Consider the following 139466-nt stretch of genomic DNA (forward strand, 5'->3'; position numbering starts at 1 on the left):
CAGGCGAGCAGATCACATTGATGGAGAAGCAAGTGCATAATGATGTTACTGGTGCAATATCCCAAGGGATGTACAATATTTCAGGTGTAATGTCACACAAATATAATTTTTATCTTTTTCCTCTTCCCCTCCGCCCCCTCCGGATCTGTTTCATCCTGAGTTCCAATGACCCTTTAGTGCCTTGCCCAGTTCGTCATGTGTGAGTCCGATCAGTGAGTGTTCACAGGGTATTCCATGCAACGATTCAAATAGATTCCTCACCCAGCATCCACTTTCCGACAGGGATCATTGGGTAGCAGTTAGGACCTGGATTTTTACCCTCCTTGAACAAAAGAAAGAACTTGCATTTATATAGCGCCTTTCACAACCTCAGGACGTCCCAAAATGTTTACAGCCAATGAAATGCTTTTGAAGTGTAGTCACTGTTGTAATGTAGGAAACACCGTACAGCAAGATCCCACAAACAGCAATAAGATAATGGCCAGATAATCTTTTTTAGTGATGTTGGTTGAGGGATAAATATTGTCCAGGACACCGGGGGGAGAACTCCCCTGCTCTTCTTCGAAATAGCGCCCGTGGTATCTTTTACGTCCAGCTGAGAGGGCAGACGGGGCCTCGGTTTAACGTCTCATCTGAAAGACATCCTTGGGGAGGTTGTTGGCCATTTACAGCACTCTGCCAAGATCGGACATCAGGGGTCCTTCTGGGACCAAGTGTGCCAGTACCACACCGGGGAGTGCCTTTTACTCACCAAGCCGAGTGAGGAGCCGCTCAGACATCGGTCCGGGAATTCTACCTCTGCCCATAAACTCTTGGCGACGGTGCGAGCCAAAAAAATTGGGGGAAGCCTTCCTCAGTAAGTTGAGAAGAGCAAAGACGGTTTCTATGGCAACACCAGCTGCTCGAAAATCCTTGATCTTTGCTTCCTTCAAATTACAGGTTTGCCTCGTTGTTGAATTTGTTTGTTTTGGGAGTAATGGAAGGTTGGGAGCTGCCCTGAGCATTTCTTTCTCTTTCAAGTTTTTAATTTTTTTTTCACCACACACTGCAGCGCTAACCCGTGCAGGTCAGAAAATACCAGGTGCGATCCCCAACTTGTGCTGAGTTTGCTGATCGCAGCCAGGCTTCGTGTAGAAGCGTTAATTATCTTTGGTTACATAACAACAGTCACTGCACTTCACAGCGATTCAGTGTGTGTGAAGTGCTTTGGGATGTTTCTGAGAGAGGGGAAGATGGCACTCTGTAAACACAAGGCATTCTTTAGTCTCTCTCAAGACAATTAGCCTCCAGCAAGGGGAAAAATCATAGGAACCTTGGAACAGGAGGAGGCCATTCAGCCCTCAAGCCTGTTCCACCATTCAATTAGATCATGGCTGATCTGTATCTTAACTCCATTTACCCATTTTGGTTTCTTAACCCTTAATCCCCTTACCTAACAAAAATCCAACAATCTCAGTTTTGAAATTTTCAATTGACCCCCAGCCTCAATAGCTTTTTGGGGAGAGAGTTCCAGATTTCCACTCCCCTTTGTGTGAAGAAGTGCTTCCTGACATCACCCCTGAACGGCCTAGCTCTAATTTTAGGGTTATGCCCCCTTGTTCTGGACTCCCCCCACCAGAGGAAATAGTTTCTCTCTATCTACCATAGGGTAGCCGTTAATCATCTTAAACACTGCAATTAGATCACCCCTTAATCTGCTATACTCAAGGGAATACAAGCCTAATCTATGCAACCTGTCCTCATAATTTAACCCGTTTAGCCCAGGTATCATTCTGGTGAATCTGGGCTGCACCCCCTCCAAGGTCCCTTCAGCCAAGACCCCCACTCACGACTGCCCTCGAATGACCACTGCTGTAAAGCGCATGTGTGGATGTTGGCTGAGAACAGAATCGGCTCAGTTGTGAAGCCCCATGCAGTTGAATAGTCTGCCAGAACTAACTGCCGAGGTTCACTCATAAAGATTGCTCGTTGGTGTGAGATACTTGAAGAGGTGAAAGCCCATGTGATCATACCCCCTTAAGATTCAACACCACCAGGAAAGGAGGGAAGACAATAGTTTTTGTGTTTTCTACCCATCATCCCTTTGATCTTGTCTGGCCGTATAACTCCTGGATCCAGGCCTCTGCCAGCCAGCTGCTAAGAGGCATGTGACAGCAGTCCATAATAATCCTCACTCCAACTTTCCCTCCCTTTTGAGCAGACATCTGGTGCCTCTTCCCCAGCAACTTGGCCGAGATAGGGAACTCCTCATCTAAGGAAGGATACACTTGCCTTGGAGGTGGTGCAACGAAGGTTCACTAGATTGATTCCTGGGATGAGAGGGTTGTCCTATGAGTAGAGATTGAGTAGAATGGGCCTATACTCTCTGGAGTTTAGAAGAATGAGAGATGATCTCATTAAAGCATATAAGATTCTGCGGGGGCTTGACAGGTAGATGCAGAGAGATTGTTTCCCCTGGCTGGTGAGTCTAGAACTAGGGGGCACAGTTTCAGGATAAGGGGTCGGCCATTTAAGACTGAAATGAGGAGGAATGTCTTCACTCAGAGGGTTGTGAATCTTTGGAATTCTCTACCCCAGAGGGCTGTGGATGCTCAGTCGTTGAGTATATTAAAGGCTGAGATGGATAGATTTTTGGACTCTAGGGGAATCAAGGGATATGGGGATCGGGCGGGAAAGTGGAGTTGAGGCCAAAGATCAGCCATGATCTTATTGAATGGCGGAGCAGGCTCGAGGGGCCGCATGGCCTACTCCTGCTTCTATTCCTTATGTTCATATGTTCTTATATTCTTAACTCGACTGTGATAGTGACTGAACCCTGTCACACATCACTTCATTGTGCCATGCCTTGGCGCTCCAGTGCCCTGTGCCCACGTATTGCCTAAGCTAACCTGTCGAATGTCTCTCTCAATTTTCTCCATTCCTCTCCTGGAGGCAGTGACCTTCGCTGGGAGTGGTTGCTGCACCGGCTGCTCTCCAGTGCCTCACAACATTGGTCGTTCTTTATGTGTGAGCCTTTACCGTGGCTGTTGACAGGCTAATCAGCCATGCAACCCTGTCATCATAAAATGCCCACACGCACAGTCACTTTCCAGCAGAAGTTAGCCGCAAGTTGCCAGGAGAGGGGGCGGGGGGAGACTGATTGATTTTAACCCTGCCTAGCCCAGGGGACTGAGGTTAATCTTAATCCCTCAACTCCCTCCCAGCTGAGACCAGGTAATTCGCACCGTTAACCATGGCTCAGTGGGTAGTTCTCTTGCCTCTTTTCAGAGACTTGAGCACAAAATCTAGGCTGACACTTCAGCGCCCGCACTGAGGTAATGCCGCACTGTCGGAGGTGCTGTCTTTTGGACGGCCTCTCAGGTGGACGTAAAAGATCCCATGGCACTATTTCGAAGGAGAGCAGGAGAGTTCTCCCCGGTGCCCTGGCCAATATTTATCCCTCAACCAACATCACTAAAAACAGATGACCTGGTCATTATCACATTGCTGCTTGTGGGATCTTGCTGTGCGCAAATTGGTTGCCCCGTTTCCTACATTATAACGGTGACTACACTTCAAAAAAAAAAAGTACATCATTGGCTGTAAAGGGTTTTGGGACGTCCTGAGGTTGTGAAAGTCGCTATATAAACGCAAGTCTTTCTTTCAGCACCAACGAGGGATAAAAAACCTGAGACCTCCTGGCCTGTGTGACTTGGCCCTGTACTGGGCAGTGCGACAGGGCTCCTATCTCGCTAGCTAACCCAGCAGGGGAACTGCAACCAATGTGATTATTGCACAATTCAGCACAATTTTAAAAAAAAATTCAAACCACCCATTACACTCGCATGCAACCTAATATTGGAATCTAACTCATTGCAGTGGATTTCTGTTCAATTGAGTCAGTAACCTGTGGCATGAAATGACTAATGAAATGTTGACTCAAATGGGTTCACAAAGTATCATTTTGGGCTAATGCATATTTTGAAGCGGTGAACGGCTCTGTTATTTTTTTCGAAGATGCAGTCCCGTAAACTTGGCTGATTAAAAAAAAGAAGTGCCGTGCAGTTTATTTTATATTAGCAGTTAAGCCTTGGTGCAGCCCATAATATGTTGGATGACGTGCTATTTTATAAAGTTTTATGCCTTCGTGCCTTACATCAGGTATTATTCCGTTGCTAAGGTGAAGCTATGCCCTGTTAAGGGAACAAAGTGTCATTTATTAAATAAATGCAGCCTCGGGTCAATCAGAGTTTAATTATTGGATCAGGGCGTTTTGCAGATTGGAACTCGCTTGTAAATTTTGTGCTGCAGGTCAATTACTGGTTTTCTTTCCCTTTCTAAAAGATTGTTTTTGCATCTGTGTAAAAGTGCAACACACTTTGAAATGTGATGCCTGCTGTACAATGGGAGTGAACTGGAATCGAGAGAAAGAGGTACTTTTTATTTTTTTGCACGTATTTTCTCCACTTCTCGGTCAGCTTGGCTCCCACTGCAATTTACACTGGTCATTCAGCACGGTATGGAGGGAGCGTGGCATTATCACAGGCCATTCAGCCCCTCGGGCCTGCCCCGCCATTCAATCAGGTCATGGCTGATCTGCACCTCAACTCCATTTACCCGCCTTTGCTCCATATCCCTCGATACCCCTTACCCAACAAAAATCTATCGATCTCAGCCTTGAAAGTTCCAATTGTCCCCCAGCATCCACAGCCTTTTGGGGGAGAGAGCTCCAGGTTTCTGCGACCCTCTGCGAGAAAAGGTGCTTCCTGATTTCACTCCTGAACGGCCTAGTTCTAATTTTTGGATTTTTTTATTTTTATTTATTCGTTCATGGGATGTGGGCGTCGCTGGCGAGGCCGGCATTTATTGCCCATCCCTAATTGCCCTTGAGAAGGTGGTGGTGAGCCGCCTTCTTGAACCGCTGCAGTCCGTATGGTGACAGTTCTCCCACAGTGCTGTTAGGAAGGGAGTTCCAGGATTTTGACCCAGCGACAATGAAGGAACGGCGATATATTTCCAAGTCGGGATGGTGTGTGACTTGGAGGGGAACGTGCAGGTGGTGTTGTTCCCATGTGCCTGCTGCTCTTGTCCTTCTAGGTGGTAGAGGTCGCGGGTTTGGGAGGTTCTGTCGAAGAAGCCTTGGCGAATTGCTGCAGTGCATCCTGTGGATGGTACACACTGCAGCCACAGTGGTGAAGGGAGTGAATGTTTAGGGTGGTGGATGGAGTGCCAATCAAGCAGGCTGCTTTATCTTGGATGGTGTCCAGCTTCTTGAGTGTTGTTGGAGCTGCACTCATCCAAGCAAGTGGAGAGTATTCCATCACACTCCTGACTTGTGCCTTGTAGATAGTGGAAAGGTTTTGGGGAGTCAGGAGGTGAGTCACTCGCCGCAGAATACCCAGCCTCTGACCTGCTCTCGTAGCCACAGTATTTATATGGCTGGTCCAGTTAAGTTTCTGGTCAATGGTGACCCCCAGGATGTTGATGGTGGAGGATTCGGCGATGGTAATGCCGTTGAATGTCAAGGGGAGGTGGTTAGACTCTCTTTTGTTGGAGATGGTCATTGCCTGGCACTTATCTGGCGTGAATGTTACTTGCCACTTATGTCCCAAACTTCTGAGGGGATGATAAACTGAGACCCCGCCTGCCTGTTCCTGTGGTTAAGGGGTACATTTAAGATCCCATTGTACTACTTGAAGAGGAGTGAGTTGTCTAGGCCAATACTCCTCCCTCAACCGCTGCCAGAAAATAGATTAACTGGTCATCCATCTCATCCCTTTGTTGTTTGTGAAATGATGCTGTTTGCAAAATAGCTGTTGTCTTGTTCCTGTATAACAAACTTCAGTGCACTTCCAAGTAAGTTATCGTATTGGAAGCGCAGAGAGCTATACTAAGGTGTTGTGTCCTGGCTAATATTTATCCCTCAACTAACATCTTAAAAAAAAAACAGATGATCTGGTCATTTATCACATTGCTGTTTGTGGGAGCTTGCTGTGCGCAAATTGGCTGCTGCGTTTCCTACATTACAACAGTGACTACACTTCAAAAGTACTCCATTGGCTGTAAAGCGCTTTGTGACATCCTGAGGTCGTGAAAGGTGCTATATAAATGCAAGTCTTCCTTTTAACACTGGGGAGAAAAAAAAACAGATCATTTGCTTTTTTAGGTGATAAATATTGGCCAGTGCACCGGGGAGAACTCCCCTGCTCTTCTTTGAATAGTGTCATGGGATCTTTTTTGTCCATCTGAGAAGTTAGACGGGGCCCTCGGTTTAATGTCTCATCCAAAAGACTCCTCCAACAGTGCAGCACTCTCTCAATACTAGATTTCGTGCTTAGGTCTCTGGAGTGGGACTTGCACCTACAACCTTTTGACTCAGCGACAAGAGTGCTACCCACTGACCCACAGTTTGTTCCTCAGCTCCTCTCCTGAAGGGACTGACTCCCTCAGTGGGCTACGATTCCACATGTGACAAGCACCCTCTGGTACTTTCCCCAGTGTCCATTGACGTCTGCAGGCTCATAAAACTCAGCTGAACTCCTTGCTACGGCAGCCTTTAAAATGGCGGCCTTAACCCCTTCCCCTCTACCCCCAATTGAAGGTCACATCGTGAGCATTGCAGCAGTTAGTGTACAAGACTGCTCCATTGCTTCCTGTGGCCATAGGCATGCAGATATTCCACATTAAAGCTTAACGTATTTACTTGAACATAGGCTGTGGTTTTATTTTTAAATGCACAAAAAAAAATCAGTTTAAGCGGCTTATATGAAGGTTATTCATTTTTATCTCCAAGGAGAGCTCAAATCTGGGTGTGCCCTATATGCGGAGATGGTCTATATGTTGGTTGAAATACGGTATGTTGTTATGCACACATGGTTATTGTTGGCACACGGTGGCTGAGTGGGATATTAAGCCTTTTCACGTCTGCGGCCTGGCTTTGAATCCTGCCCAAACTGAGAGGGATGAGAATGTCTCCTGCTCTGAACATCTGTGAGTCCCCAAAATGAAATAAGTTCGGGGCCGTCCGAACCTGGTCCTTAGTAGGCGCAAGCCCACTGCAGTGAAAATAAACTGCCCATAACTTGGCACAAAATGATAACAAGTTGGCGATCTTACTCAAAGCGGCTCCAAAAGTTGGCTGGTGTGGGACATGGAAAGGTCGTGGGGGTACAGTGGAGATGCCTTCCTGAGGTTAGAGGTAAGGGGAGGGAAGGGAGGGGGCAATGTAGAGCACACTTCACTCTGCATCTAACACGTATCCCTGACCTGGGAGTGCCTGGTGCCCAGGCTGATTGAAAGGTGGAGAAGGTGTTCCAGAGTTTTGGCATACCTCACTTTGATGAGTACAAAAAAATATATGATGACCTTTTTCCATGGATCCCACACAAATACGCTCATGGTTAATGACATCAGCTCAGCCCTTTGATGTGTCTCTGCCTTGTGACGCACACACAAGGCAACCTGTGTGTTAGAACAAGTGCAGATCCATGTTTATTCGATGATGTTCCGCTGACTCATTATAAGCCACTTTGGTGTACCACATGCACTGATATGACATGCATTGTTTGCTGTTTGTGTTGGTTTATTATGTTTTTTTTCTCATTATGTAATTGCTACACACTCACAATTTTCCCATTTTAAAAACTAGTCTAGTGATAAAAACCAACAAGAAGAAAAAAAAATCAATACTCAGCATCGCAAGGCCCAGTAAACAGACTGGAATCGCACCTCCAGCCAGGCACGACTCCAGTCGCCTGTTTGTGGCACATGGTGTCCCTATCAATCACTCTCTTCCCTCCTCTCCTGAAGATTCACGATGATGAATGGTTCTGAAAGCAGCAGCAGCCCTCCGATATCTCACTCAATCGGCCAGTCTTCATGTGCATGAACCCATTCTAAGGTTATAGAATCCTGGGTCTTTGCACCACAGAAAGAGGCCATTCGTCCCATTGCATCTGTGTTGCCTCTTTGCCAAACAACAACAGCAACTTTCACTTATATAGAATCATAGAAGTTTACAACATGGAAACAGGCCCTTCGGCCCAACATGTCCATGTCGCCCAGTTTATACCACTAAGCTAGTCCCAATTGCCTGCACTTGGCCCATATCCCTCTATACCCATCTTACCCATGTAACTGTCCAAATGCTTTTTTAAAGACAAAATTGTACCCGCCTCTACTACTGCCTCTGGCAGCTCGTTCCAGACACTCACCACCCTTTGAGTGAAAAAATTGCCCCTCTGGACCCTTTTGTATCTCTCCCCTCTCACCTTAAATCTATGTCCCCTCGTTATAGACTCCCCTACTTTTGGGAAAAGATTTTGACTATCTACCTTATCTATGCCCCTCATTATTTTATAGACTTCTATAAGATCACCCCTAAACCTGGATAGACTGAGACTTTACTCTCCAGGGAAAAAATTCTCAGTCTATCCAACCTCTCCCTTTAAGTCAAACCATCAAGTCCCGGTAACATCCTACCACCTTTAACATAGTCAAAACACCCTAAGGCGATTCACAGGAGCGATTATCAAACAAAATTTGACACCGAGCCACATAAGGAAATATTAGGTCAGATGATAAGAGCTGGGTCAAACAGGTAGGTTTTGAGAAGCGCCTTAAAGGAGGAGAGAGGCGGGGAGAGGTTTGGGGAGGGAATTCCAGAGCTTAGAGCCTAGACAGCTGAAGGCACGGCCGCCAATGGTTGGGGCAAAGGAAATCGGGGATGCGCAGGAGGCCAGAGTTGGAGGAGCGCAGAGTTCTTTGAGGATTGTAGGGCTGGAGGAGGTTACAGAAATAAGGAAGCAATCCAAAGCCAGTCCCACTGCCCCGCGCTCTCCCCTGCGTGCGGGGCAAGGCAGCCGAGCACAATCCTTTGCTGCTGTCCACACGTACTCCCTTTCCAGCAGGATTACTGCATAGGATCATGAGAGGGAACCTTGGCTGATCAAACCTGGAACTTTGGATCAAACATGGGATCTTTCAGGGCCTAGTCACAAACCATGCAGTACAATTATCCACTACGCAGTATAATGGCTTCCAAAAACAGCACTGTAAATGGGCATGAATTGAAAGGTAATATTAATACTAACACTACAACTATTACTAAACTCCTGTCCATCAGCTCAGCAGTGACGATGGGACCGAATGAATTTGTTCCATTGTTGTCAGTTCTGAACTAGCCCTGGCCGCTTCAATCACCTGTACCCCTTTCTATGACAAGTCACTCTTGACATTGTCTATCCAGGGATCTCCTAAGTCTTCCTCGGCTTCCTGTTCCTTGCACCTCTGTACGCAGGGCCGTGAAAGGTATTCCAGCTGTTTCCATCCTTGAAGACATCGTAGTCATCTTTCTTGGATCTTGAATTGAAAGCTACGCAGCTTTAAATATAGATTTTAAATATATATGAAACATTTTACAAATATGCCTTGAGGTGTTTGTCGCATGTTAGATGAGCCTTGTTCTTTTTTCTCTAGAAATTACTTCAAAGGAATAGTCCTTCCACACCTTATAATTTGGTTATGTAAACTTCCATTCACTAGAGCCAAAATGTACCGGAATTCTCGCTTTCAGTTCGCAGCAATGAACATGTCAAACTGTTGAACTGAATTTGTACTTGAGTTCCAGGAGGCAGCGGGGGGACACAGGCTGATAATGAGAGTTTGTTTTTTTGCTTCTCAGTCCCTGCACATGCAGGCAGCCAAAGTTAACATTCCCCCCAGCGCGCCCAGCATCTCTCAGAAGACGCTTCCTTTAAACTAAGGCTGTACATATTTGCTAACTTATTTGCTCTCTGGAGGGCGTTAAGCTAAGGAGGGAGGTGCGGGGTAATGGGGGGGGGGAGGGTGGTGGAGGGGGAAGGAAAACTGGAGGAAGGCCAGGAGGACAGAAGAGTGGAAGGAAGGAAGGGAAGAGCGACAAAGAACAGAAGGCAGGAACAAACACCAGGAAGAAGGAAGGAAAGATGTATGGAAAGAGATGGAAAGTTTTGTCTAATTGCATCTGGATCAATAGTTAAGCACATTGAAAGGGGAAATTTCGACTGCCATTCTACACTAGATACAATAACGTCTAAGTTTAAGAAACCAATATCTTGCTATGAACAGCAAGTTTTGGGTGAGGCATACTGATGTAGCAGCACGCTGTGTCCCAGAGAAGCCCAGTCTTGGTTTGTGCCCATAGCCCCCAAAATACTGAGCTTGCTGTAACAAAACCTGCCATTCACAATAATCAGCGTCCTTACTATAGGAGTGGGCGGAGAGAGAGAGGGGAAATTAGTAACCAGGTCCGTCTCTCTCTCTCTCCTACAGGAAAGTCCCAGATTTATTTCTTGGAGTGTGGGGATTTCAATTGGTATCAGCACCCACCTTGGCTGAGGACGGGAAAAGCCAGTCAGGGGCTCACACGCGTGTTCCTAGCATGTGTCTTCTGCCGGAACGTGCGTGTGGGCGGGCATGCTGGGAAGAGACAGGATCAGGCTCAGCTGTGATATCTCCCAGGGTTGAATAGCTCGCTGGCACTCGCCGTCTAGGCTGAGGTAAGGTACTGAGGGACGGCCATGCCTCTTTGGAACAGGAAATCCCAGCACTTTCTGGAGAGAAGCGGCAAAAAATGAAAGGGGTTGGGGAGGATAAACTTTTTGCTAAGATATTGGTGCACCTTCCTTGGTGTTCTTGTGTAGGACACAAAATGGTGATAGTGATGAAATTATGAATCAGTTTAGCACTTTATATGAGTTCTGTCAATCCAGTGTTTATAATGTAAACAGGACTTCAGGCGATACTGGGTGCTGAGCTTTTGGAAGTCCGCTGCCACCGAATTTACAATTTGCAGCCTTGTGTTCAAATCCCTTCATGGCCTCGCCCCTCCCTATCTCTGTAACCTCCTCCAGCCCTACAACCCTCTGCGCTCCTCCAATTCTGGTCTCTTGCGCCCCCCCCCACCCCGATTCTCTTCGCCCCTCCATTGGCGGCCGTGCCTTCAGCTGCCTAGGTCCTGAGCTCTGGAATTCCCTCCCTAAACCTCTCCGGCTCTCTCTCTCCTTCTTTATGACACTCCTTAAAACCTACCTCTTTGACCAAGCATTTAGTCACCTGTCCTAATATCTCCTTACGTGGCTCGGTGTCAAATTTTGTCTGATAATCGCTCTTTTGAAGCGCCTTGGGATGTTTTACTATGTTAAAGGCGCTATATAAATGCAAGTTGTTGTTCAATCAAGTAAAAGAGGGTATTTAAGGGTTGAATTGGTTTAAGTTAAAAGTCTTGACGCAAGAGTCATCTGTAACCAACCTGGATCAGAGCCTGATGATTGTGAAGCTTACAGTGGTGGCCATCTTGTCTCTTAGTCAGGAGGTCAGGGGTTCAAGCTCCACCAGGACTTGTGCGCATAATCTAGGCTGACACTTCAGTGCAGTATCGAGGGAGTGCAGCATTGCTGTGGGTGCCGACTTTCAGGTGGATGTAGAAGATCTCGTGGCGTTATTCAAAGAGCAGGGAGCTATCTCGACAAAAGCTCTTGCCTCAACCAGCTCCACAAAAACAAACGACCTGGTCATCCATTTATTCGATGTCTAGCGGCCCTTGCTGTGTGTAAATTGGCTGCCACGTTTGCCTACAAGACAACAACGACTACACTTTAACGCACTTTGAGATGGCTTGAGAATGTGAAAGGGACAATATAATTGCAAGTTCCATTTTACAGAACACTGTGGATCTTAAAGGGTGGGGGGCGATCTTCATGGGATAGTGTTTGGTAATTTTTATTTTCATAAATAAGCATATTGGAGCTATCTACTCCTGTAACATTTCACCTTTTTTTGCGTGTTCGTCTAATTCCCGTTTAAATGTACAGATTAACAAGTCTTCGACAGCCACTTGTGGCTGTTGCATGAAAAGAAATCTCTGCCAACCTCCCGCTTTGTGCTTCGAGTAACTAATCCCAAGGGAAGAATTAAGACCCCCCCACTCTTCATCCAAAAGTTGAACTACCCAGTTAAAACTCTCCCACTACAGAATCAAGCACATTTCTTACATCGTTGCTTTGATGCAATAACGGTTATGACCAATCTGTGCCTGATATCTCCTATCAGAGGCTGTGTAGTTGTTATGTAACAGCCTTAACTAAGTAGGCTGATTGGATGTACAGAGTGAGAGTTCCTTGGCTTATCAATTTGGATGCAACGCTGAATTGCTGCTCTTGTGCTGTTGACAAGGGTGAAGTGACTTGCGTTCTAATGAATATTTTGACTAAACATTGATTTTGTTTCCATAATTTTCAGCTCTGGGCCTCACCCAAGTGTCCTTTGATTGATTGTACACAGAGGGTCTGTTTAGCGCTAGTTACTACAAGCGATGCGGGTCCGTTACTTTTCTCTCTGTCTCTCTCTCTCCAGAGAGAGAGAGAGAAATTTGTACATCAGCAAAATGTCCTTGTGACAAAAGAAAAACACTGACAGGGGAGTTGTGCGTTCAAAGTACAATCGCAGAACCAGCAACACAAGGACATGGCCAAAGGATTTCATAACATGAAAGGCAAAAGAGAGCAAGAAAGACGTGGAAAGGTTTTTGCATAACCAGAGAAAGATAAAAGAGTGAGAGGGGTAGAGACAAATAGTAAAGGGGGAAAAAAAGGATGTTCTTTAGCTTAACCTTATAACGAGGGCAGTGAGGTCGCAAACATTTCCAAATGAACAAAAGCATCTTAGAATGTTTGTTGGGGGGGGCGGGGGGAGAGGACGGGGGGGGGGTCTATGTTTGTAGCCACAAGGAACAACGGAATGACATTTCGGAGTTTCTGGCGTGACCTTGTGATCCTTCGCGGTAATTCTGGGAAAAAAAAATGTTTTTCAATTTTCTCCTTTCCTCACCTGAAGGCACCGACACCTCCTGGGGTATGGGTGCTGAGGAGTTCTCCCCGGTGCCCTGGCCAATATTTATCCCTCAACCAACGTCACTAAAACAGGTTATCTGGTCGTTATCACATTACTGTTAATAGGAGCTTGCTGTGCGTAAATTGGCTGCCGCGTTTCCCACATTACAACAGTGACTACACTTCAAAAAGTACTTCATTGGGTGTAAAGCGCTTTGGGACGTCCTGAGGTCATGAAAGGCGCTATATAAATGCAAATCTTTATTTTACTGGCTATGAGTCCAACGTGAAATGAGTTTAGTCGGCAAGAAAACATGGAACAAGAAAACGTTTTTCAGCCCATCAACTCTACTCCTTCCATAAACCAAATAAATGGCAGCCCAAAAATGGTTCGTTTCTTGACCTAGCTTCTCTTATTTGACCTTCAGTCTGGCAAGGGTTCACCGGTGGCATGCAAGGGAGATGTATACTGTCATCAGGTTGAGTTGTGTTGTATACAAATAAGAAGCAAAGTGAGCTTTGACCAAAGGAAAAAATGAGTTGACTTTGTTTATATGTTTCGCAATCACTTAACAACAAAGAGTTCCCAAAATACTGTTTGTTGATCTGGGGTTGTTACTCAGCACTTTACAACAAACGTATTATTCCCACACAGAGAACTTCTCCACATTCCCTCATTTACAAAAAATGTAAACTTCACGAACAAGCGTCAGAATTGAGAACGAGGTGAGATGGTCGCACTTGTCAGTCTTCAGCCAGTTCGATTTACTCCACTTGATACCAAGAAATGGCTGAGCGCACTGGACACGGCAAAGGCTTATGGGTCCCTACAACATCCCAGCTGTAGCGCTGAAGATCTGTGCTCTAGATCTAGCCGCACCTCTAGCCGAGCTGTTCCAGTACAGCTACAACACTGGCATCCACCCGACAATGTGGAAAATTGCCCAGGTATGTCCTTGCCCACAAAAAAGCAGGACAAATCCAACCTGGCCAATTACCATCCTATCAGTCTACTCTCAATCATCAGTAAAATGATGGAAGGTGTCGTCGACAGTGCTATCAAGCAACACTTACCCACCAATAACCTGCTCACCGATGCTCAGATTGGGTTCCGCCAGGACCACTCGGCTCCAGACCTCATTACAGCCTTGGTCCAAACATGAACACAGGGGCTGAATTCCAGAGGTGAGGTGAGAGTGACTGTCCTTAACATCAAGGCAGCATTTGACTGAATGTGGCACCAAGGAGCCCTAGTAAACCTGAAGTCAATGTGGATCAGGGGTAAACTCTCCAGCGGCTGGAGTCATACCTAGCACAAAGGAAGCTGTTTGTGTTCATTGGAGGCCAATCATCTCAGCCCCAGGACATTGCTGCAGGAGTTCTTCAGGGCAGTGTCCTAGGCCCAACAATCTTCAGCTGCTTCATCAATGACCTTCTCTCCATTATAAGGTCAGAGTGGGGATGTTTGCTGATGATTGCACTGTGTTCAGTTCCATTTGCAATTCCTCAGATAATGAAGCTGTTCACGGCCGTATGCAACAAGACCTGGACAGCATCCAGGCTTGGTCTGATAAGTGGCAAGTAGCATTTGTGCCACACAAGTGCCAGGCAATGACCATCTCCAACAAGAGAGAGTCTAACCACCTTCCCTTGACATTCAATGGCAATATCATTGCCGAATCCCCCACCATCAACATCCTGGGGGTCACCATTGACACAATCTCAGCTGGACCAGCCACATAAATGCCATGGGTACTAGAGCCAGGTCAGAAGCTGGGCATTCAGCAGCAGTCAACTGATTCAGGATAGATGGGGAGGAAAGTGGAGAGTGGGGGGAAGGTATGTCACAATTGAGAACTGATACCCGATTTTCATCACTTCTCCACTGGCGGCCGTGCCCTCAGCTGCCCAGGCCCCAAGCTTTGGAATTCCCTCCCAAAACTTCTCCACCTCTCCACCTCGCTCTCCTGCTTTAAGACGTTCCTTAAAATCTACCTCTTTGACCAAGCTTTTGGTCACCTGTCCTAATATCTCCTTATGTGGCTCGGTGTCACATTTTGTTTGATAATCGCTCCTGTGAAGCGCCTTGGGACGTTTTACCAAATTAAAGGCTCTCTATAAGTGCAAGTTGTTGTTGATAACACTGTGAAAAAAAAATCTTGTTACACAGTTGTCATTTCTGACATGGCAACTATCTAAAATTAATGGAGACTGGGCATCACTTTGTCTTTTTCACCTAAGGAACCTGGTTTCAAGTCCAGCCCGGATTGATGGGACGACACGTATCGTAGAATCATAGAAAGGTCACAGCGCGGAAAGGAGGCCATTCGGCCCATCGAGTCCATGCTGGCTCTATGCCAGAGAGTAATCCAGCTCGTCCCACTCCCCCACCCTATCCCGGTAGCCCTGCATATTTTTTCCTTTCAAGTACTTATAGAGAAAATAATGAGCCTAAAGATAGATAAACTCCAGGGACCTGGTGGTTTCCTCCCAGGGTATTAAAAGAAGTAGGTGAAGAAATGATAGATGCTCCAGTCACCATCTTCCAAAACTCTTTTGACTCTTGTCTGGTGACTGTAAGGGTCCTACGCAACATGAGTTTAGAAGATAGTGGGTAGAAAAGGGCAGATCAATCCCTGTAGCCACACTTTCCACAGACATTCTGCAATCTACCCTAGCGTGGACTTCACCCCACTTTGCTTAAATATTGTTGGCTCCTCAAAGGCACAGTCCAGCCCTCATCCAATTCACACAACTGTGCACTTACTAGAAGGGGCCACTAGATGGCAGTCAGGAGTAGGACACTGGCTGATTTTCTTTCTCTCTCTCCCTTCTTTCATCCCACAATCCTGATCTGGGAATGCTCAGTGTTCGATTCCTGGGATGAGAGGGTTGTCCTGTGAGGAGAGATTGAGTAGAATGGGCCTATACTCTCTGGAGTTTAGAAGAATGAGAGGTGATCTCATTGAAACATATAAGATTATGAGGGGGCTTGACAGGGTAGATGCTGAGAGATTGTTTCCCCTGGTTGGAGAGTCTAGAACTAGGGGGCATAGTCTCAGGATAAGGGGTCGGCCATTTAGGACTGAGATGAGGAGGAATTTCTTCACCCAGAAGGTTGCGAATCTTTGGAATTCTCTACCCCAAAGGGCTGTGGCTGCTGAGCCGTTGAGTATATTCAAGGCTGAGGTCGGTAGATTTTTGGACTCTCGGGGAATCAAGGGATATGGGGATCAGACGGGAAAGTGGAGTGGAGGCCAAAGATCATCCATGATCCGATTGAATGGCGGAGCAGGCTCGAGGGGCCGTATGGGCCTACTCCTGCTCCTATTTCTTATAGACAGTGTAAATGGATAAAGTATTCCATTTCACAGCACTTCCTTACCTCGAGTGGCACAAAAACCCACAAAAGTTGCTGATGTTTATGCGAGAAGGTCTGAAGCTGTTATTCATCAGTTCAAAAGGTCTACGCAGAATACCAGACGTGATGTTTCACACTGTATAACTTACTACCAGAAAGTATCAGTTACTTGGGATTCTGTGCTTTATAGAATCTTACAGCACAGGAGGCCATTTGGCCCATCATGCCGGTACCAGCTCTTTGAAAAAGCTATCCAACTAGTCCCATTCCCCTGCTCTTTCCCCATAGCCCTGCAAATTTTTCCCCTTTAAGTGTATACCCAATTCCCTTTTGAAAGTTACCATTGAATCTGTTTCCACCGCCCTTTCAGGCAGCGCATTCAAGATCATTACAACTCGCTGCATAAAAACATTTCTCCTCATCTCACCTCTGGTTCTTTTGCCAATTACCGTAAATCTGTGTCCTCTGGTTACCGACCCTCCTGCCAGCAGAAACAGTTTCTCCCTGTTTACTCTATCAAAAACCTTTCATCACTTTGAACACCTCTATTAAATAGAGGTATATGTACAGATATATTTCAATGCACTAGTTGGCAAAAGGGCTGCCTTGCATAGTACTGGGCCATACAGACCAGAAGTCCCTGATTATATCTCGTAGTCCATGTTAATGAGTTGGGAGAGCAGTAGCAAACCCTGGGTTTGGATTGGTGGGGGGGGGGGGGGGGAAATAGATCAGCTTGGCCTTCCTGCTCTCGTTTGCTCTGTGGTCATGTCGCACAGGAGATGACTGATTGAGTCTTACGATGATTTTTATTGGTGTTTCAGAAATTGAATTCCACCATTCTGACCATTTTTCCATAAGAACTAAAAAAAAGTGGGTTTGCTTATCTTGGTTTTCTCACATGCACATAACAGAAGTATTTCTTTTTAATCAAATGTTCCCCCTCCTCTCTTGAGGATGCCGACTCCTCCTGGGATAGATTGCAGCAGGATAGTGATCAGGAGTGTTAACCCTGGCTCCCTCCCCCTTTCTATTGCACGGGATGGGGGGGGGGGGGGGGGTGGTGACATTTAGGTCTAAAAGTAGAACCTTCACTGTTGTCCCAGCTGAGATTCACTAGCTCAGCAGAACTGGGACTGAACCCAGGACTTTCTTGGCTTATACGGCTCAGGCCTGGACCGGGCAGTATATTTACCTACTGAGGCATTTTGGGGGAGCGAAATGTTTAATAATAAGATATTTCCTCTAGTTTTAAACTGTTGATTAAAGCAAGAAAATGCCATTTGATCCATGACATCAGTGCAGGTATTTACAACAGGAAATATTGCAGACCGCACCCCCACCAGGCTTAGAGGTGATACTGCAGCATGTGCAGGGAAATTATTCCCCAATTCTTACTTACAACAGACTTTTGGCTCCAAGTATTATTTCAAAAATTATTTGTAGGCTTTTTAAACTTTTTTTTTGTTTGGTTTTCGCCTCCTAATTGCACTTCTTCTCAGTGTCCCCTGGTAACTTGGCTCATTACCTCCCCTACGGTTTGATCAATTAATCTCCCACCCTCTCCTCGCCTAAAGATACTGGCTTGTTGGGGTAATAGCTCCACAGGCACTCGAACTCCCTTAGGTCGACTTGCGCTGGGAGGAATCTGCTTCGTGCCTCCTTGCAACCAGCCGAAGACTGGTAACGCTCCGCTCCGGAGGATTGTGAACCTGAACTCGTGTCGTACCAGTTGTCGGGGCTGTGGCTGCCATCGTATCAGGTTTAAAACCTTTTCCCCTGTTCATCAGGTTCGTTGTGAAGCTTGTGGCATAAATGAGCTCCAATAGAAATTCACCATAAGCAAGAGGCCAAACACCAATAGTTCTGTTAAAGGCTTTATTGAACTGCATTTTGCACTGGTTTGTCGCTCGTAGGTTTTTACACAACTGCAAAATTAGGGCAATTAAAAAGAAAACTAGCAAACAGAAATACAAACTTTTGGATAAATCTAGGCTATCTGGGATACTTTTATGTTTAAAAAAAGTTACAATGGTCCACCTTTCCCCACTCAAAACAATTGAAAAATCACCATTATATATCTGCCTCCAGCAGCCACAGAGAGCATTCAGCACTCACTGTTTTATTTTCGAAACCAATTCTGCAGTCATTTCAACTTCACCACAGTATAATCTGCAACCAGTTTACCGGTTATTAAAAGTCAAGATCTTTGTGGAATTTTTAAATTACTCAGAATGGACAGTGATCTGCAGCTGCCTGAGCTCACTTTATTTTATCGCCGCCAGAAGTAATCTTGGAAACAGAGGGTTAATTTAAAAACAAAACAAGCTGGAAGGTTTAACTATCTTTCTGTCAAGAGGTTATGGCTTCTAGCCCCACTACAGACTTGAGCACATCATCTAAACTGACACTTCCAGAATAGTGCAGAGGGAGTTCTGAATCATCGGAGATAGTGTTTTAAGAGGTTTAAACAGTGGCCCCGTCTGAAAGTTCAACTGTATGTAAAAGATCCCATGGCGAAAGTTCTCCAGCTGCCTTGCCATCAGTTATATGTCAACTACCACCGCTAAAAACAGATTCACTGGTCACTTATCTCATGCGGCATTCGTTTGGACCTTGCTGTGCACAAACTGGCTGCCTCACTAGCCTACTTATCAGTGACTGTACATCTCAAGGAACCGCATTGGGATGTGTGAAATGCGTATAGAAATGCAATTTTTTAAAAAATCAAATCTATACGACTCACATATTTCTTCCATCACGAGTACTAATTCATTCTGGGGTTTGGGTTTCACAGGCATCAGCAGGTTACTCTGCCCAAGTGGGCGTCCACATACGTGCTTAGTGAGTGGCAGCAGACTATTCGACTAGAGGAGGGTGTCACAGCCGAGCCCGATCCTCACTAGGCACCCACACAGGCGGACTTTGTAGCAGCAGAAGCCACTGGGTAGCGACCGGGAAGGGCAACCTTTTAACTGAATTTTCCCCTCCCTCGCCCTGGGACAACGAGACCAATTATGGTGCCTTTTGTTACTGTTCTGGCCAAGAACAGCTAACTCAGCATACAGACTAAACCTGTAGCTAAACATCAGCGTTTACTCACTAATCCACTGGGGACATTTCCAGCTCATTTCTTTTTTAAAGCGACTGGAGCAGCTTTTGGAAGCAGCAGAATCACTCAGATTCTTTTCCCCCTCCCCTGCGCCTCCCTCCTCCTCCCACACTCCCTTTACCGGTGCCTACGCATAGACCTGCTATCTTAGCAACAGCGGGTCCCAAATACCTCAAAAAAAGGTAACAACTGATTTTGTCATTTCTACAGCTACATTCACACTAGGTCTCGGAGAGAGTGATGGGTTCACACACAGCACTGCGCTGAAAATCACTAACATTTACACCACTGCAGGTTATGATGATTTTATTTGGAGGCAGAAGGCACAACAAGTTGGCAGCATACATTTTAGTTTCAAGTTTCTAACCCATTCAAAATTGTGAGGGAAACTAACTAGGGAAAGCTTACTCCCACTGGTCAGTGAGTCAGTAACTAACTAAAGGGTATCACTGAAAGAAAAAAAGGTTAGATTGTTTTATTAAAAAAGAAGTTTTCTACGACATGGAATATCCTCCCAACAGCAGTGGCAGGGCTTTAAAAGGCAAGCGGGTAAAATATGGGAGGAAAAAAAAAAAATCTAAAAAGGGCAAGGGAATTGCAACTAAGTGGATAGCTCTTCCAGAGAGCTGGTACAGGTGCCATGGGCCGAATGGCCTCCTTCCGTGCTTAATGATTCTACATATCCAGAAGACCCACCCATCACCTTGGAAGGAGGTTGGACGTACTTCCCTTTAGGGGACACTGACCAACAGACTTGGCCACTGCTGGACACCAAGGTGGCCATTTTATTCTGGAGACGAGCACGGGCCGAAGGTGGAAGAGTCAGATACTGCGGGGACCTTCCTCGGACATCGGAGAAGGTCCCCTGCCAGTAGCGTAAAGACGAGCAACTTCGCAGCACTAGAGAGCAGGGTGGGGATCATCATCACTCCTTGCACTGAAGCATACAGTGTGGATTAAAGGTGATCTCCAGGTTCCTGCCCCAGTACGAGCGAGGGGAGTTACACCCATTGTTGCTGCAGCATGGTCCGTATCAAAGACACACCAGAACGGCATTCTAGTGGGAACGCAAAGGCACCAAATGCCACATTACAGAACCACTTCAGACAGTGGTTCTAAAATACTGGCCGTGATCCCAGTGCTAAGGAAACTGCTCGCTTTACTTTGCAGGTGGTTTCTACAATTTAAGGGCGTTTTTTTTTTGTCCTGACTACCTTCCCCAACAGCTGCATGGGCCAGTAGGAGTGAAAGTGCTTCACAGCCATAATGGGGACACAGCCAAGTGTTTCAAGTGCCCCAGACGGGGAGGTTGGGGGAGGTGGGGGGGGGGGGGAATGCTTGCCTCTGGCAGCTGGCACTACTTTTGGTGGTGTGCCCTGCCTCTGATGCCACCTCATTTATTTTGCTGCCAACAGTGGTAATATAAATGGGAGTACGAGATGATGCAAACCCCAGTTATGGATTGGGGAGAGGGGAGGAGGAGGGAGACAGTGTCATGGCCATTATTGACCAGCAGTTGAGCGCGGCAACAGTGCTGCTCTGTAAATAACCGTCTTACATCAACAAAGTTCTTAAGAACACAGCAGCCCGCAGTGACTGTATATTTGAAGAGTTTTAATTTATATTTTTCCCCATCCCAGAATTTGATGCAAGCAATACAACTCATTTAATATTTAGTTTAGCCCTTGTAGTATTACAAACTTCTCTCTCATTATACCAACACACATTAACAGCCTGTAGTGTGAAGTGTTTCTATTTTTTTTAAAAAAAGCTTTCCTTTGCCAATTTTCTCTCCCTCTCCCGAAGGCTGAGTTCCGGTCTCTCAGTCACTCGCCTCCTTCCAGTATCTCGCCTACGTAACCGTTCTTCACAGGAAAGCTGAGGCAGAGGGTCACAAACTATTGATTCATGGGGTGGGAGGGGGCATCACATTAACCCCCCACCCCACCCTCACCAGATATCTACAAGTATGTATTTTCTAACAGGGGTCAGCTGGTCACCGCACAACAAATCAGGAGCCAGGACCCCGGCTGAGTTGCCCATCTTCCAGATCAAGGATGCTGAAGCCAGTCGCTGGACCTCCTACAACTGGCCTGAGCTCAGCTAACTCAATACAGATTGGGAACTCCCGGTGTGCATTGCTCAGGTGCATAATACCTTTTATCAAACGAGTCACTGGGGGAAGCCAAAAAAAGTCACTCTGCATAAAAAGGACGCTTGGTGTGGGATCAGGAATTTATTCTACTTGTAAACAAGAAAGGTCAGACTCCACAAGCTACTTTTGTCACTTGTAGGTTAGGACAGACTTCTCAAAACAGCCCAACTATTCCTTGTTATGTATCATCTCCCCTCCTTCGGTAGAGGGTTTGAGATGGTCAAGACTGATGCACAGCACCCTGTTGTTTGGCTAATGGGAGACAGGTCTGTTGCAGAACAGTTTAGGAAAACAATCACCTAAAGATGAGCAAAATCAGGGTAAGGTTAACCTAGTGCTTTTTAATGCGTTTGGTTTTTATCTTCACTGCCCTCTCTCCCAGCACCTGTGCCTTTCAAGCAACTCCACCTTCAACAGTCACTATACTGTTTGGGAGCAATCTCTCAAGCTACTGACAACTGCTTGAAAATTTGAGTGAAACTAAACACACAGGGACTTGATCCCATCAAAGTCACTCGTTTACCTTTCCTGTGGTATTTAGTCTGCTTTATGACTTTATTGATGCTTTCAGAATTATGGATTCAAAAAATAATCACAGGCATTGCACATCACAATTAAAATGATTGTGATAAGTTTGTGTAGTGATAACACCATAATTAGGTGTTTATTGTATTTCTGCTCTCAAATTATGAGGCTCCCCCCCTCCACCGCAAATAAAAGTGCTGCCTGTAGATGGGCACCATTTGAACTGTGCCTTGCCCAAGGTCCACTCGTGTCAAACTAGACAGTGATTGGTGACACCCGAGCCCAAATCTGTCCAGGAGGATGAGAAGCAGGAGTGGGAACCACAGCTAATTCGCCCTCCTTTAGTCCGGGTCGCTGGAGCCAATTGCAGCATCCCCACCACTGCCCCAACTGAGGTCAGATCGTTTTGGCAAAGCCCAGGGATCAGTCATGCGATCATCCTGGTCTGTCACGGCTCATTATTTTAACCAGCTGAGCCATGTTTCTCAGGTGAGAAGACGAGGTAGTCTGAAAGTATACAAGATCCACCTCCCACATCTGGCCCCAAACCCATGGCAGGATCTGCTGAGGCAGGTGACCATCGATCACATCTGGAACAGAGCCAGACCGTGAACAACCTTAAAAAAAAAAGTTTTAAAAAAAAAGTCCACAAGGGAATCAGGAATCAGACCCAATGCAGCCACAGCAACACATTCAAAAATACTAGGTCCGGGCAGGATTTCTTTAAACCGGTTTCTTCATTAAAACAGTTTCCAAATTTGAAAAAAAAATTATCCCATAAAGCACGGACAGCATTCACAGCAGCAGGTCTACAGGGGTAAAGTTTCACTTGAGCGTCGTGCACGCAAAACTAAATCAGAGGTCCTGCAACACCAGAACAAGCAATACCAGTTAAAAGGGTTAGTCTTGTATTTGGTTTAAAAGAAAATAATCAGTCTCTTTCTCGTGTGATCCACGGTCTATGCGAGATAGAAGGCTGCATTCAACATGCGCTAGGTTAAGATCTTATGGGGGGGTGGGATGGAATAATGTAAGAGTCATGGGATAGATTAAGATTGCCAAATTGGTTTATGAAAATGGGAACCTGTTGCCTGATACTGGGCAGCAGGCTCCCATTCACAAATACAATGGGACAGCAGACACTAAGCTGGTGCCGACATGAAACATGGCGTAATGTGAAAGAGTTGCCGGTCTCAGTGGTTAATGGGCTAGCTTCTCAATGTCAAGATCGCAGACTCTCAAGTAGCAGCATCTGTGGGGAGGGGGTTGGGTCTCTGTTTCGTAGCAGAATTGCTACTAGTCATAAACCATGCACTTCCTTGCGGAGGCCGTTAAATTAGAAAGCACAAAAATTATCTCACACTGAGTGAATCTCAAGATAGCAGAGGAGAAGCAAGGAGGGCAGTGTTGAGTCTCAGATCATTGGCTCACTATAGAGGGGACTGGATAAGAGAGGGGAGGCGGGGGGTGGGAAGAGTCAAAGCTTGAAAGTCATTACCTTCAAAGTCGGCAATCTCAGAACAAAGCTTTATATCAATAATGCTTTGTTCCACAACCCCAGCTTTGACATGACCTGCACAGGCCCTGTGTATGCAATATCACCGCCATAAAATTACAATGACCAAAAAAAAACCTGGCCCAAGCAATAAATAACATCCACACATCTCCCACCACCCCCACCAACCCACCCATGCTCCTCCTTCAAACATATATAGTGTTAATAAATTACAAATCCTAGATTTCTAATGGAATGAGGGAAGTCTGTTCATTTACTGGGTGGCTTGTAAGGCTCAAGCAAGAGCTTGGAGAAAGTGTTGACCTTGTCGGTGCCTCTGACTTCGTGAGGTAACAGCGGGAGCTTCACAATGTGAAAATCTTCGTACAGATCCTCCATCTGGAAGGGAAAAAGAGACGAGCTAAAATCCTTTCCAAAAAAAAGACGCAAAGCGCAACATGTAATGGGGAGGAGGGACAAATGAAATAGCCAAGTGCTTGACACACTGAATTATTTGGAATACAGCAACTTATTTAAAGTACCACATACGAGGAGGTCACTATTCACACACACAAACTAATTCAAGCTGCCAGCTCAGTTTCATTCAGCCAATGCTAAAGGTGTGAATGACCAAAAAACAACTCATCTTGTAGATTCAACAATCACAAGCATCCTGGACTCAAACTAATTTTAGCAGAATTCAGTACACCCATTTTAAACTCGTGCCTGGTCAAAGCAAAACAAAATCTGTGAGTGCGAAGTCTGGACAGTACTTAATGCGTCCCCCTCACTGTCTCCTCTCTTCCCTTCCCCCCACCCTTCTCAATCAGGCATTACATTTTAAATCTGCACAAACTTGGTTTGTATTCCCTTAAGTTTGAGGTGATCTGATCAAGATCTTGATAAAGGGATTCAAATGGGTAGAGAGAGAAACTATTTTCTCTGATGGGGGAATCCAGAACAAGGGGGCAGAACCTTAAAATTAGAGCAAGGCCATTTAACAGTGAAATCAGGAAGCACTTTTTCACACACAATGGGTAGTGAAAATCTGGAAGTCCCTCCCTCAAAAAGGCTGTGGATGCTGGTACACTTGAAATTTTCAAGATGGAGATTGACAGATTTTATTAGGTAAGGGTATCAAGAGATATGGATCAAAGACAGGTCAATGAAGTGGAGTTACAGATCAGCCATGATTTAACTGAATGGCGGAACAGGCTCATGGGACTGAATGGCCAATCCTGTTCCTTAACACAGTTTATATTTTGATTGACTTTCAAATTAGGTACAGTCTGGAATGGGTTTAACCCCTTCCCCAACCCCCAAAGAAACTCAAGATTAAATAAAAGAAACTTGGTCCAATTTCAACCTTTGACTAATGCAGTCACAAATTAGCTGGTCATGTTTTCTGTGCACAATATTTCATCCAAATAGAAAATTCAGGCCCACTGTAATAGTACCTGGTCTAGGTATTTTGATTGGATTTTATGCCGTGCCTCACACATCTTGCATGGTTTCTCCCCAGGGTCTGGAAACACCAGTTGGTTTACAATGATGTTGTGGGTGTCGATTTTACATTTGGCCAACTCTTGAATTAGTCGTTCTGTTTCGTACAAGGACAGAAACTCAGCAATGCAAACACAGATGAATGTGGTCTGCTCCTGTGGGGGGGCAAAAAGAAAAGACCTTAGAACTGGTTTATGTATTATCAGGCAACAATCATCTCAGGTCTCAGTAAACCAATATATAAAAAGGTGACTGCAGTAGAAATAATACCAGATTGTTTCATACAATACATTTCCTTTCACTTTTTGCCAACTTTCTCCTGCATCCCTTAGGTGTCAGCCGTGGTTCAGTGAGCAGCACGCTCCTCTCTGACTAAGAGGGTTGCGGGTTCAAGTCTCATTCCAGTGACACGAACACAAAATCTAGGCTGAAACTCCAGTGCAGTACTGAGGGAGTGTCGGAGGTGACGCGAAACAGAGACCCCGTCTGCCCCCTCAGGTGGACGCAAAAGATCCCATGGGACTATTTTGAAGAACAGAGCAGTTCTCCCTGGTGTCCTGGCCAATATTTATCCCTCGACCAACACCACTAAAACAGATTATCGTCACATTGCTGATTGTGGGATCTTGCTGTGCTCAAAATGGCTGCCGCGTTTCCTAAATTACAACAGTGACTACACTTCAGAAGTACTTCATTGGCTGTAAAGAGCTTTAGGACGTCCTGAAAGGCGCTATATAAATGCAAGTCTTTCTTTCATACTGCCATTCACGTTAGGAAAGGTCTCCCAGATATCAACAGCCCTCCAGTACATCTGCTAAGTTACTATTCCTCATGTGTCAGCAAACTACGTTTCAGTCACAACCAATCTTGAACCCGTCCGCTTCTCGTTCCCAACCTCCACGCCAGACTTACACATACAAACAGGAATCCAACGAGGAATCATTGGATAGCAATCATAAGTAGGAACCCTGGCACCCACTGCTGCCCCCACTCTCAAATCCAGGGTCAACAAGGTCAACCATAGCACCCCACTCCCATCCCAGACAAGATCAGCTAACCAAGTAGTGATTAGGGACCTCCTGATCTGTATGACTCAGTAGCACACATCCATACAGGGCCAACAGAGCCCATTTCCTTTAGAAGCTTGTAGCCTGACGTACATATACAGGAGGCTCATTTGGAAGAAATTAAGGCTGCCTTTACATTAAAATGGTGAGAAGTGAAATGACTAGTGATGCTAAGAGGTCATAGTGTAAATCCGTGAAGTCCAGCGAGACTCCCTTCTCCAGCAAGTCTCCGCCCGTTTTGTTCCAGATTCAGGTTGAAATCAGATTCCAGATACAGCAACTTTACTTTTAGTGCAGTGAACCCACTAACACTATTCTTTGTGTAAACGAGGCTCTGTGTAAATGCACTCAGTTGGCACGCACATGCGCATACACACAATTAAAGACTTTAAACCACAAAATTCACACAGTTCTAAGTTTCTGAATCTTTGGCCACTGCAGTTACTTCCAGAATTTTGGAAATAATAGCTGTATAAATATTGGAAAGCAATCAGGAATTTATTAAAAAGAAACCAGCACTTTGCATTTGTAGAAAGTATACATGGAAATCAGGAATGAGAACGACGGGTGGGGGGGTAAAAAGAGAGAAAACACAGGGTTAGGGCAGGAGAAAAGAGCAGAAACCAAACTGCGGAAGGTTGGCTGGGCATTTTCCTGAGATTATCCCCCAGTAGGTGAAGACAAGCTGTGGTGGAATGTACTGCAAGTCAAAAGACACAGGAATAAAGGGAACATTTTTGTGTGATGCATGAACAGGCGATATGTCGGGAATATTGCAGTCCCTCCTAATAAAATAAATTGAAGTGCAAGATAGTTCTATTCTCACAGGAACCATCTTGGTAATGCTAGTTGATAGGGTATGGTAGCCTAGCAGTTGCAGTACTGGACTAACAACCCAGAAGTTGAGTGTTCAAATTTCACCATGGCAAGTTCTAAAACTCAATTCAATATATCTGGTAATCTGTGGGCTGGCATCAGATTTTTAAAAAGCTGCCCACAGGGAAGGGCAGGGACCTGCTACTCCTATCCGGTCTTACACTATGCGGTTTACTCTTAGTGCTCTCAGGGCAACTAGGGGTGAGCAATAAATACTGCCTTGCCAGTGTCACCCAAAATCTGGGGGTTGGTATATCTGTAGTTACAACTTTAAATTTAAAAACCAAAGCCAATTAGCTGACACCAAGCTTGGGTTTCTGAATATTGTGGGAGGAAGGTAACAGTGAGTGAGTGGTTAGTAAAGGATGCTGCATTACAAATGTGTACCAGGTGTTTATTCCAGTAAAAATTCCACAGCCCAATTCAGATTCTGTAGACTGACAACTTCAGTTAAATCATTAAAACTCAAGCCACCACTGATTTTCCGTTAAATGAAAAAAAAACGATTAAGGGATAATTACCGGGTCTTTAAACTGCTCGCTGACTGAACGAATGACAGGCAAGGTCTCCTCCAGCTTCGATGCAAGTTGATCAGCATTCATATCACCGAGTCCGAGCATGCTGCACATCTGGAATGCAGGTAGTGATTAAATACATGCACAGATTGATCTTACAGCTAACAATTGAAGATTATACAGATCACTGACAATGCAAGTGCCAATTATTCAGAAGTTAAACATTTGCAGAACATCACAGTCACCTTAATTAGCTTTTTAATTTAAGAGTCACCGCACAAAGCCTTATTTACATTTAAACTGCAAGCAAGGTATCCTAGCTATTTCTATTCCAAAAGGCTGCATGCAAGTAATGAAAATTAAATTGCTCTAACATTAAGGACTGACTTTCCAAATGCACAGTTTGGTGTGGGACCTTCCCCGTGCACAACAGGAAGCTGTGGGTATCACACCCACGATTTACCGACACGCGCAGTCAACAGACAAGACTCCACGTCTATAACATGTGTTGGAATCTGCCATCAAGAGTGATGGCAGATTCCAATCCAGGCAAACTCAATGGACCTACCAGGTTTAAAAGTGCCTTAGATGCAAATGAATTCTAATTCGACCGTTGTGAACAATCCAATGCAAGTCTCTGCTGGCTGCCAGTGTGTACCAGAATTACCCATTTGTCACATCTAATCAGTTAGGCAAATATCTGGAGGTGGCAGCACAGGGGAGTGATAATTCTGATAGGCATACAGCATCCATCCCATTAGGTCACTAGAGTGCCGATTTTCCCCTTGCTGACCCAACGACACTAAGACCAGCTGAAGTACCCTGCACCACCAAGATCAGTTAAACCGGCACAGACTCAGCACCACACTGGGTGTTTTATCAACTGGCAGAAGACCTCTCCCAAGTCTTGTTTAAATTTATCACATGCGATCTGTGTGGCATTCTCTGGTTAAGCAGAGCCGACAAGATTCATTACATTGCATAATATCAGAGACACACAGCCGATTTCAAGTGACATCCAAGTATTTCAACAACCTAAACATGTGCAAGCTTTCAATAAACTTTTAGGAGTCCCTGCAATTAGAGAGAGTGCCTCAGGGACTGAAAAAAATTGTACTTAAAATACACAGGACACTTCAACATCTAGCTTTATTTAATTTTAATTTTCCTTCGCCCAATTTTGTACTCTCCTCTTAAAGGAGTGATTTCTTAGTTGATCGTGGTGCTGCAGTCCTCTTACTTTGAAGTGGCAGTTCTTCACATGCAATTATAGACTGGGTTTTGGGAGGCTATTTGAGCACAGGGCAGACGTCCACACTTACACACTTTCCAGTGTAGGTCACTGGGTAGCACCAGGAATACTGTCTGGTTTTATTGTCACTTCCTAGCCCATGGACATTGAAGCAAGTTGTAGCACCCTTCCCACTGTCCTGGTTATATCAGCCCTGGATACCCCCCACCCCCAACCAAAAGACCTTCTGGTCTGTAAATTGAAGTACTGCACTGGGGGAGCAACAAGAGTCTAGTTCTTATCACCAATTCACCATCATTATTTTGTCTCCAGTTTCAGAACAGATGCAGCCATCAGTTTAGTCTACCTGGGAGATGAAAGGGCTGATCTGGTTCTTAATCTGCATTAGCCTCCCAAGGCCTCTCTCAACGATAGTGGGAAAGTTAAGGAGTCGTAGTGTGTGCCCCGTCGGCGCTGTGTCAAACACCACCACCGAGAAATTCATGCCTTTCACCAACCTGTAAAACACATACCAAAACGTTAGTCAACAAAAGGGGCTGTGTTAGGCCATTAAAAATTATCTACAGTAAATGTTTGTTTGGTGCCATGTTCACCTGCAAATCAGCATACTTGTGCACACAACTTTTATACCCTCGAACAACTTAACCGGAGAGATTTGCGAATCTGCCCAACTCCATAACGCAATCTTAACACGCTCAAACTACAACACATGTAAAGGCTCAAATGTTGCAATACATGGGTCTGTATCAAGTAGGTTCTATACATTACAAATGGCCTGTGCAGATCAACATGCAAGGGGAACCATGGTAATCCACCCTGCCAATTATCTGCAAGAATTTTGAGAGCCAGGGCTTCACTTTGTATAATCCAGCTAAAACGTAATTAAGCATCTTTTATAGATTTGTCACAGATGTGGAGCCCTGGATCTAGCAGGATAAACAGTGGGCTGGGGGCCCAGTGCCCAACAAGATTTACTATCCATGCAGCACTAACATTTAGCAAGAGACCAGCACGTTGTTAGCAATTGTCAGCATTTTTCCTGCCCATCTCCTTCCTCCACCAACACAGCTCATTTTTCAAACAGAAAAGAAGATTTTGAAGCCTCATTTAGATAATCTAAACAGAATTCAGGGGGTAAACACTCCATGTCTGACAAAGTATGGATCAAAGGATAGAGACAGAAAGACTCATTATATAGAGTGTATAGCACAAACAGGCCATTCGGTCCAACTGGCCCATGCCAGCATTTATGCTCCACGCGAGCCTCTTCATCTAACCCCATCAGCATAACCTTCTATATCTGTCCTTTGTGTGTTTATCCAGCTTCCCCTTAAATGTATCTATGCTATTCGCCTCAACTACTCCATATGGTAGCAAGTTCCACATTTAACCACTCAGGGTACAGAAGTTTCATCTTAGCTTATGCATTCAACGGTTTCTTAAATGATTCCAGGATTTGCTCCTCCATTACTCTATCTGGAAATCCATTTCAAGTGTTGATCACTCTTGTTTGTAGAACATCTTGACATTAGTCCTAATTTTACCTTTTGCTAGTTTGCACCTCATATACATTAAGAGATGAAGTGCACAGGAACGTTTTAAATTGCTACAAATATACTCACCCTAACCCACTCACCCTAAATGAAAGTATAGCAGTTCCACAGGATTCTCCCTGCCGTTAGCATCGTTCCTGCACCAGTTCACAAATATAGCTGCTCCCAGCGCAGTAACAATCCAGCTTAAAAGTCAAGGCCCAGTTTTGCCTTCCTCGGGTGAGTTGGAGGAATGCTGAACATGACTGTAAACCTGCTAAAAACCTGCTATATGGGGAAGTCACGTGCATGAACCTTATTCTTCATAAAGGCACTGGGGATACTGTACCACAAGTTTATTTCTTCCATAAATTTCAAAGCCTAAATATTACAGATTTAAACAAACACACAGACGTGCAGGTTAAATCAGATCTCTTGGGCAAAAATATTGTAAACTGCTATCTTTTGGTGTAAACGCTGTCGTACCATTGACTTTTCAAATAGAGATTTACATCTTTTTGGGTCCTTCGCTCCCCGTCCCCCTCTCCCTTCCTATTACCTCATGACTTCTGCATAGCTCATGGCTTCATCAATGCCTGGGAATGCACTCATCGCCTCCTGCATCATCTTCTTACCCATGCTCAACATATTATCTTCTTCGAAAAACTCATCTGGTAATTCAGCCACTCCCAGGCTTGGATCGATTTCCTGAACAAAAAAGGAAAAAATAACAACTAAGCTTTAAATCTTCAGCTCTCTTACATTCTTGGAATCCAAGCTCGTACAGAATATGAAACTCCCAAAGCTGCTTTGTTTCACATAGCAGGTAAACTGAAAGCCTTTAATTGTCAGGAAGCCCCAGGTTCAATTCGTAGTCTGTGTCGAGTTGAGTCAATCAGAGTTGGGGCAGCAAAATCATGCTGCACAAATTGGCCTCCAACACTAGCGGGCCATGGTTCCTTCTACCATCAAATGACCCCCTCGTCAAAAATCATGGATATCAAGTGAGAAACAGGATGCAGCTCAAGCCTGATGCCTTCTGTTGTTAAATAACCTGCTGAACCTCATTGGGTTCACTCAGCAAGAACATCTCCCTTGGGTGAGGTATTGGAGAGCTGCAGTGCATCCTGTGGATGGTACACGCTGCAGCCACGGTGCGCCGGTGGTGAAGGGAGTGAATGTTTAGGGTGGTGGATGGGGTGCCAATCAAGCAGGCTGCTTTGTCTTGGATGGTGTCCAGCTTTCTGAGTGTTGTTGGAGCTGCACTCATCCAGGCAAGTGGAGAGTATTCCGTCGCACTCCTGACTTGTGCCTTGTAGATGGTGGAAAGGCTTTGGGGAGTCAGGAGGTGAGTCACTCGCCACAAAATACCCAGCCTCTGACCTGCTCTTGTAGCCACAGTATTTATGTGGCTGGTCCAGTTAAGTTTCTGGTCAATGGTGACCCCCAGGATGTTGATGGTGGGGGATTCGGTGATGGAAATGCCATTGAATGTCAAGGGGAGGTGGTTAGACTCTCTTGTTGAGATGGTCATTGCCTGGCACAAATGTTACTTGCCACTTATCAGCCCAAGCCTGGATGTTGTCCAGGTCTTGCTGCATGTGGGCACGGACTGCTTCATTATTGGAGGGGTTGCGTATGGAACTGAACACTGTCCAATCATCAGCGAACATCCCCATTTCTGACCTTATGATGGAGGGAAGGTCATTGATGAAGCAGCTGAAGATGGTTGGGCCTAGGACACTGCCCTCATGAACTCCTGCAGCAATGTCCTGGGGCTGAGATGATTGGCCTCCAACAACCACTACCATCTTCCTTTGTGCTAGGTATGACTCCAGCCACTGGAGAGTTTTCCCCGATTCCCATTGACTTCAATTTTACTAGGGCTCCTTGGTGCCACACTCGGTCAAATGCTGCCTTGATGTCAAGGGCAGTCACTCTCACCTCACCTCTAGAATGCAGCTCTTTTGTCCATGTTTGGACCAAGGCTGTAATGAGGTCTGGAGCCGAGTGGTCCTGGCAGAACCCAAACTGAGCATCGGTGAGCAGGTTATTGGTGAGTAAGTGCCGCTTGATAGCACTGTCGACGACACCTTCCATCACTTTGCTAATGATTGAGTGTAGATTGATGGGGCGGTAATTGGCCGGATTGGATTTGTCCTGCTTTTTGTGGACAGGACATACCTGGGCAATTTTCCACATTGTTGGTGTTCTAACTGGACTGGAACAGTTTGGCTAGAGGCGCGGCTAATTCTGGAGCGCAAGTCTTCAGCACTACAGCCAAGATGTTGTCTGGGCCCATAGCCTTTGTGGTCAAAACCAGGTGACCAGCCCTACAACCCTCCGAAAACTCTGAGCTCCTCCAACTCCGGTCTCTTTTGCATCCCCCTTTCCTTTGCCCAACCAGCCGTCTAGGCCCCTAAGTTCTGGAATATCCTCACTAAACCTCTGCCTCGCTCTCCTCCTTTAAGACACTCCTGACAACCTACCTCTTTGACCAATCTTTTAGTCACCTGTCCTAATATCTCCTTTGGCTGTCAAATTTCGTCCAATTACACTCCTGTGAAGCACAGTGGGACGTTTTACTCCATTAAAGACGCTATATAAATGCAAGTTGTTAAAATAAACACAATGTATATTTTTGATATATTTGTTTATTCGTTCCTGGGATGTGGACAATGCAGGGAAGGCTACATGATGTACTGCCCATCTCTGGTTGCTTAGTAATGCCCTCTGAAGTAGTCCAAGAGTCAACCTGCAATGTGGGACTACAGTCACCTAAGCCAGTCTAGGCAGGGGTGGCAGGTTCCCTTCCCTGAAGGACATTAGTTAACCAATTTGGTTTTTATAACAATCTAGCAGCTTTCATGTTTTCTCCCCCTTGGTGCCAGCCCAGAAATTACCAATTTATCAAATCCAATTTCACAATTTTCCACCATGAGATTTGATCATGAATTCTTATTGCTAGTCTAGTACCATAACACTAAACTACTATAACCTGATTATTCAAAGTTTTTGTTTCAGTGAAACTCAAACAGATTTCAGAGCAGGTAATTGATTTAGGGTCAATTAAAACCTGAATTAATATCTACAGCAAACAAAGATTGAGGTATAGCACTGCTTGATTCCTCCATGAGGAGATTGGAAGTTCTCAAAAATTGCAAACCAACAGGTGGTGGTTAACATGGGGGTATGGAAGTCCATGACAGAATAATCATACATGGACTCCGGATGGAATGGGCTTAATGAGCGGAACTGTCTTTTCTTGTGCTAGACTTTATTTTCATAAACTGTCTCCCAATCAGAATTACCATCATTGCAAATTAGAAAGCTGCAACATTGAAGCACTGTTTTGGCACTCAGTCTCATCTTAGCACAGAAACACATGCCTTGAAATCCACAAAATGTAATATTCTAATTCTCCATGTATCAGATTTGAATAGGACTCTTAGTACAAAGTAGCTGCAGCATCTTTTGCCTAGCGACTGTTTTTTGCTCATATATGAAATCCCTGATTACAGAAATAACAGCAACAATTGTATCATCAGTAATTGGTTTATCGCATTCACTCAGATAAATTACTTGAACCCATACACAACATATTTTTTACACCAGTTGTCCGCCACTGCTTACATTTTACTTACCATAGCAAACAGATTGTCATAGCCCTTCACTTTTGTTGGAACTTTGGAGAATTTCTGATCGAATGCATCAGAGATGTTATGGGCTGGGTCTGTGGAAATGATCAGGACGCTCTCCCGAACCTCTGCCAACTGCACAGACAAGCTGCAGCTGTTTTGGAGAACACATTTACAATTAGAGACAATCATATCAAACATCAAAAGCAAGCATTTGGGGCACGATTTGAGAAAGGTCCTCATTTATTGCTTCCTTATTTCCAACTGCACATGTATCTTGTACTGACTGAACAGAGACAATGCCCCATACTCAGTGATTTTGGTGCAATCAGGGGACAGAAGAGAAAGGACCAGATGTAATGCCCACAATCAGATTCTTTGAGCCTGTGTCAATTTTCTTAACACTCTCCTGAAGTTGCTGGATGGGGTACAGTTACACTGGCTCCTCAGCACCTCACAAAATGTTGCAATATGTGGCCATGGTGTCATTTTTGCTGTCAAATCAGCATCTGGGAGAAAATGAAGCTATTATTTCACAAATCTGCCAACCTTCTACTGTAGCACAGCCACTAAATAGATTTTTAAAGTCTACATTTTACACCAGCCCTATCAGTTTCTTTGTGAAGCAGACCATCAAAATCAAGAGAGAGGCTGCAGCCAGCAATTCTCCCCAACTCCAGTTTGGCAAAAAGCTACATAGAGTCTACAGCACAGAAACAGGCCATTCAGCCCAACTAGTCTATGCCAGTGTTTATGTTCCACCCAAGCCTCCTCCCACCCCTCTTCATCTAACCCTTTCAGCATATCCTTCTATACCTTTCTCCCTCATGTGCTTATCTGGCTTCCCCTTAAATGCATCTATGCTATTTGCCTCAACCACTCCATGTGGTAGCGAGTTCCACATTCTAACCACTCTTGGGAGAAACTTCTTTACCCAGAATGGGAAAGCAGCAACCCTTTAAAAAGGAAAATCTGTTGGGAGACAAGATTTTCACTTTTTTTTTGAGTGAGACAGTCTAGATATTCGCTCTGTTGGAAAGAAAAAGCACCTTAGAGTAATAAGTTTGGGCTACAATTTTCAATCCAATAGCATAGCACCTGTAACTATAACACACACACACACATATATATATATATACACACACACACACATATATATATACACACACACATCACAAGCACATATGAAAATATATATTGTACAATGTATTTATTATACACACATGAGACACAGACAAATAGACAAAATGCTGGAACAGCTCAGCTAGCAAGAACTAGCTCTGACGAAAGGTCTTCGAACTGAAACAGTAACTATTTCTTTCTCCACAGATGTTTGCTGAGCTTTTCCAGCATTTTCTGTTTTTATTTCAGATTTCCAGCATCCGCAGTGTTTTGCTTTTGATTATAATGATATATAAAATTCACTCACACACGCACACGCGCGCTGGGTACTCCCTTACCTGCAAGTGGTTTTTCCTACCCCTCCTTTGCCACCCACAAAGATCCACTTGAGTGACTTCTGCTCGATGATGTTGGCCAGAGTGGGCTCCAGAGGCTCCACGTCGATCGCATCCTCAAACTCCTCGTCCATGGCCGCTGCCGCCGCCGCCGCCGCCATCTTGCGCCGATATCACGTGACCCGCCGGGCCGGGCCTTCCCCCCTGGAGCGGCGGGCCCGCCGCCTACCAACAACTTAAAAAAGAAAACAAACTATTTTTTTTTTAAAAAGAAACTTTTCTCTTTACCGTCTCCAGAGGCAACGGTCTCTGGATCGGAACATTTCAAAAGCGGTGGGGGGGGGGGGGGGGGGAGACAAGGCGGCAATAAATTTAATATAAATCCTCAGGAAAATAACGGCCGGTAGATTTTCTTTTAAAATTAAAGGGACATCGCAATTAAAGGTCATCACCCACCCCACGCTGATTGGTTTAATTCAGCCCCTTTTATTTATTTCGCCGATTTTTAAACTCAAAGTAAGATTTTCATAATAGAATATTTTATATTTCGCAGTCAGTAGAATAAAATTCTTCTACGTATTTATAATTAAATTAAATTTTTTAATCCACCTCCCTTTCACGATCCATCATCCTTTGCGAGTTTCGGTTGGCCCGTCCTTTTTCTTGACATTTAATATTTAAATCGACACCGCCGCATTTGCTGCAGGAAAATAAAATATGCTTTTTGATTCTCTTTTGGGCGGTGATTTGGTTTGATGTTTTTTTTTTGTTAAAAAAAGATATTCTAAAGTGAGGAGCCTCCCCTCCCAGAAGCCTTGGCGGCTTCTCTTCCCAAAGATGGCGGACAGGAAAAGGCGCAGAGAAGTTTCTCGAAGCTCCGAGAGAAATGAGGTGGACGGGAGCTCGGAAACCAAAGGGGTGAACGCGTTCGCCAACGACGGCAGCTTCATGGCGCTTTTCAAGAAGAAAATGGAAGAGGAAAGGCTGAAGAAGGAAGCGGGAGGAGGAGGGATAGCCGCGCCGAGCGGCGGGCATATAAACAATGGAGGGAAGAGGAGTGTGGCCGCAGGCCAGGAGCAAAGTACTGAGGCCGAGAGCGATGGGAAAAGCCAGGCCGACAGGAAGAAAAGCGTGCTGAATATTGTAAGAGCGAGAGATTTTGCTCTCATTTGCCTCAGGTTAATGAGCAGGGCTGGGGTTGAAGATGCCATTAATTCATTTCCAAATTTACCCCTGTCTGCCTGCATTACAAAAATTACTTGCTTCATTCACCAATTGTAGGGCAGTCGAGCCCCACCTCCTCCCCCCTTTCCCCCCCCCCCCCCCCACCTCGAAGTATAATGATGCAAAATGCAAACATGAGATGTGAGCCCAGGGTATTAAAAAAAAAATTAAATCCAGCCCCTGAATTTCTTTTTTTTTAAAACTCGAAAGGGATACACTACAAAGGCTGGAAGTCTGAAATGAAAGCAGAAAATGCTTGGAGGTACACGTAGGTCAGCCAGCATCTGGAAAGAGAAAGGACAGGTTATTGATAACTGAGGACTGAAAGTTAGGCATTGTGTCAGTCGGTCGCATTCTCGCCTCCAGTCATAAGGTTGTGGGTTTGACCCCCACTTCAGACACTTCGGTGCTCTGCTGTCAGAGGTGCCATCTTTCAGAGGTTTCAAACCTGTATAACGAATGAGGAGAGGCAGTATAAACTAAATGGTACAATTTTAAAGTTGATGCACATATAGGGAGAACTGGGGGTTCACACGCACAAATCTTTGATGAAGGTTGCAGAATAAGGCTGGGTTTTTTTTTTCAAGAGAGGCAAAAAAGTTATGCTCAACTTTTATAAATCATTGGTTAGGCCGCATTTGGAGTACTGTCTAATTCTGGGCACCACACTATAGGAAGGATGTCAAAGGCCTTGGAGAGGGTGCAGAGGAGATTTACTGGAATTGAACCAGGGATGAGGGACTTCAGTGATGAGCAGAGACTAGAGAAGCTGGGACTGTTCTCAGAGCAGAGAAGGTTAAGGGGAGATTTAATAGAGGTGTTCAAAATTATGACATGTTTTGATAGTAGATAAGAAACAACCTCTGGCAGGGGGGGTGATTGGCAAAAGAACCAGGGGGAGATGAGAATTTTTTTACGCAGTGAGTTGTTATGACCTGGAATGCGCTGCCTGAAAGGGTGGTGGAAGCAGATACATTAGTAACTTTCAAAAGGGAATTGGATATATACTTGAAAAATAAAAATTTGCAGGGCTATAGGGAAAGACCAGAGGAGTGGGACTAACTGGATAGCTCTTTCAAAGAGCTGGCACAGGCATGATGGGCTGAATGGTGGTCTTCCTATCCTGTAAGATTCTATGATTCTATTCCTGAGGCCCCATCTTATTGCTGTTCGAGGGACCTTACAGTGCGGCCCTCTCGGGTGGACATAATAGATCCCATGGCACTTTTTGAAGAGGAGCAGGGGAGTTCTAGCGTCCTGGATAATATTATCTCATTGCTGTTCGTGGGACCTTGTTGTGCGCAAATTGTCTGCCACGTCTCCTGCATCGCAACAATGACTACACTTCAAAAAGAACCAATAGATACATCATTCACAAAGAGAATGGGTTAATTAACCTGCTAATTGCTTAATAGAAATCATTGCATATAAAAATATCTTGAGAGATGATGCAGAGACTTAAAATGTGCAAATTTGTGTCTGGGTTGGTGAAAAGACATGTCCAAATTGAGACAATAAGGGAAAAGTGAAGGGGTTTTAAAAAGAAAAGGAACAAAAAGTATCATATCTAGTCTTTTCTCTATAGAGCTCCTGGCTGACCTGTGTATCTCCAGCATTTCCTGTTTTTATTTCTAATTTTTAAATTGATCTTGATGTACTCCCATTCACTCTGAGGACTTTTCCCAAACAGTTTCTCGCAAAATTGTCCCAATTGTTCTCCCTTCTCTAGTGCATTAAGTCTAGGGAGAATTGTTGCATTTGTGAGGAACATCTTTTTAAGAGGGGGAGCAGGGAATCGTTTCACTAAATTTAAAAATTGTTGGTCATTTTCAAACATGACCTTGTTTTCTTAAATAAACACACACAATGATGGACTTTTTCTCTTGCTGTAAATGCTGAATCTCTTGACATCCACCTTTAAATTGTAACTTTAGCATCACTGATGTTGCAGTGTAAATCCAGAGTCAGAGAGAAGCAATGATCTTGGAGAAACAACATAGGAGCAGGAGTAGGAATGTCTGCCCCTCAAGCATGTTCTGCCATTCAATTATATCCTGGCTGATCTGTACCTCAACTCCATTTACCTGCCATTGCTCTATACCCCTTGATGACAAAAATCTGTCAATCTCAGTCTTGAAAATTTCACTTGATCCCCAGCATCCACAGCCTTTTGGGGGAGCAAGTTAGAGATTCCCACTATCCTTTATGAGAAAAATGCTTCCTGATTTCACTCCTAAATGGCTGGCTCTAATTTAAAGATTATGCCCTCTTGTTCTGGATTCCCCAACAGAGGAAATAGTTTCTCTGTATCAATCCTATCGAATCTCCCTATCATTTTAAAGACCTCAATTAGATCACATCCACAACCGTCGAAACTCAAGGGAATGTGAGCCACGTTTATGCAATCTGTCCTTGTAATTTAATCCTCTAAGCCTGGTAAATCTGTGCTCTACCCCTTCCAAGGCCAGTATATCTTTCCTAAAGTTTTGGTGCCCAAAACTGAACGCAGTACTCCTGATGGGGTCTGACCAAGGCTCTGTACAACTGAAGCATCCCTTCCTCACTTTTGAATTCCAACTCCCTTGAGATAAAAGCCAACATTCCATTAGCCTTTTTGACTACTTTTGTACCTGTGCACTAGCTTTTAGTGATTTGGACACCTAAATCTATCTGCTCCCCTAAAGTTTCTAGTCTCTCAACATTAAGAAACATTGAGAGTGGGACTCCATGCAGGAGGCTGTCTCACGCCATAAGGAGTATAACTCCAGGGTGATGTCAAATTGACCGTAAGTGTTTGCTGCAGGGGTGTCCCTGGAGCCCCAAGTTAAACATACATGGAGATGTTTTAAATATTTAGAGGATGCGGATGCCCCCACCTGCATGCTGTGTTAACATTTAAATTTCAATTACTGGAAGAGGATCTTGTAACCGCCCTGCTCTCTGTCCTGGGCAGGAGAAGTGCACTTTCCAGCCAGGTAGTATCGACCTGTAGCTGCAGTATAACTGGAGTATAAGATGTTTGCTGATCTCGACTTTTATTTCTGTAGGATTGCTTATTGACAATACCTTGGTCATCACGATTAGAGTTGGAATTATGAATATAAGGTTCAACAAAACTGGATCGTTGACTTGAGTATCTTAGTTGCAAGTCCTGAAAGTTCTCCTTTTCTGTTTTGTTGCTTTGAGAAACCTTCCTTCCATTTGGTTTCATAGAGCTCTGCTCAGTCAAAAATATGTAATCACTCTACTGGTTGCAAAAGTGCATATTTGACACATAACAGCTAGCACTCTGTTTCACAAGGTCCCCTAGTTATGATGAGTAGAGGTGTAAATGCCCAAACAAGCCTTCCTAAAATTGATCTCGGCGTAGAAAATATATTCATTATGGGTGGTCCAGTGGATTGGCAATGACCTTTCACCTTTTGAGGCCTAGGTTCAAATCCAACCCACACTGTTGGAATAAAAGTCTCTGCTGCCTGCTTGCTGTAAGGATCCACCGGCACAAACTTGATGGGCTGAATGGCCTCCTTCTGTGCTATAACTTATTATGTTACTATGAAATGAGTTAGGACAGCCCCATTCCAGTTTGTAATGGCACTAATTGGCAATCTCGCTCTGAAAGGCTAAGGATGGCTGGTGTATGAAACGGAAAGATGTCATAACAGTGCATCAAAGTGCTTTTCTGATGTTTGGGTTGAGGTAAAGGGAGCTTTATTCTTCAACTGCCTGTAATGCCTGACTTGGGAGTGCTTGATGCTGACACTAGGTGCCTGAAATGGAAAATGTTCCATTCCCCAGCACTAATAACTCTTGTAATAACTCAATGTTGATACTATATTAATTATAAAAAAATATTTCCCCTCCTTAACTTTTACATTTTTGTCAGCATGTGGGGGGTGAGGGGGTAGAGAGAAAAATTAAATAACTTGGGTGGGGCAGTGCTGCATTTATAGTGTATAATGCAGCCTGAATCCAGAGTAAGAGGGCAACCTGACACTAGTGTGAGGTGGGTTGAGACCCCTCCCTACCCAGCACCTCGGAGTCTTGCTCTGCTTTGTTTTGGAGTAAGTTCAGGCCTTAGTGCCCGATTTACACCACACAATTTAGCTTCAGTTTGGGGTCAAAACCACTTTACACTAATGCTAACCTAGCATAAATGCAGCTAATTTTTCTTCATTATTTCACACAAGCAGCCAGACTCTGGTTTGGACATTCGTTGAGTTTGGGTGTGAGCAACAATATCACAGTTGATTGAGGGACAAATGAGAATAGATGTCAGCTTCTGTAGCAGTCGAATCGTATTGAAGATTAAATGTTTCTGGAAATCTTGTGTAGGAAGACTGTTTTGTCCCAATTCTGGTTACATTGATGGAGCTGATGTATGTGAGAGTGTGACCTCCATATTTTCAATTTTTACAGCCAACCCTTTGAGAGGGCGTAGGATGCTGTGTTTTTCTTTTGAAAATTTAAAATCTTGGGTCAAAAGATTCCTCCAAGGATTTACATCGAATAGAACTGTATACGTTCAGGCCGTGCAGACAGACTGTGTTAACGATTGTATTGTATCCCCAGGAATTCCGGCTTAAGTTACGATGTTGGACGATTCGTCTTCAGAGTGTAAAACCATTTTTTCAGGATGTCATAGACAATAGGATTCTTTTCTGCGATAAGCATTAAATTCCTAGGTGATTTTACATTGGCACATGTTGAGCTTGCATCGTGGGAGAGTGACATCTATGTATTAGCTCCCCGTGTTTACATTATTAAAACTGGCTTATCCCGGCAACAGAATCATGCAACTACGAAAAGACCTTTCAGGCCAGAAAGTTAATCTAATATTGCTATCTTGCTGTCTGTCCTTTCAATTCTATATTTTACAAAAAATTCAAAAATGGAAAATCACCACTGATACCTAGATCAGAAAGATAGCAATAAATGAGAATATTGTGCTCTTAATCCCCTTATAAATTTGCTTTACAGCTTCAAAATAATTCTGTTATGCCCTAATATGAATGTTGAAATTATTCTGCAAGCTCTATAAGCCAAGTGATGTGGTATGACACTATATGCCACTGGTTTCTGAGCAATAACAAATCATTGCCCTGGTTATAAACTGCATTTAATGGACTGGATGTTCTAACAGTGTCCATTTTTTTTTGTCCACACTAATTACAGGAAAACAAGATTCAACTTAGTTAATATAAAAATGTGATCTTAATTGAAAGTAATAGTGTGTTCATGATGCCAGCTGAACTGGGATCAAATACCTACTTGTTATTTTGACTAGGATATGGTTGGGAATATATCTGAAAATGCTTGTCGCTATCTCATGTACTCTGTAAATGGCTGTAAAACCGGGTGCATAACATCTTTTTTAAAAAAAATCTTACTTAAATCTGTCCGTCAGGCTGTTAACTTCTACTATACCCATTGAGATTCTAGGATACAAAACAAATGCAGCTAGAAGATGAATATTTTTTTTTACAGTATTACAGACAGGCAGGCCTATGATTATTGTAGCTCTTTAATGAAGAGGACTTGGGCAGTTTCATTTCCCATTGGAGTTGGATTCCCAGTATACGAATGTCTGATACTGTATCCATTAACACAAACTCATGGGTCTCATTGGGAGCATCAAGCAGTGAAGTTAAGGGAAATGGAAATGTCACTGTTGAAGCAGTGACTCAATGTTGCATTCGACCTACAAGTGCTTGAGTACTTAGTCTTTATCAGCAGATTGCACAACAAATTTAAAGTATCCCTTTAACAAACATAGCTTTGGTTAGTTAGCCAAAATGTTACTTTCTGAATGTTACAATGTTTTCTCTTGGGTTGGGTGAAGAGACAATTAAAGTACAGTCGTGTCAAAAAGTAACTGAAAATCTGAAATAAAAACAAACTGATCAGCAGCTCAGCATCTGAAAGAGGAAGCTTTTATCATTATTTCAGGCATACCCTTCATCTGAACTGAATTAGTGTTTTATAAAGTGGATTTGTTGACCATTAGATTCCATCTTAACATGAACGCCTATTGTCATATAAAACTAGTAAGAATCTACTTGTGCAGATTTTGTGTTTTTACAATAATTAGTTGTTTTAACCCTGACCCATGGGGTAGAGGTATCTCTCCCCATTATTAGTGATCATTCAAACCTTATTGAAGTGTTTGTGTTGGCAGAGCAGCAACATCTGTCTGTGTTTATCCTGCTGCTAGTTATTCTGCAGCCTTTATTTCAAGCCCAGCAACTAGTGAGTAGTCAGTGTGTGATCTTAGCATCAGTGCAGACCTGCCACTGATACTGCAGTCTGCAATATAATTAATTCACTCTCCGGGCAATGCTTCATGGTTCGAACTTTTGAGTGTAGATTTGAAGTTGTCTCTGGCCTTCAAATCATTTGGGTTTATTTTGTACTGGAGCTTCTGAAATCACACCTAGAAAAACAAAATGAAGAAACATCAGCTAACCCTTTGTGACATTCTGAGATACTTTTTATTAGATTATTAACAAAAATGAAAACTCATGACACTCTCATATTCCAATATTGGCATTTGGTGAATAACCAGCTGGATTATTGACTAGTGTAACCATATTCATCATTTGTAGATTTTCTTTGCAAATTCCCTGCTCAATAAAATGAACCGGACATAGTGCAGGAGTCAAAAGGTATCAGTTTGCAAACTAATCCATGAAGTCAAAGCCTGAAATGTGCAGCTCCTCAAATTGAAGAGATATATTGTGTATTTTTGACCAGGTAGTTAGTCAGAAATTGCCGTCACCAAGCCCATAAACAATGGCCATAAAGCAAAGAACCTTTTTAACTTTACATCGGCAAGTTCAGTTCCACTTGCCTTCAGTGTCAGAAGAGGTATCCAGTGAACATATGCATCTGCACTTGTTAACTTTTACATTTTTTTTTCTACAGCTGAAATAACTTATCCAATAGAAAACCCGGCCAGGTGATTACAATGCTGTTAAACACCTTTTCTGCTTAATCCAAACTCCATGTTCTAGGTGAAGGTTCTTGTAGAAAAAGGGAGCAGGTTCAAAACCACCTGATTGCAACATTACTTATTCAAAATGATGTATGTAGGTAATGCCACCAGATCTGTTTTAACTCTTTTAGCTCCAAGAAATACAGCAAGAAATGCAATTTACAATCTTATCTTTTGTTGCAAGAAAGTGGTTACAGATCTGTTGATGGATTTGCAAACATTCATATTAAATGTCTGGCTAATTCAGCGCTGAAAGATTTAAAGAGCTGTTGGTGGTCTGTAAAATGGTAACACCTGCACTGTCACTTTTGCCTTATAGGGGAGTATAAAGAATGGCCTACCTCCGCTCACAGAGGCTTGTATACTGTATATTAGAAGTGCATTCAGACGTTGACGTGGGAGATACATTCTGTTGTGGAATGAGGTCCAATTTCAGGATCCCAGTTTTATTACATAGTGGGCAGCATTGACATTGCAGCTCCAAGCGCTCGTGTAATGGTTGAGTCTTCTGTCCCTTACCCCAGGTGGGAAAGCGGCGAGGTGGGGCAAAGCTAGCCCTCAAGACGGGAATGGTAGCCAAGAAACACAAGGCTGATGAAGAGGTAAGAATTGGTAGCCCTTTGACGATGATGCTCTCTCTGTGCAGTCTACCCTGAAGTGTCCAAGCTGGTGTGCATATTTCTGATATGTACAGTTTTTTGTTAAAGCATTTGACCGTATTCATGTCTATGGGAGCCAGTCTCTTCCTATGCCTGCTCCCATTTAAAAGGAGACACACTCCCTGTGATGCCCTGTGTAAACTTTATGGTCATCATGTTCTTCACGATCCTTGTACTGACTTGTTTAAATACCTTTTACGTGTTTGTCCGTTCACTATTCAAAACATAACAAAATGTAAGTATTAAAGAAATTCCAACATTTTTGAACTGGTGTATGCTTTATATTGTCTCAATTTTCTGCTGAGTTTCCCAATCTCAGCCAAGGATCAGTTAACCTCAGCACCCCTGGGTTAGGGTGAGAACAGACCAACTATAATGTGCTCCAATATCAAATAAGCCTATGGATCTTCCCGAGGTAGGCTCAAGAATGCCCACTAGGATGAGATACCAAAGTACTGCTGGCACATGTGGAACTACTACTGTCAGTGCCTCCAGGAAATGAGGGAAGAGAAAAACAAAGTTTGGTTCATTAAATAGCCAGCTAACCCCTACTGGCATTGTATGTAACAGGATTTGAATCCAGAGCCCTTGTCTATAGTAAAAGTTTAGTCCTGTGGTTACCTCAATGCTGCTTGATATCTCCACCTTCTGTTAAACACCCATTTCAGTCTGCCTGTTTCTTTCCATTCTCTTTCCAGACTGAGGCACGTGGAGGAGATGCGTGGGCCAAATACATGGCAGAGGTGAAGAAATACAAAGCACATCAGTGCAGTGATGACGACAAAACTCGGCCTCTTGTTAAATAGCCACATTTGCAAGCCCATGCAGACAAGAACTGTATTATATTTTACAACCGTTAAGATCAAGTCCTCAACCCATTGCCCTCAATGTACAGCCAGTATGAGAATTTTTCTTTTGACAGCCTGAAATATGTATTTATTTGAATTCGTGGTTTGAAAACGACACTTGCAAAAAAAAAATCCAATGCATTGTTTAATTTTCAACGTTGAAATCCTGTCCACTTTCAAAGTGTGATTTAGTGTACAGTTTCCCCATAGTTACTGTCCCACATACTGTTTTCACCATAGAACATAGTTTCCAGACACTTTTAATCTTTATTTTTTATAATATGCACGATATAGCTCCAATTGTCAGTAAAAGAAAAACTCCATGCATATTTGTTCTTTTGTGCCTCCAGTTATTAGCTACAAAACTGTAGCCAATTTTTGAAACTTCTATACAATATTGTATATTCTGCTGGCCTCCTTGCAAGTGTATTTGCCAAGTCGGCTAAAATGCGGGGTCTGGCTAGTTTTACCTTTGGCTGGTCTAACGCCGCCCTGCATTTCTGGATTGGGAGAAGTCCAGCCGCCTGACTGGCTGGTGAGGCATTTATGTTTTTGACTCGATGTACGTTACTAGCATTTAGAGCTGAACTTTAAGAGGCAGTAGTAGGACTTGTTTCTAGTGGACTGTTGGCTACAGCACTAGAGTATTGGAGACCAGTGATTGAATCCTAGTCTTGACTGGCCTTCACGAAGTTTCTTCCTGGGGACGAGTCTATCCAGACATCCGCGGGACAGAGGGATAAAGCTGCAAATGTGACCGCCGCTGTGCCTCTTGAGTGAGTTTTCCGAAGGGTCAGCCAAAGAGCGGCTCTATGAGTGGGACTGTCCCATCGTAATTAAAGGGGGAGTGCGGACACAGGTGGCTAATGTGAGCACAGAAAATGGGGTGGGATTAGAAAAGTTTCTCAAGTTCAGAAAACTACCTCAAATGTATTGAGTGGAACATTATTACAAAGCTCTCATTACAATCTATCCAGCTGTGTTTTTACCTGGGTGGTAATGTTTATCTTCCAGCAGTGCTAGTGGGAGACATCACTCCATCTGATGCTTGAATTTCCCTTTCCTCTTAGTAACCACTAAACCTGTGTGTGTTTCAGCATCCAATTTCTTTCTGCCTGCTGATGCTGGAATGGTCTGTAACTGTTCAGTCAAAATAAAATGAGATGGTGAAAAATAAGAAAGACTTACCAGAGCAGTGAAGAGAGCAACTCTGCCTTAGTTACAGGCAGGTGCGGTGGGGAAAGCTGAAGGGTTGATTTAGTGGAATAGTTCTCCCCTGCACCTTGGTGGTGGCTGCCTACTACTGACAATAACAGGGAAGAACTAGAAACTTGACAAATGGCCATATCGTACAAATTGCAAAGCAGTCTGCTAGATGGTTAATGCCTTTTTTTAAAAGAGCCAGGCAGAGCTCTCACGTTAGTGCAGCTCACACTGAAGGTCAAGCCCAGATCTCCATAGGATTGTTATTACAAGCTCTTGCCTAGTACAGGATTTAACTAATAATCCCACCTTAGTAATACGTAGAGATGTTTGGGTGTGGAGATGGAAGTAAAATGGGGAGAAAATGCAGTGAGAAGGTAGAATAGAATTAGTTTGTAGAACATTAGAAGCTGTTTCCTTGAAGTTAACAATTAGCAATTTTGACTAATATTTGTCATGTAAATTTCTCCTGTGAATTATCTCTCCAGTCTTTCTGGACTCGTGCCTCTGTTGCTCCCAGACTTTTACTAGTACCCTTTCTGGCCAGTTGCTAGGAGATGAGGTATGCCCAGGCAGGGAGCAACCATCTGATATTTCCCTACCCTTACGGATCCATCTGCTGCTTGTTTTATTTGTGTGGTTCATATGGGGAGGGAGGGAGGGGGGGCTGAATGATTTAGGGATCGAGTTGGCATTCACCTTTTCTCTATAATGTTTTACAGGACCAATCCTTAGTACTATGCTACTACTTGTTTAGGTATTTGACATTGAGGCATGAAGTAAGCTCCACTGATAACTCAGTGGGTACTGAGCCATGCAGGCCAGAAGGTTCATTCTGGTTTGTGCTGTGTTAGCTGATTTCAGCTGGGGTGGTTGGTACTTTGAGCTGGGAAGCAGAAAAATCGGCCAGGGTTCCTGCTCCTGATTGCTGTCTAGGTGCCACTACTAAAAGATGCATGCGTGTGGGTGTTTGTGAGAACAAGATCGGGCTGGGCAGCAATGCCCTTTGTGGTCAAACTGCCGGGATGCTGTCTGCTCAGATGAAGACTGGGCACTTGGATGATGTATTGGAGTCTTGCTAGTGTTTGTAGAAACCTGCCACCGCAGGAATTGGCACATTCTGGGGGTGGGGGGTGGGTGAGAGAAGACAAATGAAACAAGTTAACAATTTTATTTTAAAAGGTTTAGTTTTTCAAGCTTAATGAAGTAAAAGGACCAAAAAGCACCCACCATTGAATGAAACCATGACATTCACTCCATAAATAGCTCAACAGGTTGGGCAATGACTAGCTGAGCCGTGTAGCCCCCAGGCAGAATGCTACAATCGCCTTCAGCTGCCCTGGGTTAGGAAGAGGGAAATCAGGCACAGTTCCCACTCCTGCTGGGAGTGCATGTGTGGGGAGATTGAGCTTTGCTGTGATGCTTTGGCAGTTGAATAGTCTGCTACTTGCTATCCAGGCTGGGCATATGTATAGCCATTTGGGTGATTTACTAGAGGGGGCTTGGAACCCATGAAGTCAGACCCAACCAGGATTTAACATCTTGGGTGTCAGTCTTGGCACTTTCACCTCTGAGTCAGAAGGTTGTGGCTTCAAGCCCCACTCTAAAGGCTTGAGCACATAATCTAGACTAACAATTCAACGCATTACTGAGGGTGCACTGCCCTGTCAGACGTGCCGTCTTTTGGATGAGATGCTAAACCTTTTGTCTCCTAAGGTAGGAGTATAGGATCCCATGGCACTTTTTGAAGAAGACCGGGGGAGTTCTGGTGTCCTGCTCAACATTTAACCCTAAACCAACACCACAAAAAATAGATTATCTGGTCATTTATCTCATTGCTTAGTGGGACCTTGCTGTGCCAAATTGGCTTCTCCGTTTTTATAGATCACAAGTGACTACAGGTCAAAAATCCTTCATTAGCCGTGAAGCACTTTGGGACGTCCTATGGTCCTGAAAGGTGCGATATAAATGCAGCCTCTTGAGAGAAGAAATAATTTTCGGGGGTGGGGAAGAGATTGAATCTGGATTTCCTAATTATGTACAAATACCTATGGTAATTTAATTGAATCTATGTTTCCGAGAGGTCCTGGAAGTTTGGTTGTTATAACTGGACAAATCTGTATTTGGTAGCTATTTTTAACAGTATTTGATTTGGTATTGGTCACCCTGATGATGCATATTGTTTTCCGTTGCCTCTTACCGAGTAACACAAGTGGTACAATTGGGTAGGCTGCATCAAAGGGGACGGACTCTCAATCTGTTCATTATAACAGTCGGACCTTTTTGCTTTGGCTTTGGGTATGGTGGTTATGTAGATGTAAAATGTATCATGGTGCACCAGCCATGGAACAAATTTAAATCTGCCGTTATACAGAATCAATGCAGCTTTATTGCCAAGTCAAACCTGAGCAAATCCAATGGTTATGAAGAAATTGGATTTTTACCAGATTGGAAGTTTAGTTCATTCACGCTCACTGATTCAAACTGATGATTAATTTGGATTGTGGTGTAACTTGGGATTTCGTTTGATACTGGTGTTCCATTAGATAACAATGAAATGTTAATTTTTCCCTTTTTGAAATCCACAGAAATAAATGTGGTTCTTCTCACCGCTGAAGAATCTTTTTAATATTTTGCCATTCCTGAACATGGTGTCATTTGCTCCCAGAACACTGCTTAGCTTAGCTCGACATCACTGCCAATTCTTAAATCCAATGCCGTTTAATGGCCAGTAAGAATCTTTAACCAAGGTTTAGGGGGAAGTGTCTATGGAACACTGTAATTTGGTCTTGTCTAGAAGATGAAGTGAAAGGCCAGTGCCCCAGGACATTAGTTTGGTTATTGAATTTTTACTGATATGGAGGGATTAAATTCTGCAATCTAGTGCTTGCCTACAATATACAAAGGAGTTGACGATGTTTGTGTCAGATAATCATTGTGTACATGCCTTGTATCTAACGTGTATCTGTCACACTTCGCAGTATCATGCTTTGTTTTGCATGCAAAGCAGTCTTTTAAAATAAAAAGAAAAACCAGTCACTTAATGCTGGATTCTTCTAACTGGAAATATGAAATTCACAAGCATTTTCTAATCGTCAAAGTTAAAATTACACAATTAAACTCTGACTGACCTGCAGTTAACTTAATGATTAATTGTGGCCATAAAGAGACACAGTCTTGTTTTAACTGCATTCTCTATTACGTGATGTAACATTTCTGACCTTTAACCTGCATCATCTGGCCAAAAGCACACTGCAATGTATTTTTTTAAAACGGAAACTAATTAACATAATCGAAATCCAGCTTGTATTGGATTAATCTGGTGCTGGTAATTCCCACACTCTTTACACAAAGATCCCGTGGTCTGTATTTTTGTACATCAAGATGAGTAACGATGTGGTGGAAGACTTTATTTTCCCCTTCCCCCTGCATAGTATTGAATGTTGCAGCAAGCACTGCCCGGTAGTACAGGTCATATTAACCCGCCAAAGTGCTTTTAAACTAACTGACTGTACTGCACAGTTTCTCATCTCTCCCCCCGCCAAAGAAAAAAACAAACTACAGTCAGTTAACTAAATTGAAAGTCGTTTTCAAAGGAATGAATTGCAATTAGTCCTATTTAATAAGTCCATCTTGATTTCTTTCGGAAGAGTATTGCAATGTCCTATCTCCCAGTGTATCTGACCTTACTGAGTTCCAACAGCTTTCTTGTAGTTTTTGACGGGAATTGAAATTTGAGGAGCGTGTTGAGAGCTGGAGCTGCTAACTGCACTCAACTTTGTTCCATTTTTATCCCTGAAATAGGTGGCATGTTTCCAGTAGTTACACAACATTTAATCCAGGTTTGTATTCCATCCATGAGCCAGGATATTTTGAGACTTAACCTTTACCTAAGGATCTTTACAGTGGTTTCCCTGATGTCCTAGTGGGTCAAGGTGCAGAGTGTTACTGAGCTAAACGGCCTAGAGGGTCTCGGATTCAGCTCTACTGAAGTTGGCTGATCTCGGCGGGGTCAGCAATGGGGCGCTACGGTCAACCCCAGTGTCCCTCTACTAGAGGGGGAAATTAGCCAGGATTCCAGCTGCTGATTCCTACTGGCAAGTGTGTAGGTTTGGGGGGTGGGCAGGTGAAAACAGGATTGGGCTCAGCATCTTAGGTGGCATCTGCATATCCACCACAGAAAGTGTTAGTAGTTAGAGAGGAGAGGAAGAACTACACAATATGGTAGATAATTCATCTAATTTTAAGGGGCAGTTGAAGTTGCTTTCATCTGATGTCCACACGGGTGCACTTTTCAGCACGAGTCACTGGGTGGGTATTAAGGAGTGGAATTTCTTGCTCAGGGAGCTGTGGTTGATTGTCGAATAGTCCTGACTGAGATCAGGTAACTCAGCACAGTCTGGGAGGTTCATGTGGCACGTATAGTATTTAGTGTTGTACGCTACATATTCTAATACCCCAGGGGCGTGCTCAATTAGTGCAGTTAAAAGCACGCTGGATGAATGCCTGGCGTTAGTAGTGTTACTATCTGTACCATTCACTATTTTCTTTTTCGAGTAATACTATGTGATGCAGGAGCAGCACAGCTCACCGTTTACTATCACTTATATTGGTCTATTCTTTTCCTATAGTGATAAAACTGAACTTTTAAAATTGTACAATGTATTGAGTTGAAGGCAATAACTCAACCGCTGTCGCTGTTAACTTGAGTTTTGAATTAAGTTTGTTTTCCAACCTGTTGATCTTTGCATTGTACCATCCACAGCCACTACTTACCGAAGAACCATTCTTCAATTGCTGAATGCAATCCGGTTTTTTTTTGGCCATCCTTGCTGATCACTGAATAAAGCATTGTAAAGAGTTGTGATTGTTGCTGTCTCCACATATCACCGCATCAGCATCCTGTAACAGGGCTGGACTCCTAATAGCAACGAAGGCAAATGGTTCCTCGCTCTAATACAACTAAGGGTGTGGGATATCATCATTCTGGTATCTTTGAGAGCAGCTGTAACACTGTAACTTTTTAGAAGTCCTCATTGTTAACTATTGCATTCCTGATTACTTTGTATTCATTAAGGGAGCTGAGATATTTTCAGCGCCATATTTCAAGGTCCCGGATAAGGTGGTGAAGTGGGCGAGCCCTCGCTGTGGCCTGAGATACAAGTGTGTGCCCTTCCTTGTACACGTTCCATAAGTTGTGACATTTTCCCCTCTCGTGATGTGCAAGCAATGAACCTGCCCCTGCACAATCAGACCACCAATTCAGCTCCATGCACTCAATCCAATCACTGTATTGTCACACCAGCAACATGAGGGCACTGCTTCAGAATGAAATATTGATTCTAATTTGAGTCCAGTGGAGTAAGGTACAGCCTATTTGATACAACATATTGGAACCAAAAATGACTTAAGACAAGGCGATTACAGAACTTTTTGTGTGTTTTAGGCCTCCTTTTATAAGGGGGGGGGGGGGTTAGGGTGTGTTTTTATTTTTTTAAGAATCAAAATCAAAACCAAATTATTTTATTATAACCATCCAGGATGCACTCCAGCCCCTGCGATGCCCACCTGTCGCGGAAAGTCTCAAGCGTACCGGCAGAGTGATTACAGAATTGATGCTTGGAGAGGGCAAACTAGCTTGTATCCTAGATAAATTAAGCCCTGCTGGCATTGGTGTCAACTGATTGGGATGAATTATTGGGGTTGATTTTCTTGTACTGAAGCAAGTCCATTCTGAATCATTAAGAACTGGTGCAAATCTCGCCGGAACAGTAATGTGCTAACGGCCAGCTCATTATAATCGCACATAATTCCAGGTGCAGGGAGGCAGCCTATGATGGAAGTGAACATTATATACAAGTAACATTTAAAGGGGTGTGGGCAATTAAAGGGAAGTAATACTCCTTATAGTCATAAGGAACTGTTTTGTTTACAGCTTTGCTAAGGCTGAAGAAGAAGCGGGCTATGAGGTGACAGGTAAAAATTAAGTGAAAGAAAACCCCAAATTGAGGCAGGCAAGTGATGATAAAACCCAAAACTCAATATCCTGTTTGCTGGCTGTTGAAATGGAGGTGTTATTGCATCAGATGGGCATGAGGGAACATGGCCTTGTTTGTTAATTGATGGCACCATCCTCATAGGAACTCGTTGACACATGACTGCAAGGAGGTGGAAGGAGAATTGAGGCCATAGCAAACCGGAATTGTGTGTTAGGTGCAGCAAATGGAACCGCTCTGTATCTGGCTGTGTTGACTCAGATTCTGTGAAGACAGTTACCCATGGTTATTGCCAGGTAAGTATCATGGTATCTGCACGTATGGTTCGTGGGTGTGGCTAATCAGGCTGTGGTAATTATTGATCACGCTTTCATGCAGCACTACTGAACGTATAATATATGCTGATAGGGGGAATTCCAAATAAGCATTAATCAGTCAGGCCTTCACATATCTTATTTGTGTCACCCAGTCTGTTGTCCAAGTAACCCTTTGGGAATGGAGCCACCATGTGCACACAGAAATGAGATATCTGCATTTCTGACTGGATATGCTGGTGATACCAGAACATCACAAGTACAGTCTGACCAGTTTGGTAATCTCTTGCTTCCTCTTCTTTCAGAAAGGGGATTCCCCCCTCCCCTCCATTGGTGGCACTAATGCTGGTGATTCGGGGGGGGAAGGGGGAAGGGGGAAGGAATGTCTCAGGGGAAGACACGCCAAATTCATGCAACCTGTCCTCATAATTTAAGTGAATTTGCACTGTACCCCTTCCAAGGCCAATATATCTTTCCTAAGGTTCAGTGCTCAGATGGGGCATTGTACAACCAAAGCCTCAGTTCCTCACTTGAATTCCAACCCTCTTAAGATAAAGGCCAGCATTCTATTAGCCTTTTTGATTACTTTTTGTACCTGTGCACTAGCTTTTATTGATTTGTGTACATGGACACTTGTTGCTCCTCCACGGTTCCGTGTCTCTCACCATTAAGAAAATATTGCAATTTATCTTTCTCACATCTATAATGGATAACACCTCACTTTCCCACATCGAAGTCCATCCACCATAGTTTTGTCCACTCAGCCTGTCCCTTTATATCTACTTCCTCCCAGCGCACAATTTTAATAGGATAAGCCTTTCGATATATTTATAAAAACTTTGCTTAGATTTGATATCCCTTGCAATTTTTCTTATAATCCTTTTTGCAATAGCTTTTTATAGTGCTCTCTGTCTGCTGGATTTCCATTTTTCTTTGTATTTGCGGAAGTCTTTTCTTTTAGCTTGATACTGTCTCTTACCTCATTTGTTGATCATGCTTGCTTAACTATTCCCTCAGCAATGCACCAAAGTGCCAACCTAGATGTACTTTAGTCTGTGGAATGGGACACTGTTGCATGGATAGTCCAAGGAGGTTCGCCAGCAAGGGATTGTCCTGTCTCCAGGACTTCTGCTGATATTATGGCCCATCCTGTCTGTGCCAGTACTTTGTTAAGAGCACTGCAAATCTAATGCTACTGCCCTGCTATCTCCCCTGTATCTTCTTGGTTAGAGGCAGCTTTATTCTACATCTAACTATGCTACATCTGGCTTGGAAGTGCCTGACGCTGACAATTGGTGCCTGGAATGAACTGTGTTCTATGCTGCAGTGCAAGCAATCCTTAAATGCTAAACACATAATAAAAATGACAACTGTGCAGTATTAAACCATACAGACCAGAAGGTCACCGCTGCATTTGGGCTGGGGTGTTAGCCGATCTCGGCTAGGGTAGTTGTAGGGATTCTATAATTGGTCTCCCTGACCACGGGCAAAAAGCAAAATTGCGATTTAGCCACCCCTTTGGAAGTGTGTATGTAAAGACAGGGAGAAAACAGGCAAGAGGAAAAAGGACAGTGGAACGATCACATTTCTAAAATATATCTTTGGACGTAGCTCATATCCAACAGGTCTACGTCCCCAACCCAATAATACCACTGACCTACACAGAAATCAGCCTGGAGAGTTGATACGGAATCCACCGATTAATTTAATTTTAGGAAGCACTAATGCACGCTAAATTTGAAAATTCTTAGTTATATTATTAACCCTCGAGGATAAACATATTCTCAATCTCGGTGCCATGAACAGGCATTGATCGTTGAACACGTTGTTAGTTTAATTGAACACAGAGAAAGACCAAACAGAAAACGTGACTGTTTTAGGGCTGTTCACCCAGAATTTTTTTTTGTATTTTAAAAAATATACATACTTTTACATGATTTATGTTACCAGCAGCTAGTATAAACTAACAAAACATATATCATTTGTACTCAAAACAAAAACGTAAGAGTGTTGGGCAGTTCTAGATTGCAACATCTTGACTGAAATGTGTTGCATGTCAATCCAGGTTACAAAATGACTTAATTAACGGGAACATAGGCGACTGAGGTCTGAAGACCTTAAGATAGCAAATCAATGGGGGTTTTGGTGCCTGAAAAGTGCTGTGGCAAGACCCCAGAGGCTGTGTGTACCACAGCTACAACCACATTTCACTCTGTTCATTACCAGAGAAAGCCAGGCTCCTCCAAACTCAAATACACAGCCACATGTCTGCAACACCGTGGCCACAGACATCGATAAGCAACCTGAAGGAAATCGCACTTCAGCAAGAGACTGAAGGCAGGAAGAACTCAGAGATAACAAAGCGTCGTCGATGTAGAAAGTCCTTTCTGAAAATTAAACAGCTGCCACTCTAACGCTGGAAATACACAGCGACTCCAACTGGAGGAGTAAACCCTTAGAACAGGGAGAGAGATTCTGAAAAAGGGTCTTCACCACGAATGGCGACCTGTATTTCTCTTCTCTTTACGGATGCTGTATATTTCCAGCATTTTCTGCTGTTACTTCAGATTGCCAGTTCAAAGTTTTTCTTTTAATCTCCAAGTGGCCGCAGTTACTCGTGATAAACAGCAGACCTTCGGGCTAACAGTCGTGATTAATTTTGTAACCCTTGGGAGGGCATTGGCAAAGATTTGCTGACTACAACTCCAAAAGTGCAGTTACTTTCTGTTTTATTTATACCCCCCCGACACGAAGCCTTTTGTATTGCTCTGGCGTTTCCCACCCTATCTGAGGAGAGCGGCCTCTCTAAATCACGCTGTCCTTTTACTTACGGTCAGGTGTGCTGAGCCCCCGTGTGGAATGCAGAAAGCCAGGTGCTGCATCAGCAGAACAACGGCTGCCTGTATTTATTTCCGGTAACCTGACAGCGTAGCCACCCACCCACCAACAGGTCAGCCTGCGACACCACAAGCTCCCCATAAGTGTGGTTATTTTCAGTATGCACTATACAATATGTTTTAAATGTTTGCAACCAATTTGTCCTCGCCTGGGCTGTGTGACTTTACCATGCAATTAATTTTGTTCCCTCACTGGTGCTAATTACCAGGCAACAGTGAAAACTACCCTCTTACACTCGAGGCTTTCTATTCATGATTACAAGTTTACATGTACTAATCGGACTCCTGTAGCATTACACACCCAAGTCCTGTCTACAAGTAAAGCAAGGTTTTGTTTGGAGGGGGGAATTAAACCAGGGCACGCAGACATAATTCAGTCCCCATTTTAAAGTCATACTTTGTATCCTTATTTTTATATTTCTATTATAAATTCCTATGTCCGCATTTATAATGGAAACTGCCTATTTAAACCTGTCACACCCGTGGGAGGGTGTAATTAAAACGTGACAAGTTTACATCAAGATTTATGATATTTTAAACAGATTGTTACAGTCTTTAAGTACTGCACATGGACTTCAGTCACAGAATGTGAAAGGTTAATTACAGGAAATTCACATTTCCACCTCTGGCAAGTTCGCAGTTTCAGCAAGACTGCGATGAGGAGGCAGCAAATGGAGATTAAGCTATTTCCTCCTAAGGATGGAATGGGAAATTCCATATTCCCAGGTGATAGGTGAATCAAACCAGCAACCGCAGCCCCCCCTCACAAGTAACAAGTGAGTCAACCCAGGCATCATTCTCCCCATCTAAGAGGTGGGTCAACCCAGGTTTCTTCCATTCCCCCACAATTAACGGAGTTAAATTAGATTGCTCTTTGTGAACAGCTTAAGAGCAACATTGATGTGTGAAAGCGAATCACCAGCCCACCATCCAAAAATAAAATAGCCACAAACTTAATTACAGGTTAGTTCAATTCTAGAGACATTTCTGTCTGCGAGCGCGCTGTGTGGCAATGTAAGGTTAAACGGCACTTCTGAGGTTCCCCTGTTGACCCATTAGGTAAAGGCACCACCTGGTTGGTACTAAGCCAGAGAGCAGGTTTCATACGCGGTTGAAATTGAGTCAGCTGATCCCGGTTGAGGTGCTTTAATTGACCAAGGGGTGCTGCGCCTGATCTCTACCCAGTGTTCCCCAATGGGGACACATGTGGATGTCGGGTGAGAATGGAAATGGCGGCGATGACTCACTACTGTGGTCAAACGACACACCAAAACTCACCGTCTAGGCACACCCGTGAAGTAAGGCCACTGGGGTGAGGTAGGAGTGCAGCCATTACTAGTGTGGAACCGCACCCCAGTCCGAGTCTGCTCCAGGAGCGAGAGGAGGAGAAGAGAGAGATGCTTTTGTACCTCGTCCCAGCTGAAATTACGTCCAACCAGTGTTGGTGTTACTGTTTCGATTTCACCAGACTGCTAACCAATAGCTGTGAGAAATCTTAATGCTCAGCTTTTGGGTGCAAATAGTACTGTGTGATATTAGTCTGCTATTTTAACCCTTTAGGTTAACAGCTTCCTTAAAACAGAAGAATTTTAGATTAATGCATTTTATACAGTTTGAACTCATTCAGGTTTTACTTACTCACGTTCCTGCCCAGGCAAGTTGGAAACATCCCCAGAGTTGGTAACTCACAGGCCAAAAGTGGCTTTGTACTCCAGATTTAAATAAGGCTGCCCCAGGGTACTGAGACAGACAGATAGGAAGCTTCTGGGTTCATTCCCTGGTCTGTTCAGTTCTCGGTTGGAACCAGGGTTGCCAACCGTCTCCAAGGATAAACGATTAATCTCCAGGACACTGCTGCGAGCAACACCGGGGAGAAAAATTACAGGGGCATTACAAATAAAAGTGTGGGTTTTTGTTCCCCATTTTCTTTGAACACTTTCATTATTAGTTATAAAAATATCGGAGATGGAAGGGGGAAAAAAAGGCTGTTTGACTAACAGTCAAGAATCGTCTAATGGGGTAGCAAAGAGTCTGTTTGCTTTCCAGTTGGCATGGGAAGGCCGTGCACCGCGAGGATGGGTGTGACAATGACCAATGGTGGCAGCGGGAGGTCGTGTGATGATAACTCCTGGAATACGTCCAACCAGAGTTGGCAACCCCAACTGGGACAGCAATTAGCCAGTGTTCCTGGATTAGGGGCTGGATCACGAACCAGTGACCCTCTGCTTGAAAGTGCACGTCAGGGGAGGAGAGGATGGGCCCACACCCCATTGTCAAATAACCTGCCCGCACTCACTACCCAGGCTCAGGCCTGAAGGCAGGTAACTTGGGCAAGGCAGTGGAGGGCTGCAACCATCCACAGAGCCCAGCAGGGGGCAGCACATTGAGGTGGCACTGAGTTACAATGGCACTAGATTCAACAGGCCAGAGTAAAGGCTACTTTTAAACTCCTCATTGCATCCTTTGGTAAAGCAATCAATCCTTCTAATTTGCTACTATTCTTCAGTTTTTGTGTTCATTACTTTGCACACTTCTTTAAAAAAAAATTCAGAAAAACTCCTAAATTGAGATTTGAGTATCTGTGGAACAAGATCTCTGGAGGAAACTTGGGAGGAAGATCGAATAAATTTGGGAAAAATAAAAGCTTCCGGGGGCAATCCTCATAAAGGCAACAGGAGTTCAGCTCCTCGTTCCACACAGCATTGCTGGCTGTCAGGAGGCCTCTCCCAGGTCTCTGGCATTCTGATGCCTGCTGCCAGGAATGCTTCAGCTTCTCCGGGCTGCCTCTCCGATTTTCCCTCCCGTCGTGCGGGGAGACACCACTCAGCCTTTCCAGCTGGCCGGGGTCGGGATTCCAGCGGCGAGGATGACAGGTGCAAAAAAAAAGCCCCCTGCCGTCAACCCCCCACTGCAGGGCCCAGCCGTTTCTCAAAGTTAAATGACATTCCAAACAGCAAATCAGTGGTTTAAAACAAAAAGCACTAACCAGAGCAATCACTGAGCTGTCTAGTACGCCATTCCACATGGTGGTCTCAGAATACACTGTGTTAAAGCAGTCCAAGACTCAGCTCCCGCCTGTGAGTAAAGACACTAATCATGCAGGCTTCTCGAGTTCGATCCCCATTCATTGCCGAGCAGGCTGATCTCAGCAGGGTCCACAGAGGCAGGGCTGGTACAGCTGGCCTCAGCACCCCCTGGGCCAGAGAAAAGACAGTCAGGACTCCCGCTCCTGACCGCTATTCAGTGACCGCTGGACAAGTGAGGCTCCCCACGGTCGGAAAGTCTGCCAACAATCACTGTCTAGGCTCAGGTGTCACTACAAAGCTTCAGAGGGGAGAAGGGCCTCGCAGTTCATTTGATCCCTTCCCTCCCACAGAATTACCAGACTGTCTCCCCCACCCCCCCATTTAAGCACCTGCTCATTCCGGTGGCCCATTCTTGCCGTTATTCTAAACCTGCCCTTGCCAATCCTAAACCTGAGCCCCGCTGCCCTAGCATATCTGACGAGCAGGTAGAAAGTCCACCTGGGTGGGGTACGAAAGAGCAGCCATGGCCCGTTTGGAACTGCATCCCAGCGAGAGTCGGCGCCTCGGGAAAGGAGCAATTGAAATGAGCAAAACAAAAATAAAATCTGCCTTAAAAGTCAAAACATACAAAGTTTTTGCCCTGGTCCTCACAGCAAGTAAAGCAGTTTCTATTTGCAGGGAACCAAATACTGCATGTGTAAAGAGATCTAAAACTAAACGCCTTTGTGCTGTTTGAGTGGGACTGCTGCCATCACTCAGGTTTTAATCACTTCCCTTTCAGCTGGTTAGTGTTAAGTAGAACATTTGGCCGATTGGCTGCTTTCTCAGCTGGAAAACTGCACTGCCTGGTACAAACTTAAAAGCTATGGTTCATTTTGGGGGGGTGGGAGAGAGGGGGGGACGAGGTGGGGGAGGTCACAGGATATTTCTTTGGTCTGAGTGAGTGCAAGGTTTCTTCCCCTCCCTCCCTCCCCCCTCCTCCTCCTCCTCACCCACCACCCATTTCTTTCCCCTTTTGGCAGCAAGACATTCAAAGTGCAGTGAGGTTTGGCAGGGTCAAATGAAGTCAGTTGGTCTCGTAGGAAGACAGCAGAGCAGCGTCTACGGGCTCCATGCACGAAGGGCACGTGAAAGACCTCATGAGCCACTCGTCAATGCACTCCATGTGGTATATGTGCATACATGGCAGAAACCGGATGGGGTCTCCGAACACAAAGTCCATCATACAGATCACACACCTAGGAGGGAAACAAAATACAAACGTTATAAGAACATAAGAAATAGGAGCAGGAGTGGGCCATACAGCCCCTCGAGCCTGCTCTGCCAATCGGTAAAATTATGGCTGATCTCCCACCTCAACTCCACTTTCCCACCCGATCCCCATATCCCTTGATTCCTCTAGGGTCCAAAAATCTATCTCAGCCTTGAACAAATTCAACAACTCAGCATCCTCTGAGTGAAGAAATTCTTCATCTCAGTCTTAAATGGCCGACCCCTTATCCTGCAACTATGTCTCCTAGTCCTGGACTCTCCAACCAACCTCTCAGCATCTACCCTGTCAAGCCCCCTCAGAATCTTATATGTTTCAATGAGATCACCTCTCATTCTTCTAAACTCCAGAGAGTATAGGTCCATTCTACTCAATCTCTCCTCATAGGGTTATTTAAATGGTACAATTTTAAAGGGGGTGCAGGAACAGAGAGACCTGGGGGTTCACGTACACAAATCTTTGAAGGTGGCAGGACAAGTTGATAATGCTGTTAAAAAAGCATTAGGGATGATGGGCTTTATAAATAGACACAAAGAGTACAAATGCAAGGAAGTTATACTAAACCTTTATACATTACTGCTTAGGCCTCAGCTGGAGGATTGTGTCCAATTCTGGGCACACTTTAGGAAGGATGTCAAGTCCTTGGAGAGGGTGCAGGGGAGATTTACTAGAATGGTACCAGGGATGTGGGACTTCAGTTACGTGGAGAGACTGGAGAAGCTGGGATTGTTCACTTTAGAGCAGAGAAGGTTAAGGGGAGATTTAACAGAGGTGTTTACAATTACGAGGGGTTTTGATGTAGAGTAGATAGGGAGAAACTGTTTCCACTGGCAGGAGGGTCAGTAACCAGAGGACACAGATTTAAGATAATCAGCAAAAAAGTCCAGGGGGGAGATGAGGAGAAATTTTTTTCATAACAGCGAGTTGTTATGATCTGGAATGCACTGCCTGAAAGGGTGGTGGAAGCAGATTCAATGGTAAGTTTCAAAAGGGAATTGGATAAATACTTGAAAAGGAAACATTTGCAGGGATATGGGGAAAGAAGGGGGAGGGGGGGGGAAGTGGGACTAATCAGAAAGTTCTTTCAAAGAGCCGGCACAGGCACAATGGGCCGAATGGCCTCCTTCTGTGCTGTATCATTCTATGATTAGAATTTGGCCTGAAGCCAGTTTCTCAGCTTGAAGTAGTAACAACTGATAGGATCACCGAAAGTATCAGGTAAAACCTAATGGGTGTCCCCAGGCAGCTCGCTGGTGATCGAGGATCGAGTCGCTGCGACGCCAGCAGCAACCCTCAACTAAGTCCTTAAAGGGGACGGGGTAGGGGGGGTGCGACTGGGAAGGGGAGTGATCTGGCGGGAGGGCGATCGGGAAGGGAGGGGCGATCTGGCGGGAGGGCGGGGCGATCGGGAGGGGCGATCTGGCGGGAGCGGCGAGCTGGCGGGAGGATAGCGGCCCACCTGAGCCCTGGATTCCGATTTTATTTTTGCCGACACCAAACTGGCGTGAGGCGCACTTCTGGCTCGTAATAAGCGTGCGCTTCCCGCCCGCCATTTTGGAGTCTTAGGAAACTGTTCGGCACCCGAACAACGGGCACTGCACGGTCGAATTTCTAGGCCAACGTCTGGTTTCCAGTCAAAAAATAGTTAGAGTGGGAAACCAACAATGCAGAGAGTGGAGGCCAAGCACAGCACTGCAATATTCTGGTAAGTCTCCTGCTCTACTTTATCCGATGCTGGTTAAACATAGGCCAAAAATATGGCAAACCTCCCTCCATTTTAACCTCCAAACAGCGGCATAGATTTCCACTTTAGACGTGAATATATACCGCCAGCTTGTCGACGTGCACATGAATAACAATCACTGGGGCAAAGTAGCAGAGGGAAAGTGGCAGCAATGGAATCTCCATCCCAGTTACTGTTAGCACTGGCCAGAGAGGAAGGAAGAACATCAGCAAGTAAAAAAATACTTGTTCTGTCACTCAAAGATTCCCCAATGCATAAGGCCTTCCGTTTTTATCCATTTCCGCACACTTGAATGTTGAAAATTTTAATGATACAACAGGTGTCGGTGTGAACTTGTGTTGTAAACAGGGACAAGCTGGATACAGAGATCATCCACTTACAGCATTCGTTAATTCCCCTTTCCTGACAACACACTCTACCACAAGTGGGGGGGGCTTAACTGGTTCCTCGCTTCAGCCTGGACACATGACTGTTTGACCATGAGGGGCATCGCAGCCAAACCCGATCCTGCCCTCACTCAAAAGCCCACGCACGGGTTTTTTCGTTCCCATTTCGATGGTGAATGGCGCAGAAACCTTGGCTGAATGTTCCCTCCCTATCATAGGGTCCCAATTGTAGGCCACCCTATAGCTACCCCTGTTGAAATTAGGTACACAAGTGGGAATTGATCCTGGACCTTCCTAGCCTGTATTGCTCAGTACCACATCCAGGAAGAGAACCAACCCCTCGAAGCGACCAGGGAAGGCTCACAGGCTATTTCTACCACCTGAGGATAGTGAGGTGTTCCTCGCTCGAAGGATAAACTCTGGTATCCCTACTTCCCGCTATCCTGCCTCCAGCTCCCTTTCCAACGCACTCATACTCACTCCTTGATTTTCTTATCGTGGGCTTCCTTGCTGCAGGCAAAGATGCCCTTGGGAAGGTGCTGGATTAGGCCTAGCCTCTGTGCTATTCGAATCTGTTCTTCCTCGGTCAGCTGGGTTGCCAGACGAGTCTGACTAGGGGTTGGGTGATAAACTGGAATTTGTACTTGTTCCTGAAAGACATGTAATTAATTTGTTAGGTATTCATGAATATCACCAACATGCAACAAGATAAATACAGATGAGGGAGGTTAGAAAGTTAACCACCAGAGAGTGGTTAGAATGCGGAACACTGCCACAAGGAGTAGTTGAGGCAAATAGCATAGATGCCTTTAAGGGGAAGCTGGATAAACACATGAGGGAGAAAGGAATAGAAGGATACGCTGATAAGGTTAGATCAAGAGGGGTGGGAGGAGGCTCATGCGGAGCATAAACGCCGGCATAGACCAGCTGGGCCGAATGGCCTCCTTCTGTGGTGTATCATTCTACGATTCTACTCGTAGACAAGGCTTTTCCAAAAGCAGAAGGCAGGTGGGAGATGCATTGTCTGGTAGGACATGAGCTATACAGGCCGAGAAAGTTCCAGGGTCAATCGCTGGTCTAACCTAAGCTGATCTCGGGCAGGACGGTTATAGAAATGATAGATCTCAGCATCCATGGAGCGGGGGGGAGGGGGGGCGGAAATCAGTTAAGGGCCTGGTCCCGATTGCCCATTGCCGGGAACTACAGGTGGGGGGCAGTCAGGCATGCCATGGCTGGAATACCCTCCATGGAATGGGGCAGCTTGCTGGCACTCAGATACTAGATTGCCCCTGGCATCAGTGGAATTGTACCCCAGAAACACCCAGCACTTTCAGGAAAAGTGGGGTGAGATATCACACCAACAATTACACTCATTGTTTACCCAAATTATCAGAACTCAGGGCTCTAAATTAGATTGTTAATACAGCAGCATGATTTCACCATAACACCTATTAGTATTACTCAACTGTGGTGAGCAGCCCATAATTTTCCTTTTAAAAAGTGTTTGCAAGCAAAAAAAAAAATTTACATTTAATTAACAGACTCTAAAAGAGGAACCACAAAGTAACTTGCAAAGAAATCATTCCTTTCCTTATGTCACTCCTCCTCCGTATATTGTGGATGCCTCTCAGCTGTTCATTGCTCTGGCTGCAGCACTTAGAGCTTATGTCATTGTGACATCTTTATCCTGCGTAGTGCTGTTGGTAAATGATGCTGTCAAGATCGGACTCTTGTGTAACGCCCTCCTCCCCTGCACACATCAGTTTCAGCGCTCACACAAAACAGTCTCGTTTTATCCAGAATTCAATACTGTCAGTTGCCAGCCGCGGCTCAGTGGGGAGCACTGTTGCCTGAGTCAGAAGGTCGTGGGTTCGAGCCCCAACTCCGGAGACTGGAGAACATAATCCAGGCTGACATTCCCAGTGGAGTACTGAGGGAGTGCTGCACTGTCGGAGGTGCCGTCTTTCGGATGAGACGTTAAAACCGAGGCCCCAACTGCCCTCTCAAGAGGACGAGAATGATCCCAAGGCACTATTCCAATTTGGAGGCGAGGGGAAGGGGCAGTGGAGAGGAGTTAGTAAGGAGCTGTCTGCCCAGGAGCCATCGTGGTCGGTATTTGTTGTGCTGTACACTCATGCATATTAAGACTGCTCAAAATCTTACAACAGATAGAGACGATTTTCATCTCATCAGTCAGATTTAAACCCCGATTTAAGGATCAATGTCTAATACACTGCTCCACCCGGTTCTCTCCTCCCCTCCCCGTTTATACCGCAGGTACGGGCACCAACACCCAACCAAAGAGTTAAAATTGCTTTCAATATTCAGTAATGTTGTGCTATGTTAATGCCTTTGTGAACCTATTTAACATGCTTAGTACAGGCACAGAATAATTCGTACAGGCCGAGAATAATTTAAATCCCCAATACGCAACACTGCATGTACAAAATTAGCCACAGAACTTCCTGAATAACTCAGCCCCTTCCTGTGGCATAAAACAAATACAGCGACCAGTGGCATTCGGCACTGCCAGAGGCAGTCAGGTTCACTGGCCTCCAGTGGTGCTTAGGACCCTTGAGAGCCCACCTGGCCTGACGAATTACTGTGCATCCCACAGGCAAAACTGGAATATTAAGTTTATATATAAGTTAGCACACAAAAGATCTTTTCTATTCCCTCCTCTCCCGAAGGTACTGGAGTACAAACCCACAGCCTCCGGTCCCTCATCCAAATGACCGGTGAGCCTCGGCAGTGAGAATCGGCAGGCTATTCGACTGCAGTGGTGCCTGGTCCTGTCCTCGCTCGATGTCCAGAAGTATGCACTTTACAACAAGGTGTGGGGGGGGTTTAACTGGATAGTGATCAGGAGCTGGAACCTCACATGATTTTCCCCCGCTATCTAACCCAGAGGCTGTGAGGCCAAATGTCCTGCCCCTTTGATTGAGATCAGAATCCTGTTAGAGGCAAGTCATTCAATGTCCCCTCGCTCAAATGATTATTCTAATCGCCACTGGGGGTTTATAAATCATCAATAAGGGTCCCTAATGGCAAGACATACTGTGATCAAACTAGCACAATATTCACTCTCTTCACATTTGAATTTATATCGCACCCCGAGTTTGCACCTTATTAAAAGCTTCCACAGATGTTTGAGTGGTTCCTTGGCTATCGCGGCATTTTAAAGAACTGAAGCCACCAAATCTGGTGTGAGAGCAACTTCAGTTTATCCTTTTACTTAAAAAAAAAAATTTGTTCATGGGATGTGGGCACCTGTTTCTCACTTACTGTAGACTGTTCTCTGTGAGCCCTTTTCCCTTTCTGTTCCTCCCGAACTCTGTTCCTTTCTTTCTTACTCTCAGCCATGTTGTGCTGTTTCCCTTTCTCCCTAAACCTGTGGGCCTTCTCGCTCTCTTTTAAAAAAAAAATGTGTTACGCACTCTCTGCTCTCCTATGGCTTTACTCCCTTGCCTTGCGGTCTTCTAAAGCCTGCTTTTTTTCCAACACGTATCAATCCTTTCTGGAAAAGAAAAGCCACACAGAGTGTCAGTGTTGGGAATTACATCCACCCACTATAAACTAGGCTTTACATTTTCAAACACTTTGCAGTGTAATCCTTCTTACAGGAGTGGTACTCATAACATAGTCCATCGTCTACAGTCTCCACCAGTATACCTGTGGTCCGAGGTCTATTTATAGCCCCTACTGTGGTCCAAGGTCTATTTATAGCCCCCACCGGTATACCTGTGGTTTAAGGTCTGTTTGCAACCCCTCACCACTAGCTCTGCCTCCAGATCCATTTACCTCAATAAGTGTGGCCCTTAACTTGCTGGTCCACTGAAGCCTCCATTCATGGTCTGCCAGCCTCCGGGATTTTGAATGAATTGGCATTTTATGCTGTTCCTTCTCCTTTTTGTGTTCCCAAGCCAAAAAAAAAACCCAAAGGAATGTCATTAGGGTTAACCCAGCTTCCAAGCCACAAGTGAAAGGGGGCCCCTATTAAAATAGAGCTGGAGCTTTTTTGTTCTCTCTTCCGACGGGGAAGTGCCTGGAAACCACTTGGCAAAACTGTCCACATTGGCACCTTTGGAATCAGAGCTCGCTGTGTGGGGAATCACAGGCACAGCCAGCATCGCATCACTCAGTCATACAGTGCGTTGCACCATCCCTGCGGTAGCCCCTCGAGCAAGACGCCATCTTGGGATTGCCCTCAGCAAAAAGTCAGTGAGTAGCAATGCCATTCAGTGCACAGCGGTGCATTAAACCAGCCTCCTGTGAAGAGTTAGCTTTCCCAAAACGGGATTAAATGAAAAGGTGACAGTAGGGAGAATGTTCACAGGTTTAGTGCTTTAAAAAAAAAAGCAGGTTCCCGAACAATTACACTGCAAGAAAACTCTGGGTAAATTCTGCTGTTCTCATGGGTAATCCGAACCTCACTCCCTTTCAGTTATTATTCAGGAATGCGGCTTAACTATTATAATTTCAGAAATGCCTGACTGCATCTAGTTCCACTGCAGTTCACGTGTGTGATTACTTTCTGGGAAACATTGGTTTGCCCATTCCTTCCCTCCTCTCCTATAACTGCAGACTCAGGCTGGGGTACAGTTCTATGGGAGCTGATTAGCCTCCAAGTGGCCATTCTTTGTGTGCGAGCCTGGGTAGCGAGCGTTGGCAGGCTATTGGACCGCAGAGAGCATCACAGCACAGTCCCATCCTGTCCCCAGGTGCACTTTCGAGCATGGGTCACTGGGTAGTGAATAGGACCAGGAACCCTGGCTCATTTTCCCCACCACCTTCACCCAGAGCCACCCAGGAATCAAACTTGGAACTTTCTGCCCTATATGGGTCAAATCCGGGCTGCCACTCCGGTGCAGCACCGAGGGAGTGCTGCACTGTCGGAGATGCCGTCTTTCGGATGAGACGTTAAACCAATGCCCCGTCTGCCCTCTTGGGTGGATGTAAAAGATCCCGTGGCACTATTAGAATTAAAGCAGGGGACTTCTCCCTGGTCTCCTGGCCAATACTGATCCCTCAACCAACACCTAAAAACAGATGATCTGGTCATTATCACATTGCTTTTTTGTGGGAGCTTGCTGTGCGCAACCGCCTTTCCTACATCGGTGACTACACTTCTAAAATACTTTACAGTTAAGCACTTTGGGGCATCCTGAGATTGTGAAAGGTGCTATATAAAAGGCAAGTAATTATTTCTTTTAATGCACTTGATTATTATTTGGGAAACTTTCTAATGAATGCAAATATCTGGGACCCATTTAAATTAGTATTTAGGAAGCCCACTGATGCATTTGGAGTTATATATATTTTTTTAAAATTCTTTACATCTGCTTTGACCCTTCTGAACAAGCTCAATGGGCCAAGAGCCCACCTGAAGACATTGTCCTCCCCCCTCCCTAGTTTAATGTTAACACTGGGCCGAGTGTCCAAAGTTTATTTTTATTTTTTGGGTAGGCCTGGGTGATCCTCGAGTTTTATTTTTTTTGGCCGCTTCCCCTCCCAACACCGACCTGGTAAAGTGGCGGCCATGGTGATGGTGAAGGTGAAGGCGGCATTAGCAGCAGCAGCCCCGGCACCGGCTCGGCATCCAGCGCTCCCTCGGCTCCGGCTCCCCCGCCGGCGGCTCCGTCTCCGGCGTAACTCGCCGAGTCATTCAGCAGCGAGACGTCATCGGCCGTTTGGGATTTTAAGCAGTTACCCATTTTTTTTTGTTGTTTTTTTTTTAAATGGCGAATAAAAGTTTTAATAATTAAAAATAAAATGTAATTAAATAATATATATATATTTTTTAAAAATCACCAGTGCGCCACTCTCGCCCCTGCGCCTCCCTCCGACATTTTGCCTAGCCTCGACGTTGACCTCTCACACTAACCTGACTGCCCCACGGTTGAGTGACGGTCGGGTTCACCACTCCCCGGCGTCTCCGAGACACGATCGAAGCGAGAGGGCCAATCGAGAGGTGAGGGGGGCGGGTTCTATTTGTACACCCTAACTTGCTGGTGGTTTGATGGACACCTGGACTTGAAAGTGGGGCGGGGCGGTCTGGGCCGTCAGATTGACAGCAAAATGTACCATTCACAAGCCGGCATGATGCACCGTTCAGCCAATCAACGTTGAGGAAAGGCGGGACCTTTGTGGGCGGAATGATGCCCGTCATTGTTTTAAATAGGTGACGATTCAATGGGCAACGTCAAAGTCAATATGGGCTGAGTAAGCAAGGCTGAACTTTCACTATGTCAAGTTCAATATTGTGCTAAACACCAAAGTTAATTGTAGTGTAACACACCAGGCTTTGGTAATGATTATAGGAACAGGAGTAGGCCATTCAGCCCCTCAATCCTGACCCAATCATTCAGATCTTGCCTGAGCTGTACCTTAACTCCATCTACCTGCCTTGGTTCCATAGCCCTTCCCTAACAAAAATTGGATCTGAAGACCTTGTAGATTGGAACTCATTACTCCCTCAGTCACAAAGTTTGGAGGTCCTGGGAAAGGATGAGTTAGAGTAGAAGAAGGTGCAATCAGTCTCGGTTGGTACAGAGGGACAGTGCAGGGAGTAGAAAGAGCATGCAGGACTGTGCACTTTCAGCTTCAGTACAAGAAAGGAAAGTTTGAAGGAGCAATGACCATGGTGGTAGCAATACTAGGGAGGGTAAGGAGTTAGCAGTACCTTCATCGCAAGCAAATTATGAAGTGTTAGATTTTAAGTGGGATTTACATCATTGTGTTGTGTTTTTATAAGCAAAGTAAAAAAAATGGGTAGGCACCTTTACCTGAAGATGGTCTCTGTTTGAAACTGTTTTATTGTGTTATCCAGAAATACACTAAACATGTCAGATATATTGCACAAGATATGCTATGTCTGACTTAGTTACAAATAAAGCAGAGATATTAGAAAAACCTAATTATATCAGCGGCATTCACAGACTATTCCCTCTAATCAAAACTTCCCCCTGTTGTGAGGAAGTATTGAATAGAGGGAATAGTCTGTGAATATAAATACTGCATTCTAAGCTGAAATATAGGACGGAGAGCTGACCGAAGCAAATACCCATCAGCAAGCTTGAAATCCCCCATTCTGATTAGAACCTGTTCAATACTAAGTTAGCTTCCCACGTGAGTTCTTTTGAGAATGAATGGCTTTCAAAGTTTCTATTGTCCTTATAATGCAGGACTCTGCTGCGGATTAGTGCCTGCTTATCAGCCAGACGATCTCAGACTGTGCTGTTTTGTTTAGCTATTTACTGATGCACTCTGTTGTTTTTTTTGGGTCCGGCTGCTCTTTCATTAAACCAGCCTGATGAAATATTCTCTACAGAACACATTAAGAGTGTAGCTTTAAAATGGTGGGATGGAGACTGGACAAAATGTTTTTTTTAAAAAAGACATTTGTAGCAGCTTGGACCGAGGGTAGCACTTTCAACTCGAAAGCAGGAGATTATGGCCACTCCAGAACTCGAGCACATAATCTAGGCTGACATTTCATTGAAGTACTGAGGCAGTACTCTGGACATTTATCTCATTTGCTGTTTGTGGGATGTTGCTGCGTGTAAATTGACTGCTGCTTTTACATACATAATTGTGACTGCACTTTAAGGTAATTAATTGTTTTTGAAGCACTTTGTGACATTCTCAGGACGTGAAAGGCACTATATAAATGCAATTTATTTATTTCTTAACATATTTGCAGAAAATTCCACAGTGCATCGTTTCAAATGGTTTAAAATACATGGATTAAAGACTAGTAAAATAACCCACTAGTAATTTCAGAGCGTACAATCATGGATAACAGCAACAAACACCTGTACTCCTACAGCTCCTTTCACTTAGTAATAGGAGAGTTGGGGCAGGTGACTAAAGGCCTGGTCAGAGATCGGTTTTGAGGAGGCTTCCGAAGGTGGGAGATTTCAGGAGAGAATTCAAGAGTGTAGGCCCAAAACACTTGAAACCTCTCCTCTACCCTGCTCTATCTTTTGTTAGGAGAGGGATGCATAGTCCCTCTCTTGCACCGGAGTTGGAAGGGCAGAAGGCAGGTGCTGGCACTTGGGGCTAAAAGACGCTGCAAAGCAAAGAAGGGCGAGGTCATAGAGGCATTTGTAAACAAGATGAGGATTTTGAATTTAATGAACACATTGCATTATATAATCAACATTTTCATGCATTCATTGGGTATTTCATATTGAAGAAATTGGGCTTACCTGCCCTTGACTCCACTTCATAAATTTAAGGATAAATCCACACAATAGTCATAGCATCTTGTACCTGCTTGGAACTACTGTACTTCTTTACTATTTTGCAAAAAGATGAGAATTTTATTTTTTCTGTCTATTCTTGGTATCTTTTTCATATTAGCCTGAAATGAGGGGTCAATGAAGTGGAAATGTCATCCTGGTGCAGTAGGAGCCGCTGTTGAGCTTTAGGCAGAGCAAGGTAACGGGAGGGCTGCCTCTGCCTGTGGGACTGTAACTCAGGAAGAGTCAGTGCCTTCCATTTGTAAATCTAACCTGTAATGTTTACTGTAATAAGCAATCATACTGACTGAAAACTTCCACATGGGACTGGAAAATTGTGTAACTTTGTAAAGGATATTGCACAGTGAGGAAGTTGCATTAACTTTGTCCTTTCACAAAAAGATCTCTTACTCAAAAGGCAATACATTCATACGTTTAAGTCCAGACAACATGTGCTGGCAGGCTATTCCAATCATGGAGGGCATCGCGGCTGATCCCTGACTCGGTCGTCATCCACTTCCCAACAGGGGGTAGTGGACAATAATCAGAAGCAGGAACCCGGTCTGCTTTGCTTCCCCATTTTTAGCCCAGCTAGAGTTGCCAACTATGCTTGGACATATTCCTGGACATTTCATCAAATGACCTCCCGCCTCCAACCACCCCATCCAGTCAAATAGCCTTTTTCCTCTATCTCCGTTGTTTTTATAACTTATAAACAAAGAATATTTAAAAAGCACACCATTTTTTTGTTAAAATGTCCCTATGATTTTTCTCTCGCGTTGCTGGCAGCAGAGATTTGGAGGCTTAAAAGAGTAGTAAGCCTGAGGAATGGGAGAGTTTTAGAAACCAGCAAAGGATGACCAAAAAAATTGATAAAGAGGGAGAAAATAGAATGAGAGTAAACTAGCAAGAAATATAAAAAGATTGTAAGAGCTTCTACAAGTATGTAAAAAGAAAGAGAGTAACGAAAGTAAACATGGGTCCCCTTGGAGCTGAGACAGGAGAAATTATAACAGGGAATCAGGAAATGGCAGAGACATTAAACAAATACTTTGCATCTGTCTTCACACTGGAAGACACAAAAAACATACTAGAAATAGTGGAGAACCAAGGGTCTAATGAGAGTGAGGAACTTAAAGTAATTAATATTAGTAAAGAAAAAGTACTGGAGAAATTAATGGGACTAAAAGCCGACAAATCCCCTGGACCTGATGGCCCACATCCTAAGGTTCTCAAAGAGGTGGCTGCAGAGATAGTGGATGCATTGGTTATGATCTTCCAAAATTCCCTAGATTCTAGAACGGTCCCACTGGATTGGATGGTAGCAAATGTAATACCGCTATTCAAGAAATGAGGGAGACAGAAAACAGGGAATGTTACACTCGGTCCCTTCACCTAAGTCATCAAAGTGTCTCATCTCCTAACTCCCCAAAGCCTTTCCACCATCTATAAAGGCACAAGTCAGGAGTGTGATGGAATACCCTCCATTTGCCTGGATGAGTGCAGCTCCAACAACATTCAAGAAGCTCGACACCATCCAGGACAAAGCAGCCCGCTTGATTGGCACCCCATCCACCACCCTAAACATTCACTCTCTTCACCACCGGCGCACTGTGGCTGCAGTGTGTACCATCCACAGGATGCACTGCAGCAACTCGCCAAGGCTTCTTCGACAGCACCTCCCAAACCCGCGACCTCTACCACCTAGAAGGACAAGGGCAGCAGGCACGTGGGAACAACACCACCTGCACGTTCCCCTCCAAGTCACACACCATCCTGACTTGGAAATATATCGCCGTTCCTTTATCGTCGCTGGGTCAAAATCCTGGAACTCCCTTCCTAACAGCACTATGGGAGAACCTTCACCACATGGACTGCAGTGGTTCAAGAAGGCGGCTCACCACCACCTTCTCAAGGGCAATTAGGGATGAGCAATAAATGCTGGCCTCACCAGCGACACCAACATTCCATGAACGAATAAAAAAAATTAGATTGTAAATAGCTGAGGCCCAAGCACTGACCCTTGTGGTACTCCACTAGTTACAGCCTGCCAACCTGAAAATGACCTGTTTATTCCTACTCTCTGTTTTCTGTATGTTAATCAATCCTCTATCCATGCTATTACCTCCAGCCCCATGAGCTCTTATCTTGTGTGACAACCTTTTGCGTGGCACTTTATCGAACCAGTTGGTTCCCCATTATTTCTGGTATGTTTTTTATGTCTTCTAGTGTGAAGACAGATACAAAATATTTGTTTAACGTTTCTGCCATTTCCAGGAAACTGCAAGTCAGTTAGCCTGACATCAGTCGTCGGGAAAATAACGGAATCCATTATGAAGGAAGTGGTAACAGGGCACTTAGAAAATCATAATATGATTAAGCAGAGTCAACACGGTTTTATGAAAGGGAAATAGTGTTTGACAAATTTATTAAGAGTTTTTTGAGGATATAACTAGCATGGTAGGTAAAGGGGAACCAGTGGATGTAGTATATTTGGATTTTCAAAAGGCATTCGATAAGGTGCCACACAAAAGGTTATATTGTTTCTGGGGGGGGTGGGGGTGGGGTGGGGGCAGGGCGGGGGCAGTACTGGACATCAAACAAAATTTGGACTCGAGCACCCAATGAAACTGAGCTGGCAGGTGGCAGGAGGCAAGCCCAATTGGGCAGCAAAGTCTCTCTAGCTGGAAATCAAACATTACCGGGCTCTATGAGGCTTCGCTTTCCAATGCAAGACAACACGTGTCTCCTTTGCAGTCACAGGTTCAACCCCCCAGTCTGTGCTGTGTTAGGTGATTTCCACCAGTACTACACAGGAAACCAAAAATTGGCATCAGCGCTTTCTGGGCTAGGGCGAGGAAGAATAAAATAGAATAAGATCAGCCAGGGCTCCTGCTCCTGATCATGAAAGTGTGTGTGTTACACTTGGCTGCGATGCCAGAGTGAAATACACACCTGATACTCATAGATGAAGAACAGCTATTTAGCTAGGAGACTGAGGTGGAGACACAGTGTAATTTAACTTGAAAGCATTCGTCCTCCCTAAGCTTTTCTCCCCCAGTTTAATTTCCTTATTTGTGCCAGGATCAAAATCATTGCCAGTATCACGCTCCTTGGAAACAGCTGCCCAAAAGTATTGCTTCAATAGACATGATTCGCTCTCCCACAAATCACAGGGGTCCAGGCCTGTCGATCATCATTGAAAAGAATTAAGCAGAATCCAAATTCTGTTTTTCTATCCCATTTGAAAAGAACAAAAGTTAAATTTATGCTTGACAAGGAAAGGCCTCACGTCCATGCTTTTGAATGGAAAGAAGCAAGGCCAATCAACCTGGAGAAATCAAATTCCGTTCCCTTTCACTCTCCTCACGATCGGCCATCAAATCTCACGGGGTCAATGGCTGGTCTGCCAATGGCTGTGGAAAATACTTTCTGAAATTTTCTACCAGCTGGAGCGCTCCTTGGAGGGAGGGATTTGTTTTGCTAGATTACTTAAAATTACCACGGACTGCGCAGTCACCAGATCGCAGCAAATTACAGAATCGCAGCACAGAACCAATTACATAGGAACATAGGAACAGGAGTAGGCCATTCAGCCCCTCGTGCCTGCTCCGCCATTTGATAAGATCATGGCTGATCTGTGATCTAACTCCATATACCTGCCTTTGGCCCATATCCCTTAATACCTTTGGTTGCCAAAAAGCTATCTATCTCACATTTAAATTTAGCTATTGTGCTAGTATAAATTGCCGTTTGCGGACGAGAGTTCCAAACTTCTACCACCCTTTGTGTGTAGAAATGTTTTCTAATCTCACTCCTGAAAGGTCTGGCTCTAATTTTTAGACTGTGCCCCCTACTCCTAGAATCCCCAACCAGCGGAAATAGTTTCTCTCCATCCACCCTGCCTGTTCTCCTTAACATCTTATAAACTTCAATCAGATCACCCCTTAACCTTCGAAACTCCAGAGAATACAACCCCAATTTGTGTAATCTCTCCTCGTAACTTAACCCTTGAAGTCCGGGTATCATTCTAGTAAACAGTTGAGAAAATCATGCATGAAACAAAACCCCAATCATTAGAGGGATGAGCTTCAATGGGCCAAATGACCTCTCATCCCTGACTTTACTTACGTCCTTTCATATTACACTGAACACAAGAAAGTACCAGTAATATGAGGTAAGGACCGTGTTGTTTTAATGGACCCTCTGTGGTAACAAACCTGCTTATTTAATTGTTTGAACGTACAAAATAATCTTGCTTTGTGGAAATCAGTCTTTGGTCTGTTTCATTTTTTCTTTCTTCCTCTTCTCTCTGATTATTTGTTTAAATTTCAGTTTCCGCGGGTTTAGCCCGTATGCCTGCAGTCTCCAGTTACTGAACAACCGTCCGCCCAACTGCACTTGGGTGGTGAGGAGCGTATTTCTCTTTGTAAATTTCTTCCCTTTCCTGACAGGATGCTCTGCTTTTTTCCCGTTGGCAGTGGGAGGTTCTGGTGACCTTTCCTCTTCCTTTTCTTTGCTGGGTCCGGCTTCCTCTGGGGCTGCCGCATTCGCTCTGCTCTTCGGTTTGGGAACCAAGACGTCTTCATCCTCTTCGCTGCTCAGAACATCCGCCTGTTTATTCTCAGTCTCCAATCTCACTTTCTTTGGGCTTGGTTCCGTCTCCTCCTCATCTCCCTCCCCTCCTGGCATTTTTGGATTTTTCAGTTTATCCCTTCGCTTCTTCCCAATTTTGGTCTTGGCAGCTGCCTCATTCCTCTGTGATTCGTCTTCCCTGTAAAGCAACAACAGTTTTTCCATTTAGTACTTTTCTCCATCAATCTTTTCTCAAATTATTATAAAAAAGGGGCTCGAATAACTCGGTGGGCAAAAGCGCTGCAGTGCTGCCTCTTACCGACCAAGAAGGGATTGGATTTGATCAGTGGTCTGTGCTCAGCTGGGGCAACAGTCAGCGCACTATAGCTGGCTGCAGTACCCCTGTGCTGGGCAGACTGGTCGTCCGTTGTGTTAAGACACTGGCCTTTCACCTTTGGTACCTCAGATCTAACCCAGACTGATGGGAAGTCTGGGTTTGGGAAAGAATTCCAGAGTGAAGGCCCAAGACACTTGGAACCTATCCTAACAAAGAGGTAGGGCAGGGTGGAGGAGGGGAATGCACAGGAGGCCACAGTCAGAAGGACAGAAGGCAGGCGATGACACTTAGGGCTGAAGGAGATTGTAAAGCTAAGAAGGGGCAAGGTCAGAGAGACATTTTTAAACAAGATGACGATTTTGAATTCAATGTACATATTGCATTATATAATGAACATTTTCACTGCATTCATTAGTTATTTCATATTGAAAGTCTTTTCTCCCATTGCTGGATGTTAAGAGTCCTAGCCCTCGAGTACACACGGCCCACAGCACAAAGTTGCCCTTTATTCAGCACTAATTGGCAACATGATTTACAAAGGCCACAGGATGTCTGGAAATGGAAAACATTACACTGATGGGTGTAAGAGATGCTCTTCTGAGGTTGGGGTTGAAGCCCATCATTAGGGCAGAGTGGAGAGCTTTACCCTGCAGCTATATTGCAGTGTTGGCAGTGCTTGATGCTGAAACAGAAAATTGCGCCAACCTTCCTCACCTTGATGGTAATTCATTAAAAAGTCATTTAAAAAGGAGGGGTGGGGTGGGTGGTGAAAGAAGCAGCCAGAGAAAATAAATTACAAATCAATAATATTGGATACCAGTCTTTTATAAGGGGCTGCACATTCCAGCTGCTGGTTTAGACACATATAGGAAAGACATTTTACTCAGTATAGGTACAGTAATATATATATAAAAAAAAACATGAAATATACTGCTTTGGGCAAGTAAACAAAACACAGGCCTTTGAGTGCAAAGTACAAAACAGGGCATCAGGTATGTGTGCTTTATTCCCCAAATGACATGTAGGTTTGTGTCAGAATACCATAAACATGGCACAAACACTTAGTCATTATGATAAATAAGCTGAAGCCACCACTTCCTTCCCAAGATCAAGTTCCTGTAATTATCAAGATAGTTGACGATTTTTGGTACAGCCAGTAGATTACACTTACTGCAGGGTGAGAGACCTAAAGATGTGCTGCTTTTTCCACAGGTTCAGGGCTTTCTGTTTGTAAATCTTTAGGTCATGAAGCTCTTCCTTCTCAGTTCTGTTAAAATAGATTTTTTTTTAAAATTGGTTTCTCACATGTATACTTTATGCAATTACTGCAAACATAGTTACTCATTCACACTAATTTTATGAAGCCATTGAATATTTAATGGTACATTCACATTTTTATGAGGTCATTATACATTCATACAGATCAACTAACTCAGGGATCAGACCTGGAATCTTCCTGGTCTGCATCGCTCAGCTATTTATTGGATAAAGTCAATGAACCATCACAGAAGCCTTTTTCCACAGTTGAAGTCGATACTGAAAATTTCAAAAGGCACCCCCCACCTCCGACAATTACATTTTACCAAAATCCTAATTACACAATCAAGCATGTTCCCACAAATGAAGCAATGACTGTAATAAAAGGTCACATCTGGGAAAGCCCAAGAGTGCAGAGGAACAGATCTGGAAAATGTAAATGTCTACGCCCCTGCAGGACTTGGGACTATGAACTTGGGACTATTCCATTTATACCAGCTTTCTGCCTTAGTGTACATTTTACAATCTGAAAGATACCGAATTCCTAATGTGCCTGGCAATGTCACAGGACCTAGTTTCACTTTTACTCACTGACCTGAACTGGCAGGTTTTCCTTAGCGAACACCAAGCATTAAGTTCCTTATCATCTGCTGCCAAAATCTGCAAACAACGAGAAAAATTGTATCTTTACATCATGGATTGTTAAGCTGAAGGCACAGCTGAGCAGAAAGCTATGTGCAATGACATAGCAAATGTGTTTGGTAAAGTGCCCTCGGTTCATTATGTCGAGTGAATTCATAACAGGTTCATTTTAGAAACAGTGAGCCGAGGAAATCATCACAGACACGTTTATGATGTCAATATACATAGCGACTGGGCGAATCTTGTTATTTGTTTTCGTGATGTGGGTGCTGTCAGCAAGACCGCATTTATTGCCCAGCTCTGGTTGCTGAATAAGTGATGGAGCTTGATTTGTACAATTGAGTGGCTTGCTAGGGCACTTCAGAGTTTATTAAAAGTCAATCACGTAGCACGGGACTGGAATCACACGCAGGCCAAATCAGGTAAAGGTGGCAGGTTCCCTTCCCTGACGGACATCATTAGTGAACCAGTTGATGCTTTAATGACAATCCGGCAGCTTTCATGGTAATTTTTTCTGTGCCAGCTCATAAAATTTGCCAGATTTACTGGAGTGAACGTCACAACTTGCCATAGTGGGATCTGAACTCACGACCTCCGGGCTTCTAGTCCAGTAGCATAACCACTGCATTCTTATTGTGTCGGCTCAAGAGAAGCTTAAAAATGGTCACTTCCAGAAAGTGAACATTGTAATCTCAATCCAATTGCTGGATAAATCCATCACAAGGATGATGTGTGTGAAGGATTCACCTCATTTATTCCCCCATGTCATGCATTACCCATAGCTGAGAAGAAATGTGGCAAACTTTTGAAGCCATAACCAGTGCCCTCCCAAAACCAGTTTCTTGGATGCTCCCAAACAACAACAACAACGTACATTTATATAGCGCCTTTAACGTAGTAAAACATCCCGAGGCATCGCTCCATAGGAGCGTTAACAAACAAAATTTGTCGCAGAGTCACATAAGGAGATATTAGGACAGCTGACCAAAAACTTGGTCAAGAGGTAGGTTTTAAGGAGCGTCTTAAAAGGAGGAGAGCGAGGTAGAGAAGCGGAGAAGTTTAGGGAGGGAATTCCAGAGCTTAGGGCCTAGGCAGCTGAAGGCACGGCCGCCAATGGTGAAGTGAAGGAAAACAGTACAGGGCAGACCATCCTTCCACTCCACCATCGTTGGGGATTCTTTCCGTCAATACATTCTTGCTCTTGTGGAATTCTCTCCCAAAACCATTTTACCTCCTGCTGTCAAAAGTCTCCCAAAAACCCTCTTCTCATCGACTGTGCCTTTGGTCTCTTTCCTCCCTTTCCAGCTCAGCATCCACCTTTTCATCCTCCCCAAGTGCTCTGAGCACTAGATAAACGTCAGGTTATCGTGGCTGAAGCTTGGCACCATCTGATTGTCAGGTCTGAATGGCTTAGAGCACAATGGATAAAGCCACAGTACAGTCAGTCGTCGGAGAGCTACAGGTTTATCTGCAAGACAGACACAAACATACCTCCTCTGGACTGAGCCCAAAGTCATTAGGCAACACCTGCCTGTACTTGAATCTGCAGGGCAAGTCATCGATGATATCTTCGTAATCCAGCTGGTAGTACTCATCCAAGTACTGCTCAAAGGTCTTGTCCTCTGTGATAATAAAAATAATCTGGTCAAAAGCATTAAAGTAGATAAAAGGTTCAATGTCACTTGTCATCAAGAGTACATTTAAAATGAACAAACTTTTGTGGAAGTGCAGAGCACATCTCCTCCAATCAGAAGCACAAGTAAAAAATGACATAGAACCTGCAGCACAGAAACAGACCATTAAGCCCAAATGGTCTATTCCACTGTTTATACTTCATGGTGAGCCTCCTCCCACTCTTATTACCTCTTTCTACCCTGCCCATGTATCCCTCGATTCCATTTCCCCTCAAACCTCCCCTTAAATGCATCAAACCTCTTCATGTGGCAGCGAGTTGCACATCCTCACCACTCTGAAAAAGGAAAGGAAAATATGCACCAATTATGGGACATTGCAAGGAAACACAAAGCATGCAGGGGACGTGTTGCTATTAAACGAGAGAAGAGAAAAATAAGAGGGCAGACCTATATGGAGTGGGGTAGGGACAGCAAGTGCACAGCCTAGCACTCAGCGTGACATTAGCTCGTTTGTTCAACTGTGTGGATCAACGCGCCAACAAAAAAACCTTTGATTAAACTATTTTTTGTTGTTGTCCTCACATCAGGGGAGAGAGCAGAAAAATGGAACATTTTCCATTTCGGGCGCTCAGGGCCAGCATCGAGCTGTTCCAGGCCTTGTAGAGCACGGCCAGGGGTAAAGTAAAGCTCCTTCTATTCCATCCCACTCTACCCAACAATGTGCATCAGCACCTACCCCCAGAGGGGCAGCCACTACTGTATTAGTGCAATATTTCTCACACAAGCCATCCTGTGAAATCCCTTAGTGAATCTGACAATTAGGAGCAATTTTGTGTTGTGGGCCCGTCCCCAGTAGGTACTGGGTTCAAAGTGTCCATTCAGTTTTATCGCAAATAAAAAGGAGTGCGCTTTTGACCCAAGAGAGATCAGCTTCCATTGATAGTGTAGGTGGAGATCCCAACTGAGACTGACAGACACTTACTGGGATCAAATGCTGGCTTTGTCTTGCTAATCGTCTCTGCAAATTTAGACTTCCGCCTTTTCTTGCCCATGAGAGGAGCATCGTGTTTCTTTTTCTTCTTAGAGGAGATCACCTGCTGACTGGGATCATAATCTGCATCCATCTGTTAAAGAAATATCGATCTTTCAGTATCTATGCTCTAGTCACAGTGCAGAGCTACAGCACTGGAGAGAAAAAAAAGAGTAATCTAACCCCCTCCTCTCCAATAATTTTCTATTCCTCTCCCCTGAAGGCACGGATTCACACGCAGCATGATTTCACAGGTAATGGCTGTTCTCTGGTATCTCGTCCAAGAGCACATTTTTCATGAGCGAGCCCAGATATCAAGTGCAATCAAGAGTGGGACATCAACCCCAGCTAACAACACAGAATGGGCACTGAGCCCAAGATCTTCTTGATCTGGGAGCTGAGTGGGACCGGAAAGCGGGTGTGTGTCAGCGTCAGGTGAGCAGAGGATTGGGTTTGACTGTGATGCCGTATAAGGCCGGCACTCACACATGAAGAATAGCCTCTTGGGCAAGGTACCAGAAGGCTGCTGACGCCCGTGGATCTGTACCCCAGCAATAGTCAGCACCTTCAGGAGAGGTGGGGAGAAAATGGAGATTAAAAGCAATTAACATTCCCTCAGCTCTCTCATCTGCCAATCCTTGTGATAAGTGTCTTTCTGTGCAACACAAATACTGCAGACTTGCAAGTGTACAAATTCCAAAGTTATTTTAAATGGGTTAAAACCTGCGTAACAATAGTGCACACAGGAATGCAGTACGATGCCAAGTGTTTGGGGAAAAAAATTGAAAAATCCCTCAAAAGAAAATCATACAGTGGGAATTCCTACAAAGTAAATTCAATTTTGTAGCAATTCTAATTCACTGAATAGGAGTCAAATAAAGCGCAGCTTACAATAAAATCCAGATCGTCACAGTGTGGCTCAGAACTCTCGTGCTGCCACTGTTCTTCTCCCTCTCCTTCGGTGCAACCGTCCTCCTTTCCTGTCCACGTGTCCCAATTCCACTCATCTGGCATAAAAGTAAATAAGAATTGCAATTAAGTGATGTTATCCTTTTTTAAAAAGCTTACAAATAATGTACTCTTTGTTTTCATTGCTAAAGTCTCTTCATTTTAAGCGCCCTTCTTTGCCAATAAGATTGGTTGGACACTGGCTCTCAGGGCTGGCCAGTATCAGGTTATTTGACCATGAGGGGCATTACGTCCAAGCCCTGTGGTGTCTTTACCGAATCTCCACATACACACACTTTTCCAGTAGAAGGCGCTTGACAGCAACCAGGAGCGGGAAACTTTGCTAAGGCTAACTGTAGCACCACACTGCCGTCCAAATTAAGATCAGCTGAACTCAGAACAGAGCAGAGATCAAACCTGGGAACTACCGGCCTGTCTGGTTCAGCTGCCCACTATAGTGGAAAGGTGCACGGGAATGCCCCCTCTGTGGGGTCCTGCCACCCCATGTCACAGTATGTTGGGAGCGTTAGAACATAATCACACCAACAGCACTCTTCAGTCAGAATGCACAAGTGAAAATATTCGCCGTAATAATGTGCATGAGTGCAAGAATGCAGTCAATGCAAAATAAAATCTTTGTGCAAAGTGCCATTTTAAAAGTAGGACTTATTTGTGATTGAAACTTTTAATAACGTAACATTTATATCCTTCATACACACACACAAAAAAATTCAATTGAAAAAGAAATTCTCCACCCTTCAATATTCTTCTCATTTTTCCCCAGAGGATCTACTTATGTAGGGGCACAGTGCCTACAGCAACCGGTTGCTCTGTTACCTCCCCGAAGCGACCACTCGTGTGACCTCGACACTGAATGTCGACAGACAATTCAACTATGGGGAGGGAGGTGGGCGAAAGGCACTACAGCTGAGCCACGTGCTGTCCTCATCTAACGTGCACACATGGGCACTTTCCAGTCAGAGTCAATGTATAGCTATCAGGAGCAGGACCCTGGCTGATCTTCCCCTTTTTTAAGCCCAGAGGCAGTGAGAACAACTGCAGCATCCTTATACCAACCCAGGTGAAATCAGCTAATTAGCACAGACCAGTGGTTTGTACTAGGGGCCTTCCTGGTCTGTATGCTCATTCCCAAACTGCCCAGTGCCTTTAGCCAATTTAGTCCCAGGGGAGTGGGGGGAGGAAATAGATGGCTCCAGTGGATACACATAGATGAGAACTCAGAACCAGAGTCCAGGCAAACGGACTGATTTGGAAGTGCAATTATTCAACATACTTCTAATTATGCATTCAAGATTTATGTGCTTGCCATTTGTCTCATGCAATTTATCAATGGGTCAGGCCAGGTTAGCAACTTAATGTGACAACCATGCCCCAGGTCCCAGACCAGGTCTTGGTGAATCCACGAGTAATACACGTGTCGAGTGGTATCATGAACGTGTGATCCATCCCTCAGGCTTTCCGAGCCCGTGGTGATGTAAGAGTTTTAGTGTGGCTGTACTTAATTTCTATCTTTCAATTAAATTTTCGAAAAATGATAAATTACCACAAAACTCCTCCTCATTCTCAAACTGTGGTTTCTGCTCATCTCCCACTCCATAATAGTCGTCATTGAAGAATTGCTGTGGGGAAGGGGAATAAAAAGGTTTTCCGGTCATGAAAGCTTGCTTTCTTTTAGCAAAAGAACAAAACTTGCTCTGGAAGGTATCGTTGCATTTTGCCTCTTGTACCAACCTGCATGAGCTCGTCGTGCTTGGCTGGGTCGAAGTCTTCCTCTAGATGCTGCTCGTTGAAACCAACGGTTTCATTTCCGGTTATCTCCTTTAACCTATTCAGCTTGTTGATTATCTCCATCCTCTTCAGGTTCTTCAGCTGTTTTATCTCCTCTTGCTTCTTTTCCTTTTCCTAAAGAAACCATTCATAAAGAGTAAAACAAAAAAAGTTCATTTCTGGAGCATTCCTCGGCTGACCAGTGCACTGAATTTCCCCCTGTAGAATGGAAGTGCTTGGCTTGTACTTGGGGTTACCCCACCACAACATAACCAAGGAACTCACCATGTGCAGAAATGGGCTCACATAACTGATTACCCCTCTGAGGTGCAAAGTGCTAGTCTACTGTACATCCTAAGGAGCTGGCAGTGAGGATGGGAGCAGAGGCTGTGCTTTATATAGTGGGGATGGGAGCAGAGGGTGCACTTTATATAGTGGGGATGGGAGCTGAGGGTGTGCTTTATATACAGTGGGGACAGGAGCAGAGGGTGTGCTTTATATATAGTGGGGATGAGAGCAGAGGGTGTGCTTTATATATAGTGGGGATGGGAGCAGAGGGTGTGCTTTATACAGTGGGGATGGGAGCAGAGGGTGTGCTTTATACAGTGGGGATGGGAGCAGAGGGTGCGCTTTATACAGTGGGGACAGGAGCAGAGGGTGTGCTTTATATATAGTGGGGGTGAGAGCAGAGAGTGTGCTTTATATATAGTGGGGATGGGAGCAGAGGGTGTGCTTTATACAGTGGGGACAGGAGCAGAGGGTGTGCTTTATATACAGTGGGGACAGGAGCAGAGGGTGTGCTTTATACAGTGGGGACAGGAGCAGAGGGTGTGCTTTATACAGTGGGGACAGGAGCAGAGGGTGTGCTTTATACAGTGGGGACAGGAGCAGAGGGTGTGCTTTATACAGTGCGGACAGGAGCAGAGGGTGTGCTTTATACAGTGCGGACAGGAGCAGAGGGTGTGCTTTATACAGTGCGGACAGGAGCAGAGGGTGTGCTTTATACAGTGTGGACAGGAGCAGAGGGTGTGCTTTATATATAGTGGGGATGAGAGCAGAGGGTGTGCTTTATACAGTGGGGATGGGAGCAGAGGGTGTGCTTTATACAGTGGGAATGGAAGCAGAGGGCTATGCTTTATACACTATGGGTGACCAATACTATTGCTAGGTTAGTTTGCACTATGCATGAATCGTGTTATAACTGAACAAAGCATATTCAATGCAATCGGTAGGCAATCTGTTGAGAAATATTCCAGGTCCCTACTCGGGCACCATTCAGCCTTAATGATAATTTTAAATCAACTGAAAGTAATTTTAAAACACTCTTACCTTTTTCTTCCTTTCCTTAATTTCTTCTCTTTTATGTTTCCTCCTATCGTCCTTTGTTCTGACTGAGTTTGCAACTGTTCTTGGGTACGATTTTATCTTTAAAAGAGGGAGGAATGCATGAATGTTTTGGAGGGCCCCAAAACCAATGATTATAAAACAAAAGTTTTCATTATCAAAAGGCTCTACAGAGACTTCCAGGAGTGCAGTTAGATTTGACACTGCCCTTTCATCATTGCTTGCTGCAGGTCTGTGCAAGTGAGGATCAGAGTGCATCCCCACCCTCAACATCACTTAGCAGAAAGGTGACTGAAAATACCACTTTACTTAAAAGAGGAGGTCTTACTGTACAGTACAGAAGTTAAATAAAGTTAATGTAAACTTCACATTAACTCTGACTTCTTACTGTAAAATGTGCAAGTTAATGTGTCCATTTTTACTACTGTAAATTGCTATGTCAACATTTCTGATTTAATTTTGCTGGATCAACTGTCACAGTGTTGTTGCAAGTTCTGGCCACCAAGTGGCTCTGTGGAGGTTTCTGAAATCTCTCTCCAAACTCCGTCACAATCTTGTGTGTATATACCATTTACTAGCAGTGGGCCACTTGACAGTCCATTGTGATTCATGTTGCATTTGCATTATTGAAATATCTATATTCCTGTTCTATTTATCGGTCTCCTCCCCCTCCTCACTGCCATTCCTTGCCACTCTTCCTGTGCAATGCAACATTTGCCAGTCAAAAGGGTAAATAAATCACCTGCTCCCAGTCATGTGAGAGTATGACTCTGCTCCCACCTCTGCTAAAAGCCACAATAAAGGTACCTACACGAACTCACCCACTTTTTTTTTCCCCTCCCCTCCCCACCCTATCCACTATTACTTTCCTGAAGGCGTTGACACAAGCTAAGGTATGGTGAATAGAAGGCAGCTGGTCTGTGATATCACTCCCAGGTGGCCATTCCTCCTGTGTAACCCCTAGAGACTGAATGCTAACAGCTAGGCTGCACTTGAACCTGTCCCTGTCCCCTCCCAACATCACTTTCTAGCAGGGGTCACTGATCAGGAGTGCAAAGCCTAGCCCGGGGTGGGGTGCTGCGGTCGATTATAGAGCCCCTTCCACTGCCCAGACCAAGATCAGCTAACTCAGCAGGCTGAATATTGAACTTGGGACTTCAACTCAATCTAAAAATAAATTAACAGCTGTCGGTAATTGAGACCAATAAAGGGAGATATGAAATGCTCTCTGTCGACAAACATTATTCTGCTTACAAATTCTGCATCGGGTTCTTCAAATCTGAAGTTATATTTTCTTTCAAAGTCTTCCTGTTTCCTCAGAAATTGCTCCCCATCATCTTCAGAGTCGTCCACCTCATCCTGAACTATTTCATCGTAAGTAGGAATCCTTCAAAAGGACAAAAGAAATGGGAGGAAACAGGCAACAAACTATGAGCGAGCATCAACCTGTTTAAATGAAGCCCTTTTCTGTCAAATGTCTGCACTATTACGGCAGAAGAAATCTAATTATTATATGTACGGACACGTGCACAAACATGCAAGGGTATCCTTCTCTTCCTCCCCCTCGCCATTTGGTTTAGCTACTACCACTGCATGCTCAAAAGGTGAGCAAAAGCAGTTCAGCTGCATTACAGTGGAAGCTGGCAGTTCACAAGATTAAGAACATATTTGGAGGGGGGGGGGGGGGGGAATTTGGGGTGCCACAGGTTACACGCTGGGTTTTTACACTTCTAGGACTTGGATTGAAACCCAGTCCAGACCGATGCGTCGAAAGTCTCCTCTGTCTGCTGGCCGTAAGGGTCCGAACAAGGTGGGTTTAGACAGTCTCAATCCAGCATTACTTGTCAATGTCGCTCAGAGTCTAAAGTATAATTAGGAAATATCCCTTTTCTTAAAAATGGTAATGCTGGTGCAATTGCGTCCTGTTCGGATATAATTGGACGGCCCAAACACCCTCTGTCGTAGGCCTAGATTTGTTTGTAGGCCGGCTATTTGATTGTGAGGGTATTTACAGCAGAGCGCAATCTGAATATGACTTTAAAATGGGGATCGAATTATTGGGTCTGCGTGCCCTGGTCCAATTATCCATTAACCTCTAACCCCACTTTACCTGAAGACGACTCTCGGTCTTGACTCCGTGTGTGTGTCAACTAATCTATTAAAAAAATTCTCCATTTTTCCCCCTACTGTCTTGAAGGCGACTACTTCTGCTGACGTACACTTTCATTTACACCAACAACACACTAGGAAGTCCCCCAAATGGCTATTGTTATGAGTGCTAGCCAAACACCGTCGAGCCTGACCTGGTCCGCAGTTTATGAACTGGCAATGAATGGGAATTACGAAGCTGCCATTTAAAAAAATTACACTTTCCCCTCCAAGAGGTTTCCCTGAGCTGTCTCCTTACCCTAGGTCAAGAGCAGGATCTGGAGACATCCCACTCAGATCTCTGCCACTTGTTGATGCAAAGAAGAGCAGCAGCATGCATCAGCACTGATGCAACTGTGAGCTGCGTAAATTTTGGAAATTTCTCTTTGGGGTCATCAAGAACGGGAATCTTGGTGGGTTGTTTTCCTCCCTGGCCAAGGGCTGTTGAGGCAAACCATTGGGCCCCCATCATTGTCCCAGCTGAGATCAGCTAGCTCAGCATAGATCAGGGATCGAACCATGAACCCCTCCTGGTCTTTATGGCTGAGTACTACACCAGCTAGTGAATTTATCCGTTGAACCATCAGAAAGGTTTCTAAAAAAGGTGCACAGCTGATAGCTACATGGTGGATCAGTGCTGATAACAACTTGCATTTATATAGCGCATTTAGCATAGTAAAACGTCCCAAGCTTCAAAAGGAGCGTTAGCAGACAAAATTTGATACCAAATCACATAAGGAGATATTACGACAGCTGACCAAAAAGCTTGGTCAAAGAGGTAGGTTTTAAGGCGTGTCTTTAAAAGGAGGACAGAGAGGCGGAGAGTTTTAGGGAGGGAATTCCAGAGCTTAGGGCGTAGGCAGCTGAAGGCACGGCCGCCAATGGTGGGGGTGATGAAAATTGGGGATGCACAAGAGGCCAGAATTGGAGGGTTGTAGGTCTGAAGGAGTACAATACCAGAGCCATTCACCAAAATACAACTATTTGCTGTCTTGCAGCAGCAAGGGATATAGATGGAACATTGGCAGAGGTCCGGGGAGGATGTCACTAGACCCTCTTGACCTGGCAAAAGTAGGCATTTCTCTCGGAGGGAAAAATGTAATTTAAAAATTTTTTTTAAAATAGCAGTTTCATAATTCCCGCTCGTTGCAATCTTATATTTCATTGGTCAAGTCTTCTGATGATATATATGATTGCAATTAGCCAACTGACTTTTTCCATCAGCAATGGGGTGTCTCTGGACCCTCCCCTTGACCTGGGGTGAGCAGGTGGCTCTATTGGAGGGAAAAATGTACTGCTTTAATTTTTACAATAGCAGTTTCATAATTCCCGCTCGTTGCCAGCTTTTATTTCATTGGTCAAGACTTCGAATTACAAATCTTTGGGATTAGCCAATTGGCTTTTTACATCAGTGGTGACATTTTCAGAGGGTGTCCAGACCCTCCCTTTGACCTGGGGATAACAGGCGTCTCTTTGGGAGGGAAAAATGTAATTTCGTAATTTTTTTTTTAAAGACACCAGTTTCATAATTCCCGCTCATCCTCAACTTGTGCTTCATTGGCAGAGACATCTGATGACTCGCCATTGGAATTAATCAAACAGGTTCCTAGACCAGCACCAACTCATTACAACCCACGTCAGAGGAGCCAATGCGGTCACAGCAAAGAGTGTTCATGCGTGGCTCAGTAACCTGTTGTTACTCAGTCACGTAACACTGTATCAAGGTTACACATCCTTTGCCCCAGATGGCTGACCTGCCAATGCCCCGACCTTGACACACAACAGTTCAGCTGAGGTTTCATTCAAAGAGCTGCAGGAATTCAATTCGCAGTTAGGAACATAGGAACAGGCCATTCAGCCCCTCGGGCCTGTTCCACCATTCAATTAGATCAAGGCTGATCTGTGTCTTAACTCCATTTACCCGCCTTGGCCCCGTAAGCCTTAATAGCCTTGCCTAACAAAAAAAAAATCTATCAATCTCAGTTTTGAAATTTTCAAGCCTCAGTGGCTTTTTGGGGAAAGAGATTCCCACTACCCTTTGTGTGAAGAAGTGCTTCCTGACATCACCCTGAACGGCCTAGCTCTAATTTTACGCCCCCTTGTTCTTAATCTTAAATGTTGCTTACATTTTCCACTGTAAAGATGGGAGAGAACAGGCAATGTTTTTTTTTGGGAGGGGGGGGGGGGGGGGGGGGAAGGGAGGAGGTAGAAAAAAGGAGGCCAGACAGGAATCGTATTGGGAATTCTTCACCTCCACCCCCATCCCCCATGTCCTCTCCTTGTGTATTTAGGTGCTGACTGTTGCTGGATACAAGTTCTGTAGGGATCGTATGCCCCATTATACCACACCCAAATGGCCATTCTTCATGTGCAAGGCCAGTGAGTTTCAACAGGCTATTTAGCTGTTATGGGCATCACAGATAAATAACCACAACATCCATACAGCCACACTCTCAGCGGGGTCATTGGATAGTGATCAACAGCAAGAACCATGGGGTTTCCTCTCTAACCCAGAGGTTCCATGGTCAATTCTATAGTGTAATTTCTTCATGAGATTCTTACCTCTAAGTTTCAAGTTTTCTGTGGAGGGGGACCCCCTATAATTATAGACACACTCCCAGAGGCCCCCTATAATTATAGACACACTCCCAGAGGCCCCCTATAATTATAGACACACTCCCAGAGGCCCCCTATAATTATAGACACACTCCCAGAGGCCCCCTATAATTATAGACACACTCCCAGAGGCCCCCTATAATTATAGACACACTCCCAGAGACCCCCTATAATTATAGACACACTCCCAGAGACCCCCTATAATTATAGACACACTCCCAGAGACCCCCTATAATTATAGACACACTCCCAGAGACCCCCTATAATTATAGACACACTTCCAGAGACCCCCTATGATTATAGACACACTCCCAGAGACCCCCTATAATTATAGACACACTCCCAGAGACCCCCTATAATTATAGACACACTCCCAGAGACCCCCTATAATTATAGACACACTCCCAGAGACCCCCTATAATTATAGACACACTTCCAGAGACCCCCTATGATTATAGACACACTCCCAGAGACCCCCTATAATTATAGACACACTCCCAGAGACCCCCTATAATTATAGACACACTCCCAGAGACCCCCTATAATTATAGACACACTCCCAGAGACCCCCTATAATTATAGACACACTCCCAGAGACCCCCTATAATTATAGACACACTCCCAGAGACCCCCTATAATTATAGACACACTCCCAGAGACCCCCTATAATTATAGACACACTCCCAGAGACCCCCTATAATTATAGACACACTCCCAGAGACCCCCTATAATTATAGACACACTCCCAGAGACCCCCTATGATTATAGACACACTCCCAGAGGCCCCCTATGATTATAGACACACTCCCAGAGACCCCCTATGATTATAGACACACTTCCAGAGACCCCCTATGATTATAGACACACTCCCAGAGACCCCCTATAATTATTGACACACTCCCAGAGACCCCCTATGATTATAGACACACTCCCAGAGACCCCCTATAATTATAGACACACCCCCAGAGACCCCCTATAATTATACACACTTCCAGAGACCCCCTATGATTATAGACACACTCCCAGAGACCCCCTATAATTATAGACACACTCCCAGAGGCCCCCCCTATAATTATAGGCACACTCCCAGAGACCCCTTGCAAGCAACTACATACCCCCCCCCAGGAACCCCTGCAATTATAGGGACAATCCAGGGGATCCTTTATCTTGATTTCCAAAAAGCAATGCCAGCTACCCAAAAGGAAAACAGCCATTTTGCTGCAGAAAATGTTTTTAAAAAATTAACAGCAACAGAAGTAACGATAGTAAGCAAACAGATACAGAACATAGAATTCTGGAGACACTGTGTAGGCAGATTACGGTACACCGGGCCCCAGGCAGATAACAGTGGAGAATTCCTCACGGACCCCTCAGTGCTCCACAGAGCCCAGTTTGAAAACCTACGCTGGAAAAGATCCCATGACACTACTTCTCCCCAGTGTCCTGGCCAATATTTTTCCCTCAACCAACACCACTAAAAACAGATTATCTGGTCATTTATCTCATTGCTGTTTGTGGAATCTTGCTGTGCACAAATTGGCTGTTGCGTTTCCTACATTACAACAGTGACTACACTTCAAAAGTACTTCACTAGCTGTAAAGTGCTTTGGGACATCCTGAGGTTGTGAAAGGCGCTATGTAAATGCAAGTCTTTTTTTCTTTTAAATTGCTATGGTTAACCTTCGCCAAATTTCCACCCATAGCCAGCAGCACATCTTATGTCTGGCTCCCTCCATGTACTGCATATTACCAGTTTGTTTCGATTTAGCTGCTGATTAAATTATTTTGACAGGTTAATCGTACAAAGATTTGCCATTTTTTTTTAGTTGATGAAAATCCTCGGCCAAACGCAAACAGTTTCTTGCACTGGCTCGTGGGTTAAATGCAGTCTGGGTGGTGTTGCCCCACACGGATCAGGAAAGTTTGAACCTTGATGTGGGCTTTGGCTGTGTAACAAAGTGGGGTGGGGCTGGGGGGGGGTGGGGGGGGAGCCTACAGCCTCGGAGGGACCCCTCCCACCCAAAAAGGAGTGAAAATCAGGCACGTTTCCCGTTCCTAATTGTTACTTAGTACCCCCCCCCCCACTTCTGGGGGGTGTGGACTGGAATAGGCTGGCTGTGATGTTCTCTAAAGTCGAATAGCTGCCAACACTCACTGTCTAGACTCAGATGTAAATGAATGGGAGAGGTACTGGAGGGCAGCCAGCGCCCATGGAATAGCACTTCAGCCACCATCTTCAAGAGAGGTGGAGCAGAAATTGGAATAAGTTCCTATATATAATTTATCAGGCTCCTATTGCATTTTCTAAGAGTGCAGAAATGCCCATTAATACTGACGATGGCCCATCTTAATTAAATTAAATTCACCATCCCTACTTTTTATCCCCCCCTTAACTCACACCATGAATAGTCAGCAACCAAAGCATGGAGTGGTAGGAGGGGCTAAAGACATGCCAGCGAGACTGCCCCAGATCTCCTCTCCCTTTGCGGGAAGCCCCCGGTCTGTACTGCTCCCATTTTGCCCACCACAAAGCCAGTTCATCTGAAGTGCCCGGCCCCCAGAGCAATCTGCATCCTTCCACAAAATCAATGAACGGTTACAGCACGGAAGGAGGCCTTTCGGCCCATCGAGTCCGCACTGGCTCTATGCAAGAGCAATCCAGCTAGTCCCACTCCCCCGCCCTTTCCCCGTAGCCCTGCCAACTTTTTCCTTTCAAGTACTTATCCAGTTCCCTTTTGAAGGCCATGTTTGAATCTGCCTCCACCATCCCCTCGGGCAGTGCATTCCAGATCCTAACCACTCGCTGTGTAAAAAGGTTTTTCCTCATGTCACCTCTGGTTCTTTTGCCAATCACCTTAAATCTACGTCCTCTGGTTCTTGACCCTTCCGCCAATGGGAACAGTTTTGCTCTATCTACTCTATCTAGACCCTTCCATCCCATGGCACTGTGCCACCAGGCACAAGTACACTCACGGCCATTTTTGGTCGAAGCTGCCTCCTAATAAACCTTCCTGAGCTTTTACCGTACAAATATTATACAACATACACTGGTAAATAATAGTGCTCAATGCCATTAAACCATCTCAGATAAACACCTCAGTTGGAACATGAGTTTCATACAACACAATCGCACGCTAATACCACACGACAATTTTACCCCGAAGGGTTTAAGGCATCGAAAGGATGAACCTTTTTATTTTCAGATTACAAAAATGTCAAACAAAATAATGGAAACATAAAAGCATTTGAACACTGAAAACTTTGATGCTTATAAATGATCTTACCTCTCCTCCTCCTTCTCCCCCTCAAGGTATCTTTTATTGAGAATATAGTCCTTCAGATACTTCTCCCCATCATCCAACTGAGGATCATTCCAGTAATCCCTCAGATATTTCTGTAACACAACAAATTAAGAATCAAAAAAGGAAATATTTGGAATAATTGTAGGTTTGGCAAGCTGTGCAGCATTCTGGAACAGCTTGGAGATAGACTTCAAATGTCCACATTCTGTGTTCCCAATTTCCACTGTGCTGCCTTGGGAAAGTGAGAGCAGTACAAGCAAGGCACTTCTCTTAGAGGGAGGAGGCACTTCCCTTAGAGGGAGGGGGACATCAGTCATAGTCGCCCTGGCATTCGTACTAGAGGCTACCAAATCTGCATGCAGCAGTCTTGTCATCCAGTGACAGTATAACTAACAATCTTAAATAATCAAGCAGTACCTAGAATTAGGCTGGATTACATTTCAAGGCACTATGTTTCCAATGCATTTTCTTTTTGTTTAAATAAACTTGTGCCATCAACGAAAACCGATTTTGAGGAGAAGGCTCCTTTTTAAATATATTTTCTCAACATCCATGGCAGAGGGGGAGGTGACCCACTCTCTGAACAGGTTACTAGCTGGCATGAGAGAGTGGCCAGTGTGACTCTCCTCTTCTCACAGGGAATGCCTGGACTCCATTCCGACCAGAGCGCGGTTGAGTTAAGTAATGCTGTAAGTAAAGGGAAGAGAAATCAAAGGCAAAGGAAATCAAGTCTGTGGTACGCAATTTGGCACAACATCTGGGATAAATCCTGTGATTCTGCACACATACCTTGCGTACCGTGACACGCTGCCAGAGCAATGAAAAGTTCCAGGAGCACAAAAGTGCTGGTTTCTGAGGGGGTCTAACTAATGGCAGAGTATGGTCTTTATCTATGCCATTCAGTGCCAAACAGAAAACAGAGCAATTCCCCAGAGGTAGGCGGCTTTATATTTTAGGCAGGCCATTTTACAAGGCACTCATTTTTTGTCAAGGAGCAGTTTTTGTAAAATAAGCTTCACGTTAAACTAAAATCAGGTAATAAATCATAAAAGCCATTGATGAAATTTACTATGTGCAGATTAACAACAGCATTTATAAAGCACCTTTAATGCAGCTACACGTCCCGAGGTGCTTCACAGAAGCATGAGGGGAGAAAGCTACTTTGCATAACCTGAAAAGTCAATGACGTTCGATACTGGTATATACAGGGGTAGGCCTTTCACTGGAAGGCTTCACGTATCCCACGGGCTGCAGTCTGGATGCTCCTGATTTAAAGAATTAAAGTAGCTGCTTCGACACTAACTAAAAAAAAAACTACCCTTCAAAGGTTATTTGTTTAAAGAGTTCAAATGCAGATGGTTCATTTTTAAAAGAAGATATTTACCAATGGAATTACAGGGCAGTCAGTTTCCAGGCAAAATGCTAATTGGTGGGGTTATTTGAGGATTAAGATTTGGCCTGAGTGTTGATGAAACCTTGCTTAGTCTGGTAATACGTTTAGCTGTGCGGAGTCAATGGCACTTGCTGACATCAAGAGATCCATTGTTTTTATAGAGCCAATTCAACCAATCGTTAAAGCACAACTGAGTTGCGAAACCAGGTGGAGTTAACAATTGCGCAGTTAACAATGGAAAGCCCTCACAGGACAGAAACCCCAATGCATCAAAGCATTCACAGAGCACAGGAAATTACAGATCTAATCATGGATATTATTTCGGCTTTATTATTATGCTTTGCTCAGGATAATTATAAACATCTCTGGGATATGAGCAGCTGTGCACAAGATTCTATAAATTAAGTTACTGTACTGCTGTGTTAAACTGTAAGAAGTTACAACAGCAGGGCATTTATTTATTGGCACATTACTTCTCCCCCCTCCCCCCCATTTATCCTAAACCACTGACTTGCTGAGTTAGTTCTATTAGACGCTGGCAGCCCTCCTGTCACTGTGGCCATTCTTTATGTGCAAGTCTAGTCAGACTCTGCCTTCACCAGATGTCCACACATGCCCACTTTCTAGAAGGGGGTCACTGGATATTGATCAGGAGCTGGAACCCTGGCTGTTTGTAGCGACCCCAATACTGCCCCAGCTGGGATCAGCTAACAAGTTAATAAATTTGAAACTTCTTGTGTGGTTAAGTACCACACCAGGTAATGCGATTATTCATTGAGCCATCAGGGACTAGATATACACAAGCACCCCTCCTATGGAATTGTTCATGGCAAGCTCAATGATACACTTATAAGGACAGTGTTATACCATGTAATACATAATGTATTACTCTGCTAAGGTGGATCTATGCTCTGATAAAGCCACAAAGTCTAATTGTTAAGTAAACAGTGGCTCACATCATTCAGATTTGTTTGGGGAAGTTTGCAGGTGGAAATGAGCTGGTCAGTTTGAGGCTGATGGTTAGAAGTACAGGTCAGAAGCACCCTGAGTTTTAAAAATAATTTGCATCTATAACAAAGAGTGACACCGAGATCGTGACATTTGTGCACTCTGACATGCCTTTTTTATTATAACATGTAATATAAATAAGGTAAATTATACATACATACACAGATACACATGCACAGATCTCATGCCAAGTTAATAGAAAATACTCACTATGTCTTGCAGCTCCTCCTTCTCTTGTAAATCCTTTTGCCCTTTCAGCCAGTTGATGTAGGACTCATCCTCTTTTTCCTTTGAAAGATTGTATGATCAATCGTTATTATTGATTAAATCTTAAATTAGACACTGTGCACAACCAAATCCACTGCACTACCACGAGGAGGAAATGAAAATGTGCGGAGCAGGAAATTAAAAAGGGAGCCAGGGCACCAGTCACTTGGCAGTTCTGAAGCGATAGCTCCTGCTCAGATTGGGCCCTAAAGTAACAGAATGTTCATTTTCTCCCTTGAAAAGTTTCTAACCTGGCTCCTTGTCAGTTTCAACTGAAAACGCAGTCAAACCTCATCAATTTTAAATTGGGACCTCCCGATTTTAAATAGCGGTGCAGAGAAAAGAGCCACAGTTACCAAGTCACCAACGTCAGCACTGACCCCAAAACTCACACTATCAGGATAATGAAAGTTGAGGTATTATTTTATGAAGGAACAGAAAGGATTGTCTGTTTTCTCCTCATTTCATTGGTCTCCCCTATTTGCAATGTTATATTGGCAATATGTAGGGCAAGTGCTGGGACATAATGTGACAAACCCCACAAATTTCTACACACTGCATGTAACACAGTTTGCTGTGGAAGTACAGCAATTTTGTGTAAAGAGTTAAGGAAACATTAAAAATGTGGAACTGAGCAATAAAATAAATTGCTTGCCACAAAAAAAAACACTTGTGCTAATAATGGGGGTGGTGACATGCACTGCCCCAGACTTTTCAGCTTCCTGTACAGAGGATGATGCATAGAAACCAGCATTGGAGAAAAAAAAAAGTACCTTCTCCTCTTTGGATTTCACCCGCGGTTTCAGAAAACCAAAGCCGCCTTCATTCCCACTCTCGCTGTCCTCGTCACTGTCTTCAACAAACTTACGAAGACTACAGAAAATACAGCCCAACAATCAATACAAAAAACAAAGCAACAAACATTATAACATTCAATTTCAAGACATAATGGGTTAGCAAACAGTCACTTCCCTTTGATCTTGGACTGAATCCTGCTCAGACCGAGGAGATGGAAGTCTCCTGTCTCTGCCAGCTGAAAGGGCCCTACTAGGTGATACGAGGCCTCATCTCAACCTCTGAGCTCAATTTCACATCACACGTGCGCCTATAACTCTATCTAAATCGGTACTCTAACTTGGCAAGAGCACAAGGAGGACTGGTGTGGAAAGTGGAGACATGACAGTGATGAGGCCGAGCAGTGTAAAGGGCACTTTACCCAGTACAGGATATCAGCATTGCATCTCTCCAACCTGCTGTACTTCACCTTGACACAGTGTGCAAGACGCAGTTCCCCTCCATATCACCACGCTGAACACAATTAAAGAAAACAAAAAGCCATAAAAAGGTCTCATGAGGTCAGGAATCTTTTTTAGCATTCATTTAAAAACTGCCGATAGATTTGTATAATTTGTAGTGTATCATGCTGCACAACTCTCGTGCTTAAAGCTTTGTTTAGAAAAACAAAAAGTTTGCAACCCAGCTAGGAAAGGAACAGTGCAGGCTCAGACTTTAATTTTCCAAAATTCATGCCAGAGGAGTGGCAAATGTTACTTCCTTCTTCAAAAAAAAGAGATGGGATAAGCCAAGAAATTATGGGGAAGTTAGTCTTACTTCATTGCCGGTTAACCGCCTCGTGTCTATAACATAGGATGAAATTACTAAGCACTTGGAGAAACATGAGTTAATCACGGCCAGTCAACGCAGATTTCTAAAGGTTTTAACCAAGCTTATAGAGTACATTGAAGAAATACCACAGAGGACAGATAAAGAAAATGAGGTGGATATGGTTTATATGGATTTTTTTTTTTTTTAAAAAGTATCCAATAAGGTATCACGTAAGAGACATATGGCAAAGACAATGGCACGTGGAATTAAGGGGACTATAGCCACATGGACACAAAGATGGTGGGAGGGCGGAAAGCAAACAACAGAGATAAAAGGAAGGTTTTTGGACTGAAAACAGCAATCAGATTAATGAACTAGGTAAATTCTATGGTATATTCAAGCAATGTTTATCCCAAGGACTAATCTCCTACATACTCACTTTTCTCTCAGTTGTTTCTGTTCTTCCATATAACTAGGGGATGTTGCTCTCTGAAATCAAGATCCAAAAATATCTGTCACCATCATGAAAGCAAAGGAAAGTAACCTTCCTATTTGCAAACAGGCACCATTAGAACAATGGTCTACAGGTCTATATAGCTTTCTTGGGATCACTGCAACATTGAAAGCTTTGAGGAAAACATTACTGGAATGTTCAGTGGAAGTACTCTTGCTTTAAAATACTAAAACTTGTTTTATAACACAGACGAGCTCCCATGATGGCTTAGTGGGTAAAAATACCACTCCGTGCAAAACTATGCCATAGGAGACTGAACGTTCACAGGCTTGGACACTAGTCTGTGCTGAATTAGCTGATCACAACGGGGCAACAGTAGGAAGGCTTCAAGTGACTTTCGCTATGTAGCAAAAAAATACATCAGTCAGAGACCCTTCTCCTGACTGCTGTCCAGCCATTCTTGCTGGAAGGTGCATGTGCGTGGACGGCAGGATTGAGCTCGGTCCGAGACGCTCTCTGCTTAGACGCACACCTGAAGAGTAGTTTCCTGGGCTGGGATGCACGAGTGCTGACGGCGCCCTTGCAACCGCATCCCAGCAGGCATTTTACTACGTTAAAGGTGCTATATAAAGGCAAGCTGTTGAGTCAGTGACTCTGGAAAAGGAGGGGAGAGAATTGTAAAAATGGGCAAGAGAAATCAACCCTTTTTTCCAACCACTTTCCAAACCCACCTCTAGCAACCAGACTTTGCGACAGGCAATCAGCTGCGATGAGCCGATGGCACGTCAAACAGTTCCACACACTCAGCACAGATCCTTGCTCCGAGATAATAATCTCACGTAGTCAACTCATTTGTACTCTTAACGTTACCGAATTTTTTGAAATCACTGATAATGTCGAACTGGTAACCAGAATTCCAGGTTTGGACTGGACTGTCAATTTGTCCCTCTCCCCTCCCTCCCTAATGGACACACTGCATCAGAGGGAGAAAAGCAAACAAAAAAGGTGCAGCAGGCTCACAAAACAGCTCACAGCACACAAGAAACAATTTAAGAAGCACTACAATCCCCTGTCCCCCCCATAACACAGGACGCTAAGAAAAGTATTGCGACCCACACAAAGACAAGAAATAAAATAACTTGCAGCTCTCCTACCTCAATTTTAACTCTTGATTCCTCCTCATCACTCTCTTCATCTTCATATTTCCTTTGTAATAAAAATAAGTATATTTAGAGAAGAAAAGGAATGCTCTGGTCACCCAAATCGTGCAGAAACATGACGACGAAAATCAGTGTCCATTCAGACATTTTGTTAACTGAAGTAGCGAGTACTAAATGAAGTCTTGGGTCAGTTGAACTTTTGACTCATCCCCCAAGTAGGACACTTCATCCCAGGATAGAGTACCCCAACAAGCAGAGTGGCAAAGGACGATGCAAAGCGGGTGAAATTCCTCTTCTAACACAAAAACGGGAGAACCACCTGTTTCTTCCCCGTAAAGGACAATACTCGAATGAAATCACGGCAACGCATGACTTTGAAACGTGATTTTTTAAAAATTAATTATGGAGAACAGGCAAAAGAGGGATTCCCATCAAAAGAGGCTTCAAGCATCAGCCATAGCTGTGAATGAAGTTAAAACAAACAAGATGGTAGATAGACAAAAATGCATTTTAGTACAGAAAACATTCCTACATTCCTTGATATGTTCACCAATTATAACTTACCCCTCCTTCTCAAGAATAACCTTCCTTTCATAATCCTTCAGGAACATTGGTTTTTCTTTTTTCTTTTTGTTTTTAGTGTTGTCCTCATCACCTTCTTTGCTGGACTCTGCTAATAGATGGTTTGGGAAGTTACTGTCGGGTCCCTTTCAGCAGCTGCATCACTATCCCACCTTTCTCTCCCCCTCCCCGGCCAATTCATGTAAAATAATCATCAAAAAAAAAGGAAATCTGAAGTAAAAAAAAATGTTTGAAATGTGCAGCTGGCATGTCAAGTGTATGAAAAGAGAAAGACAGGTTAATATTTTGGGTGGAGACCTTCACCACAACAAAGGCTCTGGCATCATTCAAAGCATTACATGCCACTCACTTTTAAATGTGGGACGGACTTGTTGCGTACTTCTGGCATTTTCTGTTCTTGGATAAATATAGCCAGGTGCACCGACCACTCAACCAAATATTTTTTGGTTCTTGCTCAAATGCAGTTGCAGTGGAAGCATTTAGTGATTCACAGTTTGGTGCTTACTTACATGGCTGCATAACCATTGCTTGCATTGGTTCCACAAAAAGTGTCAGCCTTGGCTCAGTGGTAGCACTCTCTCCAGAGTTAGACAGTCGTGAGTTCAAGCCCCACTCCAGGACTTGAGCACATAATCTGGGCTGACACTTCTGTGTGGTACTGAGGAAGTGCTTAATTGGCAACGGTGTAGTCTTTCGGATGAGACGTTAAACAAGGTCCCGTCTCTGATTTACGTAGAAGATTCCATGGAATTATTCGCCGAAGAACAGGGGAGTTCTTTCAGTGTCCTAGCCAATATTCATCCCTCAGCTAACACCACCAAAAAAAGATTATCTGGTCATCTACCTCATTACTGTTTGTGGGACCTTGCTGTGCGCAATTTGGTATTTGCATACATAACAGTGACTGTACGTCAAAAGTAATTAATCGGCTGTGATGCACTTTGGGACATCCTAAGATTGTGATAGGCACTATATAAATGCAAGTTCTTTTTTTGTCCACAACACAGGGTGAAATACCATAAACAACAACAATGTGCATTATATAGCGACTTTAACATCGGAAAATAGCCCCAGGCGCTTCACAGGAGCATAACTTGACAAAGATTTTGACACCAAGCCACAGAAGGAGATATTAGGATGGGTGACTAAAACCTTGGTCAAAGAGGTAAGTTTTAAGGAGGGTCTTAAAGAAGGAGAGAGAGATGGGGGTGGGTGGGAGCGGAGAGGTTTAGGGAGGGAACTGCGAAGCTCAGGGCTTAGATGGCTGAAAGCACGGCCGCCAATGGTGGGGCGAAGGGACTGGGGGATGCACAAGAGGCCAGAGTTGGAGGATCTTGAAGGATTGCACGTCTGGAGGAGGCTACAGTGATAGGGAGGGGCAAGGCCACGGAGGGATTTGAAAGCGGGGATGAGAATTTTAAAATTGATGCATAGGTGGAGCGGATGCCTACGTAGATCAGTGACCACAGGGGTGATGGTGCAGTAGTATGTTAAAGAGCTGTGCCGTAGAATGGTTGAAACTCCTCCAACAGAGGATGTGGCAGACAGGGGAGAGAAAACTGGGACACTGTTAAATGACCTGATATTCACTGTGGGGGAAAATATCACAGCACTCGAAGTTGCTCACCAGTAATAAAATAACCATGTAGGTACTACCTGACAGTGAAGCCTCAACAACACCCACCTTCCACAGTGTAAAACTGTGCATCTTTTTGGTAGATTTTGGGATCCTTCTTCTTCAGCAAAGATAACGTCCTGTAGAAGCCTATGTCCAATATGGGGTCAGTTTCCTTTGAAAGAAATATGAAGGGAGCTGAGCATCATTGACTTATGGAAAAAAAATCAGTGGCCAAACATGTTCGATTTGACCTGGAGTCCAAAACCAGGAGCCACCTCGCAGGGGTGAAGAAAAATCCTTGCTGCTAAGACAACGCAGCTTTGAAACTTGAAATTTCTGAGAACTATTTTGTTAATGGGTTATTTTATTGGGAGGAAAAACAACAATCTTCCAATCTCAGTTAAGGAGGAATTACTTTCCCAATCTTAGCTAATTCGTGGTCACTTTTAGGTGACAAGGTGAGTCCTCTCTGGGAAAAGACCCTGTGGGATGAACTGAATAGAAGACTGGCTGTTGGCACACAAGCTGCAGGAGCAGCCATGGCAGGGTATGAAGTATATTGGTGAGGTTTCATGGTACCTATAGCCAGCTTGGCTATGATGACTGACCAACTTGATCATTTTTGATGCCAAAATAAATATTAAGATTTGGCCAGCCTGATAGCAGAGAGGTTAGACATTTACTAAATATGCTTTTGTGGATATAAATGCCAAAGCTACCAACTGTTCCATCACCAACTGAACTTGCGAATATTTTTTACAGTTCTGGTGTCCTTCAATGGTCACTCGTACCCAAATTACAAGCCAGTGCCAGCTTGGCTCAGTTGCAATTGCTCAAGCCTGAGACAGCTCATGGGTTCACAAACTACACCAATTTTTGAGGATATAAACCAGGCTGACACTTCAGTGTAACACTGAGGGAGCGCTACACTGATTGAGGAGACATTAAACCAAAGTCTTGTTTGCCTGCTCAGGCGGATATTAAAAAATTCCATGGTACTATTTAAAAAAGAGCAGGCAGTTCTCCCCCTGGCCAGGGAGGCAGACACTGTGGAAAACTTAGGGTAGAATTGGACAGACATTTAAGGGTTCGGGCAATTGAGAGGGATTAATTTTGGGGACTGGCCAGACGGACTGCACTTTCCCATTCCCTGGCCAACATTCGTCCCTCAACCACCACCAAAATTAGATTAGCTAGTCATTTAGATCATTGCTGTTTGCAGGACCTTGCCGTTTGCAAATTGGCTGCCACATTCACCCTATTAGCAACAGTGCCCTTTGAAGTTTGTGAAGCTTTTTGGGACGTTCTGAGAATATAAATGCGACTTCTTTCTTAACACCTGCTATTCTGCAGCATCTCACTGCAGGAGAATAATAAATAGAAGGTTGTGCAATCAGAAAGTGCATCTTTTCCATAGGAAGCATGATTCTTCTTGGTGGCAAAGGAAAACTGGTTTCTGTGTTACATTCAGGCAGCCTCCCCGCCCCCCGAAACTGTAAGTAATCAAGACCCTTCCACCTTTAAAGATAGAGGGAAAACCAGAAATGCGAGAAATCCAAAACAAAAGGAAATGCTGGAAAGTTTCAGGAGGCGGCAGTTCTGACTCAGGCTCCCCTGTGAAACATTACCAACCTCCCTCTCTCAAATGCTGCTGAACATTTCTGCCATTTTCTCTTTTATATCCCTTATAGATTTATTTTTTTGTTGGGCTGGTGAAGCAAAAACAAGTTTGGCATACTTACCACTTCACTCTCATCATCAGATTCAGAGCTAGAACTTTCTTCTTCATCTGCCCTATCGCCATAGCGATCCTTCACTGAGAATCAAATGGAAAGATCTGAGGGGTTTCCTTTATAAATGACCAAAACTACAATTCTGAAAACATAAACAAAACGTTCTCTTCCTTTCAACCTGCCGATTCATCCCTCCTTCACCCTGAGCATTACCTTGATCGCAAAGATACAAACCTAAACATAATATATATTTATTTTGTTACCTATCACATACAATATACATATAAACACATGGACCATATATTAGCATATGTAAAACTATATATACATGTGACATACATATATAATGGCACACATGATATACATACATACACACACGTGTATATATAAAAAATTTATTTTATTACCTATCTCTATCATAAAGATAGGTACCATATATTGGTGTGGATATATATATATATATATATATATGTGGATATAGATAGATAGATGCACTGCAGCAACTCGCCAAGGCTTCTTCGACAGCACCTCCCAAACCCGCGACCTCTACCACCTAGCAGGACAAGAGCAGCAGGCACATGGGAACAACACCACCTGCACGTTCCCCTCCAAGTCACACACCATCCCGACTTGGAAATGTATCGCCGTTCCTTCATCGTCGCTGGGTCAAACTCCTGGAACTCCCTTCCTAACAGCACTGTGGGAGAACCTTCACCACACGGACTGCAGCGGTTCAAGAAGGCGGCTCATCACCACCTTCTCAAGGGCAATTAGGGATGGGCAATAAATGCTGGCCTCGCCAGCGACGCCCACATCCCATGAACGAATAAAAAATATATATAGATATATACATAGATATGGATATAGATATAGATATGGATTATACACACTATATATATATATATATATATAAAGATATTTTTTATCTTTATATAAATATTCACAATGTTTTTCAAGTCAGATTTTGACCATCTTCAGTGATTTAATTGAATCAGGTGAGATGAGATTTTCTGTAGGAGTTTGAGTCTGAGGGCTGACTGAGGCCTACTCCACCAGGCTTCGTGCTGCCACAGAGCCAACAACCAAACCATTCCCTCCCTCCGCGGCTCGTCCCTTAAAAAGGCGCCGGTGTGTTACTCACGCCGCTGCAGCTCCTCCTTCTGCCGGTACCTCTCGTACTTGCCGGCGAACCGCTGGTTGATTTTGAGCTCGGGGCCCCGCTCCATGCCGTTACCATGCACACCGCCCGACCCCAGCCAGCCGGTCAAAGGCCAAGGGTCACAGTCAGCCAGCCGCCAATCGCGTGCCGCAGAAAGGCTTTTAAAGGGGACACACGTGTTTATAAAGCCTTCCTCCATCACTAGTTTCCATTGTGAATATTTCAAATGTAATTTATTTTTGCAATATGAATTCTAAATAAAATAAAAATTAAAACAAGTTTTTAAAAACTCCATTCCTTTAAATGGGTTTGCAATCTGTTACTAATATTATACTTTCTCTTTAAGGTACTGTTTTTTATTCCACGGGCACAGACTTTGCCCAAATGGGCATTTTCCTTTATTTTATTCATTCTTGGGATGTGGGCATTGCTGGCAAGGCCAGTATTTATTGCCCCTCCGTAAAGAAAGAAAGAACTTGCATTTATACAGCGCCTTTACATGACCTCAGGACCTCCCAAAGCGCTTGACAGCCAATTGAGTACTATTGAAATGTAGTTACTATTGTAATGTAGGAGGACAAGAGGACATACAATCTGTAGTTACCTTATTGGGCCACTTCAGAGGGTGGTTAAGAGTCACTCACGTAGGTGTGGACTGGAGTCACATATAGGCCAGACTGGGTAAGGATAGCAGGTTTACGTCCCTAAAGGGCATTAGTGAATCGGTTGGGTTTTTACAACAATCCAACACCTATTGTGGTCACTTTTACTGATACCATTTTTTTATTTCCAGATTCTTTAAACTGAATTCAAATTCTCAAACTGCCATGGTGGAATTTGAACTCACATTCTCTCGATTATTAGTCCAGGCCTGCTGGTTTACTAGTCCAGTAACATAACCACCAGACTACCGCACCCCATTTTCCGTTTGGGAGACTAGGTAGAGAGTGTCGGCAGGCTGTACTCGCACAGAGGAAATTGTTTCCAAGCTCGATTATGTCTACACATAACACACACTTTCTGCAGGTTCATAGGCAGCAGGACATCACATACAAAGGACAGAATCAGATTTTAACAATGCAAAAGATTTGTTTTGGCACAAATTGCTTCCAAGTGTCCACTTTTTTTCATAAAGACTGCTCTTTAATCAAAATCAAAGAATCACAGAATGAAACAGCACAGAAGGAGGCCATTCGGCCCATTTGAGATTTGAGTCAAGCTTGGCCCTACAATGAAACTCACCCATTCTAGCATCCAACTGAGTTTCAAACTCTCCTTTAAATTTGAGTGCTAATTTACTTGGTAGATTATTTGGAATATTTATCACAACCTTTGGGTAATATTTTTTTCCAAAACCTTTTTAAAATTTAGTTTCAACTAATGTAAACATGTGTCCTCGTGTCCTCCTGGTCTGACTGACCTTGAAGTAATATTCTACATTCACCTTATCTGTACCATATAATACTTCATATACCTTGATTAGGTAATGTGCCCTCTCGACTGTAGATTTTTGTCTAAAAATGTCACCTATTTTAATGTTACCTCACTTTTGAAAATAAGCATAGCTCCACAGAGTAAATTCATCAATACCACACTCCCAGTGGAGAGCCATGTTTGAAAGGAGCAGAGGTCAGAGTCAGGGCTACAACACTATAGCACTAAATCTCTGACACGCACTCCCAAGTGTGGCTCCCCACAGGAAGTGTAGGGTAGATTTACTCATGTGATCTGACTCACTATTAATTTTACTCCTAACATTTCACCACTGGCGACAGTTTTATTATTGTGGAACATTCCTTTAAAAAAGTAGCAATAAAACTTGTGTTAATGTAGCACCTTATTACATTGAAAAATCTCACAAATGCTTCACACAATGAATTGCTTTTTGTACTGCAGTGACTGTTGCAATATAGCTAAATGGTGCAATGACTGTTGCTATGTGGGTAAGTGTAAGGAGATATTTTAATTTTTGCAGTGGGAGGGATTGTTGATATAAAAAATGAACACCACTTCTCTCTCACTGTGTGCCTCCCAATAAAGAGCCCAGAGCTGAAGAGCGAGGCGCATCTTGAAATTGTCACCTGCTGTTAAAACTCAAGTAATTTCATGGAGCAAAGTTAATAAGAAATAATTGTGAAAATGATGGAGAGCTATAGGTGTGTGCTTACTCTCTTTTTGGCCATCACCGTCGGGCTCCTGGTACCGCAGTTCTGTGACAAGTTGCTGGAATGTGCAGACGGGTTGTCTAAGGTGACTTGCCTGAAGATTTCCTCGTGGGGCCTGTGCCGTGTTTCTGCCCAGCTGCAAAAGGTCCAGTTGAGATCAGAAACTCCCGCGAGCATTTGTGCAAGTGATTTTACCCACATCAGACCACTCTGTGGCTATTTATTGTGCTGTGGTACTATCATAGAATCTTTACAGTGCAGAAGGAGGCCATTTGGCCCATCGTGCCTGTGCCGGCTCTTTTGAAAGACCTATCCAATTAGTCCCACTTCCTTTCAAGTACTTGATTTTAGTTTTTACTGGGAGGAGTACAAGTCTTTTTTAATGGCAAATTTAAAATTCTTCTCTTTAATTTGTGAAGGATATTGGTCAAAGATTTGTGACAATTCATTAATTCCCCCACCAATTTTCTCCCCTCTCTCCTAGAGATGTTAACACATGCTGGGTACGGTTCCTTTACCACACCCCCCCAGAACTAGGCTCTTCATTGTGTGAGCCCAGACAGTGGGTGTTGGCAGGCTGCTCAACCACAGTGGGCATCACAGCCAAGCACAAGCTTGTTCTCACCTGAAGGTCCACACACACACATTCACTTGCCAGTAAGAGTCACTAAACAGCAATCAGAGGCAGGAATGCTGGCTGATTATTTGTTTCTGTTCGCCTCCCACCCAGGGCAGTGAAACCAATTGTAAAAGCCATTCCGCCTATTCTGATCTGCTGACTCAGCAATGAACCTAAGACCTTCTAGTCGATGTAGAGAAAAAAAAACCTTCACACCATTTTAAAATTTTCCAATAAAAGTTAGATAATTTATTTGCAGATTTTTAAAAAAAAGTATAATATACACAGAACAGCAAATTCAACATCATAAATATAATTATGTGCAACATCAATCAAATGACAATCCAGCAAACTTCAAACATTCCCCCCCAATTCAGTTCTGGTCCCGATTCTTCCTCATTTTCCCTGAAGGCATGGAACCCAACTGGGATGGGTTATTACAAGAGCCAGTCACCCCCCACAATACCGTGCCCCTAATGACCACTCTTAATGTAACGGGCCTTGTTTAGAAAAATGATCTTTGTAATCTATACAAACCCACCGAACAGTCTTATTTAAACGACAAACTCTTGCTTAACGACAACCATGTGCATTTATACAGTGCCTTTTAGCGTTAAAAAAAATCCCAAGGCGCTCCATCGAAAGGATGTAACGAAATCGAACGCAGAGGCAGAAAGAAGATATTAGGATGGGAAGCTCAAAGGAATGGGTTTTGAGAAAAGTTTCCAAAAAAGGTGGAAAGGAAGGCATGGAGGCAGAGCGGGACTTCCAAAGGGGAAGGGTCATAGCGACTGACAGTGGGGCGAAGGGAGGGGAGCACAGAAGACAGGAGTACGAGCCGAGTTTGGCCGGGGTGGGGTCTCATGGACGAGTTGAGCTCGGTAAGGGCAGGGGCAGAACGGGAAGAGAGATGGACGAGAAAGTGCAAAGAGACAGGGGTCCTGGCCTAGAGTAACCTGAGATCTGGAAGTCCACCGTTAAGCTGCACTCCATTCTATATAATTTCATCACAGCTAGAAAAGAAAAAAAAATGCAGAATTTCAATTAAACCTTTGGTGAAACATGAAGTAAGCAAAATATACATAGATTTTTTTTTTAACGTTCCTTTTTTAATTATCATTTGGATTTTTCTCTTCCCCTTCCTGAAGGACTATAAGGGAGCAGGAACTTGGTTTGATTTTGCCCCTCCTTAACCAAGGTGCGATGAGGCCATTTATGGCCTTCCTACTGCTGAACTTGACTGATAATTCAGTACAGGCTGGGGGGTGGAAGCTGGGAGCTTTCCTGGTCTGTACAGCTCAAGGACAGAGACTATCTCTGTGCCCTCAGAACCAAAGTCCAACTTAAAGGCAACGCATCTACTCCACAACAAGGAACTAGACAGTCATTCAGCCCACCTATGTGCAGTAGCTGAATGGATAGCACTAGATAAATAACTTTTAAAAAATATATATACCTATATTAAATTTGCTTTGCATGCTGCACACACCATACTTGCATATTGCCACTGTGACCCGGTCACATCTGCAGCTGCATATTTCTAGCATTAGACAGAGCTTCATAAGCTCCAGATCCTCATACCTACAGCATCACTAATGCATTCGGAGGGAAATTCACCTTGTCCAGACATTCTGTGGGAAAACTCAGTCTTAGATATACTCAAAACTTTTAGTGATTGAATCAGATTGTTGGTAACTGAGGCCGAGGGGGCCAAGATTGCAAAAACATCACACAGGCATTCGCTTACTAAGCTAGTTTATCCATTAATATGCATCCAGCTCCAAAACCCAGGTGTTAGTAACACCATGTACAAACTCAAGGGAAATCTTCTTCAACAGCCCAATTCACAGGGCAGACTTGCGACTGGAAAGAAATAAAAGATCTCGCACATTCCCAGTTCACGCAATAGATCATTTACCATGACAATGTCATTACAGCAGCGTATAGATGGTTAGGGCATTCCGATCAGTGTCTGTACAGTCCCACACAAACAGGGTCGCTGCTTTATTTCTGAATGACTATACCGGATTCCATTTTTATTACCTGTGATTCTGGACTCTTTGCTAGCGTTCTGCGGATCGCATTCCGCAATTTTGTCCGTTTATCCCAATGAAAACCGAAAACCAGTGGTCTTCTGCTTGAACAATGTTGTTCAAATCCATCAAAGTGAGAACTTTTAAGTACTTCACATTTTCAATTAAAAAAAAAGTTAAGCAGACTCCCATTTAAAGACATTTAAAGCAATACCCTCAGCACAAAGGGTAATTAATTTTCAAATAAAAATAACTTTGAACGTTCACTCCTTTAAGGATATACAGAATTATTAAAGCATCCAGGACTCAATTTTACTGCTACATTAACTGCTGTCTGTTTCCTTGCAAGAGTGAAGGGGAAAAAAAAATACAGCCATTTTAAGCGTAATAATATTGTACAGTACAACTCATTTTGCTTTGTCTTTACAGTACTTTAAATCATTGTAAACACACGTTACTTAAAACAAAACAACAAAACGCAGGTCTTCAACTCCCTAATCCATAAGATTTCCCTCTTTCAGAGACGCTATTTTCTATGAGGCGCTCCTGCTTAATGCCTCAGGTGGGCTGAACAGCGGATTCCGTTCCGCCTCAGAGGTGCTCTTGCTCAGTGCAGACCTCCACATCCAATGCTCCAACAGCTCCCGAGTGTTCCGTCCGTAGACCGCGGTTCCCTTCTGTCAAAGGGCGGCCCCCTGGACTTCCTCGTATAACGCAATAGTAAGTTTGTAGAACTGCGCCGCTGCGATCCGCATCGGAGCTCTCCTGCAGAGGAGTGTTCAGGGCTCCGAAGGCGATGCTTCGTTACATGTGCAAAACGTCCTTGGCTCAAGTGGAACTGGGGAGAGTGCTATGTCACCTCTGTATAAGTGGCTCCTTTTCAAAGGTTGCAACAACATGGTAGCTCAAATAGTCAATGAATGGCGCATTTTTTTTTAAATTTGGCTAACTTTTTTTGGTAAGATAGCCACCAAATGTTTTGGGATGAGTTGCAGCACTGGGTCAAGATTCAAGGTGGGGGAAAAAACTGGAGAATATACAATGGGTTCACATTTAGCAGTGCAAAGTAGGAGTTCAAAGTGGAACTGGTGGAAAGAAAGGATTCACAACCTGGCTACGGCCACGGATTGAGAGAGGTAAAGTATAAGAAATGTCAGTACCCCTTAACAGGCCCTGAATCAGTGTGCGGTTTGGGTCTCCGCAGCTTGCAACTGCAGCTCTAACCAGGCCACTACCCCAGTTCTGTTGGAGGCCCTCGCCAGGTCCAGTGGGGTTTGCCCTTTGGCGTTCTTGTGCAGGATGCTTGACCTTGGAGCCAGGTACTGGACGAGGTCCAAATACCCGCCTTGGGCAGCGAAGTGTATGGGCAGGCACCCCGCAGCGTCCTTGATGTTCACGTCTGCCTTGTATTTCGTCAGGACCTTCATGGTGTCCAAGAAGCCACTGCGGGCCACGTCGTGCGACAGGGTGAAGCCCCACTTGTCCTGGACGTTGGGCTCCGCCCCTTTCTTTAGCAGTTCCTCCGCGACTGAGGTGCTGCCGAGCATCATCACCTGGAGAGAGAACACAACAACAGGGGTTTTGGACGCTTTGTTTAACCGAGGAGCTGGCACTGGTGTCAGAGATTTGCTAATTAATTCAATCTGACCATCGACAGTGTGTACTATCTACGGGGTGCATTGCAGCAACTCACTGAGGCTTCTTCGACAGCACCTCCCAAACCCGCGACCTCCATCACCTAGAAGGACAAGGGCAGCAGGTGCGTGGGAACACAGTCACCTCCAAGTTCCCCTCCAAGTCACTCACCATCCTGATTTGGAAATATATCGGCCGTTCCTTCATCGCCACTGTGTCAAAATCCTGGAACTCCCGACCTAACAGCACTGTGGGAGCACCTTCACCACACTGACTGCAGAGGTTCAAGAAGGCGGCTCACCACCACCTTCTCTTGGGCAACTAGGGATGGGCAATAAATGTCGGCCTTGCAGTGACGCCCATATCCGAAGAATGAATAAAGAAAAAGACCTAAGCAAGTAGGGGCAATACTGCAAAACAAGGTTGTAAAGTTATTTTTTACTTTAAACTAGTAGATCTCTTATGGCAATGCTCACAGTGAGTTAGAGGATTTGCTGTTATAATAGAGCTGTTTTGGCAATGTAGGGCATAGCATCTGGGGCACTAATTTACAGGGACAGAATAAATCAAATTCTATTTTTATTAAATGGTATTCTGGGATTTGTTGCTGGTGTTTTAGGGATTGAATTCCATAACTTTCTCAATTTTTCTGTGAAAATTGTAAATGAGTGGCCTTTAATTTAAATATATTCCTTGAGGGTTTAATTGTTATCCCTTACCATTTTTAAAGCAAACTGGTATGCAAGATGCGCCAAATGTAGGTAGATATTTGGTACTTAGCAGCACTGGGGAGGGGGAATGGGGTTTAACGGCACTTGGGGGGACAGTTCTGGGCTTTGGTAGTACTGGAGGGATGGTCCTGGGGCTTTGGCAGCAAGGCATGGGTTTTTTGATCTCGCAACACTGTAGAGAGGGAATCCGAGGTTAGGCACAACTGGGGAGTGGAATGTGAGGTTTAGCTCACTGGTGGATTCCTGAGGGGGGGGGGGTAGGAATTACCACTTTGCGCACGGGTGGAAAATTGGCACGAGCAGATCGACTTTGCTTATATTGAAGTCCAGTGGAAAGGAAAAATGGGGCAGGGTATTTATTCCCACTCCTGCCAAAAGAGAAATTTACTTGGGAAGAGGTGTAGCAGGTATGGCAACACTGGTTTGTGACCTTCTAAGGGATCTCTGTACGCTTTGAACTTGATGTTTTGTGATTGATTTTCCTGGAGATGTATCTGTGTGTCTGTCAGTCTCTGCCTGTCTCCCTCTCTCTATCACAGCTATAAAATAATGTAAACATTCTAATCATATATCTGTGTCTCTCCCGCAGCTGCAAGAAGATGTAAACATCCCAATAACTCCCTTCTCCTGCGATTGCTATTAATTGGCTCCATAACAGACCCCGGAATGAAGTCTTACCACTTCACTGGCAATCCAGACACTTGGAAGTTGGGAAAAAAAAGTTTTCAGAAGTTAAAAACAGCTCCTTTATACAGCAGGAATGGGGGTTCAGAGTCCAATGAGAGGAGATCTTATTGAAACATACAAGATTCTGAGGGGACTCGATAGGGTAGATGCTGAGAGGATGTTACCCCTCATGGGGGAATCTAAAACTAGGGGGCATAGTCTCAGAATAAGGGGTCGCCCGTTTAAGATGGAAATTAGGAGGAATTTCTTCTCCCAGAGGGTCGTGAATCTTTGGAATTCTTTACCTCAAAAAGCTGTGAAGGCTGAGTCATTGAATACATTCAAGGCTGAGTTAGACAAATTTTTGATCAGCAAGGGAGTCAAAGGAAATGGAGAAAGGGCGGGAAAGTGGAGTTGAGGTAAAAATCAGATCAGCCATGATCTCATTAAATGGCGGAGTAGGCTCGAGGGGCCGAATGGCCTACTCCTGCTCCTATCTCTTATGGTCTTATGCGTTGCACCAGTCAACGGGAGGGCATCTTCCACTCGACAAAGTACCAATCTCGGCCATGGGGAGGCACAATGAGGCCAGACACATCCTCAAAAGGAGGACTGGCAGAGACTTGGGCGCAGAAGCCCATCTATCCACTCCACTGGGACTGTAACACTGGAAAGGAGAGCAAATACCTTAGAATGGGAGCCATCCGAAACATAGCAGAAAACTATGCCCGCAGCTTGTCTCTGACAGTAGGGGGACGAACCGTTTAATACATCCCAGGTCTGTGCTGCAGTAGCTAATTTCAGGGGTGGGGGGGACTATATTTAATTGACCCCATTTGCACATCACCACCCCCACCGGAGTGAGTATGGACACTGGGCGATGTGCTTCTAGCCGCACACTCCTGTAGAACCATATCCCAGTACTAGTCCTGGGGAGAAAAGTGGGGCCGGGGAGTAGGGAGAGAAATGTTAAATATTTCTTATACTTAGCATGGGTGACAAACAGCGTTCTGTGAATGGCTTGCGAGGCGATTTAAACCTAAAACAATTCTGCTGTACACAAAACCCCATCCAGTTACGTATGCCTTCTTTTCGAAAGAATAAAAATGCTTTTATCCTCACCCTAGTTTTAAAAAAACCTGATCTTCAAAAAAGTGTTTCTTGCGATAAATTAGGGAGTATCGAGGTTATATAAACAACAGGAACAACGTAAAATTAGCCGAATGTTCGCCCTATAAAGCGAGTTGGTATCCGCCCTATGCACATTCCCCCAATTCAGGCTCCACCCTTTCGTAGTAATGCAAAGTGTCACTGAGATATTTCAGAATTATCGTCCCTTTTACCTAAAAAAAAATACATTTTGACAGTCGGATCTTTAACTGTGTCTCTACCCCCTCCGATCTCCACCCTCCCAATACGGACATAACATTGAATTCTTTTTTTAAAAAAAGATATAAGTGGATTTCAAAATCGAGTTTTCAACATCACGGGAGGGCAAAGCGAGCCGGAAAGCAGCTCCATTCACAAATTGTTACGACCCCAGTGGGTTACAAACAAAATTGCGCCCAAACTTTTGCACCTTTAGGTGCTGCAGTGTTAACTCTTTAGGAGGAGAACGGGTTAACCGCACAGCCCAGAGACATTTTACAGCTCACAAGTACACTATCTCTTGTAATAAACGCATCACGAATTATTACTTTAGGGCAGTCAGTAGAATTGCAATTCTCCCGAGGAGTTTATCAATGCGACAATTTCTAGAAAATTAAAAAAAACTGTAATTACATTTTTGTAAAAGGAGCAAAAGTAGATTTAATTTCGACTTGAAAAGAGGGGGGGGGGGAAAGCCTTTCATTAACTCCCGGGCGGGCTAAGATACAGTACTGCTCCTTTATTGTATTTGAAGAGGCACCGACCTGCAGTGCGGTTTTCCCGAATTCATTCACCTCATCAACGTTCACCTTCTCTTCGTTCAGCAGACGCTTCACCTCTTGCAGGTCGCCCCGCACAGCCGCCGTGGTCAGCTTGTTTCCGCCTAAAACGTTTTTGACCATGTTCTCTTTTTTTTTAAATTTCCCCCCTTTCCCACTTACACACTCACTCACTCACTCTCTCTCTCTCTCTCTCTGGGTTTAATACACTGGACTGAACCGAATGCAAGAAGCGCAGCCGCCGCCGCTGCTACTACTGCCGGCTCGGCTTGCAAATTGCAACTTCGTTTCCGGTGATTGACGTCCGCCTCCGCCAATCAGCAGCCGAGCCGCGCCGTCGCCCCCGGCAACGTTCGATAGTGTAAAATCGGCATTCTGAGACCGAGCCTGCCGGCCAATCAGGAGAGAGGGAGGGGAAACAAAAAAAAAAGCAACAACACCTGACGTCAGTCGTTTGTGACGTCATTTGTTTTTGTTACTTTCGCCGGGCCGCACGCGCGGAGAACCCGCGTCCGGGGCTCCGCGGCCAGCTGGTCCTCGGGCCCCGTCACACGCTCCGCTTGGCACAGGACGAACGCCTCCAGCTCGCGTCTCATCATCTGCTGGCCTGCATTCAGTGGCTTTATTGCTGCGATAAGCTAAGCCCGAGTGCAAGTGTTTGTTGTGCAGACCTAAGGAGCCAGCAATCCCTCCCTCCTCTCTCCTCTCCCCCCCCCCCCCGCCTTAATCCACTTTGATCTTTTATTCCTGCTTCCATATATCTCTTAAATTCACTTGGGAGTGAATCCAAAGCTTGGGATACTCCGACGCTCGCTGGCTGGGCCTCTCTCTCTCTCTTATTCTCATTCACTCCCGCTCACTGTGCATCAGACCCTGATTGAGTACTGAATTTTATCCATTTAATTTAAGGTTGCAGTGGTTGGAACTGGCACTACATTGGGGCTGCTCCATTTATTAAGTACTTAAGTGTTGAAATCACGCCCTGCTGCACTGGTATGTTAGCACATTTGTATGAAATTCCTTTTATGTCTATTTACAGACCTTGGCCCATAATTGTTAAGATAGCAGCGAAATTTCATATGAACACTTTAATTACTAATAATAACGTACGATTTCAACCCATTGGACGGGTCTATGGCATACCTGTTTGACAAATGACTCAGAAAATATATCCGTGCAGATTTACAGAACTTCTTAATGAATACTTTGTGTTTATCTTCACGAAAGATGGGGATGATGCAGACATTGTAGTTAAGGAGGAGGAGTGTGAACTATTGGATGGGATAAACATAGTGAGAGAGGAAGTATTAAGGGGATTAGCATCTCTGAAAGTAGATAAATCACCAGGCCCCGATGAAATGTATCCCAGGCTGTTCAGAGAAGCAAAGGAGGAAATAGCGGAGGCTCTGACCATCATTTTCCAATCCTCCCTGGAGACAGGCGTGGTGACGAAGGATTGGAGGATTGCCAACGTTGTACCGTTGTTTAAAAAGGGAGAGAGGGATAGACCGAGTAATTACAGGCCAGTCAGTCTAATCTCGGTGGTGGGCAAATTATTGGAATCAATTCTGAGAGAGAGGATAAACCGTCACTTAGAAAGACAGGGAGTAATCAGGGACAGTCAGCACGGATTTGTTAACAGAAGGTCGTGTCTGACTAACTTGATTGAATTTTTTGAGGAGGTAACAAGGTGGGTCGATGAGGGTAGTGCGTTTGATGTAGCCAAATGGGTTTTAGCAAGGCTTTTGACATGGTCCCACATGGCAGACTGGTCAAAAAAGTAAAAGCCCATGGGGTCCAAGAGAAAGTGGCTAGTTAGATCCAAAATTGGCTCAGTGGCAGGAACGAAAGGGTAATGGTCGACGGGTGTTTTTGTGACTGGAAGGCTGTTTCCAGTGGGGTTCCGCAGGGCTCAGTTCTAGGCCCCTTGCCTTTTGTGGTATATATTGATGATTTGGATTTAAATGTAGAAGTTTGCAGATGATACAAAAATTGGCCGTGTGGTTGATAGTGAGGAGGAAAGCTGTAGACTGCAGGAAGATATCAATGGACTGGTCAGGTGGGCAGAAAAGTGGCAAATGGAATTCAATCTGGAGATGTGCGAGGTAATGCATTTGGGGAGGGCAAACAAGGCAAGGGAGTACACAATAAATGGGAGGATACTGAGAGGTGTAAAGGAAGTGAGGGACCTTGGAGTGCATGTCCACAGATCCCTGAAGGTAGAAGGACAGGTAGAGAAGGTGGTTAAGAAGGCATATGGAATACTTTCCTTTATTAGCCAAGGCATAGAATATAAGAGCAGAGAGGTTATGCTAGAACTGTATAAAACACTAGTTAGGCCACAGCTTGAGTACTGCGTACAGTTCTGTTACCATATTATAGGAAAGATGTGATTGCACTAGAGAGGGTACAGAGGAGATTTATGAGGATGTTGCCAGGACTGGAGAATTTTAGCTATCAGGAAAGATTGGATAGGCTGGGGTTGTTTTCTTTGGAACATAGGGGTGTTTTAATTGAGGTGTACAAAATTATGAGGGGCCTGGATAGAGTGGACAGGAAGGACCTATTTCCCTTAGCAGAGAGGTCAATAACCAGGGGGCATAGATTTAAAGTGATTGGTAGAAGGATTAGAGGGGAGCTGAGGAAAAATAATTTCACCCAAAGTCTGGTGGGGTCTGGAACTCACTGCTTGAAAGGGTGGTAGAGGCAGAAACCCTCATCACATTTAAAAAGTACCTGGATGTGCACCTGATGTGCCATGACCTGCAGAGCTATGGACCAAGTGCTGGAAAGTGGGATTAGGCTGGGTGGCTCATGTTCGGCCAGCACGGACACGATGGGCTGAATGGCCTCTTTCTGTGCCGTAAATGTTCTATGATTCAATGACTGTTTACACTACAAGTTGTGTCAGTTGGAGGCAGTATCGGTTCACACAATGCTAAATTTATATGTGTTAAGGTCCCAAATGACTCTCTCCTCTGAGGAGTCTAATTCTGCTTCACTCTGAAGGCATGTCAGCCCCGATCTGGAGTTAGGCTGAATTTATACTATAACCACAGCATCAGTCCAAAGCAGCTTTGCTTAATGCCAACGCTGCAGTTGTGATGTAAACGCCCCCTAAATGGCCCAATTGCATATTAACACCACTCAGGTACAATGTAAGCAAACAATCCATTCATTTAATGGTCTGTATTGCCATCAAGTTACTTGAATCCCAATTCAGGACATTGAAATCCATTACAATCGAGTATTTTATGGTATTAGCCTAGCTCAGTAGGTGGCATTCTCTCATGAAAATGTGGATTCAAGCCCCACTCTGGGACTCGAACAGTTAATGCAGTCTGTCTCTGCAACCATGACAGCAACTTGCATTTATATAGCGCCTTTAATGTAGAAAATGTCCCAAGGCAATTTGCAGAAGGAGGGGAGGCAAAAAAATATAAGAAAAATAAAGGGAATGAACACTGAGGAATTGGAGAAGAGTTGGGAGAGGTGAAAGCTTAGTCAAAAAGATAGGCTGAGAAGATTTTCAGGGAAGTAGAGAGGTGGGAGGATTTAGGGAGGAAGTTTGAGAGCAAGAAGTAGATCCTCAGTACTCCAGTGCAGATTTGAGGGTGTGTTGCATTGTTGGAGGTGCCATTCTTTGGATGAGATATTCAATCAAAGTCCTGTCTGTCCTGATGGTTCGTGGATCCCGTGGCACTGGTCAAAGAAGAGCAGGGAGTTTGGTGTGGGGCATCAACACTGGCATAGACCAGTAGGGCCGAATGGCCTGTTTCTGTGCACTGAATTCTATGTAACATCCCTCCCTAAACCAACACCACTAAACGAAACTAGATTAACTGCTGATTCATTTCATGGCTGTTTATGGGATCTTACTGTGCACACAGTGGCCTCTGCATTTGCCTGCATAAATCCACAAATGTTCACAGCACTGACTGAGGCCATTGTGCCTATGCTGGCCCATTGCTAGAGCAATCCAAAACTAAACCCTACTGCCCCACATTCTCCCCACTGCCCCGTATCTTCCTCGCACCAACTGTTGATCCACTTTGCCCTTAAAAGATGCAACATTCTCTGCCTCGACCACTCCCTGAGGCAAAGGATTCAGTGCTTTAACAACTCACCGTGTAAAAAAAATTTCACCTAATCTCTCTCATCTAAAGTGACCATTTTAAATTGATGTCCCCTCATCACTGACCCCCCCCCACCAAACCAGGAAATAGTTTCCCCCTATTCACCCTATCCAAACTTCTCAATAATTGTAAGAATCTCTATTAAATCTCCTCTCAGGTGGAAATAGTCCCAGTATCACAAGTCTCTCCTCATAACTATTGTTTGCCATTCCTGGTAAATTGGCAGCTGCCATCTTGAATTCCCTCCATGAGCGCCTCGACCTCTCTCTCCTCCTTTAAGACCCTCCTTAAATCCCACCTCTTTGACCAAGCTTTAGCTCAAGCTTAGGTCTATTTTTGTCTGATTACACCTGCATGAAGCACCTTTGGACGTTTTTCTACGTTTAAAGGCATTGTTTATATTTAAGTTGTTGTCGAAACTGCACTGTAGGTCTCAATGACATTAATATCCTTTCTATAATGGCGTGCCAAAACTGCACACAATACTTTAACTGTGGTCTAACCAAGGTTTTGTACACATTTATCATTACCTCTTTGCTCTTGTACACTATGTTCTATTTATAAAACCCACAATGATGTCAGTCTTTTAATTGCCCAAACTTGGCACATAAAAAGTCACTGCTTTTCAAAGCAATTCAGCGTGGCGTGAAGCTGATGGTTTGATAAAACACACTTTATAAATGCAATTCCTCAGTAAATGGGGAGACTTTCTCCTCTTCCTTCGCCCTTTTCCTTCCCTGTTTTCCTTTCCTCCCAACTCTTTAGCTGCAGACCTGTATAGTTAGCGGATGGCCTCCTTAACGAGAAACAGCACACCGTGCAAGTTCTGTAATAAACCTTATTTTCTCAACGAAAATAAAAATAGTTTTAAAACCACTTTGCTCGGTAAATATTTAAATCCCACGCTTAAAATAGTCCCCCCCACCCTCCTCAACCACACGGCTGCCAATGTAATGCATAGAAAAAGCAATCCTTTCTTAAACCAGGATGTGGTAACATGTCCTTTCGTGAATGGCACCATAAGATTAGCGGACAAGAAAGTGACACGATTCAGTTTTTGTTAATGCCCACGTGCTTCTGCGCCTCCCACAACACTTCCTGCTATTGACACCGTTGCTAGGTGTCGTCAGGGACGCGCTGGGGAGGCTCATCGACCAAGGGGGGCAAATAATCTGGGCGACCAGTTTTAAAAAACAAACCAGCTACTTCTCCTTGCAACGCCGACCGGCCTTCGGAGTGAGTACAATGCATAGTGTGGTTAACTCACTTATAATGCAATTCTATTACAATAGAACATTTCTATGTTAGTTTTTAAATTAGTTTGATGCCATACAAGTGCCACCATGTTAATGGAAGCTGCTGGGTATTCCAGGTTAAAATAAGGGCCTTAACACACCCATCAAGGATATTTTATGGGTGCCACAAGTCCAGTTGGTAGCGCACACACCTCCCATATCTAGGAGCTGAGTAGTTAACCTGGGCTGACATTCCTAATGCAGTAGATGTAGTACTGCATTACCAGGGGTGCTGTTATTGGGGTGCGATGTTAAAGAGAGCCCTGGCCAGATTCATCCCTCAACCAAGATAGGGCAGCGTTATGTGACGAGAGAGCATGAGTTCAAACAGAATGCAACAAATCTGATAATTTGTGGGTTGAAACCGGAAAAGTGAACACGAAAGATGCCAGATTGTTGTAAAAAGCCAACTGAGTTCTTCGGGGGAAACTGACAGGCCCACACCTGACTGCTTATGGCAACTCAACTTGGGTAATAAACATAGTCTTGCCAGCTTTGAGGGAAAAAAACCCCACAAAGAACAGGTTAACTGGTCATCCATTTCATTGTAGTTTTGTAGGGGGAAATTCAGCTGGGATCCTCTCTCCCGATTGCCACCCAGTGACCCCCCCCACTACGTGTGTGGACCTCAGGCGAGGATGGGACTGGAGTAGAGTGCGATGTCCCCCATAGTGGAATAGCCCACGGGAACACTCACAGTCCGGGTTCACATATGAAGAGTGGGCCACTTGGGTTAAGCCATTAGAGGGTACCAGCACCTAATGGAACCATGAGTTGGGAGAGGAAGGGAGAAGGAAAAAAAAATCACCACGTGTGCAACTTTGTACAAAGTCAATCATGAAATAGTCAGGCTGCATTTACACTCCAATTGTAACTGTAACATTGACACCAAAGATGTAAAGTAAACACCATGTGCAGCTAGTAGCGGTATAATAGTATTACTGTTAAACAACAGACTCCTGCACAGTCACTCAAACTCAGCTTCTACACATTCAAACTGCAAAAGCAACCCTCATTGCTGTTTGTGGGACCAGTTCCTACAAACTACAATGCAATGGATGACCTGTTTATCGTGGTATTTTTTTTTATTCTAAAAGCTGGAGCAAGTCCATATTTATTGCCCAAGTCATGTTGCCCTGAGGAGTCAGGTGTGGGCCAGAAAAATGAGCAACTCTGATTGCTGTTTGTGGGATCTTGCTGTGCACAAATTGGCTGCTGCGTTTCTTACATTACAACAGTGACTGCACTTCAAAAAATTGACCGTTAAGCACTTTGGGACACCCTGAGGTCGTGAGAGGCGCTATATAAATTAAGTTGTTTCCTTTCAGGTGCATTTGTGAATATGGCCTCTCTGAGCCTCTAGCCCACTGTAGGACCCCTACTGCCACCTAGGCTGAGATTAAAGCAATTCAGCATAGACCAGGAACATGTCCCTGGTTTGTGTAAAGCCCAGTATCACATTGGGTGGTGCAATTTCAAATTTCTTTAAAAAAAGACCTGCATTTATTTAGCACCTTTCTCAGAAACATCCTGCACCACTTCACAGACAATGTATTACACTGAGTTACACGGAGTCTACAGCATAGAAACAGGCCATTTGGCCCAACTGGTCTATGCTCCACACGAGCCTCCTCCCTCCCTACTTCATCTAACCCTATAAGCATATCCATCTCTTCCTTTCTCTTTCGTGTGCTTATCTAGCTTCTCCTTAAATGCTATTTGCCTTAGTTTTGGACACCCCCACAATTACTTTGACGTCAAGCTATGACTTGGAGGACAGAACCTTACTCTGCTTCTCTCTGGAGTCAGGCCAGGCTGTAGCTTCAGTTTTACACTACAGCTTCTTAACGCCAGCACAAAGTGAAACCGCTGCCCAGCGGTGCTACAAAAAGCCCTGTAAATACAACCTCAGATTTAACTAAATTGTAAACACTGGAAACTCTATAACACAGCACCACCTCGAGGCCGTGTTCATAACTCCACCTGTAATTATTTCTATTTTGTAGTCTAAATACCCACAGGTTTAGTCCAAGTGCTCATGCAGAAATCTGTTATTACTTATTATACCAATCCTTGAGGACCACGGTTGTTGGAGCTTTAGGTTACAGTGGTGATAAAGAGCTGAGGATATTCATGCATATTCAAGGTAATTTGTACAACATGAGGGCAATACTTTTACCCTTCAGCCTGAGACAGTCTGCAGAATTTATTTTGTTGCACTCCTGAACTAAAAGAAGCTGTCTGCATTCATTTTGACCCAAAACATTCTTTTAAAAAGGACCCAGTTTTCTCCCCTCCTCTCCTAAAGGTGATGACTCATTCTGGGGAACAGTTCCATGGGCACCAAGCTGCCTGCCCTCAAGGACTTGACCAAATGGCCATTCTTGCTGTGCCTGTAGAATAGAGGGTGGCCAGTGTCTGCAGAGCAGTATTCCAGTAAGAGTACGCTTCTTCAGGGGACGAGAGCGGAAAATTGTAAAAGAGATGTTAAAAATATTTTCTGGTCTAAATACTTTACTGCAGGAAATGTCAGGACAGCTACTCGAGAGACCCAAAGCCCCTCAGTCCAGTGACCCGCATTTAGCTCGGAGACTAAACCTGCTGTGGAAATACGTGGATGAAACAGGTCTTCAGAAATGCATGGAGGAGCTGTGTTTCCAGCTGCTAAAAAGGACGGAACTGCCACAAAACCCATATCTGGGATTTGTCCGTCAGCTCCAACAGCAGTCAGAACGGTAAGAGATTAAGGAAACATTAAGACAGGTAAACGAGGTTGGCTTTAGGGAGCACCTTAAAGGAGAGAGAGGGAGGTAGAGAGGCGGAGAGGTTTAGGGAGGGAATTCCAGATCTTCGGGCCCAGGCAGCTGAAGGCACGGACGCCAAGGGTGGAGCGAAGAAAATCGGGGATGCGCAAGAGGCCAGAATTGGAGGAGCGCAGAGATCTCGGAGGGTCGTAGGGCTGGGGGAGGCTACTTAGATAGGGAGGAGCGAGGCCATGGAGGGGTTTGAAGGCAAGGATGAGAATTTTAAAATGGAGGCATTGGTGGACATTCACTGCTGTGTGCAAGTCCTATTGGCTATAATTGGGGCAAGCGGGTACAGTAGTGGGTTCTGGTTCTGGACTAGCAAATACTACTATGGCAAGTTAAGAAATAGGAGCAGGAGTAGGCCATTCGGCCCCTCGAGCCTGCTCTGCCATTCAATCAGATTATGGCTGATCTTCGACCTCAACTCCACTTTCCCGCCCGATCCCCATATCCCTTGATTCCCCTAGAGTCCAAAAATCCATCCACCTCAGCCTTGATTATATTCAATGACCCAGCATCCCCAGCCCTCTGGGCGAGAGAATTCCAAAGATTCACAACCCTCTGCGTGAAGAAATTCCTCCTTCTCTCAGTCTTGAATGGCCGACCCCTTATCCTGTGACTATGCCCCCTAGTTCTAGACTCTCCAGCCAGGGGAAACAATCTCTCAGCAGTTGTGAAATTGAATTTAATAAAGATGGTAATTTGTGGACTGGCATCAGAAAAATGACCATGAAAGATTGTTAAAACCGAATTGGTTCATTAATGTCCATGACCTCTGGGTTGTTAGTCCATTATAATAACCATTACACTACCATATACAAGTGTCATTATCTTAATACCTGTGTTTTGTGTTCCCCAGGTTTCGTTTAACCAGCTCCATGCCAACTGAAAGAATCCTCTCCGATCTGAACTTCCCTACATTTTCCACCGCCATTGGATACATATCAGGTACAGTAACTGAAAACAGCTAACCTGATACCACTGCGATACCATTCAAACCGCCTACTGATGCTCGCTGTCCAGCCTCACTCAGAAATAATGGGCACTCGGCCAAGGTACCAGAGGGTTGCTGTTGGCCGTGGGACATAGACCGCGCTCGACTTTCCCCTTCCACTGACTGGAAAATCGGACGGAGTGTATAACGGGGGGGGGGGGCTAATTCGAATTCGTCCGCTTCACACCACAACAAAAGTTAAAATCACCCCCAGTAACTCTGTTGGAAAATACACCTCAGGTGTCATGATTTCCCACATTCCCCCTCCCCACTCCGGTCGAAATCTGCTAACATTTATTGTCTACGGTCTTCGCACGTGAAGAATGGCCACTCGGGTGAGGTACTGGAGGACTGTCGGCATCGGTGGAACCTGTACCCCAGCAAGAGTCAGAAGAGGATGGGGAGGAAGAGATGTGGTGGGGTGGGGGTGGAGAGGGAGATAAACAGATAATTTCTTTGTCGATCTGTTCACCATTGGAATCAAACTGAAATCCATTCAAGAACACACTGTTGAGCCGGTAAAGCACAAAGAGGTGATGATTTGCAAAGCCCCACATGAGCATTTCTGGGGGTCTGTTGTAGGCTAATTGATAGTGATTGATTGCTATGATTAGTTAACAAATCCATTATAGAATCACAGAATCTTACAAAACAGAAGGAGGCCATTCGGCCCATCATGCCTGTGCCGGCTCTTTGAAAGAGCTATCCAATTAGTCCCACTCCCCTGCTCTTTCCCCGTAGCCCTGCAAATTTTCTCCCCTTCAAGTATTTATCCAATTTTGAAAGTTACTACTGAATCTGCTTCCGCCGCCCTTTCAGGCAGTGCATTCCAGATCATAATAACTCGCGTTAAAAAAATCATCATCTCACCTCTGGCTCTTTTGCCAAATTACCTCAAAGCTGTGTCCTCATTGTATCATTATACCGTGCGATTACCAGGATGGTGGAAGGCAAACTAGATGGACCTTGGTCTTTTGTGGTCCAGTAATCCCTATGTTCCTATTGCCAGCGTAAGACCTTGCATCTGTGGTCACGATGGACGGGGTGAGCATAGGAACATAGGAACAGGAGTAGGCCATTCAGCCCCTCGTGCCTGCTCCGCCATTTGATAAGATCATGGCTGATCTGTGATCTAACTCCATATACCTGCCTTTGGCCCATATCCCTTAATACCTTTGATTGCCAAAAAGCTATCTATCTCACATTTAAATTTAGCAATTGAGCTAGTATCAATTGCTGTTTGCGGAAGAGAGTTCCAAACTTCTACCACCCTTTGTGTGTAGAAATGTTTTCTAATCTCGCTCCTGAAAGGTCTGGCTCTAATTTTTAGACTGTGCCCCCTACTCCTAGAATCCCCAACCAGAGGAAATAGTTTCTCTCTATCCACCCTATCCGTTCCCCTTAATATCTTATAAACTTCGATCAGATCACCCCTTAACCTTCGAAACTCTAGAGAATACAACCCCAATTTGTGTAATCTCTCCTCGTAACTTAACCCTTGAAGTCTGGGTATCATTCTAGCAAACCTACGCTGCACTCCCTCCAAGGCCAATATGTCCTTCCAATATGTCCTTCTTAGCAGCCGATAAGAGTTTCTTTTCTCTTTTTGTTTGAATTTGCAGGTGCCAGGAAGTCCTCCCACGTGTGGGGCCTGCCCAGTGTCCTGCGTTGTGTCTCTCCAGCTCATGTTAAACAGTACAGTTGGCTGCTGGACAATGTCACGCCTCCCCTTTCCACCCTACATCACACAAGGGCTTACACAGTGAGTCTCCTTTCTCAAATGCCTCTGCGGCCCTGTTCCACCAAGATTCAGAGACGTTCTTTCAGAACACTCATGGTTCACTAGTAACAGGAAATTGTCCCGCTACACTAGCAAAGTCTCCAACACATAGTGAGTGACCTAGTCTATTAATGCGTTTATGTCTTTCTTGCTGGTTTGTCCTGTTTGAGCTTTGTGGGTCTGGAGGTACGGAAAAAAATATTCTTAGGATTTATCCACCAAAAGTATAACGGCACGAAGTCAGAGCACCTTGATCCACCACAGCTTGAGACTCATTACTGGGAATATGGATTTAAACTTTATTGGAGGAGAATTTTCCCGGTGTTCTCCTGATCGCCCACTGTAATTTCAACAATAACTTGCATTTATATAGCGCCTTTAACCTAGTAAATCGTCCCAAGGCGCTTCACAAGGTGTAATGACGAAAACTGACACCTAGCCAAAGAAGGAGATATTAGGACAGGTGAGTAAAAACTTGGTCAAAGAGGTAAATTTTAAGGAGGGTCTCAAAGGAGAGGTAGAGAGATAGAGGGTTTAGGGAGTGGGAATTCCAGAGCTTAGGGCCTAGGCAGCTGAAGGCACGGCCGACAATGGTGGGGCGAAGGGAGCGGGCGACGCGCAAGAGACTAGAGTTGGAGGAACGCAGAGCTCTCGGAGGGTTGTAGGGCTGGAGGAGGTCACAGAGATAGGGAGGGGCGAGGCCATGGAGGGATTTGAACACCAGGATGAAGATTTTTCTGGAAGATTGGCAGTCACCCCGGAGAAATGGTGTAAACGACTGTCGTTGGCCATTTACGCTGTTTCTCTGAGGGTTCCGCCAATCTCCCAGGAACTTTCTGCAGAATTTCCAGGCGTATATGTGGCCTGCAAGGCTCCATGGTAAGCACGTCAGGTGGCCACGAAGACAAAAAGCTCAGACGCACTATGTATAGATCAATAATTATAGAAGAGTAAATGCACTGATTCCTCACTTCCAGAAAGCCACGCTCGAAGGGAGTGCAGGTCAGAGAATCAGACCATTGTAGTCCTATCTCTGATCCACACAGGCTCCTTGAATTTACCTTGAGATCACATGATGGTGATGCCACAAGAGGATTGTCGTACAATTATACCATGTACAATATCATCTGGGTTTTTGGCCCAATTTGCAGCCTATTAAGAATCTTGGGTTGTTTTAAATGTAAATGAAGCTATTTTGAACGCTATTGTCGTGTCATTCTCAGGTCCAGGTGCTGCCTGCACTCACAGGACTGGGCATATTTACAGGAACTTTCTATGAGCTCCCTCCCTCTGTGGACATTCTCCTCATTTTTGTCATCATTGGTCCAAACCACCAGAGGGCCATATCCCTCTACGCAGAGTGCCTCAGGAATGATATCATCAGGACGATCAAACAGCAAAACCATGTTGTCTTTAGGTAATTCCCAGAAAAGGAAATGGGATTGGGAAATGGGCAAACCAATGTGTGGAATAATATCCTGTTAAGAGGGCCATGGGTGTCAGACTTGGTTAGTACTCTGCTCTTTCACGTATGCAACCTGGGTTTGAATCTAGTCCGGAGTGATCGACAGCAGAAAGGGTTGAAACCAGGGCACTGAATTCACTCAGGATACAGTGGATGCTGCAATTAGGGACAGTGTAAGGTTTGGTTCTGGAAGAATGAGATCAAATTGGCCAAAGAGTCTTCATCATTCAAACTCATCCTATGAGGGATTAAAGTCATTCCCTCTTTCTGCTGGCTATAAGGATCCTACTCAAAATTAGTTTGGGACAATGTCAACCGAATATTTTATTCTTTCCCCACACTTTTTCATATTTATTTTGTTCCCTTGCCATGTTATCTCTGGGCCGCACATCACTCCCTGGTGAAAGGGGCAGACAAGTCAGCCAGCTGCCTCTCAACCTTCTCTGTTCCAAGGAGAACAACCCCAGCTTCTCCATTCTATCCACGTAACTAAAGTCCCTCATCCCTGGAATCATTCCAGTAAATCTCCTCTGCACCCTCTCTAAGGCCTTCACATCCTTCCTAAAGGTTGGAATGGGCTTCTGCCATTGCCAATGCTCTTAACCTGACATCGACTCACACACAGTAAACAGGCCAGAAAACAGCCATTCTTAATGAGGATGAACATGTAGGGGGTGGGGGGGTGGAGGAAGAGATACCTAGGCCAAGGCTCCTGCCATTACAGCTGCTGTCAATTGAGAAGGTTATATCCCCTCCCCAACCCTCCGCTCCTCTCCCTCCGAATTTCCCTGTAACCCTCCCCTCCTTCATTGTCAGCAGTTTTCAGCTGCCTCGATCCTAATTTTTAAAGTTCCCTCCCTAAACCCATCTGCCTTCAGGTTCTCTCCACCTTTATAAACCTCCTCAAGACCCATCTCTTTGTCCAAGCCTTCAGTCACCCCTCCTTTCCTGGTTCAGCACCGTTTTCCCTTTGCCGATTTGGGAAGCACCTTGGGCTGTTCCTATAAGCTAAAGGCACTGTATAAATGTAAGTGGCTGGTATTGATAATGTAAAGTGTCAGCATCCACCCTTTTCAACCCTATTTTCTGTGAGTCACTGTAACTTACTACTACCCAACTCCTAGCTTAGGAGAATCATAGATAGAGGCTTGAGAGCTGGCTGCTTGTCTATCCGTATCAGTCAGGGTGCAGAGTGTAACCCAGGGAGAATTATTGGAAGGGGGAATAAAATATCCATGAGCTGGACCGTTCCGTCTTTTCAGCTGTGGAAGACTGTGGGGTACAAGAATTATCCTATCACTGGAGTATTGTGTCCAGTTTTGGGCACCGCACTTTTGGAAGGATGTGAAGGCCTTAGAGAGGGTGCAGAGGAGATTTACTAGAATGATTCCAGGGATGAGGGACTTTAGTTACATGGATAGACTGGAGAAGCTGGGGTTGTTCTCCTTGGAACAGAGAAGGTTGAGAGGAGATTTGATAGAGGTATTCAAAATCATGAAGGGCCTAGACAGAATGGATTGAGAGAAACTGTTCCCATTGGCGGAAGGGTCAAGAATCAGAGGGCATAGATTTAAGGTGATTGGCAAAAGAATCAAAGATGACATGAGGAAAAACTTTTTTACACAGCGAGTGGTCGGGATCTGGAATGCACTGCCCGAGGGGGTGGTGGAGGCAGATTCAATCATGGCCTTCGAAAGGGAACTGGATAAGTACTTGAAAGAAAAAAAATTGCAGGGTTACGGGGATAGGGCGGGGGAGTGGGAATAGCTGGATTGTTCTTGCATAGAGCCGGCACGGACTCAATGGGCCGAATGGCCTCCTTCCATGCTGTAACCTTTCTATGATTCTATGGGATAGAAAATAGATGTGTTAAATAGAACGCCTCTTCTTATAGTCTCCTACCAAATATTAACATATTTATGACCTGACTTTCTCTTGTTGCAGGTTAGTTGTTCCAATTGACAAAAATGGAAGAAACAAAATCTTCTCCAAGGTGAGTAACCCATTACTGATTATGTTAATAAATAGCATGTTGTTTGTAGAATGAGCTGGTCATCAGTGCCAAAGAGTGGGGTTGGACACAGGCTTGAATCGCAATCCAATTCTCAATCCACTCCCTGTCGAGCTGGAAGGTGCTGATCAGAGACCGTTATAATTCCCATTCTGGGAAAGGGAAAACCGGATAGGAAAATTATGCCTGAGAAGTCCCTAGTACCTCACAAACATGAAATTAGAATGCCCAACACCACCTTCTCAAGGCAACCATGTTGACAACTGTGGTCCAGTGGGTAGCACTCTCGCCTCTGAGTCAGAAGGTCGTGGGTTCAAGCTCCCACTCCAGAGACTTGAGCGCAAAATCTAAGCTGTTACTCGCAGTACAATAACGAGGGAGTGCTGCACTGTCAGAGGTGCCTTCTTTCAGATGAGACGTTAAATCGAGGCCCTATCTGCCCTCTCAGGTGAACACATAAGATCCCATGGCACTATTTTGTAGGGGAGTTCTCCTTGGTGTCCTGGCTGAAATTTATCCCTCAACCAACATCACTAAAACAGATTATTTGGTCATTATCACATTGCTGTTTCTGGGACCTTGCTGTGCGTGAATTAGCTGCTGCGTTTCCTACATTACAACAGTGACTACACCTCAAAATAGTACATCGTTGGCTGTAAAGTGCTTTGGGATGACCTGAGGGTGTGAAAAGTGCTAAATAAATGCAAGTCTTTCTATCTTTCAACCAGGGACTGGTAATAAATGTGACCTTGGACAGTGTCATCCAGTTAGAAAGAACTTGCATTTATTTAGTGCTTATTCACGACCTCAGGACGTCCCAAAGTGTTTTACAGCCAATGAAGTACTTTTGAATTGTAGTCACTGTTGTAATGTAGGAAATGCAGCAGCCAATTTTGGTACAGCAAGATCCCACAAACAGCAATGTGATAATAACCAGATAATCTGTTTTTCAGTGATGTTGGTTGAGGGATAAATGTTGACCAGGACACTGGGGAGAATCGCCTGCTCTTCTTCGAAATAGTGTCATGGGATCTTTTATGTCCACCTGAGAGGGCAGACGGGGCCTCGGTTTAACATCTCATCCGAAAGACGGCACCTCTGACAGTGCAGCACTCCCTCAGAACTGCACTGCAGTATCAGCCTAGATTATGGGCTTAAATCTCTGGAATGGGGCTTGAACCCATGAACTTCTGACTCAGAGGCGAGAGTGCTACCAACTGAGCCCCAGCTGACACCGAGAACAAACAAAAACAAACTAGTTTGGCTCAGTTTGGTCCAGGATTTACTCATCCCTTTGAACCATTCCTTTTCTCAGGACGAGGTGACGAGCCCCACCGAGGCTTTCTACACCAGCGTCTCGGCTGCCGTCTCAGACAAGCAGCTCATCCGGCTCGAGTGTCTCTGGCGACTGAATGCCGCTGGCGATGATTTTCACAGGGGGAGGAAGCTGTACAGTCTGAGTGTGATTCAGTCCTCCCAGGCGTTTGGAGACGAGAGGTACGGGGCAAGGGTTGGGTCGCCACATGACGTCCTGGCGGGCACTGCTGGGCAAAGTCAACAAGCCGATGAGAAAGTCAACTTGAGGGATTGGCTGTGCTTCGTAATGATCTATTAATGGGCTCTTTAAACTGAAGCTTAATGCTCAGCTCAACATTGGAAATGCATATTCCCCCACCCCCACATGGTGGGATATGGTTCCATTCACCCTCTGGTAGGTTGGCTAAGTGAGCCAACGGGGCAATTTTCTGCCGATTCATTATAATAGAAAGTACAGATGCAAAAAAATCCTTGGGTGTTAGCAAGCTATTCAACCACGACACACAAGCCCCATCTGGTCCTCACTTGACACTTACACATGTGCACTTTCCAGTAGAAGGCACCGGCTAGTGATCAGGAGCAAGGAGCTTGGCCGAATTTTCCCCTCCTCAACCCAAGGGCACTGAGACCAACTGTACTGGCCTTACTGATGCCCTGGCTGACGCCAGCTAACACAGCACGGACCCTGGATTCGGACCTGAAGCTTCCTGTTTTGTGTGGCCTCTGATTCACACAGGAATACACTGAGCGTATACCAACTGGGCCAGCCAGGGCGGGGGCTCCGGTAATCTTCCTTTCAAGAGCAGGTCCTAAAGTCACTTCAGGCTTTGCAAAATAAACGGAACGTGCAAAGTCAAGTCGAGAGGTTCAGATGTAACCTTCCCTGCTGAAACTTTTGAATATATTGCCACTATATATACTGAATAGGCTGACATTCCAGTGGAGTACTGAGGGAATGCTGCACTGTCAGAGGTGCCATCTTTCGGATGAGACGTTAAACTGAGGTCTGCCCACTCGGGTGAACGTAAGAGATGCTTTGAAGAAGAGCAGGGGAGTGCTCTCCGGTGTCCTGGCCAATATTAATCCCTCAACTAACATCACTAAAACAGATTATCTGGTCATTATCCCATTGCTGTTTGTGGGATCTATACTCATTGGAGTTTAGAAGAATGAGAGGAGATCTTATTGAAACATACAAGATTCTGAGGGGACTCGATGGGGTAGATGCTGAGAGGATGTTACCCCTCATGGGGGAATCTAAAACTAGGGGGCATAGTCTCAGAATAAGGGGTTGCCCGTTTAAGACGGAAATGAGGAGGAATTTCTTCTCCCGGAGGGTCGTGAATCTTTGGAATTCTTTACCCCAAAAAGCTGTGGAGGCTGAGTCATTGAATACATTCAAGGCTGAGTTAGACAAATTTTTGATCAGCAAGGGAATCAAAGGAAATGGGGAAAAGGTGGGAAAGTGGAGTTGAGGTAAAAATCAGATCAGCCATGATCTCATTGAATGGCGAAGCAGGCTCGAGGGGCCAAATGGCCTACTCCTGCTCCTATCTCTTATGGTCTTATGGGATCTTGCTGTGCGCAAATTGGCTGCCGGGTTTCCTACATTGCAACAGTGACTGCACTTTAAAAAGTACTTCATTGGGCTGTGAAACGTGTTGGGATGCCCTGAGGTTGTGAAAGGCGCTATATAAATGCAAGTCTTTCTTTCTTTCTTTTGTACTGATTTGGACCCAGGTCTGCCTTTTGCTTGCCTTGTTGTAGACGATTTGGAAAAAGCTCGGTGTGAGTGGATTCCTTTTCGATAAGCTGCGTATCCCAGGTAACTGAGCATGTGCCTGGTTGGGTAGGCGTGATGGTGGAGCACAGGATTTCCACCCAGAGGGCAATGACCCCAAATCCCATTCTTGGTTGATATCCAGATCCAACTTGGCCAATTGGGCATTTAATCTCCCTTTGTAGTTTGCTGGTTTGTGTGTAAAATTCCTTTGAGTGCTATTTTAACGCAGTCATTAAAATAATCCAGAAATGGGTTGACCAGTGCACTTCAGTGGAATGAAACCCATCATCGAGTCTCACCATTTCTCCCTTGGCTGCATATATTGACACCACTATTCCCGGCCAGTATGGAGGTGATGGGGGAATTCCCCCATCAATCACGTCTGGAGACCGCGCTGCTGTAAGTGACTGGGATTGATTTTATGCACATAATTTGTATTCTGTAACTCTCCTCCATTCACTGCATTTTGCTGGAGAAATAATCCTGCTTTTATTGGGAGATGTTGCTGTAGTTTCGGTAATGAGTTCTGTTTCGGTAATGTAGTTCGTAATGTTGACCGGAGGTCACCGGTTACGGTTACTGGCTTAGTACAAAGAGGAGAAGAGTCAATTCTCTCTTAACTCTTAATTCACTTTATTCACACCGTTAGATCATATACATATAGCTTATACGTCTGGTTAGATATAGGCATGCAGTTTATACCAGGTTATACAGTTTTATACCCAAACTAAGATCTAAACGTACACCCACTAGGTTTCTCTGACAATCCCTGATTGGTCACAGAATATAAAGGATAATACCCGAAAAGGAGAGCTGACGCTGGCCAGGCGTTCCGTTCTCTCTCTCTTTCGACGTCGTCTCTACGTCCTTGACGTAAGGTCTTCCACTTCTGCGATGGTTGGTCTCCGGAGTCTTTGCTCTGGCTCCACGTCCCAGATCCTTCATTCTTATTCTGAATCTTATCTCTTCAAGCTGTGCTGTCTCTCTCTCCCTTTGGTTTAGGCCTACTCGCTTTTTGCCTGTGTCTTCTCCTCATTGGCTCTGTCCCAAGGACTTAGGTAGCATTACCTCTTTACTCCTTTTTTAAATAAGGACTTGTGTCTTATCACATCTCCTTTGTCTTTCACAAAACTTAGTTAATTCAAATCGGTTCCAGCAAGCTAAGGCCAGCGACTGAACCCAGGTTACTTTAGTTCAAAAGTCGTTCTTGCCTGTGTGTATCAGCAGCCGACGTCTCAGGTTACCTTCTGCAGCCCCTGGCCAACAGTAGAGACTCTGTTTGCTGTTTAAATAGACTCTGTTTGCTGTTTCCTGAGTAAATAGGCTTTGTTTGCTATAAAATAGACTGATTGCTGTGAGTTCTGTCATAAGTCCCACCCCCCTCCCCACCACCCCGCTCTGCTTCCAACCCATTTGCTAAAATAGTGGTGTCAATACTCACTTTGTTCTTTTTTTACCTTTTTGGAGCAGCCTGCAGTAGTCCCTTTATGGACTGTTGGTTAGGCTACTCAACACTACCAATGGGTGAAGGGTCCATGGTGCATGCTCCGCCCAATGGTACTTCAACATTGCAACAGGGTACTATTGACATCTTAGGACCCCGATTTATATGGGACGAACGAGGCTCCTGCCTGTTTCCGGCAAACGTCTGGGCCGCCCACTTCAAGGCCCCAAATTAAAATGGCAGCGACCCTGGGAGGAACGGGGTATTAAGTCCTGCGTTACTATTTTAATCATGTTATTGCCCCACTCCCGCCCGGCAGAGGGGATGAACAGAGACAGAGGACCACCCCTCACCCCTGCCAAGACTCCCAGATACAGGTGGGATTCCCTCTGCATAACTCCATCAAAAAAAAAATCCCATCTCATTTCACCACAATTGCTTTCTTTCTCTCCCTGCAGGATTTTTGATTTCTCCGAGCACCCTCTAATCCACCTCTACTCCAGTGTCTTCCTCCAGCGGACGCATGCTGAAGCCTATTTAGGGATATTTGTCCCGAGGGAACAGGCGATTGATAAAGACTTGCAACAGCCACGGACTAAAGCCACTTATAAGTGTGGGTATCATATTGGGTCAAAATGTCATAGAATCGTATAAATCTCCCTGCAGAAAAAGGTCACTCAGTGCCCTTGGACTGGGCCTGTGCTGGAAACAGATCTTGCCCAATGCAATTTATTCTAATCCCATTCCCCATTCCCTTTTAATATTTTCAATTCAAAAGTTAATTATAGAAATCTAACCACTTTAGTGTGAAATATGGATTTTACGTTTTGTTGAACTTTCGATTGAAAACATTAAACGATTTAATAAACATGGCCAATCACTTGTTGAGGTAGTTTATTATTGCTGGGCTGGTTTATGAGTTGCATCAACACATGTTCCGGCTTCTAAGTGCTCAGTGATTCATTTTATTTTCCTTGATCCGTTCCAGCCTCGTTGAGCTCCCAAACAATCGCCGTGCATCTTATATGAAACTTGGTGATGTCTAAAATAATGTGCTGATCATGCCTGGTCGTTTGTGTTCGATTGACTCAGGTCCCCTAAAACAGTGGAGCGCAATGCATTAAAATCTTGCATTAGGCACACAACTCCAAACGTGACTTCTTCTTGTCACAATTATTGTTTACTTTCACATGTCACATCTCCCATTCAATTTTGCTATGTCAACTGTCACAATATAGTTGCAAGCTCTGGCCACTAGGTGGTGCTATGGAGTGACTTTCTGAAAAGTCCATCCCAACCTTGTTATAATAAAAGAAGCCTTACGTTCATCAACTGGCCATGGGCAACAAAATGGGCACCTTACTAGTATTCTAAAACAGAGATAATTTAAGAATTTTAGAAAAAGTCCATTAAGCCCAATAAATGCAGCCCTTGTTGATAGATTAACCCCACATACCCGCCTTCTCACATCAATCTCTTCTCTGACCAGAAACATCCAACCATATCGTGAACCAGTACATACTATTGGCTTCAATAGTCTTCCCAGGTAATTGATCCCACAACTCCCACAAAACTTCTGCCTGAGTTCCCTTCTTACTCGTAATTTGTTAATTTTTAAATTTGACTCCCCTCCCCTATATTTGAACTTTTGCCTGGTCAATTCCCTTCATAGTCCTTAAAAAAGATCTCCTCTTTTCCAAAGAAAATCAAGCCCAAATTCTTTAACCTTTCTTTGTCACTTAAATGCCTGATATCTGAAGTTGTCTTCATTCCTTGCCTTTGTACCTTGTCCACCTTTTTTTTAATTGCTGCATATAGTGACACCACAAGTCCCGGGTCAGAATGGAGATGATTGGGTAATTCCCCTGTCAATCACGTCTGGAGACAGCACTGAACTTAATGGCTGACTCAGTGGTGTCCACATTCACTTTGTTTTTTATTGTGTTTTGTCTAACATTAGCTCGAGGCGCTGAGAGGGCGAGGGATGCTCGGAAACGCATTCCAACTCCTTCCAAGGTGCCACTTCACGGGTTTCAGTACACAGTTCAAGGCAAAGACGGTCCAGATTCCAGCACCATCCTGGAGCCTGTCAGAGGGAGCATGATGCAAAGAATTGCCTGCATCCCATTGACCAGGGGAGCATTCGACATTGCTCACCTCTCCGTACTGATCATTCTCATGGACTTGGGAAACGCTGGGAATCAGGAACATGGATCTCGGATGACAGACAAAGACCAGGACCGACAAGAGGTGAGAGACAGACTATATAATGACCCAGGGTAGGCTTATCCATTTTCCCGCATTTATAAGTGAGATCACAATCTCATGCCATCAAGTTGCTGATAATAACCGATCTTGGGGTTGCGATTTAGGATTTAACCACCAATGAGGCAAAGCACTGGGAACAGCCCTTTCCAAATCTCCAGATCTAAGTTGAAAGAGGACAAAGTGTTGAGTAAACTGAGTTATCAGCACTTGCGGGTGAATTCTAAACAGCACTTCTACATGGCAAACAACCTGCACCCAGAAGGGTGGATTCACTAACCGTTTGTCCTGATGACTCACCCAGCTCTCACTAGTGGCTCCAAGTGCCACTTGCCACGGTTGGCATGCAAGCCTATTGAGAGTGGCCAAGGGCGAACACTTGGCCAATTCCAGATCTCTGAAACCGAACCATTCAGCCCCATCGGCGCAGCTGACGGATGTGAATTGAGTAGTAGCAGAGCTTGAGGGACACAAGTGTCGCTCAGGCCATAGTTTGGATATTCCTGGTTTAAAGCTAGGTCCCAGCTAAGTGCTCATGATTCATTTTAATTTCCTTGATCTGTTCGAGCCTTGTTGAGCAAAAAGGAAACTTAGCTCCCAAACAATCACCGTGCATCTTATATGAAACTCGGTGATGTCTAAAATAATGTGCTGATCATGTCTGCTTGTTTATGTTTGGATTGACCCAGGTCCCTAAAGCAATGGGGAGCAATATATTAAAATCTTGCATTAGGCAAACACCACCCACAAACATGAATTCTTATTATCACAATTTTAGTCATTCTTTTGTGTCAACATTTCCCTTTGTAAATTGCTATGTCAACATTTCCCATTCAATTTTGCTATGTCAACTGTCACGGGGTAATTGCAAGCTCTGGCCACTAGGTGGCGCCATGGAGTGAATTTCTGAAATCTCTCTCTCAACTCCATCCCAATCCCAGTCAGAAAAAAATGTCACGTTAGCCGCACATTTAACTGGAGAGTTGAGAGGCCGCAGGACTGGCTGGTGTGGGCAATGGAAAAATTCACACCGGTTCAGTCAGGGTCACTCTTCCAAGATCAGCACTGAGGCACATTGTTGGGGCAGAGTGGAGGGAGCTTCACTCTGTAACTAGCCTGAGCTACATTGGGTGTGCTTGACGTTGACACAGAGTCCCTCCAATGGGAAAGCCTTCCCTTCCCCCAGGCCAACACTCTTCTCCTTTTTAAGATCCCCCCTCCCTCCACCCCCCCACCAAAGAACAATTTATTAAAAAAATAAAGGAACATATCTTTGCCGGGATGAGTTATACACCAGATTACATGGCCTTTTAATGGGCATGTTGCTTTTCCTTTATTCCCTAGGCTTTGATCCAGCTTCACAGATTTCTACACGGTTCTGCCTCTCAAATGTGGAACATCCTAAACCTGACCCAAACCATCTGCATGTTACTGGAATCTGACAACACGGAGGTAAAGGCATTTTAAACATTCCTTTAATACAGTTTAGAAGACAATGCAATGACTCGAATTGTTGTACTGAAAATTATTTCTGTTCTTCCTCAATTTTTTCCCCTGTCTCAAAAGCACTGCCTCTAGCTGGGGTACGGTTACTGGGGCACGGTTACTGGGGCACGGTTACTGGGGTACGGTTTCTGGGGTACGGTTACTGGGGCACGGTTACTGGGGTACGGTTTCTGGGGCATGGTTACTGGGGTACGGTTACTGGGGTACGGTTTCTGGGGCACGGTTACTGGGGTACGGTTACTGGGGCACGGTTACTGGGGTACGGTTACTGGGGCACGGTTACTGGGGCACGGTTACTGGGGTACGGTTACTGGGGCACGGTTACTGGGGTACGGTTACTGGGGCACGGTTTCTGGGGTACGGTTACTGGGGTACAGTTACTTGGGTACGGTTACTGGGGTATGGTTACTGGGGCACGGTTACTGGGGTACGGTTACTGGGGTACGGTTTCTGGGGCATGGTTACTGGGGTACGGTTACTGGGGTACAGTTACTTGGGTACGGTTACTGGGGTATGGTTACTGGGGTATAGTTACTGGGGCACGGTTGCTGGGCTACGGTTACTGGGGTACGGTTACTGGGGTACAATTACTGGGGTACGGTTGCTGGGCTACGGTTACTGGGGTACGGTTACTGGGGCACGGTTACTGGGGTACAATTACTGGGGTATGGTTACTGGGGTACAGTTACTTGGGTATGGTTACTGGGGTACAGTTACTTGGGTACGGTTACTGGGGCACGGTTACTGGGATACAGTTGCTGGGATACTGTTGCTGGGGTACAGTTACTGGGGTACAGTTACTGGGATACAGTTACTGGGGGTACAGTTAATGGGGTACAGTTGCTGGGGTACAGTTGCTGGGGTACAGTTAATGGGGTACAGTTGCTGGGGTACAGTTGCTGGGGTACAGTTACTGGGGTACAGTTGTTGGGATACTGTTACTGGGATACAGTTACTCGGGTACAGTTACTGGGGGTACAGTTAATGGGGTACAGTTGCTGGGGTACAGTTACTGGGGTACAGTTACTGGGATACAGTTACTGGGGGTACAGTTAATGGGGTACAGTTACTGGGGTACAGTTGCTAGGATACTGTTACTCGGGTACAGTTGCTAGGATACTGTTACTCGGGTACAGTTGCTAGGATACTGTTACAAGGGTACAGGTGCTGGGGTCCAGTTCCCTAAGAGTCAGCAGGTCTCCATTACTTTACCCAAGGAGATATATTTGGGGCATAATCTTAGAATAAGGGGCTGCTCTTTCAAAACTGAGATGAGGAGAAACTTCTTCACTCAGAGGGTAGTAGGTCTGTGGAATTTGCTGCCCCAGGAAGCTGTGGAAGCTACATCATTAAATAAATTTAAAACAGAAATAGACAGTTTTCTAGAAGTAAAGGGAATTAGGGGTTACGGGGAGCGGGCAGGAAATTGGACATGAATTTAAATTTGAGGTTAGGATCAGATCAGCCATGATCTTATTGAATGGCGGAGCAGGCTCGAGGGGCCGATTGGCCTACTCCTGCTCCTATTTCTTATGTTCTTATGTTCTCATTTTCATTTGGGACCCTTGACATTGAGTGTTGAAGAGCTATTTGACCGCAGGGGACAATAGCAGCCAATCATGACTGATCCTTATTGGACGTCCAGCCACATATCTACGGATTTGTACCCCAGTTAACGCCTCAGGGGAGGGACAGGAATGAATAAACACAGTAAAATGTTTCAGAATTGGTTGGAAAAGTTACTTAGGAAGGCTGAATATTCTCAAGATATGGAGGAGAAACAGAAAACAGAATTAGTTTTATCACAGGTTTAATGACTTTATCACAGTTTGGAGCAGCGTTCTGTGTCACAGTGTGTAATCTGTCCTTTCCATTATTCCAGGCCGAATTCGGGGAGATCTACTCAGTCTTGGCAGAAAAAATCAGGAAGCTGATTTCGGATTTTCTGAATTCCGATTACCGGAAAGTCTCGTCTGATTTCATGATCCTCAGTGAAGCTTTGAAGAGGGGCATGGAGTCAGCGTTGGACGGTTTATCTCAAATGCCCGACAGCAAGCTCCTGGACAGCTTCAAAAGGGTGGGCGGATCTATAGTGATACGGCCCCTCACCACTTACACCGCCCTCCCTTATCACGGGCGGCCGCCTATATCGGGCAAAGGCCGCTAACCATTTCCCATCCCCAGAGGCGCCATTTACAAAGGCGCCACTTTAACCATATTAAGCCCGCTGGCTGTTTTATGCAGTTCAATTCTCAACGATTTAAAAGTTCAGCTGAATTCAGGCAAAGTCAGGTCTTCAATCAGTTGTTCGGCCTGTTAACAACTATGGGAGTTATTTCATTGCTACAGCCCCGTCCACTGCGTATAGCGGGCAAATCGCGTTAGCACGAACGCGCCCGCTATACGTGGTGGGTATTATATATAAGTTTGAGTTAGCAAGGGGACGTCCTGGATGGCATGGTGAGTTAGGACAGTGTCACAGTGTCTTTTCACTTCTGGGAACTGGGCTCACCTCCAACTCAGTTTTTTTTTATTCGTTCATGGGATCTGGGCGTCGCTGGCAAGGCCGGCATTTATTGCCCATCCCTAATTGCCCTTGAGAAGTTGGTGATGAGCCGCCTTCTTGAACGGCTGCAGTCCGTGTGGTGAAGGTTCTCCCACAGTGCTGTTGGGAAGGGAGTTCCAGGATTTTGACCCAGCGACGATGAAGGAACGGCGATATATTTCCAAGTCGGGATGGTGTGTGACTTGGAGGGGAACGTGCAGGTGGTGTTGTTCCCATGTGCCTGCTGCCCTTGTCCTTCTAGGTGGTAGAGGTCGCGGATTTGGGAGGTGCTGTCGAAGCAGCCTTGGCAAGTTACTGCAGTGCGTCCTGTGGATGGTACACACTGCAGCCACGGTGCGTCGGTGGTGAAGGGAGTGAATGTTTAGGGTGGTGGATGGGGTGCCAATCAAGTGGCCTGCTTTGTCCTGGATGGTGTCGAGCTTCTTGAGTGTTGTTGGAGCTGCATTCATCCAGGCAAGTGGAGGATATTCCATCACACTCCTGACTTGTGCCTTGTAGATGGTGGAAAGGTCAGGAGGTGAGTCACTCGCCGCAGAATACCCAGCCTCTGACCTGCTCTTATAGCCACAGTATTTATATGGCTGGTCCAGTTAAGTTTCTGGTCAATGGAGACCCCGATGGGGATTCGGCGATGGTAATGCTGTTGAATGTCAAGGGGAGGTGGTTAGACTCTCTCTTGTTGGAGATGGTCATTGCCTGGCACTTGTCTGCCGCGAATGTTACTTGCCACTTATCAGCCCAAGCTTGGATGTTGTCCAGGTCTTGCTGCATGCGGGCACGGACTGCTTCATTATCTGAGGGGTTGCGAATGGAACTGAACACTGTGCAATCATCAGCGAACATTCCCATTTCTGACCTTATGATGGAGGGAAGGTCATTAATGAAGCAGCTGAAGATGGTTGGGCCTCGGACACTGCCCTGAGGAACTCCTGCAGCAATGTCCTGGGGCTGAGATGATTGGCCTCCAACAACCACTACCATCTTCCTTTGTGCTAGGTATGACTCCAGCCACTGGAGAGTTTTCCCCCTGATTCCCATTGACTTCAATTTTACTAGGGCTCCTTGGTGCCACACTCGGTCAAATACTGCCTTGATGTCAAGGGCAGTCACTCTCACCTCATCTCTGGAATTCAGCTCTTTTGTCCATGTTTGGATCAAGGCTGTAATGAGGTCTGGAGCCGAGTGGTTCTGGCGGAACCCAAACTGAGCATCGGTGAGCAGGTTATTGGTGAGTAAGTGCTGCTTGATAGCACTGTCGACGACACCTTCCATCACTTTGCTGATGATTGAGAGTAGACTGATGGGGCGGTAATTGGCCAGATTTGGTGTGATGAAAGTTTCCTTTCTCTGGGCAGTCCAACTCAGCTTCAAATAAATACGAGCCCGTAAACCAAGAATTGCCCACAAATCAGCTCTGGTTCTAAGTTGACATTTCAGTGCAGTACTGAGGGAGTGTTACATTGCCAAAGATGCTATCTTTTCGATATGCCGTTAAACCGTCATACATCTGCCTGTCCGTTATTACAGCACCTGGCATGATAATGAATACTGGGTTGCTTTGGACACGATGTGTAGGGAAA

General features: G+C 44.6%; 5 protein-coding genes and 1 long non-coding RNA gene across 9 annotated transcripts; 2 read left to right on the forward strand and 4 right to left on the reverse strand.

The window, feature by feature from the left end:
* Positions 1 to 18070: 18070 nt before the first annotated feature.
* Positions 18071 to 35678, reverse strand: get3 (guided entry of tail-anchored proteins factor 3, ATPase). The gene is made up of 7 exons (XM_067973042.1): positions 35340 to 35678; positions 33886 to 34033; positions 30801 to 30949; positions 29056 to 29206; positions 27464 to 27571; positions 24954 to 25154; positions 18071 to 23895 (listed from the first exon to the last, which is right to left on the reverse strand). The coding sequence occupies exons 1-7, from the start codon at positions 35495 to 35497 to the stop codon at positions 23767 to 23769; spliced, it is 1044 nt and encodes a 347-aa protein (XP_067829143.1). The 5' UTR covers positions 35498 to 35678; the 3' UTR covers positions 18071 to 23766.
* A 462-nt stretch (positions 35679 to 36140) lies between these two features.
* On the forward strand, positions 36141 to 51126 carry trir (telomerase RNA component interacting RNase). The gene is made up of 3 exons (XM_067973043.1): positions 36141 to 36479; positions 44079 to 44156; positions 44912 to 51126. Exons 1-3 carry the CDS (start codon positions 36174 to 36176, stop codon positions 45017 to 45019), a joined length of 492 nt encoding a protein of 163 aa, XP_067829144.1. The 5' UTR covers positions 36141 to 36173; the 3' UTR covers positions 45020 to 51126.
* Positions 51127 to 54446: 3320 nt separating this feature from the next.
* rnf11a (ring finger protein 11a) lies at positions 54447 to 67762 on the reverse strand. The gene is made up of 3 exons (XM_067973044.1): positions 67420 to 67762; positions 62378 to 62547; positions 54447 to 59735 (listed from the first exon to the last, which is right to left on the reverse strand). The coding sequence occupies exons 1-3, from the start codon at positions 67609 to 67611 to the stop codon at positions 59564 to 59566; spliced, it is 534 nt and encodes a 177-aa protein (XP_067829145.1). The 5' UTR covers positions 67612 to 67762; the 3' UTR covers positions 54447 to 59563.
* A 6551-nt stretch (positions 67763 to 74313) lies between these two features.
* On the reverse strand, positions 74314 to 102853 carry kri1 (KRI1 homolog). Of its 3 annotated transcripts, none has more exons than XM_067973046.1 (19): positions 102723 to 102853; positions 101591 to 101664; positions 99915 to 100020; positions 98213 to 98318; positions 97643 to 97694; positions 96474 to 96523; positions 95203 to 95302; positions 94373 to 94450; positions 91744 to 91853; positions 84950 to 85082; positions 83681 to 83776; positions 82316 to 82486; positions 82128 to 82203; positions 80507 to 80622; positions 79568 to 79709; positions 78443 to 78573; positions 76905 to 76969; positions 76224 to 76319; positions 74314 to 74914 (listed from the first exon to the last, which is right to left on the reverse strand). In XM_067973046.1, the coding sequence occupies exons 1-19, from the start codon at positions 102805 to 102807 to the stop codon at positions 74410 to 74412; spliced, it is 2292 nt and encodes a 763-aa protein (XP_067829147.1). In that variant the 5' UTR covers positions 102808 to 102853; the 3' UTR covers positions 74314 to 74409. The 3 variants fall into 3 exon arrangements, with proteins under 3 accessions (XP_067829147.1, XP_067829146.1, XP_067829148.1); XM_067973045.1 differs by having other exon boundaries at positions 98213 to 98321; XM_067973047.1 differs by lacking the exon at positions 101591 to 101664 and having other exon boundaries at positions 98213 to 98321.
* A 2889-nt stretch (positions 102854 to 105742) lies between these two features.
* Positions 105743 to 112795, reverse strand: LOC137304451 (cyclin-dependent kinase 4 inhibitor D-like). Of its 2 annotated transcripts, XR_010958580.1 has the most exons (3): positions 112503 to 112795; positions 107568 to 109110; positions 105743 to 106537 (listed from the first exon to the last, which is right to left on the reverse strand). XR_010958580.1 is itself a non-coding variant. In XM_067973048.1 (2 exons), the coding sequence occupies exons 1-2, from the start codon at positions 112638 to 112640 to the stop codon at positions 108736 to 108738; spliced, it is 513 nt and encodes a 170-aa protein (XP_067829149.1). In that variant the 5' UTR covers positions 112641 to 112795; the 3' UTR covers positions 105743 to 108735. The 2 variants fall into 2 exon arrangements, 1 of the variants encoding a protein (XP_067829149.1); XM_067973048.1 differs by having other exon boundaries at positions 105743 to 109110.
* Positions 112796 to 126912: 14117 nt separating this feature from the next.
* Positions 126913 to 132145, forward strand: LOC137304282 (uncharacterized). The gene is made up of 3 exons (XR_010958536.1): positions 126913 to 126987; positions 128321 to 128502; positions 132008 to 132145. It is a non-coding gene; the product is annotated as an uncharacterized lncRNA (long non-coding RNA).
* Positions 132146 to 139466: the final 7321 nt, after the last annotated feature.

Source organism: Heptranchias perlo, chromosome 37 (genome assembly GCF_035084215.1).
Source record: "Heptranchias perlo isolate sHepPer1 chromosome 37, sHepPer1.hap1, whole genome shotgun sequence".
Classification (NCBI taxonomy): Eukaryota; Metazoa; Chordata; class Chondrichthyes; order Hexanchiformes; family Hexanchidae; genus Heptranchias; species Heptranchias perlo.

Excerpts from the sequence above, each read along its gene's own strand:
- get3 (XM_067973042.1), bottom strand. The coding sequence starts at position 35,497 with ATGGCGGCGGCGGCGGCGGCAGCGGCCATGGACGAGGAGTTTGAGGAT. Across the intron at positions 34,034-35,339 it reads GTAGGAAAAACCACTTGCAG|CTGCAGCTTGTCTGTGCAGT; the intron begins GTAAGGGAGTAC and ends TCTCCAAAACAG. Across the intron at positions 27,572-29,055 it reads TCAGCCCTTTCATCTCCCAG|ATGTGCAGCATGCTCGGACT; the intron begins GTAGACTAAACT and ends CCTGCATTCCAG.
- trir (XM_067973043.1), top strand. The coding sequence starts at position 36,174 with ATGGCGGACAGGAAAAGGCGCAGAGAAGTTTCTCGAAGCTCCGAGAGA. Across the intron at positions 36,480-44,078 it reads AGAAAAGCGTGCTGAATATT|GTGGGAAAGCGGCGAGGTGG; the intron begins GTAAGAGCGAGA and ends CCCTTACCCCAG. Across the intron at positions 44,157-44,911 it reads AACACAAGGCTGATGAAGAG|ACTGAGGCACGTGGAGGAGA; the intron begins GTAAGAATTGGT and ends TTCTCTTTCCAG.
- rnf11a (XM_067973044.1), bottom strand. The coding sequence starts at position 67,611 with ATGGGTAACTGCTTAAAATCCCAAACGGCCGATGACGTCTCGCTGCTG. Across the intron at positions 62,548-67,419 it reads CATGGCCGCCACTTTACCAG|GAACAAGTACAAATTCCAGT; the intron begins GTCGGTGTTGGG and ends CATGTCTTTCAG. Across the intron at positions 59,736-62,377 it reads CACGATAAGAAAATCAAGGA|GTGTGTGATCTGTATGATGG; the intron begins GTGAGTATGAGT and ends TTTCCCTCCTAG.
- kri1 (XM_067973045.1), bottom strand. The coding sequence starts at position 102,807 with ATGGAGCGGGGCCCCGAGCTCAAAATCAACCAGCGGTTCGCCGGCAAG. Across the intron at positions 97,695-98,212 it reads GTTATTCTTGAGAAGGAGGG|GAAATATGAAGATGAAGAGA; the intron begins GTAAGTTATAAT and ends TTTATTACAAAG. Across the intron at positions 85,083-91,743 it reads GGGGAGAAGGAGGAGGAGAG|GATTCCTACTTACGATGAAA; the intron begins GTAAGATCATTT and ends GTCCTTTTGAAG.
- LOC137304451 (XM_067973048.1), bottom strand. The coding sequence starts at position 112,640 with ATGGTCAAAAACGTTTTAGGCGGAAACAAGCTGACCACGGCGGCTGTG. Across the intron at positions 109,111-112,502 it reads TCGGGAAAACCGCACTGCAG|GTGATGATGCTCGGCAGCAC; the intron begins GTCGGTGCCTCT and ends TTCTCTCTCCAG.